Here is a 144,179-nt window from a genome sequence, read left to right on the forward strand (position 1 = left end):
ACAAAAATACATTCGTGACAAGGGCGCTGGAAAAAAAGCTGCACGTAGCAGCTTGACGAGTCCCAGCGCCCCAATACAAAGCAGCAGCGGAACTGACATGAATACAAAAAAAGAACACAGTATATAACAATCGCAAAAAAAAACAGCAAAAAACCTCTACCTAAGTACACATATTTAGAGCTATCTGAAACGTAAATAGTGATTTTATATTACAAAATGTCTTGTATTGTACGACTGTTTACAGAGTATATATCAATTCCATGAGAAAAAAGAAGGTTTAACAATAGCGGTAATTGGTAGCGGTATCTCTGAGTGCCGAAATTTGTTCTAGATACAGGAAGACGCCAGGGGGGCCTATGACGCGATGCGTAAATGGACTCGTTTTTTTTCTAGTTTAGCAAGGTCTAACATTATGTTAATATTTTTTCTTACACATTGTTGGTAATTTAAAATCAATCTGGAAGAATACATATTGCCACCCGCAGAGCCGAGAAGGCAACGCTCGGTCACGGTCTTCTAGAAGATTCCCGGTCATTCTCGCAGCAGACGTAACTTTCCCTCTGTTTTGTTATTCTCGAAAGTGCCAGTTCATCCTCGCCCCGAGAGCGCGACGCTCGAACCTTCCTTGCCGAACTTTCGAGATAGTGACGCACGGTAGATAAGCAACTGCCTGCGACCTTGTCGAGTCAGTCTCAGTCTCGCTCGCGCTTTCTGTTTCGCCGCCGAGTCGCCGCCTGTTTTTCTGCTCCCTCGACGCTCTTTCGTTACTTATTTTTGGTTGGCACAAGTTCGCCCATTAAACCTTTATTTTCAGTTCAAGTTTCGCCTTCTCGTCGCCTTAATTCGTATTATATATCAATGATTTTATGTTTTTCAAAAAGAGGAAGAGAGTGATAATCACGAGGTACATTTTCAATTATTCTAACAGCCTTTTTCTGTAAAAGACGCAATTTGTCTAAATTGCTCTTAGTAGTTGTACCCCACACTAAATGGAAATAGCAGATTATAGAATGAAAAAGGGAATTGTAAATCAACCTTTTGATGTTTACGGGAAGTATATGCCTGTATTTATTCATAATTCCAACAACTTTAGAAAGTTTTTTATGAATGTATGTTACGTGATTATTCCATGACATTTGACTTGTTGAAAGTTTAGGGAAATGAAGTACTACGTTCTTACATTTTTAATAAATAATAATAAATTAGTTCACATGCTGGAAGCCACCAGACGCTAAAAAAAAAATTGGGTTGACAGACTGTTGTTATCCAGGCAAATAAAAATGCGACAATTAGTCATATATGAATATTTAATAATAAAAATATTAATCATTATTTCAATTTAAAGAAATGGTGGAGCAAAAGAAAAAAAGCTTCAACAAAAAGCTTGACTGGCCCTCAGCCCCATCGGCAGCCATTGAGCAAACAGTTTTCGTGCAATAAAAAAAACACCAACAGTCATATACAGAAAATTATACATTAGCAAATGGAACAAGAGAAACAAGACACAGAACGCTTAAATATGTAAAAAGATATTGCGCAAATCTTTAGGAGATATTGTTTCTAGATTTCTAATTTTTTTCTTCAAAGTTGTTTAGAAGCTTTGGAATCCAATACCGAAGCATTTGCTGCCAATAATTCGACCTGCATGTGGGAACCTTCCAATATCCATTATAGCCGGTCAAGTAAACCGTAATTTTTTTTTCATACAACTAGCTTGTTTAAAAGAACACTTATTTTCTGTTTTCATTCTTAATGCTGATTAGAAGTCTATAATCAGATAGCTTATGAATTTTAATATTTGCAGATTACTGAACATGGTCTCAATGTGAGAGTCTTGACTCGATAAGGTACGTTAAAAATGGTTCTCAACACTTTTTTTTTAAGCAGATAAATTTTGTTTAGGTTGGATGCCGTGATTGGGCCCCAGACAAGGTTTCAATAATTCGTGCGTAAAACAGGGCATGGTAAATAATTATTTTCACGCGAACTCGTAGAATTTGGCTTTGGCGATACGTTAAACCAACAACACGTGACAATTTGGAAACCAAATAATTCACATGGCTATCTCATGACATAATTTCACAAAAAAAAAGGACACCTAGTGTTTTAAAATTATCCACGATCTCTACAGGACTTGAGCTAAATACTATAAGCCTTGTCATAAAAATTTGTTTATTTTTCGGACGAAAGGAAATAGCCTTTGTCTTTTTAGTGTTATTGCTTAGTCCATTTACTTTTGCCCAAGCCACCAACCTCGACAAGGTAAAATTAACAGCATCCACAAGTTCATCGCTATTTAAATAGGAAATAAATATACTAGTGTATTTTACACTAGTATATAAAATACACTAGTGTAAATACTAGTCCATTTTAAAATCTACACGCGCTAATACGACCAGATTCACATACAAACATCATATGTTATTGTGAATGATGTACATTGAGTTGAAATTGTAATGGCTCAGAAATATATAAGAACCGAATTGGGGTCCCGAATTATTGGTGACAATAAAGTGCGAGGTCAGTCTCCAAAATGCGAGCGCAAATAACATCCGAAGTAAAACCACCCAGGAAATAAACTTCAATATAATACAAAGATACAAATATGCTACAGTGCTGGAAAAGGGACGTGAAAAACTGGCAAAAAAGAACAGAAAAATAACTTCATGAACAATTAAAATTCCCAACTTCGGCTGAAAGCTAAAGCTCAATTTTTTTTTATTATTATTATTTTAACATGTTTACGCTCTTTTTTTATTTATTTTTTTTTCTCGCACCGCAGACAGCGTTACACAGCGCCGTTGAGGTATACGCTCCAAAGAGGGTGGTCTATCAGCACCAAGGCTCACCACGCAATGTAAAAAAATAACAAAAAAAAGCGACGCTATTTTTGTTGTGCGTGCGTGTGCACCTGTGTCTGTGTGGTCGAGTGTGTCACCGAGCGCTAGCCCGCTTGTGCGAGCGCTGAGGCTTTCGAGAGATTCCGTCGGCGTCGCAAAGTCTTTCAAAAGTAATTGTGCCTTAAATATTGCAATTACTGACGTTAGTAGTAATTAAATTACAATTCATTTTAGCCGAAAGTAATTCATTACAATTACAAATTACAAAAAAAGTAATTTAATTACAGGGTGATTTCAGATAAGATCGACCAAAGGATGGCTAGTCGACATTTTCAAATCAACTGATGTTTTTATATGTTATTCTCTAGTGTCTGCTATGAACGAATCCAAACTTAGTTTTGACTAGAAAAAATACTTGGGGACAGGAAAAATCGTAATGCATGAGGTGGTGGACAGTTGCATTAACGCGCACTGATGGAGGGGGCCCGTTTGAGAGTGAATAACTAAAGCGATAACATTAGGAGAACTCTAATACGTTTTAGGCGCAAACTATGGGTATAGCTTGCTTGTAATATAAAGTAATCATATTTATTTAAAATGTATTTATTTTTCTAAAAATTGACAAACATGCCTGCTCGAACGACAAATGGCAAACTTTGGAGGTCTGTATCTCATGAAATAATTTAATCATTATGATATAATTTGCAGATATTATTCTACTAATATATAGCTAATATTTAAAAAATAACTAATGATACAATAGTTAGGATACATTTAGTCAAACATGGAAAAAAATCAAACAAAGAAAAATTCCGATGCAAATAAAAAAAAAAAACACCACCCTCGATTTTTTTTAAATTTAGGTAACCTGTTATACTCTATTTCGGCATTCATTTCCATTAAAACATGTTGCATCATTTTATTGAGAAAGAAGATACAACTCCCCAAAGTAGGGCCCTTTTTCAAAGCCTACACTTAGCAGTGTTTTATACAAGAACTGACCCTGAGTTCCAGTTTCATGAAACGAACACACATCTTTTATATATTTTTATTCAGATGAGGCCAATGATAACTAAAGAAATCGTTCACACACTTAAATTAAGGAGAAACTACTGTGTACAAAGAGGTATCATATTACGGACCAGTGATCCGAGAAAAGATCATGCAGCCATCGGCCACTAGGAACTTTGTTTACTTTATTCTCCTGCGACACTATATGCTATTCCCTCTTCCGCTCTACCTTAATCTCTCTCTCTCTCTCTCTCTCATATATATCCCTGATATATATCCAGAACAAAAACATGTTCAAGCATTCCCTTTCTGCGTGGTAGTGTTCTGTGGCTAGCAAAAATCATTTCCTCGCTAAGCTCACGATTATGGCAAAATAGTTGCCGGAAACCGCAGACGACACTCGTCGCTAGTTCTGGCAAAACGGCCGATACAATCTTTTTTTCGCATTTCCCCGCTCGCTGTCAAGGACAAGGGGGTTCGCTTCAACCAGCAAAACATGGCCGCCGACGCCTGTTTACTGAGCAGTCATGCCTGTCGCCATCTCACTCGCTGGCGTCACGGGCGATAATATCAGGCACAAAGGGGCACACCAACCGGCAGCATTATCCCCAAATACTCGAGCCTCGCGTAAATACATAGAGTGTAAACGCTGTCGCCATGTTATCGTAGTAAGACCGCCCCCCTCCCTCCCCCAACGGGGGACTGCAGTACGCGACGGCGTACTAACACAACGGCGACGATATCGACATCGCGGGCTCCGAATTTTCCCATAGTTCTACTCCACGGGCATTTCTCGAAACGCTTGATATTGTGTACGCCCGCCTGGAAGGATTTCAGGCGCATAGTTAAGATAAGGCGGTTCTCCGCTGCAAAAGAAAGCAATTTCACAAAAGCTTAAAAGCGGCGGCGACGCGTGTGCGGTGAACGCTTGTAGTTTTGGTGTAGACAGGGTGTGTGTGTTCTCGTTGTTGACACTAGCCGGCGATAAGGCACTGCAGGCGGTAGCTCAGTACAGCAAGGGCTAATCCGAGTGACCATCAACGTAACCCCACCGCCAACCCCTCGCGAACCGGTCGCCGACATGGCTCAGGCTGTGTCATGAACCACGTGGTAGAAGCTCGGGTGCTTTCATATCAGCGCGTGGAGGGACGACAGTGCGATTCCGGAAAGTCTTTTTCGAAGGCCGCTGACCACAATTTTTTGTCTGGAGACTTTCCCTCTTTCTTCCTTTGACGTGGATCAAGCTTTGCCGACAGCCTCAGTTGTGACCTCTCTTTTCAAATGTACGTTTGCAGTGAGTGAGCTCCTCAGCCTCGGACTTGTCACTTGTGCACCCAGTAGTTCTTTCACTTGGCAATTATATGCCATCAGTTGGGGTTTAATTTCTATTATTTATGTATACATTATGAAGACGTCCTGGAGCTCCGAACGAGTGTTTTGTGCAGATTACTTTTGCAAACACAAAAAGACTATACCAAAGCAGCGGAATTTTCGAAGTGTTGGCGAGTTGGACCTAAACTCGTTGAAGCAAATTCTTCCGCCTGACTGTTCCACCAAAGTGAGTGCGACGGACTACCTGTGCTACCATTGCTTCATGCACATCACTAAGGAGATCTCGATGCGAAGCTCAGAGCAGTGCCCTGACATATTTGTGCCAGCTGAAGAAGCAATTGAAGATCTAAATCGCAGCATACTACCTACAGATGTGTCGCCGCTGAGACAACCAAGCGTCGTAAGAAGTCGGGACAGGCCTGCCTATGTCAAGAGAAAGCAGACAGAACTGGAGCAGGTTGCTGTCAAGAATATACGCTCAAGGCTACGTATTGCGTACGACAGGGACGCACCATCGGGGTCGTCCGAACCAACATGCTCCACATGCACTGAGTGGGTGGACAACTTTCGGCAGGCCTTTGAAACCGCCACCTCTCTCCGGGAACGTTGTCAACTGCTTACACTCCTGCCGTCAACACTGACGAAGAATGAGGTTCAAAAGATGATTCCACAGGCCTCAATGTACCTCATCAGTAAATCCCGAAAACTCAAGGAAAAGCATGGCGTGTGGTATGAGCCGGATCCTTACACGAGGTGCAAGGTGAGCCCTGAGAACCTGTCTGCTGCCCTAGAGTACTTCACGAAAGACGAGCTACAATGTTCGCGCCAAAGTCCCAACCAGAAGGACGTCATCTCTGTCATGCTCAACGGAGAGAAAACGTTCGTGCCAAAGCGCTTCATGACACGCTCAATACGAGAGGCCTTCCGTATATACAAAGACAAGCATCCCGATTCCGGCGTTGGGCTAACGAAATTTTATTCGTTGCGCCCTAGATGGGTCCAATGTATTCCACACCAGGAAGTGTGCGTTTGTGTGCGCTGCGCCAATTATTATCTTTGTATTGCCGCTCTAGAGAACGTTGCAGGCTCAACATTCAACACTGGTGAAATGAACTCGGCATTTCTGTGCGACCCAGCAACAGAACTGTGCCTTCAAGGAGACTGTGATCACTGCCCAAAAGGCCAGTTTCTTACACTCCAGGAACTTGATATCCCGGAGGATGAAGAGATTGTGCTTGCAACATGGGAGTCCGGCGACCTTGTGAAAAAAAACTTTGGAACCTGAGACTTTCCTAAAAGTCATCCAAGTGACGGTTGGAAGTTGGTTACTTCACAACCATATCCGGCAAACGCAAGGTAAAGCGATCTACGATGAAAAACAGTGCATGCAACGCGGGAGCATTGTCTTTCATTTTGACTTTGCTGAAAACTGGACCATCGTGCTTCCTGACGAAGTGCAAGCATATCACTGGAAAAAAAAACAAGTTTCGATATTTACATGTGTAGTGACGACAAGAAAATCTACAAACAGCTTTGCCATCATCAGTGAGGACCTGTGTCACGACGCCGCTCACGCTTGCTTGGCTCTAGAAAAAGTGAAGGAGTGGGTTGAAGACAACGTTGCGGTATACTCGTACGTGACGTACGTAAGTGACGGCGCCGCCAGTCATTTCAAGAATCGCTACCAGCTTCACCAATTTGCAAAGGACGATTGCCCACAAGCCCAGTGGTTATTTTCTGCATCTGGACATGGGAAAAATGCATGTGACGGAGTTGGCGGACTCGTGAAGCACCAGGCCACGCTGAACAACCTGAGAGAACGTTCAGTAAGCGCAATTCAGACGGCCAGGACAATGGTGAGCGTTCTATCAAAGAAACTGAAAGGCGTGCATCTTGTATATCTGGACGAAAATGAGGTTGTTCGGTATCGTGAACAAAAAAAAAAGAAGAGTGGCTGACGGTGCGCGCCTTCCCTGGCATTCAGTCTTGGCACGCGTGGCGGCTCAGCAAGTCATCAACAGAAGGGACCTGTGACGTATATGTAGCACGGACAGTCGGATCTGCTTGGAAGCAACTTTATTAAATGGGTACAGCGAGGAAAACCTTAGCGTAAAGTGCCGAATTTGATTTCCCAAGGACTGCTCATTTTGAATGCAGGGACATCTTATTTATCACATTTTTCTTCACGGGGTATTTAACCTACTGTTTTTGTTGGTGGTTACTAATAATTTTTATCTGATCACTATAAAAAAAAATCCCAAAATGTTATCTTCGAGCAGGATAAAATATATCGGCTTGCCACGATTCATTCATACACCGAGAGCATCGAAGCTGCTCCAGTTAGGCACTATGGCATCCGTCACCTGAAATTGTTTGTAATCGTAAATACACAGCCAACCTAAATATCTTACTATTATATCTTTGTTTTTGTGTGTGGAAGTAAAGTTATTTATTTTACTCTAGATGTAAAATATACCGGAAGGTACAACTTCACACTGCATCATCTTTTCTCAAATCATTAGTCTCTAATATGATACCACTTTGTACGCTTATGTAAAATGCTGTATATAGTTTCTCCTCCCTTTTACTGTGTGACCAATCGCTCTTTTTATCAATGACCTCATCTGAATAAATGTATATAAAAGATTTGTGCAAGTTTCATGAAACTGGAACTCAGAGTCACTTCTTGTATAGGACACTGCTAAGTGTAGGCTTTGAAAAAGGACCCTACTTTGGGGAGTTGTTTCTTCTTTCACAGTGCAATGATGCAACATGTTTTTAATAGAAATGAATGCCGAAATAGAGTATAACAGGGTACCCAAATTTAAAAAAAATCAAAGGTGGTGTTTTTTTTTTTATTCGCATTGGAATTTTTCTTTGTTTGATTTTTTTCCCATGTATGCCTAAATATATTGTAACTGTTGTGTCACTGAGATACCTTATTTATTTTTTCAATAATAGCCATATATTAGTAAAATAATGTCTGCAAGTTATGTAATAATGATTAAATTATTTCATGAGATACAGATTTCCAAAGTTTGCCATTTGTCGTTCGAGCAGGCATGTTTGGCAATTTTTAGAAAACTAAATAAATTTTTAATAAATATTATTACTTTATATTACAAGCAAGTTGTACCCATAGTTTGTTTGTAAAAAGTTTTAAAATTCTCCTAATTTTATTGTTTTAATTATTCACTTTCAAACTTGCCCCCTCCATTAGTGCGCGTTATTGCAACTGTCCACCTCTCCCTGCCTTACGATTTTTCTTGTCTCCAAATTTTTTTTCTGGTCAAAACTAAGTGTGGATTCGTTTATACCAGACACTATACAATGTCATATAAAAACATCAGTTGATTTAAAAATGTCGACCAGCCACCCTTTGGTCGATCTTATCTGAAATCACCCTACAGTAATTCAATTACTATAATTGACCCCGTAAGTGATGACGTCACAAGATGGCGCCTGGGTCCAAAAAAAACGTTGCTAGGGGCGTTGCTATGGACTAATGCATGGAGACTCCACACGAGGCTAGATTTTCGCTTACAAGTAAGTAAATAATTTTTTGTAAGCAACCTAACTTCTTGATATTTAATTATGAAGATGTTCTTGTCATCTCAGCGTCGTATTTAACGATGAAAGCCATTTCTGAAGGATTCCACTCCGCTTTGCTTTGGTAGCAGACGACACGATAGATTTGCTGGCCTCTGTTGCAGCGGGCGTCTTCATTGAATTGCGTCGGTAAACGAGCAACACAAGCAAGCGCGTCGCAATGGCCGTAGAAGCCTCCGCAATGTGCGTTTTTTTTTGTTTTTTTTTTTGTTTTTTCTGAAGAACCCAGTTTAGTTCAGAGGGGCGAAAATCCCGTAAAATCAAACCACGTCATGCAGATCAGTTACGACGACGTGTTTGTTATTAGACAGTTTTAGTAGACCGTACGCTATAGCTTTGCGTACGCAAGGAGATTGCGGGTCGTGAGTGCGCATGCGTAGAACGCAATAGAAGGGCTAGCGTATTGCGTACGCACGCAACGCTGGGGATTTTGCGTTGCTGGCTAGCGGGCCTTGCGGGACGCTCTCGAGAGATCTCGGACCCAACGAGAGCGCCAGTTTCAAGATGGTGGTTGCCTCGACTGGCGCAGCAAGGGCGACGTGGTGTTTTCGAAGTTCTGTGTTATGTGAAATTGCGCGGTGTTCAGCTCGGCGATTCTTTCTGAGATTTACCGCGGTCGAATCAGATCGCCCTGCAGCTGAAGGAGTGTACAGTGGAAATGTTCGCCGCTCGCAGTGTGCGTCGACGCTGCGATCTGCTCAACGCTAAGCCTATTTCCACAGTTCATCGCCGACGGACGAACGACTCTAAAAGAAATCGCCGAAGTTCTGGCTATGAACTGGACATCAGGGTCATTAATTTCATTCCGCCATAGCATTGATAAAAGGTGCCGTTTCCACGGGACGACTGAAGGAGGCTACGTGATCGAATTTGGCTACGCACTCGTACTCGTAGCCTCTTTACCCCGCAGAAAAGCGCGCTTGACGAGGCAGCTGTGGCTTGGTTTAATCTGAAATAAAATGATTGGACACTTTTTCTTTTTCAATATTTCTTTCCAGGAGCATGGTTGCGCTAGTGCCACTAAATAAGCTACGCTTATTTAGTGGCTCTAGGTTGCGCTATAAGCACGCGGAATTTTATTGCTCTAGCAAATTTAACCAATATCATGTGCGGTGTTCACTCGAAAACGTAACGTACAACTAAATTCGGTCCGAGCAGGTCATTTTTAGCGTACGCTATACTATAGGAAGCGAGCATGCCGGCCGTGTCAGCCGTGTCGCGGCGGTCGCCTATTGTTCGCCGCGACCTACCGGTAGCAGCCGCAGGAGCATCGGGGAGCGATGGCGACGAACAGCACGGCAGACAGTGTCCCCGTCGTGATTACGAAGGAATTTAAGGCAGTTACGAGTTCGGAAAGTTCCTTCGGTAGCCGGTGCCGTCGGCGCAGAATCATCGGGAAGTAATAGCAACGAACACCACAGAGGACAGAGGGCGATTACGAATCCGGAAAACTTCTTCGGTAGCCGGTGCAGAATCATCGGGGGAAGCAATGGCGATGAGCAGCACAGCTAGCACAGCGGATAATGTTCCCGGGGTTACGAATCTAGAAAGCTTCTTCCGTGGTACCAATATGAAGAAGAGAAAACTCCTTCGTGAATCTGGCCGCGTGTACGACGTGAAGGAGGTCCGTTTCGACGGACAAGTGGATGTCACGGAGCGCCGTACTCCGCTAACAAAATTAAGCGTGCCCGCAAAAAAATGTAGTTGGCGTTGAGTGGACCGTGGTAATTATGTACGTTTATTTCTGAATCAGCTTGACAATAACTGGGCGATTTTTTTCGCGCCGTTCCGCGATTCCCACTGCTATCTTCCTGTAGGCTGATGGAAACATCCAAGTGTGCTTAGGGGGGCGACCGCACTCCGCTTCTCGATTCCGGTGAAGTATTTGCCGCATACTTTAGAGTTTGCCGTCGGTGTCGATGCTGTTCCCTCGTCGCTAGAATAGAAAAAAGTTAATTGTATTATTCGTCAGCAGCTTAAAGCGCGAACAGAAAGATAAGAAACGCCACTAACCTGTATGGACGCACAAGTCGCATCTGCAGGTCGCGCAGTACTCCGCCTCGTACGGCCGTACGGCTTCGAAGGGACGATGTAGTACTTCGTGCCGTGTGCGATCTTCGACGTACTGTAGCAGCCGACCACGCAGCAATTGTTGCGGCTTTCTTGGTGCGGAATAGCCATCTCAGAAATTACAACGCTAACCCACTACAACGCACAACCAACGCAGCGACTGGCAGAAGCTCCCCGATGCGATGGACCCGTTTGCCGCTAGGGGCGCCCTGGTCGGGGCTTGAATTAGATGCGGACGGTTCCTATTGCGTATTGCGTACGTAAGATCCAGCAACGCTATACTAAAACTGTCTATTGTTATTATTGAGGTTGTCAGGTTATTAAAAAAAATTGCATGTCTATCGCAATTTCGCTTTTTTTTTTTTTGTATACGTTAAATATAGTGGATGTGCTCTTTCGGTGAAGATCTCCATCGTACCCGCGATGAGAGTACAATCTGTAATAAGCTCACCTTATGTTTTTATCCAGTTCTTTCGCGTTTTGGGGTCTTGCGGAAATCTGAAGAAACTGCAAGAATCTTTCTCCACGCGATGGTTAGAACCAGGTACGAAGCACCCTCCCATAGCGCGAGTCCGCGAACAAAATTTGGGATCTTTACCGGTCGCCTGAAGTGCTTTTCTCACGGGTGCATTGCGGTTTTTTAGCAGACGATCATCTCGATCGACGCCCGGGCTTTCGATAAACCATATTTTGCATCGCACCCCACAATGAATTCTTATAAGTGTCTAAAACTCATTATAGACGCTTTCAGCGCGCGCCAGGTTGAGCCGCCATAGCCGACCTTCTCTTGTCCTGCCGAGATGCCGAGCCACTGAAGCGGGCGTTGACGAGACTCCATAAGGGCCTATGCTGGGGGGGAAGGACACAGTAACACTTAAAATTGCAATAAGCTGTCCTGCTGTGGTAATGATGAAGTGGAGCGAACGGAATAAGACGGAACAAAAACTGAAGGTCGGCTATGGCGGCGCCCATGCGCAGCTGCTTGAAAGCGTCTATATTTCAAACAAATGCAATATCAGAATATCGTCTTTATTCACCCGACTCAGACGCCGGCTAGGCGGGCGGGCGTGTATCAGACGGCATTCTTGCATTCGTCGTCTGCTGCAGGCATCTTGAGGACCGGAAGTTGCAGTTGTAAATATTTCAGAAACAAGCGATTACCGGCACACTCTGTCGAAACATATATGACATTCAAGCTTTCTATATATGTGATTTTTAGAAGTTTAAATCCTACTCCCGATTTTTGAACGGTCGGGTTTTCGTAGCGAAACCTAGCCACATGCATTTCTCCATAGCAACGGCCCTAGCAACGGTCTGTTTGGACCCATGACGTCACATTTACGGAGTCAATACGCGTTTATAAAAATAAATATTATAATTATTTTAATCTAGCTTTCTGTCTTATGATAATTATTTTCACAAGTTATGAGTATGACCAATGCTGGCGTGTCTTTTTTTTTTTTTTTTTTCATTTAGTACGGCAAGGGATTATTTGGCTCATTCCGCCAAATGTCACCGCAACGCCCTTGTGGTCTGGCAACCAAGGTGACCTTTCGCGAGCAAATTTTGCTGTAGGTGCTGCACGTCGAGATTTCCGAGGGTACAAATTCAACGTTCCTATCGATTTTCTGCACATACCTTCATCATGATTGCCCGCCTAGCAGCTCAAAGGACACTGCAGTGCATGCTGAGTGAGTGCCGCTTTGGTTTCCTCGAAGAGCCTTCTATTTCGTCGTCTTTATCGATCTCGTCTACGGGAATTCATTCGTCCGTGTAGCGCTCACATATCGACCCTTCAACATTTGGACGTTATCATTATCAAACAAGTCACCTAGACTTAAGGGTCTCGTGAATTGTTGAGGACTTCAGTTTCACTTACTTTTGGGGCCTTTCTGACGATGTGGCTGCTTCGGTAGAGGTAGCGGGTTCTGGGCACTTCTTGCCGGCTCGGACTCCTAAATAAGTCGATGCGCTGCTCAAGCCACCTACCCTTGACACGCTGACATACACGCAAACATATCAGAGAGGAGAAATGAAAGGAAATTATAAGATTTCCGACCATCTGCAAACGCATCGATTTAAGCAGCAGCCGGACTTTCAGTGGGCAGGCGACGAAATACTAGAAGTCTGCGAAAAAGTGGAGCTCACAGCAAAGCAAAAACGAGCCTTTTATCATGACGGATACGTTTGTTCTAACGCTTCGTCGCTCAGAATAGTCATGTGCTGACAAGGTCATCGTGATATTTAGTCGACTAATTGTAGGTAACTTTGGTTTTTCCCCCGAAAGCGAAAACCTAGACTTTTCTTACCGAGTTGCCTCGGAAACTAAACGACGCAATGCTCGCTTGCCGTGGTAAATCTCGCCCATGTCCCGACGCGAGCGCCCCATAACCTAGCCATAACATAGTCGCATGCTAGCATGTGAACAGGCCTGAACCTTTCTCTGCAATGTCGGTAATGTTGGTCTTCGAAACCCACTGAATATACTACAGGGCTCTTCGACCCCTTCAGCTTACCAGTTCTCCAGATCGTTGGAACCTAAAGTAATTGTAGCATCCAGAGACCATTCCAGTAATCACCTTGTGCATGCTGTCATCTTCGTCTTCTAGGCTGTAAAACGCATTCCGAACATGCGCAGTGGCTCTGCTCCTCTGCAGAATGTCGGAATGCAGGTCCAGTAGCTGCGTCCAGTAACGGGACTCTGCATACTTTGTCTGGGTGATAAGTGCCAGAAAAGTGTACAGTAGTGTAGCAAGCTGGGATAGTTGGTAGACAGTAGACATACAAGGACAAAGACACAAGTAACACGTAGGACACACGAATGCAGACTTGCAACTAACGTATTATATGAAAGGGAAGAGGAAATCTATCCTGTTCTCGATTCCTGGTCCAAGAGTTCTTTGGCATGAAGCTCCACGGGTGTGGCACGAGTGAGGACGTCTGATCCTGTTATCTCCATCGACCTATGATGACCTGGATTCGGCTGGCCGTGAAACAGTCTGCAGTTGTCCCCCACTCCGTCCACGCAGTCATTAACCCCGTCGCGTCGTTCTCTCCCTAGGGAGGCCCGCGGCGCGGCCCTCGACCTCGTACGCGCCCGACCACTTCAAGCCGCCGACAATGGACGATCTGCCCAAGTTCCTGGGGCCCTGGGAGGAGCACTATGCCAAGCGCCAGGCCAAGTTCAACATGCAGCTTGCCGCGGCGGTCGCCTTCTTCCTGACCACCTCATTCGTGGTGAGTAGGTTCAAAAAGGCCATGCAGCATGGTGTGGGGAAGTTTGCTTCCGGTACGCGTTAGAAGTATGGCACCCTGAATGCGACTTCGATCACCGTTTACCGTGTCCGAAACAAAAGTGGTCCTTTGATTTACGTTGGACGACATTGTAGAAGTGCCACGCTGTTGCCGGCCAAAATCCTGGCGGTGTTACAGCAGTAGAGGTGCACGTAGCAGACGCCCGTTCCGCCGCGAGTCGCTTATCAGCTTGGTGGTTCGTGGATGCTTCAGCAACTGAGAGTTCGGATGCCGCGACGACGGCGATGCTTGCACTCGCTCGTGGTTTTCGCCGCAACTTCTGGCACCTGTTAGGATCGCGGCATCCGGCAACGCAACGCACCGGCTTCTGCGTCGTCTCTTGCCACTTGGGGCCTACTTCCGATGCATGGGCGGGATAAGACACCAGACAGACCAGTGGGAGACGCCTCCCATCGAACGAGCTTGTGGTCTTTGACAGAGAGAGAACGGCGGGGAGGTGTTTTGGTTGGCTTGCCTCCAGCGCGAGCTTCTTACTTCGATGACAATCCCCTGGTGCAGTTTTTTTTATATGTTCAGTGGCATTACAACAGCTTTAAGAAACAAGATTGGCTAGGAAGCCACAAGGGGTGTTCTGAACTAGTCTGCCTCACACTGCCTAATTGGCTGTGTTACAGTTATGCTTGGGAGGCTGCCATCGAAAATTGTGCACATCTTAAACCTGTCCCATCTCTCTGTTCCAGGTGTACTCCTTGGACATTGTCGACTTTGTGGACCCTCCCCCAATGAAGAACAAGGACTGAGAATTCTGCATAGGGCGGCTCTTGTCCGTCTTTCATTTTCCCTTTATTTGTAGGTCTGTCGGATTTTCGCGTTCGTGACAATAAAGAGAGTCCCACGCGTGACGGCATTTTTGGTGTCCCCCAGTGGCGCGGCAGAACAGAAAAGAATCCATCTCGCAATGTGGAGTGTTTCGGTGTGAGGCTTTTGGAGCATATTCCTAACGACAGCAGTTGTTAGTTGCACCGCTCCAAGAAAAAGTTGGGATAAAATCGGAGGCCTTCTACGGAGTCGTCCCGGCACGCCAGACCTTCGCTCTCGGCACTCAGCAGCCTGAGTTTTGGAGAAAGAAAAAAAAACAATGGGATATCAGTTAAATATTGTTTGTGTGCATCGTAACACGAACCACAAGGATGTTGCACTAACCAGGTGGCAGAATTATCACTCTAAGAAGTGTGTCCTGGGGATCAGATTGGAGGGGGGGGCCATTACAAACTTGTAAATGCACCGAAGGTATGCTAATGGACTAAAATGAAGTGAAAGCAAACTTTGAACAGAGTTAAGATGCTCCGTAAAATAGTTCTTACGAGGTTTGAAAGAAAAAGAACTGCCTTTCACATTTCAAACTACCGTAATACTATACCGTGGAAGCGCCCACTATTAATATTTCCCGCAAATTATGCGTTAAGCGCCCGGTTTTCCCGGTTGATTCAGTTTTAGTAAAAGTGAAGTGTGCACTTGCCTGTATTTTACGATAGCCATGTTTTGATAAAAAAAAAATTCATGCCGCTCTGTAAGGAGCCAAGCATTCTTGTTCCCGAGATGAAAACGACTACAAATGTTTGGTCCTAAGCTAGGGTGACCACCTTCCTGCTAGCGATATGCGGGACATGCAGGGCGGGGAGGGGGAAGGGGATAGAGGACATTTTTTAACACTTACTACGAACCGAGGCTCTGTTAACAGATTTAATATTATGTGCTGTTTATACACCTGCTAATTGTATTGGGGCAATTAAGCTCAAATGATTTTCACCCCCAGTAATATATATTTATGCCAAATGTGTTACTAAATGTACTGAAAGTTGAAAACAAAAATCAACTAGCACAACTCCATGAATCAGATAGAAATAAGGAACAGTAAATCTTTTTCGGGTTATTGTTTCCTGTCAGCGCTTACTTTTATCAACACGGTCCTACACAATTTTTAGCATTATATTATTTTTCGACCGTCGCGAGTTGCAGGCTTTCTGCCTTGTGTAACTGTCTTCACTAAAAAAAAACCTACAGCAACCCCTTTGCATTTACACAGCAATTTGAAAATATTTACAATATTTTATATTTAAACTTTTAGCAAGCAATTTTTTTTTTTAACAATATTTTGCCACCAAGGGCAGAAGCACAACGGCGCATGCTTGTCAGTCCTCCTGCAAGAACGACGGTCGCTTCCCGCAATGCTTGGATAGAAAATGGCGTACCACTGCGACTCACGCAATTACCAGCGACCTCCACACTTCTTTGTGCCCCATTGTTCAGCAGCACCACGAGTTGCAGAGTAAATTTTATGACACTGCGAAATGCGGGACATTTTAAAGATATGGAAATTTCTCGCGGGACAGTCCCATGAGTCGCGAGACGGGCGGCCGCCCTATCCGAAGTACAATTTTCTTCAGTGCCCTTGACTGCTGTCGCGCATATCTAGGTATCCTTGGGGTAGTCGAGTATCTGCGCACCACATTTCGGTCGCATGTAGAGAAAAAGCACGTGCTGCAGGTTATTTGGACACCAGTGACTTCGATTCCCACTTCTGTCGGTTACGTGTAATAATCACTGTGTTAATCACATCAGAGACTCCGTGTTAGTGGTTTCACTGCACTAACCAAGTTGACCCTTTATGGCACAGATGCAAATAAATAATAATTTAACTCTCAGGGTCTAAAACACACCAGAAAGATTACTGGCCATACCTGAGGCCTGCAGAGCCACATTACTGCACAGGACTACAAATTAGCACTCGTCAAAGCTGTGTAAACATTAATGAAACACGTTCGACTCTTGGCTGTCACCAACTGCGCCATTGCCATCAATTCATTTGTCACTCACCTGGGGGTGCCATTTTTTTTATGCCGATAAATAAGTCAGCAGTTCCAGACACAAACCTTTTTTTTTTTCTTTTTTTTTTTAGACAAAATTAAAAGTGAATTTAGAATAGACTTTGCTGCCCCTTTAAGCTTTAACAGACGACGGGCTGAACGAAACGGTGGAAAAACGCCGTCCACTTTCGAGAACTCAATGAACCGCTTGAACAGAAGGCCACGCCCACCTCTCCTTTGCCAAGATGACCGGTATCTCGATGAGCGGGGACAGGTCTTCTGCCGACAGTGACCCGTGTTCGTCAAGCTGAAACAAATCGGGAGATTTTCTACCGGTTAGCTCCTCCCACCACAGCCGACAAGCCTGGCTCCTTTCCCAACACACGCTTTGTTCTCATTTCTCGAGAAGTTTCGAGTCTGGGTCGTTCTCAAAACTCACCAACTGCCTCGTCTCGGCCGCGAGCTTCTCGTCGCTTTGCGTTGCCAGCCTCAGCACCGTTACGCCACTTGGAAAGACTTGCATCCTGGGAAAAAAGGCCGGTCATGGCGAACACCACAAGTGCCTAGATCTGTGGGGTGCTTCTGAGCACAATTCAGGTGTAAAAGGTTTGTTCATAAACGAGCCAATGAACTGAATGTGATAAAACTTTTTGGAAAGCCATCTTTAGGTGGTGCACCTACCATACCCTAATTTCAAGAGTGTAGGTTGTAGGAAAAACATTTAAGGTTAAAAAATCTGGCTTTTTTTTTTTGCACTGGGAAGAAAACAGTGTAAAACGGTGTAAACCGCTGTTGCTCCCGGACAACATCAAGTAAATCGTGAAAGCTTCTTTGACCTAATACCCTAAAGCAGATTTGGCAGATCCGAGTGAGTATGGTACCTTCTGCAAATAGCAGCAACAACTGGGTTTCCTCCCCGAGCTATAGGAAAAAACGGAATTTTTTAGGTTTACATTTTTCTCCTAAAATCCACACTTGTGAAATTTGAGCATGATAAATGCACCATTTAGAGACATTGTTGTGAGAAGTATCAATGTACTCTAATCATTGGTTTATTCATACAAATTGTTTTACGCCCGAAAAGTGCTCTGAAACAACCTGTACGTACGTACGCTCATCGTAGAAGCAATTGCCGAAATGTCAACAAGGGCACGGACACGTACCGTAAAGGCAGATCCATCGCTTCCATCATTTTGCAGGCATTCAGCAGGTCCTCGGGTGATAGCAACTGCAAAGGGTGATCTTTTAAGTAGCAGGACACAATGAAATTGCCTTATAAAATTATTTTGACTCGGTGATGGGTTAGCTTGAACTTTCAGAAACCAAAGTAGAAAGAGGCAAGGTCTGTTTTCTTTACGTTCAAGCTGACCCATCACTAAAATGTAACAACTAGCACAACTAAAGCCTGTGACCAAATTATTTTGACTGTTCTGCACACACACTTTTCTGGTAATTGTCATGAACAGTGTCTGCACCTCCTAACTTCTGTCTATGACTGTACCGTTTGTTACACACCGTGCATACAAAAAAAAAAAAACATTTCCCTCCAAAGTAATCTCAAGCAATGTACTAACCCCACGTTCAGAAATCACAAAACCAATCCACACTAGGATAGAAACAGTTTTTGGCAAAACATTCCCCTTTTCTTTTTGTTTAGAAGCAGCAGTTCTTGTTGCATGAGCTTTTATTATTCCCGTCGTCGGAAAGAGCCCATGGACTCGCAACCTGGCAAAGAAAGGTGCGCCAATTTGACTGACAAAAACTAGGCTGTCCATATTCTGAACCAATTTTCTCCTTAACCACACTCAACGCAACGCTGCACTTGCCTTTACCCCTGTACCAAACTGTGCTAGAGAAAGACAGTCGTAGGACCAGCAATTTTATCCCCATCTCGGAGACCGCTCGCCGAACGGTAGGCACGAAGAAAAATGCTAATCACCTCTAATCCTCTCGCTCTGTTCACCCTGCAGTAGACATCCGTCAGTGCCAAGATCCCGCCGGCATCCTGGTACCAAAATGAGATGCAAAACAGCACCTTTAGGCTAGCAAACATATGCACCCAGGGTAAAGCAAATCCTGAAGAAAATTAGGGCTGCAGGCAGCAGAACTAAAGTTCAATGAACTTGTGCCAAGTTAGGACGAGCGAGAAGGTGCAGGAGATATGGAGGAAAAGTGGAAAGTGCAGGGCATGTCAGCCCTTGAAGCACGCTATACTACACCTCCTCTTTGCTTTAAGATTGGAGCCAATTCGACATTGCACGAGTGTCAGATGACCTTCGGGGGGGGCACAGCGATTTGTGGGGCACGCAGTTGCACGATATGTTGACGGCGCAGGATTGGCCGAGATGGCCTGCAGCGTAGGCTGTGGTCCATCGCAAGATGAAATAGAGTATAGTAGTAGCAAAACCGAGGCTGCAGGTGCACGTCCGTAGCAATGGTATATTCTCTCGCTCCTGTAGCGAGGACACGTTTTGGGGCAAGGTCTCGTACTAGTACACTACCACAGCGTATCTACGGCCATTAATCCGAAATTAAATACACAGACTCGATCGCAGCCTTCTTAGAATGGAAAAAGAAAACTGGTAGACGAGCCAGGCTCACATCTGGCGGTGAAAAAGCTGAGAATGACCAAACTTGTGTAAGAAAGTTCCGACGGCAGCTCAACCGTCTTCAGCTCCATTTTCTTGCCACATTGGTCCATTATCACCCTCGTCTAAGGGCATGCAGTATTTGAAACAATGCCCTTAACAATTCAAAAAATAGCCCAGCCCCCGCAGAGGGCAAATGGGGGTGGCTAGCTTTTGGTGTCCAACGCGAAACGAGCTGCAAAAGCAATGCCCGACTCGAAAGCTTGTCCAGCAATGCCTATATGAGAGGGCATGGTACTTTACTCGACAAAAAGAGAAGCTTCGTTTATTCCATTTTAAATGTGTTGAAAGGAACAGGATACTCATTGGCTACGATTATAACGCAATTTGCAGGTTTTCAAACTGGATTCCTAGGTTTTCCCAAAGTGGGTTCCCCAAGCTGCCAGGCCATCCTTAAATGGGGACACTACCCCCAAAAAAAAAAACATTTCTGCAAAGAAAGTTGATTTTGAAAAATGCCATATTTACATCCACCAACACCTGGAGAATATTCCCAGAAAGTTTTATGTGTTTACACTGCATAGATTAAAACACGTTTTTCTCCATTTCATTTTTTGGCATAAATTTTACTTTTATAAAACTATTGTTTCATTCCGAAACTATAGAGACTTAATATTTCCAGCTTATATACAAAAATTTTATGAAGCCGGTTACTATGAACTTAGATTTTGCATTTTCGCGTTCCTTTATTATGAAAAATTGTAATTCACAAAACTGAATCAATGTAAAAAAAAATATTTTTTTCATAAATTTTTTTATTTGAAAATTGCATTTTTTATTTTTTTTTATTTCTTGTTATGGTAACTGGCAACAGGCATTCCAGTATGCATTCCACCAGAAAAATATGTGGTTATCAACACCATTTCTCAACGATAGATTCATTAAGCAGATTCTATGCAAAGCTCTACTTTACTTCGTTCTGGGGGCATAGTACCTCATAGGGTTGGTTCACAGGGCTGAAACTTTGCATGCCCTACTTCTATATGGCTACAAACACCACCTGTAGATATTATGACGATTGAGTGAGAAGTTCAAAAGTTGACATCCCCAGGTAGTGTCCCCCCTTAAGCAAAGTGTTTTTTTTTTTTTTTGTTTTTTTTTCAAGCACTGTTTTAGCAAATCTGAGCCACCTATCAATGCATAACTATGAGCCAAACAGTTTCCAGCATGTTCATTATTGTATGCAAGCTCTGTAGGCTCCTAAACTGCTTTACTGCATTAATGCTGAGGTCAGGTGGTGTTTCTCGGTTATAAGCCAAGGCAAACGATTCCTCGAGATCAAAAAGTTTAAGAACGAGCCATTTTTTGAGACGGACCACACGTCAAGGAAAAGGCTGCAGGCCGAGCGAACCAACCTGCACGTGTTGTTCGAGGACCTGCGCCAGCTGCTTGGCCAGCTCCTTGTGGTAAGTGCTACCAGAACCATACATACTCTTGGTCACCGGGTCACTGATCCCCAGGGACAGCAGGTGAGACTTGAAGGTGATCGTCTGACAACAAGAAAGAAAAAAATGTCCCAGGGATTGCAGACCGTTCATACTTGCTGATTAGTTCCCGATAAAAAGTGGGCATGCCACCCGCATAACGGTACAGTAGAAGTTTTGTACACCAAAAAAAAGAAAACAGAAAAAGAAACCAGCTCAAATTTAAAGAGTGCAGTGCACGACAACAGTGCACTCCACTTATAACGATATGAGAAAACCGGAAAATGATTAGTCGTTTTAGCCGATTATCGTTGTAGGTCGAGGACTGGATACCCCATGCAAAAATACATGGCCCTCTAGAAACTGATAGTAGTCATAAGCAGTACATCGTTATACAGTGCAATGCAGTTATACTGATACCACATGTAACAAAGTACCGCTCCTAACGATCAGTTTCTAGAGTGTCTAGACTAGAAACAACCAGTTTGAAGTTCAGATACAATGATGATCGGTTATAACGATTGAATTTTCAGGTTTTCTCATTATCATTATAAGTGGATTCCACTGCACTTCCAAGCTTCTTTGCAAATTCTTAAAGTAAAGTCAGTTGAGAGAGACAAGGTTGTTAATACATCGGTACCCTTACTATAATACAGTCAAATCTCAATAATTCGAACTAGAGAGGGACCGAAAACTTGTTTGAATAAAGCAAAGTTTGAATTACCGGGAGTTTCCTCTTATTGAGACGCATAAAGTAGGACCTGCATGTTAGTTTGAATTATCCGCAAGTTTGAATTAAGAGAGTTTAAATTTACGAAATTCGACCGTAGTAACAAATGCATTAGTGCACTTAGTACAGCACAACTCATCTTTTATATGCAGTTTTACAATCACGCAGGTTCTTATGTGCAGCCATCTGCATCTGCAATTGTGTTGCAAGTTAAGAAAAGCAGGACAATCGCCTCCCAGAAAGCCCTCCACTCTTTTCATTTTAGTGAGAGAATGCGGCAGAGGTGAGTGGAGAGAAGGAAAGCCCCAGTCACGGCGAGCGGATAGCTTTGTGGGAGGGGCTTCTGCATTTTTTTAATCTGCAACAGACAGCAGGTTCTGATCACGGGTGGGTGTGCCAAAACATACCTCGTCGTCTGTTAACGAGCTCCCTTTCTCTTTGAGTTTCTGAGAGATGCTTTTTGAGAGGAACACCATCTCTTTCGCCTGAAATGGAAATGACGTCGACAAACTCATCACCATCTTGCAATGCCGCACCACGTGAACTCGGGCGCCGAGTTTCGGATGCAGGTTACCATGTCCATCAGCTTGCTGAGGTCCTCGAAGGCGGCGGAAATATTCTTGTCCGCTTCATCGTGCTTTGCTTGGATCTGCCGCTCAATGCCCACGATGCCGGTGCGGATCTTTTTACCCTACACAACACAAAAGGTCAGTACCCTTGTTACTACACTGGCAATGAAGAACTATGAGTTATGGTACAGATAATGAAATTTTCCCATTCTTCTTTATTACTATACCACAAATAGACATATTTTATCCAGACACAGACGGCATGAATAAAATGAGCAGGTCGAATAAACAGAGTGGTTCAGTCCCAATATCACACTTCAGTAAGCAACTAACCGCTGTCTTTCCCAAAGCCCGGCTTGTGGCCCGTCTTCCAGCACATTCGTGGCTGGCGGTGCAAAAAAGACAGAGCAAAAAAAAAATGGCGCCGCGATGCGCTCCGAATGTGCGAAGATACCAGAAAGATGAGAGAAACTGCATTGTAACGTGGGTCCTCTCGCCATATTATTAATTGAAGGTTGCCATCAGCAGCCATTACCAACCTTAGTCCCTTCATGTCTGTGTAACTATGTTGAAATTCCATTCTCGTGTACATTGCGCTCAGTGTCCTCTGTCGCACCCATTGCATGTCATCAGCACTAGTTTTATCGTTCCAATTAGTATTTTGCACCGCGCGAGTGTGCCAAACTTTCCATCCGCTTTGACTGACGACTGGCGAGTTTTCTTTGGCCACACATGCTGTGTAATATCCTGATTTGCTAAATATAAAATTTAAACTTTAAGCACATGTATCAATCTACCTAGGATTTTTTAATACATTTATTTCTGGGTTAGGCTATTTATTTAGTTTCTCCTTGTTTATCATTATCCTTCCTTCTCCTCGGCCCTCGAGAATATGACAGGTCGTTAATTCGGCCCCGTGGCCCAAAAGTTTGGAGACCCCTGATTAAAGCCCTGAGAGAAGAAGAAATAAAATAAAATAATGTTATTTTATTTCTCCTTGTATCAAAGTTTAGTTTAAGGAAAAATTTTAATACAGTACACTCAATAAAGTGCAAAAATACTGTAAACTATTCTGAATTAAGGTATGAGCTACTGTATGCAAAAAATTTGGGCATTCAATCATTTTGGTCAAAGCTGAGCTTATCTTCAAATGTTTAGCTGGTTCTAACTATAGTTGGGACATAAAATGTTAGGTTTCTAAGCATATTTAAAAATAAAAATTAATAACAGCAGCTGGACCTGCATTGTTAAAATCATACCACAAATTCATACCATTAAATACCGAGCATCCGCCCGTTCCATAACAAGCGCCCAACGCTCAATTTTGTAGCATTCGGAAAATGCACAAAAGACATTTTTACACATTGTTGACCTAAGGACCGTACATCCACCGGTTTTACACGATTACCTCCAAATTTGGAGCAGGCACTTGTTTAGGTTTTTACTGTACATACTTACTCTCGAATCCACGGTTGGCATCTTCAGCCAGTCTTTCTTCTGCAATGCTTTCTGCATTTCCTGGTAAAACTGAAAGCAAATATGGCCGTTTAAGCAACGCTTTCTTGAGCACCGCAGGTGCGGCGTTACCTCAGAAGCACCTCCGCTGCGGAAGGAGAAGCGGACGTAGTTGAAGGGGCTGCTCTGCACGGCACCCACATGCTTGTCCTCGTTCGGCGCACTCAGGTGGGCCACGATCTTCGGGCTGTCGTACAGTTACAACAGCTGACAAGTAATGTCACTCAACAAAGTAACAAAACTTGCTTAAAGATTTTACCAACTTTGAATGTAGGGCTTTCAACGCATTTTTTCCACGTTTATCTTAAGTACATCACGACTACTTTGGATGCTGTGGCACGGTGTAACTCACCTCTTGCTCCAAGTTGCACTCTGCTCTTCGATGAAAATGACCAGGCTCAGGTGTAGTCCCAGACGCTGTCTCTGCAAGTTATATAGCGTGGCATTCAGCCATCGATCGGTACTTTTAGGTCGCATTTCTCCGTACCTCTGAGCTGGCGATCCAGTAGACTTGATGGGACGACAGCACCAACTCGCCCCCTACGAAGGGACTCTGGAATTGAAATAGTGAAGGAATAATTAGATTTAGCCTCCAAAAATAAAAGGAAGGGATGAAGCTCACAACACTGTTTGTCTACCTTCTTGTTCTTGTCCGTGCCCTTGCGCTGTTTTAAATTTTAATACAGAAATAAATTTTTAATGCACCAAAACAAAATATGCTGCTTCAATTTGTGTCAATATTTTGACATCCAATTGCATTGACCTCGGTAACGTTTGTCTGATTATGACAATAATTGCCAGCTTGTGGTAGCTTACAACAATAATATAGCATACTATAGACCATTCCATTTAGCGCCCTCTGGGCGGCACCAATTTGTTCGACAGCAGCGCCCTCTCCATACGTCCGGAAAATTCAGCGGGTTCGACAGGGTAAAACGAGAGAGAGGGCATGCGCCCGACTCCGCTAGCAGACGACGAAACGGGAAGTTGATATTCTCTATCTTTGGGCTGTACGGAACATCGAACTCTCGCTCGTGGCTGCCGTTGTGAAGTGGTTTGCGTCCTTAGAATAGTTATGGCTACTCCAAAATCAGCCTATAGCTCTCTGTTGTTCTATTTCGGTAAATGATCAACTAGCATATCTTTTTCCGTTACTTAAAGGGATACTACAACGAAATTTCGGCGCTTATTTTATGGTCTATATGTGTTCAAAGGAGCAGTATCACATCGAACACACCAATATCTTGTTAAAAAAGTCACGAAAAGGAATTTTAAAACAAATTAAACGATTAGCAAAGAGCACTTGGTGGATGTCGCTAACGCCTCGTTTGTAATGCCCGTCTAGGAACCTTGACAGCTAGTGACGGTGAGTGTCTTGCCTCCGGCCACGACGAGAGAAGAGGGGAAGGAGGAACTCCCGTCTTCCCGAGAATTCCTTTTGTGTGTTCCAGAAGTAACCATTGTCCCCCTACAAGACTATAAGAGATTAACCCGTCACTCAAAGTTCGTACAAAAGCAGCAGCTTCGGTGGCTGGAACGACTAGGCCATCTCCTCGACGTAAGCCTCGCCGTAGCTTCACTTGTCTTGAGACGACCTACGTCATGATTGCGTCAGATGTCACTTGCCCTAAGCTGGGCCTTCTCCGAGCGCTTGCTAGAGTGGGCCGTTTATAACAAAAAATACAGCCACCAGGCTCAGAATATAAACGTGCGATTGTCATTAACGGATATTGTGGATCATATTCAACCTATTTTTGAACACGACGGGTATATTTCAAATTTCGTTGAAGTATCCCTTTAAATAGCAGTTGAGTCAGCCGGCAGTACTACCCTCAACTACTGCGTGTATGCGGCAGGAGAGCACGTTTTTATTTATTATTTCAAACTTCCACTCAAGGTTGCTAAAGGCCTATACCAGTACGAACTTTGTATAGTAAAAAAGGTACAGCAACCGGGTTTACTTTTCGCCGGAAAGACCGGCCAATCTGACACAGTTTTCCCCTTTTTTTTTTTTTTTTTAATTTGCACGCATGTAACTGCGCAATTGGGCCCTCTTAATCCTTTTATCGATAACTGCCATACCAAAATCTGGTCACCTGCGCTTGAAATTTCCAAAATGACGTGATTTTAAACAGAGTTTGTACGCCAGCCGGACGCCAGCCGAAAGCAGCTTCATAGCACGGACCTGGTCATTCTGAGTAAGGTATATGTATAAAGTGCACATACACGCGTTATAGGAAAACAAAAGTATTGCTAGACCTTTTGTACGTAAGAGGTATCAGGGTCTAAATCAAGCGTCAATGTATCGGAATGTATGAAAACGAAAGCAAGCTGAAAATGAGGAAGATCGGTTTTATTACATAAAATATACAACGCAAAATGTCGTTTCGATGGCGAAATAATTACAATCGCTGTGAAGATCGTGATATCACGCCTGTTATTTTTCAGCCTCTCTTTTGATCACTAATCGTAATTAACAAGACAAATTTCCCGTCTTGAAAGCTACTCATATCAACGCGCGGCACGCTGTGTCAACACACACATGAACGATAAGAGATGCTACCAACACACTAACGAGACATGTGACACAAAAAAATACCGGCCTGCAACGCCTACTTTATGAGTAGGTTGGTTGTTGATTAGCTTGTAACTGAACTTCATGCTTCGAGCAGCCTTCAGTTCCGCGTTAGTTTAGACGGTGTCCGAGTAGCAATACGAACAAGGTTGAACCCGCAACTACGCCTGTGGCTGTCCATTCGCATCTAAACAACAAAACTGCCGTTCTCACAACGAAAACACGCGGACAAACACCTCGAAAACAAAATATTGTGAACAGAGAAGACGCGCCCCACCTTTCTATCGCCGTCGTAGAGCGCCACTCCGGGCTGTTTCCTCAAAACGACTTCGTCCGGTCGGAGGTTCTCGTCACACCACACGAACCTATTCATTCTTTAGATTTGTAAATATGTGCTGGACGCCAATTCAAGCGGTAATTAATAAAACGACGAGTCCAGACGATGCCATTTAAACCGGAACCACTCACCGAACCAGCGCCCAAAACAAGTGCACAGCGTTGCCATTCACAATGAAACCAAGAAATCCGCCAATTTTAGCGAGCAGTTTTATGCTGCAGCCATGAATTTTACTGTTGGCTGCCACTGAAGAGCAAACTCTGAACATAACTTAGTGTCTTCCTTTTTTGACCCAGTTTATCGTTTGATACATCTCTTCGAGAACTTTCTGATTCACCTTGAGCCACCTGCCTTGAGCTCTCTTGAAAGGTTTCGATTTCCGGCGCTCATTTCTCTAGCATGAAATCAACGTTTTTTAAACCAACGTTGCTAGAACTTTTCAGTTAAGAAAATGCCATAGAGCCTGCTTTAAAAAAGTGGCTCCGATCTGTACTCGAGAACCGAGCTAATGGCAATCGCAACGCCACCATTTCTGCCGCAGCGTCCACTCCGGGAACTGCACGGCTGCACGTCGAGTCGGGCAAGGGCCGGTGGCGCCATCTCGCAGGGCTATCTCGCAGTAGCTATGTAAAGAGGCTTTCATGTTTCAACTCGTCGCTAAAGGGTGGCGCTGTTATCGTATTTAGCTCGGTCTCGGTGGATGCCAGCAGTCCAGGTGTCAATGGTGAGTTTCTCAACTAAGGGTTTTAGTAACGTTGCTATTAACTGTTCTATAAAGCGAACCAACGTCATCAGCTTTGAAACCGCGCCAAATGGCACGTAGCAGAAATCTGACAGATAGGCTCCCATTTTCTCTCGCGCAGTGCAGTTAAAAAATCGCAGAGCCCGATGGAGGACCCTCCATCTTCACATAAGCCTCGAGTTTGATACATAGAGGACGACGTCTAGGACAACCTCGAGGGTAATGCATAGAGGTGTTAACAAGGGATCAGGACCTCACTATCTAATAATGCCAAGGAAGGCTGACTCCCGCTGGTTGCCTCTTTTTATTTTTATTTATTCATACTTGCCACGACCAATGAGGTGTTTTCTGTTGACTTGTGATGACGCATTTTTTTCCAGACCCTAGCCCATAACAGCTTCACTGTAAAAAAAACGCCACCAGAGAAGCACTCTCCATGGCAGCGCAGCGCACGCAGCGGCCCGGCCATCAGTAAGAGGTGCGGCGGTGCGGGCCTGGCCGCACAGCCAAGCTCAGCGCGCCGTAACCACTTCATGAGAGCGCGCGCACGGCCGCCGCCTCGGCAGTTAAGAAATGTGGCCATCCAAGCCACTACACCGTAGATGAACTAAGGGAGCGGAAGAATGACATTCACGCTTTAGCATTCACAACTCATAAGAAGTGCTTAGGCGTCCTCGGATATTTTTTGGAGCGACCCTTTTGGCGACTCCAGCGAAACCGACACCATGTAGCGGCAATGCCCAGAGGCTCAGGAGAGGAGGTCGTTTAGACTCCGTCATCTGCTATCACTGCTCGGTTCTTGTAGGCAGCATAAAAACAAACATTGTTTCCAGTAATTACTTTTATGCTTCTGCTGTGTCATTCCTATGCACCGACTAAAAGAATGTTTCTACCGTCAAAAATTCACTTTGGTGTCATTTTGTAACACCGATTTTGTGCTGCAGTGAAAGACATTTATGGTGGTCCGTGTACTGAACGACGAAAACGACCTTCTTTTGTCCGCCATTTTGCCTGACCAGTGCGCCCCCTATCGTTTGTTGGAGTCACGAATAGTCCGTTGTAACTCAAGAAGGTAGAGTGAAAGAAAGAAAGGCCGGGGAGGAGGAAGCAGACGGAAAGCTGGAGAGAGATTTCCCCCACTCCTCTCCAGCGTTCTGTCTGCTTCCTCCTCCCTGGCCTTCCTTTCCCTCGTCCTACCTTCTTGAGTTGCAACAGGCTATAGTCGATATCATTGCATAAAATCTCAAATGGCGTAAATACCACAAAAATAGTTTCAATCTTTACATATTTTTAAAATAAGGAATGCAAAATATTTTTAGCAAAAAAACAAAACAAAGAATTACCTAATTTTGAAAATGCATTTCAACTGAAATGATGAAATTGACACACTGAGCACGAGTTGGTATGAGCCGCTCGACTGTTTCGGAAGGCATATGTTCTCAATCCAACGTTGTCTCAGTCTTTGAAGTTTTCTTTTTCAGTCTGCTTTTATCTTCAGGGCAGACAAATAATATATCATCAGTCGTTGACACAGGTCTCAACATGCATGCATTTGTAGACAAATGTGTTATTTTTAGGGTGGTAACCAATCAACTTTTAGCTTGGATCATTCCAAGTTGAACCCTTTCTTCAATACTTAAAAAACAAGCGAGCTGGTGATGATTCATGGTAATAAAACCCAAGGGCATGTGGATGGCTGTGGATGGAATAAAACCCTAGGGCATGGTAATAAAACCCTAGGGCATGTGGATGGCTGTGTGTGCGAGAAGGGCTGCTGACGTGGACTGGACGGGAGGAAGCGGCTTGACCTTCGGGACTGTGGATGTCGGGTGGGGGCACCGGGGGGGCTCGCCTTTTTAAACGAGTGTCTGGAAAATACGTTCAGCTGTGTTTGAGACGTTGTGTTGTGTTCGTCTCCTTCTGTGTTCCCGAGTCTCGGGTTTTATTACCATGAACCCTTTCTTATTTTGTTTGAATGCATGAACATTCGTTTACCCACTTTTTCAACTCGCATAGTCATACTTATTTGTCTGCTATTGTCTTTGTCGGTAATTTTCGCATTCCACTCCTGCTTGGGCCTCAAGCAGCCCATAGTAGTGTCTAAATAAAAAATAAATTAAAACCCTCACACAGATTAGAAATGAGACATCTCAACCCCCTACTACAACACCTCCTGGCACTGCAAGATGCATTAAAGCAAACAAATAAACGAGACACGCGATGATTTATTTCTATGTACAGCCCCATAACCCCTCCCAAAGTGTCCAGATGAGTGATGACTCAGAACCAGAGATCTTCCTCGTCTTTCTCGGGCGTGTCCTGAAGATCCGGCAGGTGTCCCCCGTCCACCTCTTCCTCCGACTCGGACACCGCAAGGTCCGTGCTGATGACGTTGTCCTGGACCGAAGTCTGGACCGGTGGCGGACCGCCTTCGACGGCATCCGCTTCGTCCACTTCCATGGCGGGCGCCGCCGCATCCTCTTCCATGGCCTGGAAGTGGTACTTGCCTTGGAGCAGGAACTCGGATGGGTCGTAGTTCTCATCTATCATTTCGGTGTCCTCCATCACCTAGAAGACGAATGAGAGACAGAACGTCCGTCAGTTACCGAAGAGATGTCGTCAGTACAGCTATGGTACCTGGACGCGCCTCCGACAAATCTGTTTACCATGTCCCCAAAAGTGGTCCGCCGGCTTCTGCAACGTCGTTTATTGCCACTTTGGGACCGCTTTCAATGCACGGGCGGAACGGGAACCTAAACGCACCGGTCGAAGGCACGTTCCACGCACTGCGAGTTCAGCCCGCTCACATATTCTTCGGTGTTCGGGCGATGCGGAGCCAACAAAATATGGAAAGGCAGACTTTAGAAAAAACTACTACTACTAGTATGGCCAGGGTCTCCCATCACGTTCACTGATCCAGAAGGGGTCCCCAAGCACCGGTGGTCGAGAACCACCGCCCAAGCCGTATGACTCGACTGCGCAGACCGCATTAAAGTAGCTTTTGTGGCTTGTTTAGAAACAATCTGTAGTGGCTAAAAAACCGCCCGACGACTGCACGACTTGACACTTAGACGGGGTCAGCTGTGCTGCTCATTCGACGATATAACGATGACGATCGATTGACACTGTGCCGATCGTGCGTCTTGCGGTGATCTGATACTGAAAGAATGTTGCATTGATTTAGCGTGGATACGTTGCTGATGAATAAATGCTTTTAAGGTTAAGATGCATTTGTGTTTTATTCGATTTTACGCAACCATTTCTTGAATATCGAGATTTTGCAAATCGCGATACTGAAGATCAGAAACGATTACCGATTATAAAACCAACGATTAGGCAAGATGCGCTGCAGCAAAGTGAATTCCGCCGCAAGCCATCGAAGGGGATTTGCCTCAACTCAAAAACATGCAAACACTTTTTTTTTCTATTTTGCACACAGCTGGATATACGTACCCGGCCCGGCCGTTTAGCATCACGGCCCGATTGTGAAACCGAGCTCTGCGCTCCTGAGCTCTTTCCTTAATTTTATTCTTTGCTCACGCCGTTGCGGGGGGATGGGCCACGAACAGCTGACGCTGTGAAGAGACTTCCCAGTACAAGCAAGCATTCCTGCCCAAGAGCCCGTGCAGAAAAGTGATCACCTCTGGGGCCTGCACCATAGAGGCCCTGGTCATGAGCACGTGGTGGTGGTCCTCGTCCGAGGTGACCTCGTCCTCCTCGGGCTCGCTGTTCTCGGGGGTGATCTGCAGGTCTTGGTCCAGCACGCTGGCCCGATCCCCGGATGTGGACAGGCGTCGCTGCAGCCCCGCCACCTCTGCCTCCTCGTCGCCCTCCACGTCCACAAACTCGCAGTCGTCGGGACCGCCGAGGCTCTCGCTGCGCTTGCGCAGGGACAGCTGCAGGTAGGGTCGAAGGAGTTGTGTTTTGAGTGCTGGCTTCGTTGTGCAAGTAAATCGGTATGTGGCGAAATGTAGCAAAAGCACGGGAAAGTAAAGGGAGGAAGGCTATTACCGTGTGGTCCAAGTAGACAAAAGAGGTTACCCCACTGAAGCAGACGGCAGGAAAAATGAAGCGTAACGTAAGAGGGAACATTACCCTGTTGAAGTAGAAAGCAGAAAAGAGACAGAAAAAGCAGGAGGACAAAACAAAAGAGGAGAGTGGTTCACCGACTGAACTAAAAGAAAGAGCAACTGACACAAAAGAAAAGAGAAGGCTACCCCACTGACGGGGCAGAGGGAAGGAGAGAGAAAGAGAGCCTACCCTTCCGAGGCCCGAGTACCCCTGAGGGTTGTCTAGGTCCTCCGCCCGTGCCAGGTCGCTCTCGGCCAGGGTGCTGTCTTCGGCAGGGTACGAGTTGCCTGTCACCACCGAGTCCGTGTCCGCCGCCTCCAGGGCTGCCTCCTGGGCAACCTTGATCGCTTGCTCCAGTGGGGTCAGTTGCCCGTCGTGCTGCAGGGGGAAGGGCCACTCAATTGACCAATCGGTCCGTTAACAGTGCCGAAAGCGGCACTTGTGCCCATCATGCTGCAGAGGGCCAATCAATCGACTGATCGGTCCATCAACAGTGGCAAACGTGTTATCCCTGCCCATCATGCTGCAGGGGGCAAATCAATCGATCGATTGGTCCATCGACAGTGGCGAAAGTGGCATCCGTGCTCATCATGCTGCAGGAGAACCAAGCAATCGATTGATCGGTCCATCATCAGTGGCGAAAGAGGCACCAGTGCCCATCATGCTGCAGGGGGCCAATCAATCGACTGATCGGTCCATCAACAGAGGCAAAAGTGCCATCAGTGCCCATCATGCTGCAGGGGGCAAATCAATCGATCGACTGGTCCGTCGAAAGTGATGAAAATGGCATTCGTGCCCATCATGCTACAAGGGGGCCAGTCAATCAATTTATCAGTCCCTCCACAGTGGCGAAAGCAGCATTCATGCCCACCATGATGCAGGGGGCAGATCAATCGACCGATCGGTCCGTCAACAGCGGTGAAAGTGGCATTCGTGCCCATCATACCACAGGAAGGCCGAAAAACAACCAATCGGCATGTCAATTTACGTTTCATGGCGGGCCCCATGCCCGTGTTCCAAAATTTACTCTATCTCACTCCAAAATAAAGGCTTGGTACGTTGGCATTCGAAAACCTACTCGCGTCCAGCGTCCCTCTATCTGTGTTATCACATGAGATTGCACACATAATCCTACTCAAGTTATCATGCAAGTAAGATTTAGAACTTAACCAAAATGTTAGTTTGAAGCAGCCAATGACGCTTCAGGAGGAAATCACTGTATGCTAGCACATAGCTTGAAAATGAAAAAAAAATCTTTTAGCCTTTCCACTTTGGTAAAGAAGGAAAAGCAGCGGAGCTGTAGCTTCTATTCTCGGCAATGGCTTTCCAGGCGAGCGATATACCCTTCTTTCGGAAGGGAATCTGAAGCACTCGATGCAGTGGAACTTTAGGCGATAGCGGCCTCGCAGGGTTTGCGGAACCATTTGCACTGCTGCGCACATCGCCCCTTGTTCTGTTCCTGCTCCTCTTCCTCCAAAGAAATGTTGCCGCCATTTATAAGCGACGGCAGCAACCAGTTGTCTGGTTGCCGAGGCTGGAAAGGTTGCCGCGATCTATTAGCGACGGCGGCAAGCAGACAACTGGCAAACACAACACTCTGGACAGCTACCGCCATCTATGAGCGACGGCAGCAACCAGAGTGTTGTGTCGACATTTGTTTAGTACCGGACACGATCCTGGGACAATTAGGCAGGCTTCTGCGACACGATCCTGGGACAAGTGGTCCCAGGATCGTGTCCGGAAGACTAGCAGCATGAGAAAGGATTTAAGGTGACGATCCTGGGACCACTTGTCCCAGGATCGTGTCGCAGGGGGACAATTAGGCAGGCAATAAATGCTGACTGGGCAGAACAGTCGTTTGTGGTTCATGGCCCCCTGCTGCACGGTGACGAAGTCATTGACATTTTGTTTGATGGTGGTAGCGACTGCTCGTTTAAAGGCTTTGAAGGTGAGTGAACAAAGTGTAAACACATCTTCAAATTCTTTTGCTACAACTTTTCTTGGTTATACATTCAGCGTTAACCCACTCCTTGTTTTCACTTGATTTGCTCTTGCTTCGCGGTGGGCTATCCCTTCGGATATCACGGTAAGCACATCAATCTTTCATGCAGATAACAGTGCGATACTTTAACTCAGAAGCATCATCTCTGTCCCCGCTCCCTCTACATCTTGTCAACATTGCTCCCGTAAAATGCTAGCAAAAACAAGCATATTCCCCAAAATGTCGATCGATGAAAGGGCTCGAGGTACACCTAAACACTTCTTACGAGTTGTGAATGCGAAAGCATGCAAGCCGCTCATCCACTCCCTTATTTCGTCTGTTGCATACTTTTCGTCACCGGTCAGCGTGTGTGCTCTCCTCGGCGCGCTGACCTTGGACGCTTCGTGTTAACGGCGCGCTGATGGACACGCAGCGCCACGGGGTGGGCGGTCGTTGAAACTGACGTGCAGAGGCCAATGGGAGCCTTGTCGACGCGCGGCGGCCAAAGGGACAAAGCCGAAAATTCGTCGGCTTTACTCCACTCCTTTGAGATCGGGGGAATCAGGTGCCGTTGTCTAGGCTTTTTGCATGATTTCATAGCTGGGGGCTGGCTTCACTCGGAGAAAGGATTTAAGGTGCCGATTTCGCGCTTCAAACTAATGACGTCGGGTCGCCTTATGGGACAGTGAACGCTTTTGCATTAAAACATTGACTCGGGAATTGGAACGAGTGAGTTGAGTGGAGAGTGGACCGCAACATGAGAGGGCCTCGAAACAGACGCACCAGTTCAAGGGCCAGCTGGCAAGCCTCGACAATCTCCTTGGCCTTTTGGGTGAACTGGCTCTCGGCCCCGTTGAACTGCATGCTGTTCTTGTACAGCAGCTCCACGTCGTAGAAGAAGTCCTCCCGGTTGTGGTACTTGTGCGCCTTGATGTTCTGCAAGACGTCAACGTTTGTGGCCACTTTTCGGGTTTTCTATCGTCGACTCGTTAGCACTGTAGGCTAGTCAGGAAGCCAAAATGTAGAGTTCCCCATATTTAAATGTTTGGTCATCCCGTTGAGTGAGGTGTCAGTGAAAGTTACGGGATGAGTTAACAGAATGGAACGGAACATCTAGCCTTCTGTTTTACAGAAAACAGGTTTCTCAAGCGATACACTGTCTTGAAAATGCCTCCGAGGACAATGATATTCTCTAATATACTCCCGGTTTCATATAAAATGAGTAGCAACTACTATACCCGTTTTCACCTCGAGAACTGTAGTAAAAAAAAGTCCAGCTCCATGCGGAGCGTTACTACTAATTTCGCCCTTTATGTTGATATTTAAGACATATTTAGGTGAATTTTAGATAAGATATACCATAGTAAAAAAAAAGTCCAGCTCCATGCGGAGCATTACTACTAATTTCGCCCTTTATGTTGATAATTAAGACATATGTAGGTGAATTTAAGATAAGGGTATGTTATCTTATCACGGCGTAGGAATATGTTCCAAACACCAAAAGCTTCACCTTTTTCCTCCGACAACCAAATCTGATAAGAACTACTGTGCACCGCATATGAACAATGGGCAAAACTTGCTTTTTCTTTGAGGTGAAAACAGGTAGAGTCCTTTGTTTTATGAAACAAGTGGCTAGTCCCCTTGTTTTATGAAGAAGACTAGCAGCAGGAGAGCCTAGCAGGAAAGCCTGGTGATTTACAAAGAATGAGCTCCTCGGGTCGTGCACTACCTTGATGTTGTCGCGGTCTACATGAATCTCCATGTCACACTCACCGTTTTGGCAGAAAACGACATTTTACGAAAAAAAAATAAAGCGTCCCATTCTATCAATAAACGACTAGCCCCCCATTTTATGACAGACGGGTCTCCACAAACTCAGCACTTGTCTCAGTAATGTTGTCGACGTCTGTGCGATTCTTCGAGTGATATTATCCCCGTCTTACAGGAAATGGCTAGCCCTCACTTTCGAAGAAAATGGCCACATTCCCGTTTTACGAATAAATGACCAGCCCACCATTCTACAGAAAACGGTGTGCCCTCTTTTTCATGGGGCACACACCTTGATGATGCCGTCAAAGTCTACAGAATACTTCGCGACATACTTTCTGTCTGACAGGAAACAGCTATCCCTCACTTCTAAAGCAAACGGTCAGACTTTTATTTTACGAACGGAAAACAGTAAGCCCTCTGTTTCATAAGGAAGGGGAATTCCCGACCTTTGCACGCGTGTTGACAATAGTGTCGAGGGTCGTGCAATTCACGTCATGCTCTCCATTATACAGAAAACGGCCAGCTTCCTACTTTGGAAGAAAACGACAAGCCTCCTGTTTTACGAATAAACTGCCAACTCTCTATGTTATAAAACGTGGCACTCCCTCCATATTACGGACAACCGTGCACGCACCTTGACGATACTGTCCAGGTCGATTGGGTTTTTGATGACGTTGTAGTAGTCCTTGACGAACTTCTTGTTGACAGGTTTGTGGAAGGGCCACGACTCGGGGATGCTCTTGAGGTTGTCGCACACGATGCCCTCCAGGATGTAGGATAGCGCCACCTGGTCGTCATCGTCCAGAAGCGGGTTGATGGCCTTCTCCAGTCGCATCAGCTTGTCCTCCTTCTCCGCAAAGCGCTTCAGGCACAGCTCCAGCATGTTCTGGGCAGCCTGGGTCAGCGTGCTCTTCAGCCCTGAACGCAGCAACGGTCGTGTTCACCACTGTCAGCTGCCAGTCTCTCTCTAATGTCGCCTAAATAAATGACGCACCATTCACTTAGGGGCCCAAGGATTGAAGTAAAAGGGCAGTAAAAGAGATTTTATTCTTGACCGGGCAGAGAGCCACCAAGAAATGCCCAGCAAAAGTCAATGAATTACAACCTTTTAAAACACCGAAAGAATGTATAATTAGGATGACAAGACGTCCCGTTTTGGTCAAGACAGTCTTGTTTTTTAGGTCCATTTCTGCCGTCCCGTCTTTTTGTCCCAATAAAGAATCATGTCCCGTTTTTGGAGGAGTGCATAGTTTCGAAATTGGCACCAAGCGAGTTTAAAGCAAACCGAAACTATGCCTACCCGCTTGCAAACATGGCCGTAGGAACTTTAAAATATTTGCTTAGAAAGTAAAAATTGAGACTGTTCTTGTCCACAAACACTTTTTCTCTCGCGAAGACAAGTTTTGAAATAAGAACAGTTATTTCATTTCATTTCTTTTCTCCCAGTCTCAATATTTGGTGCCCACCCCCACCTTTGCCCCACTGGGATGTCCCGTTTTCTACCTTGAGGAATATGGTCACCCTATGTATAATGCATCAAAAATTATGTATGGACAGGTGTAAAGAATCTTTACTGATGTAAAGCAAGAGGTTGCAACCTGGCGTGGCTTGTTTATAAAATTGTAAAAATAATCATAAATGCCCATATAAATAAAAAAAAATACAAATACAATTACAAATAAAATAATAATAGATTATAACTTATAAAAACTTGAAATCTCTGGTCTACAGAAAGACTTTAAAAAAACTGGAGCTTTTTATAAAATAAAGCAGGTAATTATGTTGTAACAAATTTAGGAAACTGCCTCCAGTTATCATCAATGTCTCGAGCATGAAAGCATGCTCGAACGTTGCTTGGGCGAGTGCACGACTCCAAAAATATTGTCGCTTTTTCTCTCTCCTGATTAGGAGCACCCGCTCGGGCATTTTACGGTAACCCAGTCCCTGCCCTCCCGGGAAGTCAGGTAACGGCCCAAAACTAGTCACTACCGCGTCCCCCTTCGGCAAACGAGTCCTTCACACCAAACAGTCCTGTACTCTGGTCGCGCCTGAGCCGATCGTGCAGTGGAAGCCACGCCCTCGCCGGGCCCATCAAACGCCTTCTTTCATCCCTCGACCCTGCTGTTTATCATTACTATTATTCCAAACGTGGAATATAATAGGAGTGGTAAAATAATGAAGCACTAAATATGAGAGAAACTTGCAATGTAAGCGTAGATCTCTGCCACCACAATGCACAAAACCCTGAGCTACAATTGACAGCAGTATGTCTGCAACTGTTCACATAAAAAGCAGCATGGCAATATGATACGTGAAAAAGACTGCCCCAGCCAATGGTGACAAAATTGCTGCAAAGGTAGCTTTGGCAGTGAAGTGCCGATTACAAAAAAGAACATATTTATACAGTTGATAAGAGTTGCTCAAGAAATGTAGAAATACTGCCACATTCAACTATATTGCTAGGCAGTTTGTTCCGATCGGACACAATGCGCGGAAAAAAAAGAGCATTAAAGGGCAACTCCACTTAATTCCGACGGGATAATGAGTGCTTTTACATTACAAGGCACTAACAAAAGGCACTATGTCATTCACTTCGCAAACAGTGAAATATTGTATTTACTCGCATAATGAACGGTTTTGAATGCAGCCCCCAGCGGCGCATCGATACAGTAGAACCTCGTTGATACATTCTTGGTTGATACGTTTTCATGTCCGTTGCGTTCAAAAACGCCGGTCCCGTTTTACTTCCATAGGGATACATGTATTAGTTTCCTGCCTGTTACGTTTGTTTTCCCGGTTGTTATGTCCAAAAGTGCCGGAATCGCGGCGCCTCGGCGCGCCAATAGGCGCCAAGGTGCCACGCCGGCTTCGAAGCGAAGCAAAGCAGAGCCGAACAATCCAAACCACGCAACGCGGATCGCGCGGCCGCGCGGCACGTGGGCGCCCCCTTTCCCTTTACTCCTAAGAGAGAAAAGCACTCTCTTTTAAAGAGAAGTTTGACATACTTCGCACGGTGGATCGAAATCCCAGCCGGAAGAGGTCTGAGGTCGCAAGAGAGCTTGGACTCGCGCCGTCAACTTTAAACAGTATCGTCGCGAGACGAAAGGAGATCGAGGCGAAGGCTCCTTTTTACCAACCAGGCTTTAAACAGCAGGGACGGCGCCAGGATCTTCATAATGGGGGGGCAGTGGGGAGGCGAACCAAATTGGGGGGGGGTTGCTCTGAGGTGCTGTCGCCCACGGGCTTATCGAAGATAGCTTATGCGGTGTGCTCATTGAAAAGGGAAATGCGGAGACACGAGAAGGAAGAGTGGGAAGGGGGGGGGGGGAGGGGGGGGGTTATCACAGTAGGGACCTCTGTCTCCAATGCTCAGACTCCCAACCAGGTTCGCTTCCCTTTCTGAGACAGTCCGGAATTCCCCATGACCTCGACTTTAACTAAGCTCCCCTTCGTTCGCGTCTCCGGTCTCCGCTAAGATAAGCACCACAGAGCGGAATACGGAGAGAAAAGCCAGCAGGCGTCACAAAGGGGAGCTTCTTTTTCTAAAGCGCTTGACAGCTTACTCGCTCGCGGTGCGACTTCCAGTGGGTGGACGTCAATAGAAAAAAAAAGGGTGAATTAAAGGCATACACTGCTCTAAAGTCTGGACACTCGTTACACTGGGTCTTCAAGCCGACGTCGTTGGTAATTATTTGTGAACAAAGCTGCTTCATCTTGGGGTGGCAGAAGAAATTTTAGGGGAGGCGCCCGCCACCCCTCGCCTCCCGTTGGCGCCGTCCCTGTTAAACAGGCTCGGGGGGCAAAACACGCAAAGTTGGAGGAGGCCCTGTTGGTATGGTTCAAACAAGCCCGGGCATCTTGTGTCAACATCGACGGAGGCATTCTGCGAGAGAAGGCGCAAGAGATTGCTGATCGTTTGGATATCGCGGACTTTACGTCTTCCAACGGGTGGGTCGACCGCTTCAGAAAGCGTCACGGTATTTCGTACCGCGCGGTGAGCGGTGAAGCTGCCAGCGTTGATCCAATCTATGTGGAAGCATTTAAGTCATCGCTGCCTTCGATCATCGCCGAGTGCCACCCACGTGACGTTTTCAACGCCGACGAAGCTGGTCTTTTCTTCAATGTGCAGCCGACGAAGTCATTGAGCCTGAAAGGTGAAGCCTGCCACGGAGGAAAGAGTAGCAAGGAACGGCTTACTGTTCTACTGTGTTGCAATGAGGACGGGTCAGAAATGATGAAACCGTGGGTGATCGGGAAGTTCTGTAACCCGCAATGTTTAAAGAACCTTCGTCGGATGCCCTGCCACTACCAAAATAACACTCGTGCATGGATGACAAGTGCTCTTTTCGAGGAGTTTCTGCGATACCTTGACTCACGAATGGGGTCGCAAAACAGAAAGGCACTCCTGTTCATCGACAACTGCCCAGCCCACCCAGAGGAGTTGTCGTTTCTCAGGAACGTCCGGGTGGAGTATCTTCCTCCGAATGCCACGAGTCACCTCCAGCCGCTCGACGCGGGCATAATAAAAAATGTCAAGCACTTCTACCGGAAGTGGATTGTCCGGCGATCGCTTGCCATGGTGGAACGAGGTGACGCTCCGACCAAGCTCTCCATCCTAGATGCGATGCACTTTCTCGCTACAGCATGGGACACCGTCTCTGCTACCACTGTGCAGCACTGCTTCCGCAAGTGCGGGTTTCAACGCGCGGGGCAAGTACAAGCGTTAACAAAAAACAACGCTGACGAAGATGCCGATGATTCTTAAGAAATGGAAGATGCTATGGCGAAAATGGGAGCTCCCATTACCTACTGCGAATATGCGTCGCTTGACGACAACGTCGTTACCTCTGAACCGCAGAGCATAGCGGACATTGTGGCCGACCTCACTAATGCCGACAACGAAGAAAGTGATGAAGAAGATGAGCAAAAAACGAACGATGACGCTGCACCCACGTTTGCGGACGCGATCGCTGCGTTGGACACCTTGCGCCGCTACGTAAACGTTCATGACTGCGCGGAGAGTGAGAGGGGACTGCGGCTTCTGGAGAAACGACTTTTACTACATACCATTAATTCGAAGCGGCAGGTGGATATTACGCGCTTTTGTGAACGTGTCTGAGTCCAAAAGAGTTCGGTAAGTGCATAAAATAAACCATTGCATAAGAGCTGCTTTCTATCTCATATAGAGTGCCTTTAAGTGCGTTATCGGTTGCTGCGCTTTCCCGGTTGATACGGTTTTTTTCTGCGGTCCCCTGAAAAACGTATCAACGAGGTTCTACTGTATTTGTACTTTTTTTTCCCCTCACGTAATGAGCGCACCTCCAATTATCGGTTCCGCCAATCTCAAACTGCGTCCAACTTAGCTAGTTACCAAACCAAGCCAATTTTTTTTTGCCGCCAAGCAGCCAAGCCAAGTCAAGCCAAGCCACTTTTGTAATGGCTGCAAGTGCGTAGTTGCGGAAGTGATCAACCATGACACCGAACAGCGCGCACACCTAACAAAGCTGGGGTCGGAGGAATTGCCCAGTCCACGCTTTGCCCATCGGATGCATTGATGTCAACAAACACGCCGTCGCCAGCGATCCGCTTTCGGACCATGAAATTGTGAAAGTGATTAGACTTAGGGACGGCCACGTTGCTCTTTGTGCTGAGTGAACTTTGTAGGGCACTCTTCCTTCGGCAAAAGGCATGCCGAAAGCACCCAAAAGAAGGTTCACAATTTATAGAGCATGGTTTCTGTGGTGCGCCCTCGACCAGCCACGGGTGTGCCTCTGTAAGTGGAGACGTGCCACAGCACCCTGCCGTGTCATATTGGTACCTAAAATGACATTAGTGCAAAGAGTGTAACTGCAAAAATTTTACCTCGCATAATGAACGCACCTCCCAAATATGTATCAATTTTACGGGAAAACAGTGTGTTCATTATGAGAGTAAATACGGTATATATTGTTAAATCTTACTTTAAACATGAGCAGATATCTAAACCGAAACTTCGGCTCTGTCTGGCAAGACTAGCTTCGGGCCACCAAAAACATGGCTATCACGTGGTACGGGATGTCACGTGATCCTCTATGCAATGACGGGCGGGATTGGGGCAAGCGGGCGGGCCATTGTTGGGGCGGGCGTGTGCCAGGCGCAAGTGTCGTCTGCACCGCACTTTTCACCATGTTTTGGTGTCTAGGACATTCAACGACGTCTGCACAATTTCGGCATCAGTCTGCGCACGTAGCGTGAACGAAGCTCCGAGACAATAATCACAAACGGTAAGAGTGAGACGACGACAGCGGTTATGACACAGGAGATGACGGAAACGTGGATGGCAGGACTGCCGGACGGCTCCCAAGAAGCGCGTTGTGCAGGCACATTACGTAATCACGCGGAGATCGCCGAGTGCCGAGAGAAAATGTTGCTGCCGTCACCCGTTACGCTTACCCGGAAAAGTACAAACAAACAAAAAAGGAAGAGTGGTGATGACGTCTAGCTCAATGTTAGCTACGCCAATGCCGCAGCCTTGACTGCACTGTTGGTTACGCCTCAATTCGCCCGCTAGAGTCAGCTGATTTCAGCAACTTGGCGCGTTGCAAGGTTTGCCGGACTGTTTAAGAAACATTAAGACAGAACTAAGTCGTAATATTTGACGTCTGGTCTTCCCAGGTTACACTGAAGAAGACTGCATTGTTTTCTCAAAAACAAAAATGAAGCGGAGTTGCCCTTAAAAGCATCTACTTGGGAGCGACATTCAATAATTGTTTTCCAGTGTGTGAATTGAGTGCTTGTTCTTTCGGTAAAAGTAACATAATTCTTTTGTGGTATCCTTTAGTCTAGTAGGGAGGAATGCAAGGGATGAACCGACTACTGTCGCGACCGTTTATAACTAAATCGGTTATAACGAAATAGCTGCTATAGCGAAGCAATCACGATTTCCCATTCCCGCTTGCACTTTTTCAATCTGTTTGTGTCTGTTTTGAGCAAAGCAAACTGAGCGGCTCCCATGGATATACCAAAGACAAATTTGCTAATAATTTTTAAAATATGATAAAATTTTTGAAGTTCATTGAGTCGCAGACAAGCTGCACTTTGCTGCCGCAGCCGAGCAGCCACCCAGAACAATCCGAGACGTGCTGCAAAGGCCGCCGGCAGCAGCCTCTGCCTTGTCTGCTTCCCATTCCTTATCTGGGAAGCGGCTTTTCCGCATCGCACACGAAGAAGCCGTCGTGGCGTGCCGATGGGGGCGTTTGGAGTGCTACAACATGCCTCTGACGGAGACGACGGAAAGAACCTAGATTTAAAAGAGGGGCAACTCCAATTTAATGGCGGCCGCCTTCTGGGCAGACGGGCTCAAGCACCTGCACTAAGATGTCTCGTGGCCAGCATGGTGAGGAAACCGGGTGGAGAGGAGGACACGCTTGCAGATGGTGAAAGCTTTTGACGCCTTGCAGGCTGCAGCTCGTTTTGCAAACACGGCCCACAAACCAGGCAGCGGTTGCCCCCTTCCTTAAAATTAGGCTCTCTCTCTCTACCGACGAAACACAAACTTAAGTGTGAACTCGGTGCAGTGCGCGCTATGTTTGCTTTGTGTTCCGTGTTGGCGTCGCTAGTCAGTGTGGTCGCTCTCTGGGCGCAAAAGTCTAGCTTCCCACAATCACCGATTTGATAGCTCATCGCCACTCAACAGTGGCGAGTCCCGGCACCGCCGGCACCTTGACAGGGAAGACGAAGGCAATCTCCTTGAAACAAAAGCGTGCTGCCATCCTCAATGAAGTGTGCATCAATGTAAAGAATGCCGTCCACCACCGGCATCCTCCGCAGCGGCTGTCGCAGTTGTCAATAGGGCTCTGGATGCGGTCCGTAAATAGCTTGCACGATCTTGTTTCGATTGTAGCTTCTCGCAGTTGGCGAGAAGCGGATCCAATCTTCCAGAGAGTGTGTGCAGGGAAGCTTCAACCGCTCTATGCAGGCACAGTAAACGTGTGCCCATGACGGCCCGTGCTATTTTCATTTTTTCGCGTGTTACTTTTACGGAGTCCAAATATAACGAAGCGGATATAGCGAAGTGAGTTCAGGTTCCCGTCGACTTCGTTATAACCGGTCTCAATATATAGTGCCATACCCAACCTAGGCCTCGACTCACCATTGTAGAGCTTGCTGTTCTCGACGATCTGGTTGACGTCTGCAAGGAACTCCTCGCGGCTCTGGTATCGTTTCTCGTGCAGCTTCTCGCGGATTCGCTGCAGGTCCATCGGGATGGTCACAATCTTGTGGTAGTCCGGCACTGCCTTGGCACTCACGGGGTGCCAGAAGGGCTGCGCCTGCAGGCGACGGACACACAGAGAGGTGGAAGCTCACTAAAGAAACACGGGGAAAACAATTTGAGCTCTGCCAATTACGAGGAGGCTCGGGAAGATAAGAAAATGTTTATGCAAGTTGTTTTTGGTTTTAAGAAAAGTGCTTTAAAACTGGGAACAGTTGTAAAACAAGATCTTCCCAGTGTTCGTCTATTCGCCTGGCAACAAAAGAGAAAATTGCTGCTTTGAGTAAGGTGAAGTTATTATTTTTTTAGTTTTGTAGATTCTAAACGAGCAGAAAAGAGCTCACATCTTCAGCGAGAACGCACGTGCCGCCAGACTTGCACGCAACTAAAGTACTCAGGTCATAAGTCACTTCCAAAACCCGAAATAGTTTTTGCGAGTCACTTTGTGCCTTGCGACAGGTCGGAATTTATTACCGTAACTAAAATATGTTTTGTAGTAACTTGAACTTACTTCTTAAACTATAGTAATATTTCTAAAGAATGTAACCCAAAATGAAGAAGTATCAATGGTGAAAAATATGGAATGGGCGATGTTTGGGGATGCAACAGCAAAATTTTCTAAAAAATTGGTGATAAGCCTGAAAAGGGAGGGGGAGGGGGGGGGGGGGGGGGCACTATTACAAACTATGTGAAACGGGAACTGATACCACAAATAGCGGGGGCAAAGCAAATTCGCATTTGCTTTCCACGGTACAATAAGTATAGGGTGGTTCAAGTCACCAGGCTCAATCTAAAATGGAACGTAAAAATTGACGCCTGCACGTAGCAATCTAAACTCTTCACCAAAGGGGTAGTTTTTTCCTGTAAAATTACAAAGCGTATGTTCTGTTTTAGTAAAAAATAGGGCCAAGAAACTTGCCAGGGTCTACGGCGGGCAGCTACCCAGACGACCAAGTCCGTAGCGAGGTGTGTTTGGCGTTCGTATTGATAGATGGCGTCGGGAGCAGCGTCCGAAAATGCAGCCGACCAGCGAAAGAAAGCAGACGAAATCCATTGGCAGCAAAAGCGCTGCCGTTATGCAGACGCGTTTTTTACTTTAAGCTTAGATTTTATTGCTCGTATTTATTTTTTAACCAAAGGTACATTTCAAAAAAGATTATATTCATTTTAATAAATCATGGTGGTCGCAAGCCGTTGCGATAAGGAGGTAGCGCCATCTATCAATACGAACGCCAGACACACCCCACTACTGGACCCCTGTCATCTGCATTGCTGGCAAGTTTCTTGGCCTTATTTTTTACAGAAAGAGAGCTACGCCTTGTAATTTTACAAGAAAAAACCATCTTGTGAGTTACACCTTTGACGAAAAGTTTAGATTGCTACGTGCTGGCGTTGATTTTTACGGTCCCCTATAGATCGAGCCTGGTGACTTGAACCACCCTATACATACAGTTGAACCTTGATTTAACGAAGCCACCAGCACCAGCTATTTACATTGTTAAATCGGGAACTTCGGAAAATCGAGAAAGACTTTTTTCAAGCATAGGCTGTGCGGGAAATCCGAATTTGTTCGTTAAATCAGAAAATTCGTAAAATCGAGGTTCAACTGCATGTGGAAATTCGTTACAAACTCCCCTGTCACAGGAACAGATACCACAAAACGAGGATGCATGACATTTGCAGTTCACAGTGCAATAAACATGCTAGAACTAGAGGTGTGCGAATATCAAAATATTTCGAAGCGAATCGAATCGAATAGTAGAGGTTACGAATCGAATCGAATCAAATATTTTCTAATATGAATATTTTTTATTTGATGTGAATCAACCAAGGATACTCTATCAAAAACGAACTGGGAATTCTTTTTCAGCAAACGTAATTATAAAAAGGTTAACTTTATTATGGCAATAAAAAAATGTCACACATGTGACTGATAAAAAGACAGATAAAGTAATACTAGTAAAACACGATTCAGAGTATGAAGTTACAGAATGCTGTCATGAAGAAATGTAAGTTGTTCCACGTGTTCTGGGAGCAGTGATGCTCTTCTGCTGGTCACAATTCCCCCAGACACTGAAAACAGGCGCTCGCTAGACACACTTGTGGCTGGTATGGCTAGGTACCTTCTTGCAAGTCGAGCCAACAGGGGGTATCTTGTGGCACCCTTCTCACACCACCACTTGCAAGGATCCTCTTCCCGGGCCAGGACGTCTTCATGCAAGTAGCTTGCTACCTCTTCTTCAGCTTGTGTCATTGAATGCTGCTTTTGTTTAATGAGGCTGTCGAAGTTTTGCCACAGCGCTGACCAGGACGGAACTTCAGGGGCCGCTGTCTCTGAGGACACCCCTGCGCTTCTTTGTGTCTCAGGGATTTTTTGCGCTTCCTCAGCTACCAGGTTCTTCAACCAGTTCCCCATCGACCTGTCCTCTTCGTAGACCACTGCCTTGAACCTTGGGTCTAGGAGCATTGCCAAGCTGGCTACCTGGTCAAATTTGTAGTCAGGGAATCTTGTCTTGAGGCACTTGGCCAGGTTAGAAGAGAATGAGGAAGTTATGGTCTGCTGGCTGATGGAGCTGTTCAGGCATGCAAGGATGCAATACAAGATGGGTATTTGGGCTGACAAGGTTGGGTAGCTGTCAGCTCCAGCATTGGTTGTTGCTTCTTCTAGTGGCTTCAGAGTAGCAACGTAATCACTCATTTCCTTCCATTCTGTTCCGGTAAAGCCTTCAATTGACCCCGCTTCAGATGCAAGGTCAACGGTTACTGCTTCTCTTAACTCTAAGAGCCTGGACAGCATTGCACATTCACTATTCCACCTTGTTTCAATGTCCTGAACAACATGCAAGGGGGATCTGCCTATTTTCTTTTGGTAGCAGTTGAGCCTTTCCTGAGCTTTTGGGCTATGCTTATAGTGCCCAACAATGCCTCTTGCTTTTTTACAAAGTACAGAAAGTCCTGGAGTCATCTCTTTCGCGTCGCTGATGACTAGTTGTAAGGTATGAGCAAAACAAGTTCTTTCACACCAAGGAAGTGCATGAGTGGCTGCTCTGATGTTGCGAGCGTTGTCAGTCACCACGTAAAAAGGGCAAACGTCCTTGGGAATGTCCCAGTCTGTGACAAGCTTATCAAGAATTGAGGCAATTCTAGCTGATGTTTTCTTGCCTGGGAAGTGACAGGTGCTCAAGTTGTAGCGAGTGAGCTTGAACTGCGAGTCCAGGAAGTGGCAGGTCAGGCTGATGTAGCTTTCGTTCGCTCTGGACGTCCACATGTCAGAGGTGAAGGAGAGAGACTCCATGCCACTCTCGAACGTATTCTGTAGCTCAAGTCGAACCTTCTTTCTAGTGCCGTCGTACAACTTCGGCACTAACGTGCGCGACAGCGTTGTTCTCGATGGTGGCAGGTAACCTGGGACTGCCTCCTTTAATAAATCTCGGAATCCCCGGTCTTGCGATCGTGTACGGTTGCAGGTCGAGCGCAACCATCTTGGCAATCTTCAGGTCCAAAGCCTCCCGTTTCGCTTGCGGCAGTGCCGTTTTTCTCAACACATCAGCAATGCTTGGCTGATTAGCAGGCTTGACTTTAGCAGCTGCTTGAAACTCCGCATACTGATTGGCGTGCCGTTTCAAATGGTTCACGAGAGTAGTGGTCGTGCCCGATGGGGTTCGCAGTGAGCTTTAGCAAAGGTTGCACACAGCTTCACCCTGGCAAACTTTTCGGAAATGGGTCCATACGAGACTTCTTGTGCTGGCAGGAGGTTGTGTACTCCGCCGTGGTTGTTGAGTCCCTGACGATTCCTGTCGTGGCTCCATCAAGCTCAAGCACCAGCAGACACAGACGAGCGCAACCACGTCAGAAGCGCAACCACGTGAACGTAAAGCATGGCACACGACACGAGGGATGAAAACGTGCGCCTCGCGGCCACCACAGCCTCCTGCAGAACTAACCTTGCGCAATATATTTTTGTGTGCAATAGTTGTGCCGAGAGAGGGCACCACAAAGAAGCTATAAAGCTAAAGACGCAATACGGCTATTTTTCGGCTGAGGGAGCAAGTCTCACTTTGACCGGTGAAAACGGGTAGAAATAAAATGAATACTGGAAAACTGATTAGTCAGAAAATCAAGCGGAAAATAACTCGAGTGGCTTGATCCATCATGGCAACGACGGTAACAACTGTACAAATTATCCCCGAAAGTAAGCCGTAAATCCATATCCAAATTCATAGCACTTTGGCCCCTTGGCTTCCTTGGCCCTGTAGGCCAGTGGGCCAGTCTCTATGGTGCTCTATGGGCTCAATCGTTCAGTTGTGAGTGCACGTGAGTGAGTGGCTGTAGTCCGTGGCGTTAGAGCTCACGACGATGTACGTGCTCTTGCAAATCGTAGTCCTTTATCAAATTTATCGCAGCGATGGCTCCGTACATGTTTGCACCGCTACCACTGGGCCAACTCCGCAATCCAGACATCGCGGCAAGCGAAGGTCAGATCGCGCTACCGCGTGCATATAATTTCCACTTCCATTGCTTCGTACAAGAAACAACAACTAAAAAAAAAGGCACTTAGGTTGGCTTTTGGGGTTTGCCAAGTTTGAAACTATACACTCCGTGCGACGCGACTGGCGCGCCGCCGCGCGGCCGGTACCGAAGGTAGGCAGTGAGAACCCCAGAGAAAACGAAACCGAAACCACGCCGCGTACGTTGGTACGCATTGAAGTCGGAGTGGTGCGGTTGCGCTGGGTTCACAGCATGAAGTGCTGCCTGTGCTGCGGTGCTTCAATAGTTATGCGTCGTAACTCGTGGAGACAAAGTTTAACAGTTTTTCACCTCGCCGATGTTTTGTGGGACAGCGACAACGATGGAGCCGTGCCGTACGGCGCGAGAAATTTGGTCTCCCGATCGTGTCTGCCACTGTGTCGGCACGGCTGACATATTCTACACTGCCACTTTGCGCTCTGCGTTTGTTTTCGTATCAGTAACGCCTACATGTGTCAGCGCCGATGGGACGAACTGAAATGCCATCCCACACTCGCGGGTATGCAGTGCCGATTTCGTTGGAGGAATGCCCTCCAAAGAAGTTTCGTCCCCATCGTACCTGTTGATGATATTTCCAGAAGAGTATGGCACGCAATCTGTACTTCACGAAGAAAGATTCGAACGGTAAAAAAAGTGACAAATGTAAATCTAAAGAAAATAACAATGAAACTCGGATTCACTGGTGAATCGACATTTGAGTATGGAAGTTTATGTGGTGTGCTTTCTTTCTTGATCAGCCTCCTTTTGGATGTGGAAACGCTGACACCCCGAGTTCTGTAGACAACAATATCTTTTTCTCGCCTATAGAGCCACCTATCGCAAAGTGGTTCGAACTGGAAGTACCGTCCCACTGGTCCCTTCCTACCTGTAAAGTGTGCACCTCCCACGATGAGTGGTATTATCTGGCAGCCTTTGACGGTCAAAGCCAGTTCCCATTTAGTTACGCCGCCCAAACTAAATTTCCACCTGGTTTCGCTATGCCAACTCTTTTTGTTATAATAAATGTTGTGCTAAGTGACGGTCATGTCAAAGTACCTGTGCGCGGAAAATCAGCACCTCGCACAACAGGTTATTACACAACAGCTGACCGCAAAAGCCCTTGACGGCCAAACCGTGCGTTGGCCGACAACTTTGTTTTCTCGGCTTTGGAACCACCTTTCGTAAAGTTGTTTCAATTGGAAGTACAGTCCACTAGTCCCTTCCTACCTCTAAAGTCTCCAACTCTCCCGACCAGTGGTATTCTCTTGACAGCCTTTTCATGGTCAAAACCCATTGAGTTACGCCGCCCAAACCAAATTTTCAGCTGGTTTCCCATGCCACTTTTTTTTGTATAATAAGTGCTGTGTCATGTTACTGTCAAGTCCAAGCACCTGTGTGCCCAAATCTGCACTTTGCACAGCCCGTTATAACACAACATTTTGGGTCCAATATTGAATATCCCGTACAGTTTATTTCTTTATTCATTAGAAACATAGCTTTCACATCTGCTGTCTTAAAGAAACTTGGCACTCTTCGTGCACAAACTTAGTGAACATCTCACTCGCCTCCAAATATCATCGTTCCAGCAGTCCTAGGTTTACAGCGACGAGCGAAATGAATTTCCCACTCAGAGCAATTATGGTGGCGGCCGTCTTGTTTTTCGGAAAATTGCTCCAACTCCTTTTTCGGCCCCAACTAGAGAAATTACCCCTAATAACGACCCAAACTCAATATATAAGAAGTGGAGAACAGCTAAATGCCCTTCTGACCCAGCACTCATGCAACGTCACCCTCAACTTATCGGCTCAAAAAGCCAAAGTTTCGTCCGTGCGCGCTTCCGCCGCCACAGCTTGGCATGCGAAAAGGCGCCGCAGGCTGCTGAACGCGCGCGTCACAGTCGAACGCCAGCTCCTCCGCTAGCGGCGCTGCGCGCATTCTTCAAAGCGCCCCCTATAGTTCCCGCACGGAGTGTATACTGCGCAGCCCAAAAACAAACTGGGAACGTGACCGCGATTTGGGACTTACCAGCGAGTTTCGAGTTATTCATAGTTTTCTAATATTCGAAGAATTCGAATACTTCGAACAGTAAAAGTGCGAAGCGAATCGAATCGAATAGCGGGCACTATTCGTGAAGTATTCGAAGTTTCGAATATTCGCACACCCCTAGCTAGAACCCGTTGCAAACTCGGGTGTCACGGGGGAAACCCGCTACAAACTCCCATGTCATGAGAACAGATACCGCAGATTGCGGGTGCAGCAGATTAGCATTTCACGGTGAGGTAAACGAGGAAAACTGCTACCAACTCACATATCACGAGAACCTATATCGCTTGCGCAGATCACGGACCAAAAAAAAAAAAACAGGAATGAGCTACGAACTTGCATGTCATAGAAATGATATCGTGGACGCAGGAGATTCGCGTGTCGCTGTGTGATAACCACGAGGAAACCTGCGGCAAACATGCTTGTCACATGTACCGATACCACGGCGCGTGCGGTGGATGCGATTCTTGTCGGACATCGCGTGATCAACATCTGGAGGGAACCGGAGGGTGGGCGATGTTTCGGGACTTTTACGCTACAGATATTTAACTCATAAAACGGGATGAGCGATCTCTCGGGGGCAGACGCCCCTCCCAGAACTTTACAGTTTTCAAAAAACAATTCCACCACTTTTTTTTTTTTTTTTTGGTAGGTCAGATTGTTGATAAACTGGCAAACTTTAATTGTTTTGGCTTACCACCGTGCAATCTCATGTGTATCATCAAAGACATTCGAGGGTACCACTATCGTGCTCGAAGTGGCTGCCAGACATGGTTAGAGTGATGGCACCCCGTTCCCCTGTTTTTTCGTGGCCGCCACCATTTTGGTGCCTATTGCAGACCGGACACAAATGGAAATCGTTACAGTTCGACAATGCCACTTCCAAAGCTTTAGATACAGAGTCATGAAGTTCGAGTGATGGCGATTCACTCCGTTGCGGACTGCTTTGCCGTTTCCCAACGACAGGAAACCGCTTCCTGCGATTTCAGATAAAGCCTCAGATAATTATCAACAATGTGCGTATTCATGCGTGCATATTCACGCCGTTTCTCCGCTGCTGTGAGGGAGGCAGAGGCTTGGCAAGCAACATGCGAGTCGCTTTTTTTCTCCGCCTCCCCTCTCGCAATGAAGAAAATAAAGAATTTTAATTAAAATGATTCTAAGCACAGTGATGGCCGAAGTGTCTGGAAGAAAGCTGAGGTTGCGGGTGAGCCGGCGAAGAGACGACATAGCTTAACCCGAGACAGGGAAGGAAAAGAAGGACGCATAAAAGCAAGGGACAAACATGTCTCCAAGGACGTCCTTCTGTGTGCTTCTTTCTTACGGCGAGCATCTTGGATTCGCTGCTGGGGTAACAAGGTTCTCAAAGAACAAACTTCGAGCTTCCCAGCTGAAGAAGGCAAGAAGAGAAGTGGTGCCGAATGACATTACCTTTCTCGAAGATGCGTGCGCACCACGGAACGCCGCCGACACCTCTAAAAAGAAAACCGAGTTTAGCCTTGCGTCGAAGCACAGGGAGGCCGTTCTCGGCAATTATTTCGGCGGAGAAAACCATGGGAAAAGGAAAGATGCATTTCCTAAGGGTTAGATGTCTCGGTGCGCCTTGCCCCCCGCGTTTGTCGGCACGAAACCTCAAAACCAACTCGCAGTCTTAATGAAGTTGTGCCACCCAAAGTGCCGTCACTCCAAAGTGTAGCGCACTGAGTGGCTTCAGCTCCGCCCACCCACCTCTGGAAGGTCCCTCATCTCGTTGAGGATGGCCTCGAGGGCAATGGAGAGGGTGACCACGGGGTCCGTGCGACGCCGGTTGGCGCCCTTGTTGGGCTTGCGCAGGTAGTCGCAGTGCAGCACCGTGCCCGCACGCCGCCGCTTCTTCAGCGCCATAGCCTCCTTGGGGAACTTGAGCACCAGCGACTTGCGCCGGATCTCGTCTGCGTGCTGGATCAGCTGCTTGGAGAGCACCACCCGCGTCTCGTCCACCTGCGAGGGATGCCCCAACGACGTTCCTTCGTTCATGTTTGCTCGGAAAAGACGAGCCAGTCTACCACACACGTCGACGTGCAAGGCGTGTTTGCAGATCGCGCGCGACGCGCTAGAGACGACCGGATCTCACGAAATTGCGTAATTTTTAATTAAAGTTACATAACTTGCGAGTTTCGTAACGCTATTAAATTCGAAACTTGGGAAAAGGGTCTTGCGGGTTCGGTGTGTGTTTATGACGAAGATCGAGGCACTCTTACGGGTTTTTTGTTTTTAGAGCGCAGCTCTCGCATGTGGTGGCGTCGGTGTAACTGCAGCCCCAAGAGGGGGCCACTCGCTACATTTATATTTCTCCCTCAAATTACTAACCATGGTATATCACAAAATCAAAATACCTCAAGAGCTGCGCTCTAATATTTTGTTTTTGTTATTTTTAGAAATTTAGTGGTTTTTGGGTTTAAGGGTTTTATGTATCCTAGAATGGGTACTTGTTGGAGGTTTTGCGGTTCATACAATAAAAAAATGCATGGCTGGAAAACAAAAAAAGAAGGGGCTCATTATCTAGTGTTCTGACTTGTATCAACCTCTTAAGAATAGCCAGAGATCATGAAATTTTCTTTTAAATTTCAATTTGGGTTTTTACAATATATGTTTTCTGACAATTCAAATGCAGCAAATTATAGCTATTGAATCTTTAATTTTACACTTGTGAGAATCTCTGCATGAGGCAAAAGCACTTGACAAAAGAAGAAAGGAACAAAGCTGGTAAGATGACAAGGTTAAGGTAACCTTACCAACTTTGTTTTTTAGTTGTTTACTTCTTTTGTAAAGTGCCACTGCCTCATGCAGACTTTGACAATGTTTGCATGAATGGATATCACTAAACTTGGTACTATTGATGTTCCCTGCAATGAATTAAGCATATCCTAAAGGTTTACTTCTTGCCCTATGATCAATACTAGATTAAAACAACAATTCACTACGACTTATTGTCCCATTTTTGTGTGCTTTTCCCAATAGTGATTTACAGTAAAACCTCGTTATAACAAAATGGGATATAACAAACTAATGGACATAAAGCAATCATAATTCCCCTTGCTTGCTAATAGTGGGAAGAAATGGACATTGGCTATAACAAACTAATGGTTATAACGAAATAATTACGATCGCTCCTTCAACTTTGTTATAACGAGGTTTTACTGTATTTATATTAAATAACACTGATTTACAAACATTAGGATAAAGAACGGACCTTTGGGAGTCACTCACATGTAGTTGAAACACAATGTCTTTTATAACCTAATTGGTAGTGAGCTACTTTTTGCTGTCTCTTATCGCAGTAATATCTGCATTTCGCCGCGTCTTCTATTTGAGAGTGATATTCCCAAATACATACAGTTGCAGACTCCAAATCGCCAGATTAAGCACCATTTTACCAGACACGATCCATCCACTCGTATCCAACCTTGCACCAAACCTTCTCTGGAGTCTGCATTATTGTTTACAAGGTTCGTAGGCTTCTGTACTTCCCTTACTAACCAATGCCAAGACTGGATGGATTTCCCCAGATTTCGTTCGAGGCAGACCAGTAATGTTCTTTGGGATCTAAAAGATTAACCACCCGTAATCCAGGATGCCTAATATTGTCACAGATGGACAATGATAGACAAATGTAAAACTGAAAATAGACATTTAATGAGGCACGCCTACAAACTTAGAAAAAAAAGGAACCATATATTATGCAACAGCGACGAAAGAGCTATTCCCTCGGTGCCTGTCAGTTGCAGCTTCTTTTCTACAAACTTCGTAGTCTAGAACATTATGAGGGGGAACAGGCGGTACGTTCCGAGGTTCTACGAGAACTTTCTACAAAAGCCGCAAAAGATAAAATGAAGAACTAGGCTGGAGGGTTCGAACCCAGTGCTTTCACAACGGGAGCCGCGCGCGAGGCCGGCTCGACCGCACTTGCGGCGATCTTAGAGCCCGTGTGACGTCTCGTCGATACGGACCCTTTTAATGTGGATACCCTGCAATACAGATGTTTTTGGGAGGAACAGAGGTGCTCACATTAAAGAAGCACGCCCCGCACATAAATGTGCGTCTACTCGGGTAATCTGCGTAAAAGAGACGTGTCTTCTCGTTCGAGTCGACGCACCTTGACAAGGTTGTCGTCGGGCAGGCCGCAGCCCTCCTCCTCCTCCTCCTGTTCTTCCGTCATGGCGACTTGCACCGGGGGTAAGGGTGCCATGGGCTGATACTGAGGGCAGGTCTTGTTGGTGCGCATGTGGCCAATTGCACCACAGGCCCCACACTTCAGCTGCGGGAAAAAAAAGATGGCGAAAGTCACGGGAGGAGAGAACGTAGAAACTGTACGCGGTCGTCTCATTGCCTCGACAGTCGCAACTTTCGGTGCTTTTTAAACCACACAGTCGACAGATTATGAGTAACTTTGAGGCATTAAGTCGCCTCATTAATACATAGTTATAAAACAAAAGTTAGGCGGCGTTAAAATAAACGAAAGATGCAAGGAGCGGAGTACATGCACGAGGTACTCTGACTTGTGTGTTCTGTTCCTTGGGTCGTCTATTTTCCTATGTTTTTATATCTTATTTTATTTATTTTTTTTATTTATTTTATTTTGATTTTACCATCTTTTTATAATTATGACAAACTCTTACAATCGCTGACTGGAACGGTCTCCAAAACACGCCTGTGCCCGCTAGTGGCCATACCTATATTTCCTTCTGGATCCTACCTGGCCGACATGTATTTAATTCCTTCATGCTGTATTTATTTAAATCTAAAAACAACCTCTTTTTTCTCCTAAATTTTAAATCATTATTGGATGAGGGGGGTTTGTCTTAGAATCGGGTGCTAAGGAATGCAACAACAAACCGAGATAGAGAAACCCGGATGAGTTGAAAAAGTCTCGAAATTGGGCAACACGTTGATGCAATTGGTCGGAGTTGTTTTGTCGAACCTTTTGGCGCAGCTACAAGTCCATTTTGGAGCAGCGAAAGAAACTTTGGGAGCAAGAGCCCCGCACACGTCAACTTCGGTCCTACGACTGCAAATACTGTGCACTAGGATTCATGTGTTGGCCTATCCATCAAAAAAAACATTATCCCCTTTGTCTTCCCCCTTCTGTGCAACCTTTTGTCAGCACCGCTAGCACGGCGTGTTTGACTTCCTCACGAAAGCTTCAAACATAAAACTAACTAGCCGTTAAATTGGAATTGAAAAAAAAAAACATTTAATAAGGCGAACTTGTGCTTACAAACATAAACCGGAAGGAACCGTACATTGTGCAATGGCGACGAAACAGTGACTGCCTCAAAGCAGCATGTTACAGCTGTTTTCATACATCATTGAATGTTCCAAATGGAACATTCGATGACAGCCGAGAATGTGACGGAACTTTCCAGAAGAATACAGAATTACAAAAGAAAGATTGGGACCGACCGGGGTTCGAATCCCACTCCTCCGCAAGGCAGTCGCGTGCGTTGCCAACTTCGTCACGCACATGGCAATATGCTCAGTGACGAAGGACAGTATGAACCAGGGACTCAAACCCAAAAATATAGTGTTTCGGTTACGGTTACCGTTTCCTGTTGATATCGGTTTCGTTTAGCTTTTTTATGGTTTTGGTTACCAATTACACATGACTAAAAACCGTTTTTTCTTCTGTCGGTTTCTTTAATAATTTGTTTTATTGCGATGCTAGACAGCTGTTTTATAATAAACGGTTTAAAGTAGTCTTAGATGTCCAACGATGGGACATTCACAATAACAAGAACTCAAATACGTCTTGGAACTTCTGATTGGTCAAAAGTTGCACACGTGTCTAGCTCCAACCTTGTTCCCTGCATTTCTTTGCATTATATAGTTTGATTCCCAAGCATACATGCTAACCCTCCTACTTCAGGATCATCGCATTCTACAGCGTGAGCAAAATGGATTAAATGCACTTTAGACTGACCGCATAAATCAGTTTCTTAACTTATCATGCTGGCATTTACTACAGAGGTGCTCGAAGCTGGTGCATTCATTGATTGAAAGTATGAATACATGAAACCTCCGGAGTCAAAAGAAAGAAAATAAGTGGTTTTGTCTATGGAAAAGTTATCGTTAAGCCTTTTATCTCAAAATCATCAGAAAATCCTTGTGGGCTACTCTGGCATTTAGTACTACGGTTGAAAAATTTGTGAAATGGAAAGAAAATAAATTCGCTTACCTATTCTCCACTTCATTTGGCCACAGTAACACATCATATCTTTTTAGTGTACATGCAAAGTATAAGAAAAACATAGTTTCTGATTTTTCTTGATCTATTCAGGTGAGCCAATCTTTCCACAATTTTAGCGAAAGCTTCCACCAACTTCAGGCACCTCTGTAGTAAATCCTAGCACGACACGTTAAGAGCCCGATTTATGCCGTGCCGTCCCTTCAAACGGCCATTTATCCCTTTGACCCACACCGTATATAATATATAAAAAAAAAAAGAAAACACAGCAACTTTGTTGTTTGGCAGCATCATTAAACAACCCTCAAAAAGTTCCCACTGGATGCTGGAAGAACCATTCCCACCTTGTCGTCGCTATAGCTTGTTGCAACTTAAGATATGCAGGGGAGGCTACAGCCCACACTGAAGGCAGGAGCACAACTATAGCCCTCCTCTAGTAAAATACTGCTAAGTGGAATAAAGTAGTAAAATTGAGAGCTGAGCTAGTTTTTGAAAGTCAAACATAATGTAAATGCAATAGAGCAAAACAAGGAAGTCCAAGGGGAGGAACAAACAACACAGAAAGCTGTAAAAATATGTCCTGTGTTGTTGTTCCTCTCCTTAGTCTTCGTTGTTGTGCGCTGTTAAACCTACGACATGTTTGCTATTTCCAAGCAAAATGCATGTGTTTAGAGGATCGAACGTTTCTCGCTGCCCGATGCTGTGACGCTAGATTGTTTTCCGCTGGCTCTGCATGATGGTCAATTTACCTTGTTTCTTTATACCGGCTACTTCAGGCCAGGAACATCGGCGGTTTTGAAAGAACCGAGTTGGATGGACGAATCAATATTCTAACTTACTAGTTAATACCCTGAAGGCGACACATACTGAATACATGCAGCAATTGTAGCAATATGGCAGATTAAGAAATAGAGACTTCTCACTATAAGCTCGACCACTAAGTTTAGACTGAACGGCAATGTATTACCAAATGCACCTCTCGCTGAAGGTAACTGTGTCAAATGGTCACGACATTTCAAGATCCCTCCTTCATGTCATTCTTGAGAAGAACTAATATTTTTATTTTTCGGTTAATATCTGTTATATTGGTAAATAATTTACGGTTAAGGTTACGGTTTTCACAAATTTCAAATAATGGTTTCGTCCCGGTTACGATTACTGAAAATTTTTTGTTTCTAAACGGTTTTCGGTTTCGGTTACAGTTATTGTTTGAGTCCCTGGAATGAACCACTACCGCGAATAATCATTCACAGCAGTTTTTAGGTACAGAGCGAAAGGTAGATTATAAATTATATACCACGGAAATAATGGTAGAACTGTATAATATTGAGCACTTATTAGAGCCCCTAAAGGTTGTAATAAAACTGCATTATCGATTCAGATAAAAACAAAACTCTAGTCATTTGATTATTACTACCACCAACGACATTTTATACGTAGAACTCCGAGACAACAAGAATAGGCATCTGAACGATAAATGAGCCCTAGAAACAGTCCAGTCGGACTCGTTAAGGTTATTCCCAAGCTTCCAGCCTTTGCTTTAGGTGATGTAGTCTTAATTTACTCCGGTACATTTAATGAACCGCTGTAAATGTACATACGGTACATTTAATCTGCACATACATACATTAGTGCATTGTTTCTTATGGAACACCATCAGAAATGTAGACACCCTTCGACGGTTTGTCTGGCCAACCTGTGCAAAGGGTGGAATGTGCTCACCTTCAGCTGTGGCTGTTCCTTCTTGGGCTTCTTTCTCATCGGCAGGTGTTTCTCTTTCTCGGCGTTGCGCTTGAGTCGCCGCAGTTGCTCTTGGATTCTGCGTGGCACACACCACCGGCGACCTTGTCAACCTCAGAAATTTAGCGGCAGAAAAACAAGAACGAAGGCAAGCCGACGTGCAGATATTAGAAACTACTCTTTTTTCACCAGTTTTGCAACTTGAAGAATGCTGAAAGCAATTTAATTTCCAAAAATTTTGCAAATTGGAAATTAAAAAAATAATAATAATAATCTTGTGAAAATATTATTTTGTGGTGATGATACATAGCGTAGAATTACAAACTGCAAAATTTTCTGCCCACAAAATGTTCCCCAAAACCCACACTTGCCAAAATTTGCCAAATACTGAGCCCAGAAATATAAGATTGTTTACAGCGCTGTCAACGATTGATCACCCAAATATATCGACACTATGGTAATGAGACACCCTAAATAGACCACCACTCCTAGTCATAAATCTTTGTGTCTGCGAAATATTCACGAAACTCTGACTTTGCAACAGTCATGAAATATTGAGCCCCCCAAAATAGGCTGTTTATTTTATGACCTACTTTTCCCATCCAGGCTGTTTAACAAAAATGTATTTTTCTTTCCATGCATCCTTTAAAGCAGCGTTTCGGGCTTTTGCTTGATCTCAATAAATACTTTTCAGCTACTTTCCTTTCGAGCTTACCGAGTATCTCTTTGTCTCGTTTATGATGGCCGACGCAAAAAAATGTCTTTTTCTAGCATGACTAGAAAGGCCACAAATCTGAGAGCTATTCTCCACAGGAACAAGGTAATGCTTTCTCCATTCCGAGATTGACAGCGAGGCATCCATGTCTTGTTCTACATTTTTCTTACACCTATTTAGGGAAAGCGCCATAACGAGCTGCGACAAAATAAGTCTGCCTGCTCGGGTGAATGGAAGGTGGAGTAAAAGCTCCAAGGTGCAGTGCGGGCCGGAAAGAGGCTGAAAGGACAGACCTTCGACGCTCCTTCCTGATCTCCTCCTTCTGGTGCTCATCCAGAGTAGATGCAAATTGGCGTCTGAAAAACATACAGACATGCGTACACTTCAAAACAGGTTGCATAAACAGCTCGAAGAATCAGCAGTCCATTGCTGATCAACTGAAAGAAAGCTCCGGCGTTATTTTAAACATTTTCAACTAAGTACATTTCCTAAAAGAGCATAAGAAACTGAGCCTAGGGCAGCAAGTAAATTTCCCCAAAACGTTTTTTAGATAATTTTAAAGCACAGCTCTCAGGCACCCGTTTCCGGCTTCAGCATCGTCGCCGTCGTCATCAACATAATTGCCCGTTGCATTATGGGACATTTCTCATTATGACGTCACAAAGGTCACGAGTGATGTCACAAAGGTCACGACCTTCACAGTGACCTTCACAGTGACGTCACTAGGGTCATGAGTGACGTCACAAAGGCCACAAGTGACATCACGAGGGTCACGAGTGACGTCACAAGAGAGGAGGGAGGAAGCGGGAGGAGAGGCATACCCTCTTCTCCATACCCTCCCCTACTCTTCCTCCTCAAGAGCTGTGCTCTAATTCAGCATTACAAGGAGTTGTAATTGTCTTTCATTTTTTAATCGCAGAAATAACTATCCTGTAACTTTACTGGCCCGCCATCTTATTGTGACATCAGATGTATAGACATCATTACATGGGCATCTTGGGCCTGTTTCGACCAGCATCAGAAGCAGTCAGAAGACCGTCGCGATTGTCTGTGGGACAATTTGTCAAGCTTATCCGAGTCAAGCAATGATCAATGTTTTAGGATTCTCAGCACGATGTTTCGGATGATTCGCCGACATCGCCTCCGAGGGGACCACCCGTGGCGGCTGCATTCGCAATACGCCGACATGTAGAAAAAGATGCCGCTTGAGAAGCAAAACGGCATGGAAGGTTTTGTTCGCTAGCACGGTCCAAATTGTTTTCTCGCACGACATGAGGCCTATAGAGCTGGCGTTTGCGTCGGACTGCTCAGACCCACTTCCGTCGCTGAGATGGTTGGAAACCGATGAGATGTCACTTTGCTGTATTTCTTCGTGGTGTTGTTGCACCCCACAGCACAGCACCAATTCCCACCGCCCTCTGTCGCATGCTGCGAATAGCCTAAACCAGACGCATTTCGCAAAAATACAGGCGCTCACTATCAATCCCTACAACGTACAACGCCGTGGAGGAGGAAGCGTCGTCTGCTCTCGAATGCATTTGACGTCATGAGCGCCCCCGCTCTTTGTTGCCAGTAGAGAGGCAGCCAGCGATTCAAAGGTGCCCACGTAAACTTCAAAATTAGTTTTCTCGAAAGAAAATTTATATATGCATTACCGTAGAATACCGCGCATTCGCCCACTCCACATTAAGTGCCCGTATCCAAATTTCTAAGATATGAAAAAATGTGCACAGTACATTTATATGTAAAATTGATGATCGGAAAAGCGCCCATCCCCCATTTTTTTGCGATTATCTCTAAATTTTGAGTGGGCGCTTGCCCGGTATTTTATGGTAGGTATTTCGTAGACATACTCAGGGGTGGATATCTACTCCTTGGTGAAAATCATATAAAAATCAATGACCATCAATATTTCACCGAGGCTCAAGCGGGGATATGACCTAGAAAAATAACCTTGTTTTTTTTTTGTAAATGAAGTTAATTTTGAAAATGGTCATCTTACCATAGGTCTACAAGCAACTGATTTCTACAAAATTTCATATGTTTTTTCTGCACGGTTATCTTGTCATCAATTATTTTTGGTGCTTCGGTGCTAACAAAAGAGATGGAGATAGGGACACTTTGAATGCATTTTTGTCAATTCCCTTTTGTCAGTATAAATTTCATTTTAGACAGTCACTCGTTCGAGAACGAGACTGAAAAAGAGGCTCATTCTTAGTTTCCCCTAACTGAAATTTAATTTAAAAAATGAGCCTGTGGAACTATACATATATATCTTCCTTTTTAATTTTACTGCTCCCTTTTATAAAAAAAAATGCTGAATTTGTTGAAGACACAGAAGGCCTAAAAGTTGCTAAAAGTTTTTAGGAATAATGTCACGATAGAAATAAATTACTTTTCGCAAGCTCTTGCTCACAGTCACACTCTCCAGAGATTCTGCTTTGCCTCTAGCAATTAAAAATGTTTGACGTCGCATTCTTCTCCCAAGGACGTACTGATTCACCAATGTTAACTAGTGCTTTCCCGGTAGAAATTGCTATAATTTTCTTCCCAATTATTGTAGAGAGTTGAAACTTTGCACTACGTCCTATATCCTGACTATAGCAGTCTACGCTGTCAAAATTATTTAACCTAAGGCGGGGGATCCAACATTGACCATTCTGGCCAATGTCCTCCCTTAAGATTGCCGAAGCTGATTCTTTAGCATCTGCTTGTGAGATGCCCGGCAGCTAAATACATCCGTGACTCAACCGCAATGCTTGTTGGCGAGAAGAAAATAGGACCACACCAAACATATCAATCGCTATGTCACTAAACACTATTAAACATTATCGACAGTCCGTCAATGGTCAATGAGACTCCAATGGTGCTGCAGCAGGCACTAAGCCAGGATTTTGTTTCGGGGGGGCCCGCCCATGACAAAATGCTGTATAAGGGGGAGGGGGGAGAGGAGGTCCCAGCAAAATGGAAAATTTCGGGGGGCGGGGGGCCGGGCCCCATGGGCCCCCCCCCCCCCTGGCTACGTGCCTGTACTGCAGTGACAAGCGAGATGTACCTACCACAATCGACGTCCGCAAAATCAAAGACTCACATGAAGTTGGGATCCTTCGTGGTGCGTATCCGGACGTAGGTGTCGATCACCGCAGGCTTCCGCACCGTCTCGATACGGACATACTCTCGTCCCTTCGCATTGCGGAAGGTGCGGTAGATCTTCAGGATGCGGCCGTTCTGGAACACCCAACGCCCGCCTTTTCACTCCCAGAAGACGGTCACCCCGACTTGCACAAGCTTAGCCACAAAACAAACTGTTTTTAATGCACACAAAAACAAGACCAATCAAACTTGCTTTGTATCTACCTCCTTTTTTACTTCAACAGTTATTCTTTCTTTTTTTTTTTTTCTTTTCTTTTTAAAACACCAAGAATGCACAGGTTGATGTGAGGAAGTATCGTGTGGGGTGGCTCAACGTGTTGTCAACATGTGACTTGTGCGAACGTGCACAGTCGGTTCGCGGAGATGGAGTTTGGCGGCTAATCAACTGGGTCAACTCGCCTAGCTTCCACCGTGCCGGGCCACAGCATGCAATGGACACTCGCAAAGTCTTAGCTCGCTTGAATGAGAATGCAATTCGGCATTGAAATGAGAAAAGCCAGAAGCGCCATACCTCGTTTGACCGAAGACTCGCCATGGACGTGTTATCGTCGTCCTTGTCCGTCTTCGGCTTGCCGTCTGTAAACGAAACGCCGGCAGCCGATCTCGGTGAAGTCGGGTGGCAACAACATCAAGTTTCCGACCACACTCAACTTTCCAGGTTACTTTCAGTTACACCTTAGGACTATTCCCAAACTGGCTCAAAGCTGGATCATAAAATGTAAAAAGTTATCACTTTAATCTCGGCCTTTATGCTGGTGCACCACGATAAAGACCTTGGGTAGCGTCGGCCAACCTACCACTGTTCGGGATAGCTGCCACCAGGCTTACCAACGTGCCAGCCGACGACAAACCTCAATAAATTCAAACAAGGTTCATCAACTACCAACACGCATTGAAAGTTCCATGCTGCTTTTATGCATTAAGCATGAAAACAGCCTGAGACTTCCAACATACGCAATGCTGCACAAATCAAAAAGAACTCGAGCAAACGTCGGCATGCACTTGACGCAACCCAGTTTCCGAGTCAACAAAGCTTGGATTAGCTGGCAATATGATTCCCCTGGATCGTTTGACGCTAACCTTGCTAACGACTTTACCTCGTGAGAACAGCAAGGCAAGAGAACGAGCAAAACAAAGAGAGCCCAAGAGAGAAGAGTCACCTTTGTCCTTTTTCTTCTTGTCGTCACCAGCACAGGAATCCTCTCCCATGATCAACCGTTGCAACTCACGCCGCTCGGCCTCTTCCCGCTCGTGAGACAGCTGCGCAGGCCGCACAAATCACGTCGTCAATCAATCATAACCCGACTGCATGCGTTGCTCACACCACAGCTCGAAAACTGAGGCAGTTTTTATATTGAAGCTGTTTATGGCTAGAGTTCCGTGGAGTTTTCATGTTTATGACTAAAAACTTTATGCTCGCACAATCACACACGCAGCACGTGCATGCCTTCCTCGTATAAAAGATTCAAAGTAAATAACCAAAATAAAGCAATGACGAATGCACGTGCAAGATGCCATTTGTTTTAGGCTTTTGCTTTAGAACAGTTACTGCTGGAGACGCCGGCACGTGCGGTGCAAGGAACACCGTTCCCTGCATTCTCCTTGATGCTTGAGTAACTTAGCAATAGTAGGTCTATTCAGTAGATTAGCTATCAATAAACACCATTTTCAAGATCAGTAGCCTCTCAGGTAGATAATGAAGGTTTCTCAAACATTTGACGCTGTGCAATCCCCGTCAGCCATGTCTACGCTTGCACCGCCCTCTCTTTGTTGTCGTTCCAAGCGCTTGCATGCCTAGTTTCCTTTCCTTCCGCTCTCCCGGGGTACTGGTCCCGTCACGCGTGTCTACTTTCTGCCGGGTGGCGGTCCCGCCGCATGTGTCTACTTTCCTCCAGGACCTTGGGGCGGGACTGTTGGTGCATAATCAAAAAAATAAAAACAGCGCACAGATGAACACAAGGACAAGTAGAAGACACAGACAAACACAGCACTGACTAATGACGTTGTTAGTTAGCGCTGTGTTTGTCTGTGTCTCCTGCTTGTCATTGTGTTCATTTTTGCGCCGTTTTTATTTTTCCAAGATATCCTGCACATTTCTGGTTTAATGCTTCGTTAATTAATCCCTCATAAAATTCTCCAAAAAACTTGATTCCGTAAATTAAAAAAGAAAAAACTCGATTCCGATTTAGCTGAGGCAAGGAGGCCTCAAAGCAGAATTTGACACTTCACTAAGAAACTGAGCTCTTCAGGTATGACGGTTTGTCAGCATTTCACTGGGTGCAATATGAATGATGCGAGACACAGAGACGCTACAAAGTAGGTTTGCAAAAATTCAAATTTCGAAATTTTGGTTGTCTTGCTATGTTTTTAATGTATTCCTAAGCCGCTTAATTCGAATGGCGTTTTCGTGCAATTAAAACTTTTTTGTTCTTGCAGCCCCTTTGGGTGCGCTTCTTTCCGAGCACCGGCACTGCAGAAAGACAACACCCGTGGAGCTTGCTTCCGCGGGTGTTGTTTCTCGGCAGTGCACCGATGCTCGGTGAGAAGTACACTCAACGGGGTTCAACCGGGCACACATGGGCTATGAAAACAGGCACCACGCAGAAATTTCCATAGCAACCTGAGCGGACGTTGCGACGTGGCATAGGTCCCCGTCACAGTGTCCGCGCAAGTTGCTATGGAAACTGCCGTGCGGTGCCCATTTTCATTGCTTGTCTGTACCCGCTTAATAGTCCACATTAGACAACTTCTTGGGCTGATGAACAAGCTTAAATTTGTTTTGACCTATCAAGCAATGTCAACCAGGGGTGCACAACGTGCAGCCCGTAGGCATGACATTGCGATGACGCCAGATATTGAAAACCTGTCTGCCAGATACAGTATAGACCACTTACAGCGTAACCGCTTATAGTGCAGGACCGGGTATAACGCGGTTTTTTTAAACCACCGGTTCACCTCCCATAGAACTCCATGTAATTACATACCGCTTAAAATGCAGGCGCGCGAAGGGAAATACCGGTTATAGTGCGGCTTTTGGCACAGCCTGCCGACCGCGCCGACGACCGGAGCAGCGAGCACGCTTCCCTGTGCGACAGTAGATAACGGCGCTGACGGCGCGAGTCGCAAGGGGCACTCGCGGGGAGAAGCGGTGAGAGAGGCTGCAGTTGCCGTAGCGACGGAGGGACGCACGCACGTGTCGTTCACGTGCGTGCGTCCCTCCGCTGCGTTGGAAACAAAGAAACAAACCGCAACGACAGACCAATCGCAGGTCGAGGAGAAGTGTTCGCGCGCGTTGCATGCCGGTCGCGGGCCGGCTGCTTCTATCCGCAAACATGGCGTCGGTTGTGATCGTCGTCGTAGACGGCGTTCATCTCATCGTTCTGCGTAAAAGCGCTATCCTTGACTGTGAATTTTCGTTGTGTGTCGCTATGATAACCCAGCACGTACTAGAAGGGAAGATCCACCTACTCGTGCGGCGATGCCGTGGCGGCGCTCTCAAGACGGCAGAAACGCCCGTGTCGTTGTGTTTGTTTATTTCGACTACAGTGGTGCTTTCTAAGCATTTGTGTCCTCGAACATCGCCCGGATTTCTTATTTGGCGCATTTCATGCGTGTGCTCAAGTTCAAGGTATTATTGGCGCGTACCGTATGAAGGATGCGAATTTTCACGCGTTTTCATCTCTGGAGAAAAGTGATTAGGGTTAGCAATCCTGAACGCTCGCAATGGCCGTCCGCAACCCTCGACGCCGTTAAAAGGCTGCGCCAGGCAAAAGCCGCTCATTTCTTTCAAAATGTGTGGCACACTTGAGACAGAACTGTACTAGTCTGGTGAAATAAAGACTGTCCTCAAACTAAGCTTTATTTTTCATCTAACATAAAATAAATTGTTTTACAAAGGTAAGTTGTCTCATGGCATGTATTTTGGCCTGAAAAATTGATGTTTTGGTTATAGCGCGGTACCGCTTATAGTGCGGATTTTCGCGACTCCCGAGACATACGTTATATGCGGTCTACACTGTATTGAAGACTTGCGCAGTTCCCAATTAACATATTTTTGGTCTGCATCACTTCAAAGTTGTGCATCCCTATTCTAAACAGTCCACGACAAACAACATTTCTGAGGGATAAATAAACTTGTCATACATTTCACAAATGTTTCATGTGTGGCACACTTGCTTATTATGATCAGTAGACCTATGAAGAATCAAATATCTGCTTTGCATGTGTAGCCATTCATGTGGCAAATCATAATTTTATACTGCATCATATGTAGATGAATTTCTGATACAAATTCAAGCTTCTTATAATTCAAACAAAATTCGCAGCTTCCTGGAGTTTGAATTAATGAGAGTCTACCGTAACACCGGAGCAATTTCTACGGCACAATGGCGAAAGAAAGAGGACCTGTGAGCTGGTCTTCTTGTTGGACAGCATGTTCTCTATGTTCTTGCCCATCTCCTCGATGTCCGAGTCGTCCTCGGAGCTAGAGTCCTCGTCCGTGGACAGCACCTCGTGCGAGGACAGCACCCGGTTCTGGAGGTCGAAGATGCGCTGGCACTCTTCCTTATAGCGCTCCTGGTGCTCCGCTATGCTGAACCGGTTGCCCCGAGCAAACTTGCTCATCGCTGAACCAGAGCGAGAGAAGGCACGGGGGAGAAAACGCCATGAAACAGTTGACAGAAAAACGATTGAGGTACACCTAAGCATTCCTTGTGAGTTGTGAATGCGAAAGCATGCAAGTTGCTCGTCCGCTCCCTCTTTCGTCTGCTGCGTACTTTTCATCGCCGGTCGGTGCATGTGCTCCCTGGTGACCTTGGACGCTCCGCGCTGATGAACACACAGCGCCATAGAGTGAGCAGTCGTGGAAACTGACGAGCGCAGCGGCCCATGGGAGCCCCGTCAAAGCACGCCAATGTATCCAACGGAAACTATCTGCTGTTTTCGCGCTTCAGAGTGATGACGTCAGCTCGCTCCATGAGACAGTTAATGCTTTCGCATTAAAAGTTGCAGCTAGTGGCGCCGAATACTCCCAGGGTGGCAAAACCCGCAAGCTTTGTTCCACACACGGAAAAGAGTCACAGCACCAAGTCGCAGCAAGCAAAGTGTTTTGGAAGACTATGTTGACGTATGGCAAAAGGTTTGTTCCATATATAAACGAAAAGCTATTTGCTTGCACAGTTGCTACGCTCACTTAGACCTGAACATAACAATCAGGAACATGTGACAACACTAGGGAACGTCTCAATAGGGTGCTACCGTACCCATGCCGGGAACTCGGGGAAACCTTGGGAAACTTCGTAAAACGCTCTGTACCATGGCTGTACTCATACACAACAATACAGCAACCGAGGAGATAAACTGCCTGTTCACACGGTGTATGCGGTGAATCTTTTTTTTTATAAGTTGCAAGACAATCAGATCTTATACCAGCTCGACATCCCAAGGAAAAACAAAATTTTTCTCAGAGTTTGTAGGCTCTACAAAGTAATTCCTACAAGATTTGATTGTCAGAGAAAACAAAACCATTATGTTTGTTTTACTTAAATTGCGTGTGTTTCGATAAAAAAAAAGTAACTAATCTCAAATGCACGCATGTCTAAATTCACGACGTAAAAGGTTAAATCAATAATTCTCCATGAGGAACCCAGCTTTTTTTTTTTTTTCCTCATACACTTCGGTTCTTGAAGTGATAAGGAATATGGAAGAAATTCCACAGAAAAAAAGCTCGGGATGGGCAAGTCGGACAAAACTGGGTCTTGCCCTGGGTAAGACGGCTGCATTCCAAGCACGCACTAGACGCGCTACGACATCAGACCCAAAGAGGAAAAGGTAAAGAGGTGCCCAAACCTACCCTCCTCTCCGGCCTTGGCTTGCTCGGTCGAGAGCGTTCGCACAACATCAATTACCTCCCAGCGCGACAACTTTTTGATCTGAAAGAAGAAAAAAAAAAAATAAAGCAATGAGAAACCCGAATGCGAATTGGGACTCGACAAGAAACATTTTCCACAAACATCATTGGAGGCCATCTTGTCAGTGGTCGCTACGGTCAAATCTGTCTCAAAGCATCCATAGTAGCTGCTCTTCCCGCTACGTGAAATGACAGAGTTCCCCAAGTTTCCTCGACTGCTCTTGAAAACGCGTTGTAGCTGTTTTAACTGTCGGAGGCACTTTGAAGCATTCGAATGGACCGAATGACTACGGAGAAGGACTGCCTTACGAATCAGGGCGGCACGCACCTCGTCCTCGGGAACCCCAAACTTCCTCAGCAGCTGCTTGGCGTTGCTGAGCGACAGGCGCCGAAGGTCGGCGTCCGTTCCGGTCACCGTTTTCTTCACAGGCTGCTGGCTGCCACCGTCCTCCTGTTCCACACACGGAGATTGTACCAACTGTCACCGCCTAGGGCAAATAGTCAAAACAATGCGTAGCCCTCGCGACTGGCTTGGTAAGTGCACTAGAGCTAGAACAATGAAATTCTAGTGTTGTGCGAATATTCGAATTTCCGAATAGTAGTTTCGAATATTACGCTATTCGATATTCGATTCGAGAGCAGTTGTAATATTCGTGCTTTTTGAAGTGTTGGCGACCTCGAGTCGCGTGTTTGTTTACTGTTTAAAAATACGTAACAAACATTTTCTAAGTTCAAAAATATACTCACACGTTCGGCAAAATGGTACAAATATTATGGTGGAAACTCTCAAATATATTCCTTGTAGTCATTTCATCAACTTTGTTTAAAAACGGGCAAAAAAAACGACCAATGAGCTCCAGCAGCGCCTGCGCCATCTTTGCCCATTTTGGCGCCCTGTATTCCAATAAATAACTCATACATGAATTATTTAGCTCTCATTCTCACAAATCAGGCCACTTAATAATTGCACGTCTGCAATGATTATCTTGCATGCAACTTTGCAACCAAGATTTTTTAACAGCAAGTATTCGATATTCGATTCGAAAATATTCGGCCAAAATCACTATTCGCTTCAAATTCGATTCAAAATCAAAATCCACTATTCGCACAACCCTATGAAATTCACAACACTAACCTATTGACTCCTAAAATTGGTACTAGTTGCAAGTTTTTCGGCACATAAAGAAAGATGGGAATTGAAACCAGAAAAAGACACAGCTCATTATCCAGTGTTCTTACGTATATGAGGATCTTAAAAATAGCAAAAAATAGTGAACAAATCAACTTAATTTAAAGAACACATGCAAAGGAAAAAAAATTTTTTTTAGACAGCTTAGATGGAAAAAGGATGTCATAAAACGATTTTACAACGAAGAAACAAAATTTTTAGAGCTATATTTATGGCGCTATACGAATTTGTAGTTGGCGCTCGCGGGAGCCGCCGCTGGTCACGTGGTAGGCCCGCGCGCCGCTGCGCTGCGTCGCTGCCGCACGCTGAGTGTTGTGCGAACGCCGCTTCAACGCGTTTCTCCACGCCGCCGTCACCGCCGCCGCACAAGTTCGTCTGCTTCGGGGCGCCGCCGCCGTCGTCTGACCGGCGCACAGGTCTATCACGTCTGCTTGCGCTTTTTCAGGAGTTTCCTTTGGGCTCTAAAAGTTACTTATTCGTCTTGGTTTTTTGTTATACTTCAAACAAAGATGAATAAGTTACTTTTAGAGGCCATGGGAAACTTCCGAAAGAGCGCAAGCACCACGTGATAAATAAAGACCAGTCACGTGATAAATACAGACCACTTTTCCGCGGTGCCCGCGGGCACCAACTACAAATTCGTTTTGCGCCATAAATATAGCTCTAAAAATTTTTTTTCTTCGTTGTAAAATCGTTTTATGGCGTCCTTTTTCCATCTAAGCCGTTTAAAAAAAATGTTTTTTTCCTTTGCATGTGTCCTTTAAGGGGACAAGCACCAGGGGAAATGTTTTTTTATCATTAGTTATGACAGTGGTTCTGAAATGGGGGTCCGCGGACCTTTGGGGTTTGCGAAGGCATTTTAGGGTTCTGAGAAGCCCTGTCTCATCAGTCAAACCCAAGCAATAAAAGTTGTATTTCTTTTAGATTCAGATGAAACGTTCCAATTTTTGGGTGAGTTGTCCTGTTGGTATGTAAATAAGAGAAGTCTACTTCACACTAGCCCTTAGTTCTATTCATCTCTTAAATCATTATAATTAATTAACCTATCCATTTCCCCTCCCCTTATTACAAACGGGGTCCTCCATCATCTCCGCCGATCCACAGGGGGTCCGCGAAATATCAATGGTTGAGAACCACTGAGTTATGATATTGAAATAAAATTTCTACAGTTTGTGGTAATTAAAATTCTTCTTTTTATAAATCTGTTATTAGACTTCATATAGCTTGCTTTTTTAGGTTCTCAATGCAATGTGCAAGCAAAAAAAATATGCTCTTCTGTGCAGGCATGGCAACACACTTAAAAAAGCCTAGTAAACTAAAGTATATCACCCCTTTAAAGCACTGAGTGCAATGAACAACAAAAATAATGTGTGTGACACTTATTTTAATTTTAAAAAATTTTAAAATAGCAAAATTGCCATTTCAGGGGGCTAACAAACGTTTCTTAAAATTTTTATAAACATACATTCTAACCAAACATAGATAGTTGCATTCTATACATTCTAAAGTATATGCATGCCAAATTTGGTTGTGATACGACAATATTAAGATCAAACATTCTTGTGCACAAAGAGTGAAGATGCCCCAAAATTACATAAAAAGAAAAATGTGTATGAATGTTACCATAGGTGCATATCTATACTCTTTCGCGGTGCGGAAAATATTTTATTCATAAATTTTTGAGAGAATTCGAAGCTACAGAAGGCTGCAATGGAGGGGAGATGGCTAGGCCTAGAGGTCAACGTAAATGTGATTGTGGGCAACGTCACAACCTCAAGAACCACACAAGAGTAAGGGCTCAAATTCATGCTGTTGTGGGTTGCCTGGAGGTCTTCAAATGTGTATTTGATTAATTTCACAATCATAATCGGCACTAAATATTTTTAGACATCAAATATAAAGATTTAAAAATAAAAAGAACACCATAACACCCAAAATCACATTTTTTACAAAATATATTGTTTTTCGACCAACATCTTCCTGTTAATCTTAAAATCATCATTTTTTTTAATTGCTACTTTCAGGCTTTTTCGAAATATAAATGATGGCAATTTAATAACAGCAAATTATAGGTAAAAAGACTTAATTTCAAGCATGCGATAAACCTCTAAAGTAATTTCACTAGCTCTTTTTTAATTTTTTATTTTTTGTCAAGTGCCATTGCATCACCCAGATTTTGACAATGTTTTCACAAATGGATATCAATAGTTAAATAATTGTGCTGTGCATATGTTTATACAGACTGAAGTTAGTCTGCCTCAACAGGCAACTTGTCTCAGCTTTGCACGCCGGTACAATGTTCATCCAAATCGAAACGGGCAGGGGTGGGGAATGAACCCAGGAACTCTAGGTTCTGCAGCACGAGCTTTTGCTGAAAGGATATCACAAAACCTGGTATTGGTGTTCCCTGCAATAAATAAACTGTATCCTAGAGGTTTGCACCCATTGCCACGAACTCGATCAGAAAAGACAACTGCACAAGGCTTGAAGGCTTTGTGACCCGCAGTTCGTAGGTTGTAGCCTCCGAAAACGGCGTCCCTTGCGGACGCCAGCACGTGCCTGCTGCCTTCCACTGTGCTTCGGCTGTGCGCGCATGCCTGGAGCTATTCAAGGTAGGAAGCCCACGCTCCAGCCAGGACAACTGAAGGACTCCCCTGCCCTTCTCATTCTGCCGGCGACTACAACACTGTATTTTGAAAGGAAAAAACGGAACCACACTGTCTCCCCTTTTCTTCCCTCGAAGCCAAAAGTTCCTGCCGGGTTTTCACCAGTGAGCCATTCGGCCTCCAAGAGCATATATGGATCCCAAACATTGAAACATTGTTTGTTTTCCATGTGAGCAATGGAGGGCACCGAGGAAAAAAAGCCGCTACTACGCAGCTTGACGGGCACTCGGTACCCTTATGAAGCAAACAACGACAACGGGAGACTAAAGAGAAAGTAATATTATCAGTAAAAAAATGCAACAATTACACGGACGACATAGTTTTATAGTATGTTAAATATGGCTGCTTTGTTTGGCGAGGTGACGCCAATTTCTAGGGATGCAAGATGAATTTGTGGTTAAGGCAGCACGATTGGGGAGTACGTCGTGGATGTGTCCGACGAGTCTGAGGAGCCAAAATTGTGCAAACGGCGGTCGGGGAGGGTTAGAAAAGTTCCGAAATGTACCTTGGACTGCTGGGGCTTGTTTGGCACGCGCACGTAGGAGAAGCCCTCCCCGCAGCTCGTGGGGTCGGCCACCCCAGTCAGCTGGAGCAGGCACTTGCCCTTGACCGACGAGATGAACGCACGCGTCGTGTTCCAGGGCGCAGCTTTCACCTGCATGACCGTGGAAAGAATGAAGACTCAGTCGAACAACGAGACTTGGAGCGACATTACCACCATCTCTACAGAGTAGAACTCTGATAAAAGGTACTTGTTGAGCAAATGCAACTTTGTGAAAAGTTGGTTTGATTTGCCACGCTTGCAAGACGGTCTTCTTGCCATCCGGTAACTGGAGCTTGTGCCAAGTGAACCGGTTTTGCTTAGTTCCTCAGTGTTTTACATAAAGAGAGATCCTCGTGCATTGAATGATGCACTTTGTTTAGAATGGTATATTTAATTGCATTGCAAAGCATACATGGTGGCCGTAGCCAATGAAACAGCTCAAATCTAGATTGTTTAGAGCTATTAGTGCTTCTCCTTCAACCTGCAATGAAAGAACTTTTTAAAATTGAAAAGGACATCTTGAGCTTGCATTACCCATGAGATGCTACCAAACCACAACATTGTCACCTGTCATAGTGATAAGAAGGATGCACTATGTGAAAGGTCTACATTATAACTGTTATGCGTTGACAACGCACTGACCCAATTAGGTAGCAGTGACGAAACCGCTTTTAAGACTTGGCTATCACAAACTGCGGGCAGTTGTGCTTATTCAGACCGCAATGACTTGCACAAAAGTGATGCTCTCGAGACCGGTTATAACTAAGTCGGTTATAACAAAATAACGGCTACAGCGAAGCGATCACGAATTCCCATTCTCTTTTGCACTTTGTTTTAAAGTCAGTTATAACTAGGGCTCCATGTTTTCGGAGTTTATTTTTCGTGAAATTTGGAGGGTGTTTTTCGGAGTCTATTGTTTTAGCAAACATTCGGTGTTTATCGGAGTTTATTTTTCGTAAATCCCCAATTCTCTGAAATTCTGAGATTAATTTCGCAGTGTTTTCCATTAAAAATAATAAATATTAACCGGATGCAAACGTATGCCAGATAAAAAATAAAACACGCTTGTATCAATTAAGATTTCTTCACTTGAATTTGGCGTTGGTGTCATTGGCAATACTAATTTGTCCCACGCCAAGGTCGCACACAAGTGTGGCTTCGATAAATGTCGATATTTTAAAATCAATAAGCTGCCGGAGGTAGCCGCAAAGAAGCTCGTAGTCACCCCATCAATCTATCCCGTGGTCGCGTGAGGTGGAGTGGTTAAGGATGTAATAGAGAAGTTTTGTCTGCCCCTCTTCCCTATTTTATACAATCTCAATGGTCCATAGCTTTCATTGTTACCCCCAGAAACATACCCCTCTCCTTTCTCTAAATCCCAAATCCCATGGCCCAAACTGGAAACCAAAAGAGTGGCTTTTGTCGTGACGCGAATGGTACGATGACTCGTTCCCCTAAACCAACCTTGACAAGACAAGCCGTAAGACCCTCTTTTGACAACGGTCAAAGGCTTGAAAGATAATTATAGTGTCATTTTCTCAGGACCATTAATCGTGCGCTGCGCAAATAAAAAAAAAAAAAACTTTTTTTTTTTTGTTGCACTTTTGCCTCCTTTCACAACAACAAAAAAGTTTATTTATTTATTTATTTTTTTTTTTCAATTTGAGCAGTGCAGGATTAATGGTAGCATGGGCACATAACAATTCGGATTTTATCGGATAAATCCGAATTCACAAAAATTTTACCAACGGGTGTTTTTCGGATTTACAGTAAAACCTCGTTATAACAAAATGGGATATAACAAACTAATGGATATAACAAAGCAATCATACTTCCCCTTGCCTGCTAATAGTGGGAAGAAATGGACATTGGCTATAACAAACTAATGGTTATAACGAAATAATTACGACCGCTCCTTCAACTCTGTTATAACGAGGTTTTACTGTATACGAAAACACGGAGCCCTAGTTATAACGAAATAGCGGTTATAGCGAAGCAATTTCCAATTCACATTGCCTTCGTTATAACCAGTCTCGACAGTACTACGAGACAGAGGCATAGCCTACGAAAATATGCTACCAATTCAGTCATGCCACCGCTAAATTGTAATTGTCGATCAAACTACTCAAATCACCTCGTCATCCATCTTGACTTGCATCTCTTCGTCGTTCTCGTCCTCGGGTGCAAACAGCGACTTCTCTCCGTAGCCTGCGTCCTGGACAAAAAAAACAAACGCGTTAAAACGAAAAGATATTCACTTACGTTTCTAGTACACTGAAAAAACCTTTTAGTACCTGAAGCATACTTTTGAGACACTCTTAGTGTGCCCTTTGTTTTACTGGCACAACTGGGAGAAATGCCACGTTAGGTGTATGGGACATGACGCCACGACAGTCGTGTCAAGTCACGTGACCCGCAAGTCGGTCAAGCGTGTCCCTTTCCTCGTGAAACCCTGCCATCCAACCCACGTTAGAAAAAAGAAGCGAGGGCCCTACCTTGAGCCTCTGCTCGGCCGAGATCATGCTGTAGTAGGCACAGCACTGCTCCGGCGACACCATGGTGCGAATCTCGTCCTCGGTGGGGAGCCGGAACTCTGGCTTGAGCACCCACCAGTTGGAGTCCATGCCTAGACCATTGGGGGGAGACACGGGATCACCATCATCGAATCGGCAGCAGCCGGCCGCACCCAAGGCCGGTGCTTCGAGAAAGCGTCTCCGAAATGGAAGCATTTTGACGTGAAACATTCTTCGGCTGGGCATTCGGCATTTCGTGAAGCCCAAATAAAAGCCTGGCCGCGAGGCTCAACACCGATTGGTTGACGGGGGGGAGAGGAGGAGTGAGGTGCTCGATGCTGATTGGTTAACGGGGAGGTCGTGTGACCAGAGGGGTGGGCGAGGAGGAGCTCCACCACCTGTGCACACCAAGGAAGAGGAGCTTGAGAGTATGGAAGGATATGGAAGATTGGCAGGTTTATCAGAAACGAGTAGCGGAAGTATCGCTTCATTCTAGAAACAACTATAGAGTGTACGCATGGTACGCGTTAAACTATCTGACGAAGAGCGCCATAAAGTAGACGTCTGGTGACTGGAAACTCACAAGTACCGCTAAACATTTGTGATGCCAGAACATTTCATGTATGCAACACAATCGCCTAGCAATTTGATACACATTTTTCAGAAGCACTCATACGAGACCTGCAACATACACACTGTGTTAAAGGACACGTGCAAAGGAAAAATCATTTTGTTTTAAAGCGTAGATGAAAAAAGAGTGTCATAAAACATAATTAAAACAAATAAAAAAATTTCTACAGCTATATTTACAGCGCGAAACGAATTTGTAGGTGGCGCCCGCGGGAGCTGCTGCTGGTCACGTGGTAGACTTGTGCACCGCCAAGCTTCGCCGCCGTCGCACGCCGAGCGTGGTGCGCCACCGATTCAGGGCATTTCTCCATGCTGCCGCTGCCACCGTAAGGGACACTTGGTGCGCCACCCGCTGGCGTCAAGAATGATGTCCTAGAGGACAACGTCAAAGACGACGTCTACGACGACCTCTAGGACAACATCAAGGATGTCTAGAATGACCCCTACGACAACTTTGAGGGCAATCTCCAGGAGAACCTCTAGGACAACCTCAAGAATGACATTTAGGACGAGGTCCTGGGAGGAATGTCAAAGAGAATGTCTAGGATGACTTCTAGGATGACATTGAAGACGACGTCCACATACGCGCGGCACCTGCGTATGCAGAGATCGTACACATGTGCAACACACAAGCACGGGGCATTCGAGGCCAGATTCCGTGTCGCGAAAACCAAGCAAAGTAAATAAAGAATGCTTTCGCGTTAATAAAAAAAAACTTTTTCCCTGGCAAAATAACAAAAAATGTTTTTTGGAGTTCAGTGTCCTTCTATAGTCACATTGGCCTCTACTGCACCTCCAGCGCACGCGCAAGACCAAGGAGTGGCAGAAGGCATGGAGTGTATGCTGGAGGCCAGGCGCGTGAAAGGCACGCCCCGGAGTCTTCAATTTGTCGGCATTTTTCGAGCGTACGGTCCGAGCCGCTCAAACCAAAGCTGCTCGGCGAGCACGCGCCAAGGAGCACCCCGCCCACCTGTCCGCTTGAAATCCGCGCAGAGTTTGAGGCGCTTGCGAATGCTGCTCTCCGAGTGCGACGGGAAGGCCTTCTTGATGTCCTCCATCTTGATGCGCCGCGGGGAGTCGGTGCTCTTCCAGAAGAGCCGGTAGATGAACACCTGCGCAATTGACGGCGTTCGTGGCGCGCGTCGCTTTGCCGCCGATGTTTTCGCCAAAACAAGTCAGAAAGAGTGAGAAAAAAAGGCGCAAACCTGGAGAAAGTCGCGGACAAAGTTGTTTGCCCGCTTGGAGTTGGGGCCTGGAACCTCGAACAGCGGCAACTCTTGCCCCACCGTGTAGATGGTTTCGACCTCCCGGATGTAGTAGCTGTAATGGAGTAACGTTGTGTCGCACAATCGATCGTGGCGAGTGGTGCCGTCTCACTTGTTTCACAAACAGTACAGCTCATCGGTGCCCAAACGGTACTCTTCGGTATACGACGGTAAGTTTAAGTCGTCTGTCTGGGATGAGAGGGAAGCCAAGAAGGCAACTATAAGAGAAAACATTCCCATTTTGCAACACCCTGTGCAATTGTGCGGCTAGCCTGGACAACAAACAGAGGAAAGCAGATTGCAAATGCTGAAGGTATCAGAGGTAAAACTGCCATAAACATTAGAGCAAAAACGAGCATGCAAAAACATTCACTTCCTTTTACTAAAACAAAAATAGAGCAAAAAAAAAGAAGGGTCTGTTCTTTTTGCAGCGTTCACTTCTGAATGCCCCAGCCACGTGGAATTTATGCAAACAATAGAGTACAGTATCACACAAAATGCAGGAAGACACGGGTGACAGCTTGCTCATCCATCGTCTGAATGACATTTTGGCTAAACGCCGTTTTAGACGTTACTGGGGGTACAACATTTACTCTCTGAATCCCTATTCAGTCGCCGTTTATAGACAAAAATTAACTTCTAAATCCACTCTCTCGCTCTCACAATACAATAATAAACCTAAAGATTGCCCTCTACCATTATACTACACTGGAATGACAAAAGACAAATGACACTAGAAAGACTAGGGAAAGTGTTTAATTTAGGAAGCAGTTCGTCAGGGAACAAGCGCAGCGTCATTGCTCAGTGGTCCCGCCTTACTTCGGGACTCCTCAAGGTAATCAACGAACCGAACAAAGAGTAATTCCTATAGTAATTTTACGTTAGTTGTACAGTTCTTCCATTTCTCTAGTGCTTTTAGTGAATCTTTTACATTTTTTGGCAAGCAATAGACAATTTCCAAAATTCAGTCTGGACACTTTGATCACTACATCATCTGAGGAATGGCATATGTGTCGTACTAATGGTGTCCTTGTGGTCGCTAATGATGGAAGAAGTGGATGACGCTCTGAGGAGGATGATGCAAGGTCATTCAAAACGTTAGTACTGCGCGAGGCAGGAATAGAATACACGATGAGCGTAAGCATTCATTTCTAACTAGGGTTCAGTCAATCTGTTGGCGGCACATAATCGGCTTTACACAAGTATACAATTTTACCACGGCTTCAACGTGGGTCGGTGCTTCGTTCTTACCGGTTGCATGTCTGTCACCATTAAAACTGAGAGATACAGAAAGAATCGTAAGGTAAAAGCACATATTCTCGGCTGCTGTTGAGTAGTAAAAGTGATGGTGGCCAGCAAAATACTACAGACCGCAGGACGATTCCCTCCATTAGTACGGTAAAAAGGTAAATAAACTGCTAATTGAGACACCAGATGGCACTGAATTTCTAAAAGGGTCTATTGTAAACTTTATTGCCACAATCTTTATGTTCCATTTTTACCTTTTTTGTATATTTAGTACATCTAAATATCCAGATATGTATATTAGAAGGGTTTTTTCTTATGTTTTCCCGCACTGCTTTTACAGTCTACGTTCATTACAACAGACCTGGTTACAACAGACATTTGGATATAACATACCGATTTGTGAAGTTCAATTGGCCTTCCTCTACATACTATTGACTCAACTTCATTTCTGCATACAAGATACTCTTCTTACAACAGACCAAAATCTTGGTCAAAATCAAGGTCTGTTATGACGAGCTTAGACTGAACATTTTTTTGCACATTGCATACTGCCAAACTTAGAAAGGTTGTCATTACGATTATTGCTCACCTCTTTCATATGCGTACATGCTACTGAAGACTACCCCTATCTTTGGTTTAATATCTTTTTTGCCTCTGTGCTTCTTTCAAGACTGATTTCACCTTTAAATACCACGGACCTTTTTAAGACTCCCCCCCCTCCCCCCCAACTTGCTTGTAAAAAAACAACAACAAATAAACGATGGACCAATGGCAAGGGTCGGCGAGTCCCTTACTGCTGCCTGGTCCTGATGACGAGGAAGTCGGTGTCCGGAAGGTTGTGCTCGTAAATGGGTGCCCGGAAGAGGTTGTTCTCAAAGGCCTGCAGGCTCTGCCCCGGCGCCAGGGAGCCAAGGAAGGGAGACGTGTGCGCGTAGGCCGTCTCCCCGTACTTGTACTCGGGCGCACCGCTGTCCTTGCCTGGACGCTGAGAGGCACCCGCAACAAGAGTTGAAGCACGTCTCAACTGCACCCGACGTATAGGGTACCGCGTTTTCGATAAACACCAATAAACCTGGAAAATTAACCCCGAACGGTTTTATCGAATTCCGGGAAAACCAAAAAAAATGTGAGCTAGGCCCAATTTTGCATAAAAAAATCCCAATCTTCATGAGGCAAAAATTCTTATCTAATGTTTTATTTTGCGTTAACCAGTGTGGTATACTGCCAGCTTGCAATCTCCCGTAGACGCTTGCTTGCAGCAGTCGCAAGTGTCACCTTTCTTGCTGGTGACGAAAGATGGGGGAGAGAGGTCGATCTAGCATTGTCACTGTAAACCAAGCAGCCCTAACTCTGACACTAGTGTGTGCATTAAAAAGGTTTCCAAGCCCGGTGAGGTGGCCATGGGTCCGTTGCAACCAACGTCTTACAATCTCCAACACTAGAGGATTGTTGCCAGGGTCTATCTCGTGCCCCCAGTTGCAATAGGAATGGGGGAGGTGTGCCCGTCCTCACCCTCTTGTAGTAGTTCTTGATCTTGGTGGCCATGCCCACTTGCATGATGAGGGGTGGGTGCTCCTCCGAGTACTCCGAGAGAATGATGTCCCCGTCACGGCCCGTGAGGTCCTCTGCTGTCCGCATGAAGAACATCTCTCCGCCGCCGGAAGCTTGCCTCTCTTGCTCCCTCATCTGCAGGAAAACAGGCACTGTTACCCCATCACGCACACTGTGCCGCAGAAAATGAGGGTGGACTCGAGAGAAAAAATGGCCACAACATCGGGGTTTTCTAATGGCATTGCTTTATTCCTGGTATAGGTCGTGTACAGGTTCCGCCCGTTCCAGAAGCCCAAGCCCAGCCGGAATTTTGAGTTGGGTTGATTTCGACAACACCTTCATTCCCTAGACTCACCTCTTAAATTTGCTCCCAACACATAGGTATGTTCACTAAATTCCCTAAAATTGCTCCCTATATTCCCCACTCATGACCCCTAGACTCGCTAGATTTGCTACCTACTCTTTGGACTTACTCCCCACGCTCCCTTCCTAAACATGCTCCTAGCACTCGCTAGACTTTCTCCCTAGTATCCCTGAACTCCCTAGCTTGGTCCATACTCTTTAGAATTGCTCCCTACACTTCTTAGACTTGCTCCATATTCCCTAAACTAGCACCATGCACTCCCTTGACTTTATCTCTACAGTCCCTAGACTTGATCCCTACAGTCTCTAGGTTTGCTCCCTCCTCTGCCCAGACTTGCTTCCTACGCTCCCTAGAAGGCAAAAAAAAAATGGCGAGGGAAGCGGGGTTTCTCCACCCTCCTCACCTTGGCCTTCTTCTTGATGTGCTTGAGCAGGGGAATGACCCCGTGGGGCCCCGGCTGTGCCAGAGCCCCGTGGGAGTAGCGCTTGAGCGTGGGCCGGTGGAAGCTCCTCAGCTTCAGGGGCCCCATGTGGGTAGGAAAGAAGGGGGCCCTGAGCTCAATGGCCGGGATGGAGTGCTGGATCAGGTTGCCTCCCACGTTGGGCTTCAGTGCACTGTCCTGGGTCAGCTTCGGGTTATAGAACTCGTCGTTGGAAATGTTGTACGGGTCCTTCTCCATGTTCTGGGCCGGGGGCTGCAAGACAAACCCGCACCTCTCCAGCTCTCGTCGGCCGGTCAAAAAAAACACTGAGTCACTGGGCTGTGCATGCGTGCAACACGTCCGATATTGCCGCTTGCGTGTCAGATCAGCCAAGATGTTTCTTTTGTAATTCTGCACTCCTGGAAGGTTCCAGCCATTTCTAGGCTGCCATCGAGTGTTCTGGATCGGAAGATTCCCGAATGTTCTGCGTGTGCAAGAGCAGCAGTAACGAGCTGCTGCGAATTAGTCAATCTTCCATCGCCGATGCAAGATGCGTAGTACTTTTTGTTCAAGTTTTTTACTTTCATCCGAACGCTTTTATTCGTGACAATATTTTGCAGAAGAGCGCTACTGTGCCCCCTCAGAAAACATTCCACAGCCCGGTAGACAAAGATCGCAGTGCGCAAAAAGGCTACCATTGGAAGCGCCTATAGACACGCAAGCAAAAACCGCAACCGTAAGAAAAAAGAAAAACAGCCTCCATTCTGTTTCATACGTGGTGCAGACTGCTGTCAGGGCTACTGGCACAAATTCACTGCCTCATCGAGCATCCCATGTGCACAAAGGATGTGCCTCAAAGCATGTGAAAGTGAAACACTATTTAGAGCCACGCACCCACGACAGTAGCCCCGATAACGCTACACAGCCGAGGACCACCTCGGAGTTGTGAGAATTCCACATCGGATGAAGCTACCCGTCAAACCAAGCTTCGCTGCTTGGTCGGTATAGTGGAAGCACACTGAATCTCAAGTACGGCAGACGAGACAAAACGTTCCGCAGAAACTCACCGGACTCGGAGGTTCGGGTTCAGCGATGACCCCTGCCTTGCCGAGAAGAATCCGGGACTTGCGGACCATGTCCTTGCGAATAGAATTAAAGAGCTGCACAGCCGGACTCGTTAGAGCGGGAATTCACAAAATGTTTCTAGACACTTTCTGAAAAAAGTACTACCAGAGACAGCATCCGCAAAAACGTCTAGGGACACCTTTTACGAGGAGTCTTAGCATCCACAAGACTGGTTCGGGACACTTTAAACAAAGAGTACTAGAGGCGACGTTCACATAAATGTTTCGAGACACTTTCTGCAAGGTTTAGAGGAGACCTCTAGACAAATGTTTTGGGGCACTTTCGAAAAGGGGCATTGGAGCAAGCTCTACACAAATGTTTCGGAGCATTCACTTCAAGCAACAAGCAACGGGTTTTACATCGGCACAAAGCGTCACGATTGAGGCAGACCCTGTTCACGAAGTCTGTACTGTTAAACTTAATTTTGCGTATGTAAAATTAAATTTCAGCTTCAAGTGCAGATTTGCTGTTTTTGGAGTCATCAAGAAGAGCAATTACAAAATTGAATAATTTATTTGGCCGACTAATGTGAACAGGTCTGCCAGTAGCGGCAGTTCAGACAAGACTCAATGACGAGTGGGAGGAACTCTAAAAGAAACCTGTTAGAAGCCTAAAAATGGCAGCAAATATTTCACCAAGAGATTAAGGTCCCTGGGAACTTAGAGCTGCTAAGAGACTTAAATCCTTTCGGACTTAGCATCACTAGAAGAACTAGCATTGCTGAGACAGTTGCACAAGGCCGGCATTCTTTAGTACCTTCGAAATTCGGCATTGGTAAAAGACTTAGAATTACTAAGAGACCTAGGTAGTTCTGAAATTCAGCACCGACAAGAAACTTAGTATGCTTCAGACTTAGCATCACTAAAACAATCCCTTAGGCCTTAGAATTGCAAAGGGACAGTTCTCTAGTATCACTATACTCCGTTCACCCTTAAACGGGTACAAAAACGAAATGATGTGAGCCCAAGCTCTCTGCCTCTCGCTTCAAAGTCGGCCAGCGAGAAGTGCAATGCGTATCGTGCTTGTGGTGTCAATAGTTCTTGCACAGTCAAAGGTACTGTAGTTGCGAGCCTTGCTGCTTGGTGGTGTCAACGCGTGACAATTTCGCCTGGTAGCAACATACGAGGGCAAAAGCTCGAGGTCGCGGCTTTGAAGCGTTCTCCCGCAGAACGAGTGCTCGCGCTAGAAATGCATGTCTCAAAGCCAGGAGCACGGGCTAGCTCATGCTTGTAGCTTTGGCTGCAATCTCAGCTTATGGGTGAACGGAGTATAGTAAACGCGTTAGCGTTCTCCGCCAAGTCACATTCAGGACTAAGTACAGTAAATCCACGAGCGAGCCATACTGACGCAAATTGGCGCTGCTTAGGAGCCCATGACGTCGTGGCATTTCAACAGAGCTTTACAGACCGCCACCAGACTTAATTTTTAAAACTGTTCATTTGTTGTAAAATTCATTTTCTTGACTTCTCTACCTGCAGCCCAGAAACATTAGTCTATACATCGTTTCACCTTATGTCCGGACACGGTAGACGCTACGAGCTATCCTAGCCAATCCCGCTCTGTGGAGGTAGCCCGTGATACACTTTCCATGCGTCGCTGTGCCCCCCTCCACGGTGGCATGACACTCACATGACCTTGGATTGGCTCCAATGGCTCATAGCATCCGCTGCGCCCGGACGTAAGGTGAAACGGAGTATAAGCTAGTATTTCTAGGCTGCCAGCACAACATAGACCACATCTAAACAAAAAAATAAGTGCAAAACATTTTTCATATCTCCTTCAGCTGAGACTAGAAGCCCCGCCTTCAGCGCAAGCTTGCTAACACAAGTGTGAATGTGCAGGCACACGAAAACAAAGCAATGTGGAAGCCGGCGAGCTTGTGCTGAAGGCGAAGCTTCTAGTCTCAGCTTTAGGGTGAACTGAGTATAAGAGACTACGTGCCCTCCGGTCCTCATCTCAACAAGAGGCTTAACTCCTTCCGAGCCTAGCATATTGAAGAGTTAGTTCCCTCTAGGCCTTAAAGCTGAACACTCAACAAAAATGTCGACAAGATTTCCGAACGCCGCGATTGGCCAGCACCAAGGTCAAGCGCAGCCTTGGACAATTGCGGCGGTCAGAAATCACAGCGACATTCTTGCCGAATGCCTACTTTAGGTGCCTCTGGACATACCATCACCAAGAAAATTAGTTAGTTACCACGGGTCTTTGCATCACCGAGGGACTTACGATAGTTCCCTCTAGAGCTAGTATCCCCCACAAAAACTTAGTTCCCCCAGAAGTTAACCTCACTAAGAGATTCAATTCAGAAGAAGCCGAGTCCCTTAGTAACCCGTCGGCCACCATTCTTAGGCTTTGAGTAGGTTCGAGCACCCCCCAGCAGACGGAAACACAGCAAGCCAGCGAGCATGCATCCAGACCAGTCGCTCACGTTGCCAGACAGAAAGTAGTGCCCCACAGGAACAAAAGAGGAGCTGGAAGCAGGCACCGTCCAAGACATTGCGGGTGTGCGGGGGGAACAAGCAGCGTAGCTTCGACGCCGGGACGCGGCATAGCGTGCAGACGGTGTCGAGACACCGGGACGAGACTCCGCTACTGACCCGCAGCGCGGGAAAGCGTGCTGGGAGGGGTTACGAGAAAGGGCAACAGGCAAGCGTGCAGGGTGAACACCAAGGAGACAAGGGAGCCGAGACACTGAAACATTTCAAACGACAGCAATTAGGTGCCTCGAACGCGCATCAGAAAAAAGCGGTTCCTCGATTTCTGCCCGACGACGTCATAAAAGTGTCGCGCCGTCGCCGGTCGCGATCACGGCGGCATCACAGAGACGGTGGTGGACGTAGCAGACGCCCGTTTTGCAGCAGGTCGCGCTCCAGCTCAACGACCCACGGCAGCTTCGGCAGCCGGGAGACGGGACGCCGTGACGACAGTGACACGGGCGTTTGCTCTTGCTTTTTGTTGGAACTTCTATGGTCAATTTACGGGATTGCGACGTCCAGCAGCACAACGCTCCGGCTTTTGTGACGTCGTCTGCTTCCACTTCGGGACTGCCTTCGATGCATGGGCAGAATAGGTTGCTAAACACACCGGCTGGAGACGCCTTCCAGGCACTGTGTACAATAGAAAAACTCTCTAGTGAAGCGCCTCATACTAAGGATGAGTTGACCGCGGCACCTGGTCTTCTGTCTCTCCTGGCAGACGTCAGTTAACCGTCGTCAGAAAAGCATTCGGCGATGCGGCACCCGAGTGCCAAAAGAGAACAGGACAGGCGAACCCGGTTATAAGGAAGTCGACGGAAATCGGGTATTTATTTCTTGTATATGTAATTTGGTATATCTGAGATCCACACAAATTCGTGATTTCTTTTGTGCGCACGGCATGCAACGGCTGTGCAACATTTAGCATTGGTTTGTGCAATAGCCACTGCTTTATCGGCACACATTTTCGGTAACATGCCTACAATACGGTGGCGTATCCATTTACTAGAATAACCGATACACGCATGAGTGCCCAAACAATTCGAGGTGCGCTTCTTCCTCGAGTGCCCTTTCACTGCAGAAAAGATTACAGTCAAACCCGTTTATAACGAACAGCAGGAAACGCTACGCTCAGTTCGATATAGCAAGTAGTTCGATATAGCAAAAAACACTTATAACGAACTTCCACGATGCGTTCATTGTAAGGTGAGAGCTCCTCTTTCTTTCTCATCTCTTTGCTTCCACCTTGTAACTTAGTGCTGCAAAGATTTTTTTTTTTTTTTTTTTGCATGCGTGCAAAGTTTGTTATTTTAGCTTATCTCTTCTCCTGAATCGCTTCCCTTCGTGGGCAATTGCTTTGGGATGAAAAGTTTTTTTGTTTTTTTTCTGTGCGTGCATGCAGTGTTTTTTTTGGGGGGGGCTTTCTCTCCTTCTGAATCCCTTCTCTTCACTCGATTTTGCTCGCGGCTTGGACTTTTGAAATTTTTTCTTTCCTACTTTTTCTGGGGGGAAGGGACAGGCTAGAAGACGATTGTTGGCACCTTTTTGGAAGCCTTCCCGGGGGGAAAAAGTTTGATATAGCCAATATGTTGTTCGTTATAAAGAGTACTTTTTACATGCATTTTTATTTCAATATTAGTCGAGTTTGATATTGAGACTAATTCGCTGTATATAGGTTTGTTCTAAACGAGCTTCACTGTAATGTCCTCTGGCTGGCATGGCAAGAGAAGGTGGTCGAACCTTTTCGAGCTCGTTTTGTAACGAAGCGTGAAAAAGATGCACACATAAGGCTGCTGTGTAGGAACCGATTTTTTGCTATTTTCCGGTTCGGTATAAGAACGGTTCTGTGTTTTCAAAATCTACATTTATCTTCTTTTTCTTTTCCTATTTTAAATGTTTCCTTGGGATTTATTCTTTCCCGCAGTTCCAGTGTTTTCCGGGGTCAACTTCCGCTGTCGGACAACAAAGAAATCTGTGTTTGTCGAGACTTTCATACGTCAGACATTATCACCCGTGCTAGTGTCGCAACCACACATGTTCCAACCAGCCAGTAGTTTAGATCGCAGCATTTCAAATTGCATGAAAAAAACTGCCTGTCTCTTGGGCATCTTTCAAAGAAGCTAAAAATGCACAGTACTGAGAGAAACTATGTGACTATGTCACCTCATGTCACGGTGTCACATGCCGTTCTGTCACGTGACCCCATGGCATCATGACGCCACACTATCTGACGTCATGGCGTCGCACTGATGACATCTCGTGACCACTGTAACATCATCCACTTGACAACACCTCCGGACAACACCCCATGGCCTCTCGGGTGTTGGCAGGCACTAAGATAAATAAATCTATCCAACTACCTAGTATCTACAAGCCACAGGCATGAAAGTGCTGTGAACTGCCCTTATAAATGCTACACATTTAAATGAAAGGCGTTTACAATTCTCTGTAATGCCTAATCAGAGCACAGCTCTTGAGGAGGAAAGGACGGTACGGAGGAGTGGGTATGCCCCTCCTCCACCTTCATACCCTCCCCTCCTCCTTTAGCAGAAATTTTCTTGCTAAATTTATTGGGGAAATTTTTACATTAAATTTTGCAGAAACATTTCCCGCTAAATTTAGTGGAAACATTTCCCCGCTAACTTTAGCACGGAAACGTCCCATAATGCAAAGCGTGGTTACGCCGACGCCGACGCTGGCGTCGACGGCGACGCCGCTCAACCCGGAAACAGGCGCCCAAGAGCTGTGCTCTCAAAAGCCAACCATGTAGTCTTCTTCACGTTTAGCGGCCAAGAGGCACCCAAAACATGCCGTGTTCAGAAAAAACACAACAAGTGCTAGGGTGTGGTGCGAGTGCAGACAAGGAAAGCACAGCTTCACCTTCTTCTCCTTGACCGGCTCAGTGTTGGTGAGGGAGTTTGGGTCCGGGTCGTCGGGAACGCCCAGGATGATGTTCTCGTCGTTGGGGTCCAGGGTCAGGATCTGGGGCTCGGGCTTCTTCACCATCGCCTGTTCGTCGATGACAGAGAGCAGTTTCGAACGAATTTGCTTTTGCTGTCGAAACCTACACTACCCATCCCACCATTCACATTGTTCACATTACATGAAGCCAGGCAACGCCATCTCCGGGCCTGGGTCATCCCTCTGCGTTTTTTACGGAAGAAAATTGGACAGAAATTAAAATGTGGACTACAACTTTCACTAATTTCTTTTGAGGGTTGGCCCGTGTCTCGGTATATTTTGGTAACTAGTGATTGTAAACTTTCCAATATTAAATGCAGCATCTAAACAGTCAAGCTGAGAGTCAAACAGTAGCAACATGAGAAAATTTCGGGCACCCGAGTCTCTAGGGAAAGCCACGCCGAATGTCTACAGATTCTACAGCGGGAGAACATTCTGAAGTTTCAAATACCAACAAGAGCATGCGCTTCTACAAGCCTCGAGACAAACAGCAGCAGAACTTGAAAGTCTCAAATCCCCAAGTCCCCGCGGAAGACTATGGGGTAGGCTATGTCTTGGCATGGATCGTGCCCAAGGACGCGCCAGCGCATGAGTACACTCTAAACTTTCATACGCCGATGAGAGCGTCCATGTGTTGAGACGTCAGGTCAAACAGTAGTGGCACTTGAAAACTTCCAGCACCCCAAGCCTCCGCGGGAAAACCACGACTTTCGGAGTGTTCCGAAGGTGGAGTGGCACACTCACCTGAGCATCCCAGATGACTTCGTCCTCCCAGCAGCCGTACACGAGCTCCTCGTTCTCCACGGGAAAGATGGAGTACCAAGTGTCGTCTCTCTCGTCCAACGGCTCCGACTCTGCAAGTGGTTCGGCCAGGCCGGTCGTCAAGAAAATGCATGGAGGTGGAAAGCTTCTGAGGGCAACGTGACGCCACCAGAGGTGAAGCCAGAAGTGGTGAGGGGAACGCTCCCAACATGACCAAAACATGGAAGCTACGCAAGTGGACGAAAAGGAGAGAGCTGACTTGGCGTCTCTCGGTTTTGGTCGTCGTTGGGGGTGTGTCCTTCCACACCTCTGGCTTCAGCTCCGGTGGCGTCGTGTCGCCTCCAGGGTCTTCCTTCCTCCGGGAGAAATGCCAAAGCGCCGGTTCTACGCTCCCCTTTGTTTCGAAGCGCGGAAGGCGTTCCGACGGAAGCCCCTTCTCCCACAAAAGCGTCCAGGCACACCCCCCGTCACGTGACGTCGGGTAACTCGACGCAGAGGTCACATCGCCACGACAATGTAATGTCACGCTACATTTAACATCTCGTACAGCCGCTCTTCAAACACTAGTACTGCATTCCACGCATAATGGTTCCTCGGAGGTAAAGGTCGTTGTCGAGTTTTCTTCGCACTTTCAGTAAAGCTCGGGTATCTCGAGACCGCTACGCTCTCTGTGACCGCACCTCGATCCAAAAGATATTTTGTAAAGTATCCTCCTCCCTTCGATTTTTGTGATCGAGCCATCGCGACATTTGGTACGAATGTCGCAATGCGGCTGGTGACATTAAATTGCAAATTTGAGAACTAGCCTTCGGGTTGATCGCTATGTGCCGCCGCTGGCATCGGCTTTACACGAAGGGGGGGGAAAAAAAGGAAAAACCCAAGACCTTGTTTCTGGCTCAAAACTGTTGCCGTTTCTTCTGCCCCAATTGTGAAATACATAAAAAGAAAGGAATTAAGGATAAAACTGTTTCATAACATATATTATCGCAAAGTTAGAATACAACGTGAAACTTACATTTTCCCCCTCACACTAAATATTGCAACGTGTTGACCATCAGCAAAAGGTACGTGAATAGAAATGTAAAACCAATCGGTTCAAATCATCTATTTTTCCAAAAACAATTGGCGAATTGAATCAGTTGAGCTCGGAAGTTGTTGTAATTGTGTTTGACGCTTTTTTTGCTGCATCGTGAAGTGTATTTTTTTTCTTTAAGTGCCCTTATTTATTGCATTTCTTAGTGCGTGCACAAGCACTTGCCAAGATGTTTTGATATAGTGCTTGTGTATATAATTGACGTATATGTCTTCACCCACTGTAATGCCATCCGGCACTGTGGGTAAGAAAGTAAATAAATAAATAAATGCTCATTCCACGCGCGAGTGACAACGACCCGTTACCGTACCCCACCCCACTCACTTGAGAGGCCAGCCTTGGATCCAGCCTTGGCCAGCATGGCTTGGGACATGCTCTTTTGAGTGGCAGCCAATAGGGTGCCTGCAGAGATGCTCTTGGCTGAGCACCACGCACCAGAAACACAGAGGCCACGTGTAAGCCGTCCATTCGTACGGGCATCAATATCTAGCCGGGGCGAGCCAACAGTAGCCAACCAAAGACGAAAAGTACGAGAACAAAATAAACGAAACTATGTTTAATAAGAAAAAAAGGAAATCTGATGTAAAGTGTTTAGACAGCATAAGGCCAGTCTGCCGCTCAGGTATCGAGACACTGGTTGACGCTGTAGATTAGAAATTTAGCCAGTGCAGTACAACCGCTAGCCTGAGGTCTTTGACATGCACCACGCAGTATTGATACACAACCACACGGAAGTATGATGCTCATCCAGATCGAAACGGGCAGGGGTGGGGATTGAACCCGGGATCCCTGGGTTCTTCAGCGCGAGCTTTCGCTCCACGTGCTCCGAGCTGGTGTGCGCTAGATTACTCGGCCACCGATTCCTCACGTTTAATAATACTCTATTAAACAGTCACTTTTTTTTTATTTGCTTTTTTTCTTTTTTTAAAAGATCTGTGTACAGTGTAGACCGCATATAAAGTATGTCTCGGGAGTCGCAAAAATCCGCACTATAAGCGGTACCGCGCTATAACCAAAACATCAATTTTTCAGGCCAAAATACATGCCATGAGACAACTTACCTTTGTAAAAGAATTTATTTTATGTTAGATGAAAAATAAAGCTTAGTTTGAGGACAGTCTTTATTTCAACAGACTAGTACAGTTCTGTCTCAAGTATGTCACGCATTTTGAAAGAAATGAGCGGCTTTTGCCTGGCGCAGCCTTTTAACGGCGTCGCGGGTTGCGGACGGACATTGCGAGCGTTCAGGATTGCTAACCCTAATCACTTTTCTCCGAAGATGAAAACGCGTGAAAATTTGCATCCTTCATACGGTACGCGCCAGTAATACTTTGAATTTGAGCAGACGCATGAAATGCGCCAAATAAGAAATCCGGGCGATGTTCGAGGACACAAATGCTTAGAAAGCACCACTGTAGTCGAAGTAAGCAAACACGACGACACGGGCGTTTCTGCAGTCTTGAGAGCGCCGCCACGGCATCGCCGCACGAGTAGGTGGATCTTCCCTTCTAGTACGTGCTGGGTTATCATAGCGACACACAACGAAAATTCAGTCGAGGATAGCGCTTTTACGCAGAACGATAAGATGAATGCCGTCTACGACGACGATCACAACCGACGCCATGTTTGCGGATAGAAGCAGCCGGCCCGCGACCGGCATGCAACGCGCGCGAACACTTCTCCTCGACCTGCAATTGGTCTGTCGTTGCGGTTTGTTTCTTTGTTTCCAACGCAGCGGAGGGACGCACGCACGTGAACGACACGTGCGTGCCTCCCTCCGTCGCTACGGCAACTGCAGCCTCTCTCACCGCTTCTCCCCGCGAGTGCCCCTTGCGGCTCGCGCCGTCAGCGCCGTTATCTACTGTCGCACAGGGAAGCATGCTCGCTGCTCCGGTCGTCGGCGCGGTCGGCGGGCTGTGCCAGAAACCGCACTATAACCGGTATTTCCCTTCGCGCGCCTGCATTTTAAGCGGTATGTAATTACATGGAGTTCTATGGGAGGTGAACCGGTGGTTTAAAAAAAACGCGTTATACCCGGTCCTGCACTATAAGCGGTTACGTTGTAAGTGGTCTATACTGTAGTACTAAGGTATCCACTTTCTGTTCATGCTTTTTATGAAGCAGACATGAAAGCCAAGTTCAAAACTGACAGCACAGAAGGAAATATAATGATATAGTCAGTGAACAAATGTACTAAAAAGTGTGCAATCTTTTTGGTGAGAAAACCGGCAACAAATGTTGTCACGACACAGCAAACAAGAAAAGGACCAGGGGCAGATTGATGAGTCCAGCTTGTGTGCGTGGGTGTGTATGGGGGAGGGGGGGGGACAGGCATTTGGCTGGCGGTGGGAATCAGCTGAGAGATGATGTTACGGCTGAAACATTGCCCAGAACTATTTTGTTGACCCAATATTTGCTATGTCACCAAAAACTAAACTTTTAGCTGGTTTATATCAACTTTTCATTAAAAAAAAGTTGACCTTGGGGGGGCTTAGGAGTATGGTCCCTTCTTGCCCCCTTCCCCCTAAACCAACCCATAAACAGGACACAGTGGAAGTTGCAGATACATCAGCATGAAACATTACAAAGAACAAGCTGTTTCCTTCAGTCTCTCACCTGGAATGAAGTGGAAAAAAAAGAGGTGCATTCATCCCTTAGTACTGGAAAAAATACTATACAAAGTTTCCTGGAATGAGCGCCTCGCATTAGGAGCGAGGCAAACAATAAAAAGTTACGCAATCAGGCAGTATACTAAAGTAGAAAAGCCGGTAATATTGACCTTGCTGGCTAAAGGCCGATGCAGTTCGGTTCAGGATCGAGGGAACCCAGCCAGCCGCATTATTCTTGTTGTTCAGCTTTGCCAGGACCTGAACAACGAAAAAAAAAACACCTAATTGAGTTCATGCAACAAAATTATCAAGAGCATATTCAGATTAGAATGTAATTACTGCCATCAAAATTGAGAGAGAGACCATCACAGCGTTGATGTGCACTTGTCAATCGAGATGACAGACACGCGCGCTGTGCGAATTGCTTGTTTTCGGTTTCGTTGCATACCAGTTGTTTAAACCTCGCAGCAATGGCCCTCCAGAAATGGCCGACAGTATTTTCGAGAAAGTAAAGGCAAAACTGTTTGTCTATTTGGTATATATTAAAGGCATTCTAAATGCGTAGCATTTACAGGACCACACTGCGATGTCGTAAGTGTGACGTCATCGTCAAAGTTACATCTCACAGACTCTTAAGCGCCAAGAGCTTGGTTCCATAAATGCTACGCATCTAATTAAAAACGCCCAAGTCCCCGACAAGAGAGCCCCAGTGGCGCCACCGACCTTGTGCTTGATGTCGTCTCCGTTCCAGATGACGTCCTCCTCCCAGGCGAGCTGGGAGACCATGAGGTATGCGTCGTCCGGGAACTCCTCCAGGTCCTTCAGCTGCATCGTGTGTGGGTACTGGTCCCTGTCCTCGCCTTCCTGGGACAGGCGGGCAGGAGAAGAGAGGACGAGCGTAAGGCTTGTCGTCGTTCTCTGCAACCTCCTACGAGGATTCTGGCTAGGGGAGCTCTTTTGGCAGCATCTACGGCTGCGCTATGTCGCCACAGTGCAATGTGCGTGGTGTTGCGACCCCTGAGGCAGGGCCAAGCCAGGACCAGATCCGCAGGACGATTCCCGGCAGAAACATCACGAGACGAGATGGTCTCTTGCGACAAACTCTGATTTAATACATATATGCAAAGTATCTACATCGTCTGAGAGCACACTTGCGACCTCTTGTGCGCTCCTTTTATCGGGTCGCTCTTCGGTGCTCCAGGAGTTGGCAGCCCATGGTGGCCGAGCTGTCAGCAAACGTCATGTCCAGGCCCCGCCCCACTCATCCCCCGAGCACGCACACACGCACACGCACACCCTGCAACGGCGGCCGGGCTTCACCTTCCGGCGCCGAGGTACTCTCTCCCTAAATAAGCCGCGCCAAGGAGGCCACGACAAAGGGTCCACTGTCTGCCCGGGAGACGACGTTGACCGGGACAGGAAAGGGCTTGGCTGGATTATTCGTCAGTAGTGTCGGAGGCTAATCCGAACCGAGCACACCCACAAAGGTCCCGCAGCTGGCGCGCCGTCACCCGGAATCTTTGCCTGGTAATCCCCCCGGTTCCTATGTCAAGTGACCCCGTTTCGGGCCAATGTAATCGCAGCCAGGAGGCCAGGAGAAGGGTCCGGCTCAGCCTCGCACTGAGGTGTGGCAACGTCCACACGGTTCCGGGCAATGTCGCTCTTCAATTAACGGCACAAACTTGCTTGAGAACAAAGGGTAAAGTGCAGGAAGGGTGCTTCCCGTCGCAGACGTAACGGTGGGAAAGGAGCGTGAGGAACTTCGAAGGCCCCATTCTAATATGTTTCGTCTCAACGAAAAGCTACATCTCGCATGCACCAGTGCTGCGGCTTTACTTTGGATACAACATTTATCGCGGAAGCGACGAAGACCAGAGCAAAGATCGAACGTGAGAGCCGGTGTTCGAATGGGACATGTATCCAATCGGCGATGCGCTGACCCAGCACTTGCGTGACACTCTTCCGTCACACAAGTGCATCACACCGAGCGGTTAAGAGCTGGCCATGTGTTAAAAAGCTGCACCCAATAGCTACTTGGGAGTACGACCCATCCCATGAAAGTCTTTAAGACATCCTAAAGAGATGACTGCGAACGGAAGAGAGGGGTCATCCCCTACGCCAGCTCCTGCCTGACGGTCCTTCGGAACAAGCCACGAAACAGAACCGGTGCCAAAACCTTCCTGAGCTCGGATGCCCTCGACGCACACTTGGACAGTCCGACCTGGACGGTACAGCCCGAGTTGCAGAAGTGTCCCCGAGAAGACAAGGCCCACACACGTTGTCGTCGTTAGTGGACTCGCCCCAAGCGGCAAACATGCCAAATCATCCCCAGACGCTGCAAGCTAGGCGGCGCCGCACAGATGCGCTGACGACGACGACGTTTGGGGGAAAAGGTGCGGACCTCGGTCTTCCGGGTGGCATTGGACCACTCACCATGATGCACTTGAAGCCGTAGTCGAAGGTGTCCCCCGTCTCGGGGATGCCGTACATGTCGTACCACAGCTGGGCCGGGCCGTAGCGCCAGTCCGCCACCTGTGGGGACACGTCCGAGCACCGCGACGCCTCGTTCTTGTTCCCCGATGACTGCTCCTCTTGCGGCCGCAACAGCCGCAACTGCGGGGAAATTGCCGCGGGACGTTGCTTGTTTACCGAGAGGGTCGCTTTGTTCGCTGTACTCTGATTTGGTAAGACTTGGTAAGGAAAAAATGCTATGAACCCCCCCCCCCCCCTCCCCCCGTTGGCCAATCGGAGCGATGGAACAGAGCACCCGAAAGATCTCTCTGGAAGGGGGTGCACTTTTATGGTACATCGTCGCGTGCTTCACTGCGATTTTAAGAGCACAATCGATTTGCTTAGAAACGTATAATACGGTTGTTTAGACCGTGGAATCTCCAACCGATTTCCTAAAGGTTTCCAGAGCTTTCAGAGTTGTCCGACCTCTTGGAAGTTTCCCGACCGTCCCCTGTGCAAACACTATTTTGAGATTCGGCCCTATCTTAGGAGATCTCAGGCACCCACTGGTACCTAACCTAGTGCCAAACATTCCCTAGCACGTTCATTACTGTTTGCAAGTTCTGCAGGTTATTGCAGTGATTTATATGCATACCCTTAGAAGCTCCTATGCCAAGAACACGAGCCTACGGCATGCACCCCACTAGCCCTCACACCCCTTCCATATATTTGTAACACCCCCCAGATTGACTATCCTGGATGAACCTATGGGCTCCCGAACTGCTTTAAAGCATCAACGTTGAAACAAGGAGGAGTTCCTCGGATATCGGTTGAAGCAGGCAAGGTTTTCCCGAGACTGAAAAGTTTGAGAACACCTGATTTACACAATATTTTCCCGAACGGGAAACAGCAAACTAATGTAAAACTGAAAACAAATGTTTAACGAGGGCAACTTTCGCCTACGAACTAAAACAGAAGGTAAAAAGCAGCCCGAGTTGGCCACGGAAGGGCGACCGTCTAGAAGATGCGCGTTATCACTCCTTTCACACCTACGCAGGGCACGTTCCAGAATGTTCCGAACCAGAACGTTCAATGACAGCCGAGAATGGGCCAGAACCTTCCGAAAGAGTACAGAAGTGCCAATAAAAGGTCCAGGCCAAAGGGGGTTGTGACAGGGTTCGAACCCCGTTCCGGTATGAGGAATCTCTCAAGGAGGACAACGACACACGTACCTCGTCGTCTGGTTCGCACAGCTCCGGGGGCGGGGGCGAGGCCAGGTCCAGCCGCCACGGGTCGGCACCCTTGGCCGTTCCGTCCTGGGACGTACCGTCCACGTCCGAGGGCACCTGCTGCTTCTTCTTCTTGCGCTTACGCACCCCGCGCCAGATCTGGGGTAGGCTCGAAGGCTTCCCGGGGCCAAACAGCCTCGAGAAACGCAGAACCTGGGCACACGACGAGCAACCAAAGGCGTGAGATTTGGTCGTGCCGGCTCCTATCGCAGATCTAGAATAACTAATTAACCCTCGGACGGTCGTGCGGCAGAGACTACACGTCCGGAAGTGCCCGCCTAAATGCGAAACCGCACGCGCCACGGGAGGTCGTGCTATTCGTTACGCCCTTGACAAACTATGAACATAAAATTCGTGCAATGTTTCGCTTGGTTGTGGCTATTTATAGCTTCGAAAATAGGTGCTCCACGCACGTGAAACTCGCGAGATGGTCACGTCGTACGTCGGCTGCATTGGCGGTAGTTTCAATTGAGGCGCCGGTTCTTCCGGTCCAGGCTGTTAACGCTTCTCAAAATTGAATTCAGAGGATTAGAGCTTACCGTCTGACGGAAGAGCTCCGTAAAGTATTTCCGGTTCGGAACTTGAAACCGCAAGAATGTCGTGGAAGCGGACGCGCCCAAGAGGAACCAAATGGAAGAAAGGTCAAAACTTTTCGCCTTCTATACGTCCATTTGATGCTTTCAAACCTGAACAGCTTGCAAGCATTGTACGTGCTTTGGCTAGATGCTGAAAACAAAAAACTGTGCATTGACCATTTCTTTATACCATTTCTTTGCAAAAAAAAAGTGTGACCATTGAGAGAAACATATTTTGGGAAAATGACTCAACCATCAAACGGTCAAAAAAAATCCGAACAGATACCGACGCCCCAAAAGAACATTTAAAGGGGCGATGCAATGATTTTTGTATTTTGCGCAAATACCGCTTAGAACGAATCCCTGACATTAATGACCTGTGAAATACCTGTTCGTTTTTCACCACACGCAATTGAAGTCACAGAAAAAAATAAAGAAAAACGAGCAGAGTTCACCCCCTCCACTCGCAGTCAGAAGAAGCGCCCACGTGATCTGGAGCCTATTATATGCTGCCAATGTTGATCATAGCCATGCACTCGGGTTGGCAAAGCACAGGACACGCGCTGAGTTCCAGACATCGTTATGGTTCGACTGTTGTCGTCATTGCAGCAATTGGACACAGGACACTACCCGAATTCTTCTCGAGCAATAGATTATCACGAGCCCAAATCGAGGGCCCATGCAATGCTGAAGTCCAATCTATGAGCCGCATTCAAATATTGTCACTGGCTGTACTGCTACCGCCTAGCTACGTCATCAAGTTTTGCGAAGGAGAGATTGAATGAAAACGCTAGGTTTCGTCCTAGAAATCACAGCGCAACAAAGGAGTTTCTTGGTCAGTGGCATTGCGTGCGAGTATCCTTGAGTCCCACTAGTGCCAGAAAGCTTGTATAAAGTGAAAAACATTCCAATTGAATATCGTTGCACCGCCCCTTTAATTCTATCATTTGACACATAATGTTCCAGGGTGTCTAGCAAAGTATTATTTTGAAATTCCCTGACATTTCCAGGTTTTCCCTGACAATTTCCTGTGAAATTCCCTGTCCACTGTAGAAACGGTTAAATATGTAAGACCATTAGAACACAAGGCATTGACCACTGTGAGGATCATTTTGGACGGGCTTAATCCAACTTGCATATTCCGAAATATTCGGGATTGTCCAGTCCGGATTAAACAAGCAATTTCTTGCCGCCAACATTGTCAGTGAAGAAGCCACTTCTGGAAACATAATGAAAACACAACACATGTCAATAACCGAATGGCAGCATGGCTACCAGACGCATACTTTTGAATACTTTCGTCTTAAGACTTGGATTAAGGTGTGCAGCCTTTCCCATTTGTTACTTAAGGGGGAACACTGGTCTTGGAGCTTTTTTTTCTTATTATATGAATAAACCCAATAGGCCCGTAGCTCTCAAGTTTTGGGCAGCGCTCCAGGCGAGCAAAATAGAATATTTGGCTCGCGTTTCGAACGTGCGTCATCACGCTTCCCCACTACAGTTTTCTATACTCCGTTCCATTCTAAGTGCTAGCATAGCAGAGGTACAAGAGCGAGCTCAGAGCTCGCAGTGTCCCTTCCAAGCACGCGCGCTCGTGCAGTGCGAGCATCGTTCAGGGGAACATGTTTTTGCAAGTATAGCTTCAGCTTCGCTATCATGTAAAGTGAAACATACGGGCTCTCGGAAGCTATGAAAGAACGCAATAAAATAATAAAGCTGATTGGGACGCTGAGGCCGCGAGCTGCATAATTCTTTTTTCTATTTTAGTTTTTCTTTTTTTTAGACGTTTTGTTATCGCGCGTCTGCAGATGCTGACAGATGCTTGCATTCGAACGTGGCACGTGCAAAATCGAACGTTACAGCGCCGCCTGGATAGCGCTGCCAGCATAACATGGTCGCGTCTTGCGGACGCGCTCGCGCCCCCTGCCCGAGAGTAACGGGTCTATAAACCGCACAGGCTTGTTCAGCTTTTTGTGCTGATTTCACATATCTGGTCATTTTCTCAGTCAGTAGAATTGTCCTCAAGATAATTAAAACTTGATGGCTTTGCTTGTAGGAACAATAACAAAAATACTGTTCAACAAAATATCATTTTTAACTCATGGCTAAATATTACAACGTGCAGCAATGCAATGTTGGAACTACTTTTAAGATAAGCTTATTATTAATGATTGCACCACACATTGAAGTTCAGTGCTCAATGCATGGCTAACAAGTAGTAAAACAAAAGATCAAATACAGAATTGTCTAGACTTATATTAAAAAATCTGCTCTCAACATTGTATGCTTCACACATTTAGCTAAACATTTCAGGAAAGGTTATAGTATTTCTATTTGCTCGAGATGAAGAGATTTCCCTCCTGCAAATTTTTAACGAGTCCAAAAATTGTGTTTTGTGAAAACAATGTTTTAGAGTCAACTTCAAAGCACATTCAGCCCGCATAGACATTATAAATTGATTTATAGCACAGATATTGATCCACAAAATTAGAGGCCTGGTGGATTCAGAAAACAGCAGCCATCGCCATATTCAAAAGAATGCAGTTTTAGGAAGTTTTTGGCTCCAAAGACCCATGTCCCCCCTTAATCAAGTAGCTCTAACTGGATCTAGCCTAGTGTCGCGCCTTCAATCCAATCCAAGGGTTGGAGATGATTGTGCCGAGATACAACCCAACATTGCTTTCACTCCACAGTTGCACATTTGCCGAGAAAAAAACGTTGAAAGGAAAAAGTTTCTTCTACAAAAGCTGTTTTCCGCTGATTAAACTGAGACAAACCTCGCCCCCTTGCTCGGCCCTTGGATGTAGCAGAACAAACACACCTAGCTTTTCTGTCCCTAGCCAAACACCGCTCTCTCTTCTCTGGCATCTTGTTAGAACGACAAACATGCTGAGCCCCAGCGGAAGCCAGCTGAGCCAGTGGCAGATCCAAGGGGGGGCAAAGGGGTTGGCCGCCCCCCCCCCCCCCCCCCCCCCACAAACCAAGTCGACCCCCCCCCCCCGCCCCTTTCTGGCAGGGCAATTTGACATGGGTGGACCCCCCGGTGCACACGAAAAAATGGGTGAATAGCATCCTTACAAATTTTCCACCCCCCCCAAAACGGAGTTCTGGATCCGCCCCCGAGCTGAGCGTGCCAACAGTCACCTGCTACTACAGGCTCCTGTAAGTTCTACTTGGTCCGACTGTTTACACAACCTTTCACCTCCAACTCGTGGGGCTGAGCAAGGGTGTCGGGCTGCAGATCACACAGTTGCAGGGTCAATTTCTGCTGCACACTTCATCTCGTAAATCTCGCTAATTATTATTACGACTAATTATGATTACATATCCCCGCTACTTGCTTTCAATGCCCATCAATCGCATACTACGGGTTATGTGCACTCTACATTGTCTTTGCCCGCATGCTTCTCAGTAAGACGATATTGTTTCCTTTCTTGCTTGCAAGTTTTTTCACTGAAATAAATGCTACAGGCGCCCATAATCTCAAATTTTAGTTGGATGAATGTCAGGCTTAGCTAGACGTCTGTTCATAAAAAATTTTCTTTTCTTTCTTTTGTGTCTTTATATAAAGGAAAGGTGATGTGCTCAAACTTTCGCATTTCATCAGCACCACTAGCGTCACATTCTTCCGGAGTTTAGGCTTCTTGCAATAAATAGGTTCTCCATGTGGGCCGAAAGGCCGGGTTTAATTTTCTCAATCCATCCCCGTACACGTTCAGCATGACGAATATGTTTCTCGGTGTCCAACTCACCTGTCCCGGTCGAAACTCGGGGAAGAGTTCAGTGACATCCAGGTCGGCGTACTTGGAGGGCAGCATGGCCGCCAGTGGGGTGTCCAGGTTGCGCTTGTTACCGGACTGCGCAGAGCCGTCCCCCTCCCCTTCCCCCTCCTCCGAGGGGAGGGAGGGAGGGGGAGGGGAGGAGGGAGGGGCCGGGGAGGTGGAGGGGTCCTCGGCCGGAGGCACAGGGGGCGGCGGCATCAGTGCAGAATCCTCCGGCTTCGGCTCCGAGCCCGCCTCTGGCTTCGACTCTTCCCCCTCCGCTTCGGCGCGCTCTGCGGGGGGTCGGTGACGACGACCGGAAATCAAGATCCGTCGTCTCTTTGAGCCGCGGTGGCACTGCCCGTACGTTGTACAAAAGGCGTGGTTTCACTGCAGACATGGTGATAGAATTATCTCTGTCATCAGCTTCAACATGTCTGCAGCAATCTTTTGTAGGATCAACGTGACAGGCCCGTTACACAAGGAAGAAACGCCTTGGACAGCATCCACAGACCATCTTCCGTACGATCTGTCAAGCAGTGCGACCGCGGCTTGGGGGTGGGGGCCGTGCAAACCATTGGAATGCCGGGGTGGATTGTTTCTCACCTTACACACGCACGGGGGTACTACAATCAGATACGAGCAAAGAATCCGGCAAGAGCTCTGCCTCCAGCATGCATTTTCTCGATAAACATAACAGAAGTCCGGGACCGACACCGTGCATTTACTTCTCTGCAAATACCGATGAAAAAAGCTGACGGGTACTCCTGACGAGATACGGCGCCCGTGATGGGTCTCCAACCGGAATGTTTACCGCGTCCACTTTTGTGGACGTGGTCTGTGTATGTGCGGAGTGGGACGCCAATCACGCTGGTCGGAGACCCGTTCCGAGCTCCCTACCTCGGAGATCAACACCAGCGAGTCGCCTCCAGAAACTGTGCAAATGTGCAGGAAGTGCCGATAAGGTGCCGGAGAGGTGCTCTCTGTGCTTTGATCGGAGAAACGACGATACCTTGGCTAAGGTAAGTGTAAAATGTCTCGTGGAACGGGTCGCCAAAAGAGTGGTCCCTTTCTTCAAACGCATGCCCTAGAAAAACGCAGTGAACTCTTTAGTTCGGCGCCTGCGGCAACAAACCCTTAAACAATCGTCGCAAATGAACCTGCCTGCAGCTCTGGTAATATCCGACCTGCCATTACGCCGTCTTTGTTCGCAAAGCTGCACTAGCACGTGAGAGGCTTAGCTTCAAGAAGCGGACAAAAGATAAAACACAAGGGAAGTCCAATGATAAGAAGGGTTTTTGTTTCTTCATATTCACTTAGCCCTCATCTAACGAGATTTTGAAGTTGACTGTTTATCAGTATCCACTTAGCCCACGCTTGCTCCTGACACACGAAAGCATCGAGAAACACCACGTCCCAAACAACAAAGCACGAAAAGGGGCAGAAGAGTGATTGTATATGACGTAAGAAACTTTGAGTGAACTTTGCTGGTTCCATGCCCTGCAGAAGAAAGCGTTACCATAACCAGCATCTATATCAATGTCAACTCTGCGGTAGAGTAGCTATAAGATAGCGTGAATAAATTTACGGTGATAAACCCAAATTGCTCTTCAATGTACATCTATTGGTGCGTCTTAAGAAATACCGAAACCTGACGGCTCAAGCAGTAAGAGATGACTGACCAGCATAAGTAGCTTAGAATGGTGCTAGTTTTGTTGGTTCCAATGCTATCTCTACCTCATAATTTGTTCGTTGTAGCACTTTAAGCCACAACAAACAAATATCTGCACGCTCTGTGGGAAAGTGGTTGCACAAGCCTCATTCACAAATTCACAAACGGTGCACCTTAATTAAACATGGTAAACTAATGAAGCACATAACACTAATGAAGTGATCATCAAAAAAGGACGTCATAACACCAAAACGTAAGAATAGACCGAAATCACTTGCCAAGGTCGGGGACTGGAGCCGCCTCTTCTTTTCCTTCGTCGGAGTCATCGGCCAGTTCTTCAAAATCGAAGTAGTCGACGGAGGATGGGAGTTTCCGCGAGTATTCTGCGGAAGGTGTTTACATTTCGTATGACATCTTTGCCGCAGAATTCTATTATGGTAAAACTCAATTCCAAGACAGTTTTTTTCCTCATACTTTTTTTTAATTCCTTCAGCGAAGTTTGCATGTTTTGCAGGTATAGTTACGTTTCTCAAACACAATTGCAAGTAAGCAATTAGATATCAAAAACATACATAGTCATACAAAAGGCGAGGCTAAACATAAAACTTGAGTCGTATCGATTCGACTCACTGAGATGCAGTGATCACTGGAACTTCGTTTGACATACCAAAAAAAACTTCCAAAAAGATAAAAGAATTGGGAGCTACCTACCTTGCTCACGACAAGCTATACTCGGATTATTTCTCCACAAACAAGAGTCCTACAACCGGCCATTTCCGCTATCGTAACGTCGTCGATCGTTTTGTCGTTATGAACTGCCTAATGCACGCCGCAAACGAGCACTTGACACCCTCAAATGTGCAATGCACAGAAGCGTTAAGCTTCGTCCCACTGACATCTAGCAACGGCGGAACGGCATACGAAAACATTCAATAATGCTCTGGCAGTGCTGGAAAAAAAAAAAAGTGAATGAAATTAACTAGATTTGGAATGACCTTGAAACCCCCCATAGCCAGCCACCGCATACCTTCATCACTCTGCGAGGACTCGTCTTGGCCCCCGCCGGCACTGTCGCCATCTTGAGAGTCTGCTTCGGCGTCGCCAGTGATCTCTTCCCACATGCGTCCGATGCCCAGGTGATTGAGCTGGTGAAGGTTGCGCTTGGATTCCTGCAGCGGTCGACACCTTTAGGCCATAGGAGCCACAAGTCCAACGATTCCTAATGCTCGCAAAGCTTCGGAGATCGCTACGGTGTTTGCAATGCGTAAGTGCAAAGAGTGACTGGCCTTGTGGAAGGAGCTTGCCTTGCTATTCTTAACCTGCAAGGGACTACAGTAGCTACGGCCCTTTCTTCTTTTTCCCACTTCGCTACTTCCGAGGCCGACGGCCTCTCCCTGAATAACGCGTGGTGAGCCATGACTAGGCAGTCTATGCGCTGCCAAAAGACGGTAACCCTTTCATCCTTTGTTTCGTCATAGAGCAAAGCCGTCGTGTCGGGGGGAAAAGCGAGGAGTTGAGGCAAAAAAATGAATGCAAACCTCGTAAGTATGCTTTGAACAAACACCGACACGCGTAAACAAAACCGTGTTCCTGCTTCAAAGTTGAACGAAGACGAAGTATGTGTTCTCTGCACTAGCACGGTCCTTAGATTATCGAGGCCGGAATCTTTTCATCGCGCTGTGGGAAAGTTTTCTATAAGGATAAAATAACAAAAGCTCACTGCCAACGTTAGGAGTCAACCAACCGGATCGCCGGAGAACCCAACGGATGGACGTGGGTGTCGAAGAAGTCACCGTACAAAAATTCGCTGGATTTCTACACGGCGATTTTATAAAACTTGAGGGACCCGTTGAAAAGACAAACAATTGTAAACGCCATATATAATTCAGACTCGGGGATCATATTATTTCAAAATTATTTTAAAAGTTTTTTTTTTTATTTCTAATTTTATTTTTACTTTTTATTTTTAATTCTTACATGGAATAGTGTTACATGCCATGACCAAATTGACTAGGGCAGAGACTGCCAAAGTTTCCAGACATGTAAGCAGTTCATTTGAGGACTGCAACACTAATTAGCTAAAGCGAAAAAAATATATATATATACTTCATAGTTTTGCCTTACCGGATCAAGAAAGTCATTTTCAAGCCGGCCATGCTTGTCGATGTTCCCGAACAGGAACCCAGTGAGGACCAGGTCTGGCTCCCCATCTTCGTCGCTGTCCATGGCCTTCAGCTGTTTGTGCAAGTTCACGTTATGAGTACGGGTTCCGTGTTTCCAGGGTTTGTTTTCCTTCGGAATCAGGGGTGTTTTTTCGGGGTTTATTTTTTCCCATTGGCTGTGTTTCTCAAAATCAATTGTTGGTGTCAATTAAAAAAAAAATTGGGGTTTGCCGAGGCTCACATTGAAGAAATAGGACACGGACATGGGGTTTCTCAACCTCAAGGAAACATGAGTCAAATACTTGGAAAACGTTGCCGTACGAATAAGGAAAGGAAACAAGGTCAGGGGTGCAGTTCCATAAAAAAAAAAGTAGTCTTGCAGAAAGTTCAGAGTGAGGTATGTCCGATATAGTCATGAACCAATATGGTCATGAACCAATATAATACAGTCGCGAACCAACTCGCCTGCATCGCCACCTTAATAGAGTTCTTCCTGCGAAACTTTGGTTTTTCTTAAGGCCCGTTCACACACTCGCAACTCCTTAGAACCGTGCGCCTTAAAGGGACACTGACACTCCCGAAATATTTTTTTTTTATGCGATCTATTATGGTGTGAGAAGACTACCCAATCAACATTTGGCTACACAGGCATATATATTTTTAATAAAGTAAAAAAAATACGCAACTGCTCGAAACCGAAACTCGACTGGGGAGAAAGAAGTAATATAGAGGAGAAAGACATCAAAAAGCACTTGGCTGTGCAACTTTTTTTTTTCTCATATCAACATATTTTTAGCTTTTTAGAAACCACAAAAAGTGGGTACCATATTTCTTGTCCATTTCTATACTCTGTTTCACCTTATGACGTACCGCAGGAAAGGCTAAGCGCGAGCTCCTTGCTCTAGGGCACTTCTCGGCGGCACAAGCTCTCGTGCGTTAAGAGGAGCTCCCAACGCTACGAGCTCACGCTTCCAGCCTTGTCTGCAGTACCACATAAGGTGAAACGGAGTATAGTATTGAGTATGCACCTTCGATCACCCATGACTTTGATTATCTTTGGTGGCTTTGTCTAAACCATAGAAAACAGCCTTGTGACCACGGAGAAGAGAGTGAACGCGACTCAAACCGGCCAGTTCTCGATCGGCGGTTTTCGGGAAAGAAGAAAAACAAATTTCGAGCTACAAATTGTGTTCTGGGTAGTTGGGCTCCCATATGTTATGTACAAACAAAAACCTTGGCGAGCATAAATACCCTGTCAGTGTCCCTTTAAGGGGGGGGGTGCAATGATTTCCGGACTTCGGTCAAAAATTTGTGGGAGTTGCCCTCTGACACTTCAGAATTAAAAGAACAGGAAACCAATTTCGAATATGTGTCCTAGTTGTTGTGTAAAAAAAAAGATAAATATTGGCATTTCTGGCACGCTTCAACTCACTCCCAGTCTTCAGGGTCACACCTGGTCGCACTCCTAGTAACGTAATTCAGGGTGCCGTGTAGGTTCTTGAGTGCACTCTCAGAGGACGCTCCCTCTCCCTCTCTGCTGACATTAGCGGGCGTTATGCTGCAGCTTAAAGCCGAGTGAGGTCACGTAAGCTTCTCGCCGCAGTTCCTTCGGCTGCCACTCGCGGCTGCAGGTGGGGGAAAAAGATAGACTTTTGCTTTGCGATTATGCAGTGGAATCGCAACATTTTTAATGAAGATGTTTTCTCTATCCTCCGGGACATGATAAACAACGTAAAAATGACAAGATGCGAATTTTTTTAATCTTAAAATCGTTGCACCCCACCTTTAAGGCCTTTTAAAATATTTTCAGCGACAGAAGACACTGGCCCGCTGGCGCCATCGATGTGGTGACACTGAAACTGCATTTCACTAAAAAAAAGGTTTGGTGGTATTTGCGAGGTCGAATGTACTTATGAGGAATGTTTGTTCATAACATTGACAAAAGTTTTTTCATGCCAAGAAAGAATGATGCGTGAAAGAAATAGAAAATATACAGGACCGCCAAGTGTTCCACTGCTACCCGATAGGTGGTGCCAGTGTGTCCTCTCGTCGTAAGTGATTTTAAGGAGTTTCAAGGCACTCGATCCTAAGAAGTCGCAAGTGTGTAAATGGGCCTTAAGAAAAAACCAAAGTTTCACAGGAAGAACTACAATAAGGTTCAAGAACAGCTACGAGGTTTATTGGTTTTTCCAGATTTTTATAAAGCTGGCTCGGGGGTTCATTCTAGGGGTTACCGGTATATTTACCGAAAGCAAAAAACCTTATAAGCCTTCAAGCTAAAAACATGGCTTGCACGTGCCATTATTCTGCAATGCTGGTGGTTATTTCAGACGAAAAGGCAAACAGCGCGCAGAAAACGGGGACTAGAGGAAGTGCAGACTATTTCAGCCTATTGACTCACTTCGATGGGCCACCTCTACAATGTTACAAGATTAGGGTATTGAAATTAATTTTCTGTTTGCACCCTGATATGAAAATTTGTAGATGCCGAGCTTACAGCTTTCAGCAAGCGCATTGGTTTGATATCTGGTAATGTTGAACACACCAGTCATCCGATCCTCACTACAGCCCAAAATATTTCCCCTATAATTACTGGACTGTGATATAAACGAGGCAGTATCTCTAGTTCCCTTATATTGTCTGCAACAAAACATCCTCGTCTAAAGATGTTGCTGAAGAGATACTCCTAGCTCGGGCTAGCTACTGAATAAGAGACCCTGGGTTAGGAACGTTCGCTGCCAGAAGACCATCTGAATCTTCCACACCGCAAAATTAACAACCATGCTCATAACTTGACACTCTGCACCACTTTTTGTTCTTCACTCTGAAATCAATAATTAGTGGTCACCGTCAAACTTGGCAAGTTGGTCACCAACGCCGAAAATGCACATGAGAACGCGTTAAGAGTCGCAACCAATAAAAACTTGCAGTTGTACGTAATCAGAGCAACTTTGTGATCACAGTTTCATTACAACACAAAAGATCCTGAACGAATCACAGTGCATAAATGCACAACGAAATCGATCAAAGTCGTGCCTCCAAAACGAACGTTTAGCAGTATCCAAGAGTTTCCACAATGGTTAATAGACAAACACAGTTGTAATGTGAGTGCCGCTGTCATACTGGAGTTCATAAGGATGCAATCATTCTTGCATTCTGAAAGTAGGTAGCTGAATCTAACAGCGCGCACGACATCTTCACTTGAAGGATGACCGGAATCGCACAGAGGTGCAAGATATTCCGTTAAATAGCGCAACAAACAATGGCTGAATGTAAAAAAATGGCAAGTGATAATAAATCGGCTACAGTTACCTGAATTCCATGACGATCAGCTTTAATTAACACAGCATTTTAAGCGCAATTTAAGCGCACATCAGAGCGCCTACAGATATGCCGCCACAACATAAACATTTAGGCTTAGTGGGTACCCAATGTAGCTAGTGGATGTTAGCTTGGTGCGGCAAAAGGGCGACGGCGTGTGCTTTTTGTTTTGATATAAAAGAATTAAAGTGTTGTTGCGCTATCTCGGGGCAAGATTAGAAAGCCATACTAGGCCACCCGTCATGTTATTGGATGCATTTGGGTTGTTGTCAACAGATGGCGCGTTCGTACGCGCGGCCAACTTCTGCAGACGCTCGCGCATAGAGTTATTATAATGTACGCTAGAGGTTCAAGTGGCGCTAGTGTGCTGACGCAAATTGAAGCAGACAGCAACCAGTCGAAAATTGACTTCCGGTAATACATTTCTATGGGAAAAAGTGAGTGCATTTTCTCTCTGCGCTCGATCATAAGCGCAAATATCCCGAATAATTCATACGTAATAGGTAGTTTAGAACATTTCTCAGTCATGCCGACGAAATAATTGGTCAGTTACGGTGTTTTTCTTTCAAATTCATCGCATTAAAAACGGTGCTAAAACAGCTTCGTACGTGTATTTATGTGCACTGTCGGACACTGTTAGCGCGAACACGACGTCGGCGCTTTTCAGCCTGGGGGACATACGTGCCAAACGAACGAAGAACATCTGGAAATTAAGAAAGACGGCAAGAACTACGCAGTAACACCGGATCAGTAACATACACGTGCATATACGATCAAAATTGATTGAAGGCCACGTAATCTATTCCTATTTTAAATAAGTAAGTACCGTTTTATTCTTCCTGCTCTGAGCGAAGCTGCTTGTTCTACGTTCAAAATATCACTCGCACGCTCGAAATCTTTGAGAACAAGTGCCAGATAAAAGCTGCCCGGCAGAAAAAACAATACGAAGACACCTTTCATAGCAAACGGACTTTATTCTCTACGTTTTGAATGTTTTTATCTGCTCATGCACGACGGGGTCATTTTTATATAGTGACAGGACTGGCATATTAGCAATATATAAGCGTCACCGGATTGCTGGCGAGCCTTGAACACACTCTACATTCCTTTCGATTGTAATTTTGCTTCGAATCGTCGCTTGTTTTTACACACCTGCTGCGGAACACACGTTTGGGACTGAAATGTAGCGAAGTTAAACATCGTTCACTGAAGAAAAATGCGCTAACTAAAGCAATTACACTTTTACAGTGTTAATCAAGGTACATACTATTCGGTACGACCCAAATAACCAAAGTGTTCCGTGTTATTTTCCGGCGAAGAGACAAAATGCACGCGCGCTTTCCCATAGGAATACACAGGAAGACTGGAAAAGTAGACTGGTTGCTGTCTGCTTCAATTTGCGTCACGGAAGTCGCATAGACACTAGCGCCAGTTGAACCTCTAGCGTACATTATAATAACTCTATGCGCTCGCGCACAAGTGCACTCAGAGTACACGGTGACACGGCCTTGTGGGCTTCAGTCGCTCATTCTTCAGCGCAATAAAAACGGACGTTTCGTGTGTTTTGTCCCCGTTTACAACACCGACTGCACAACTGGATGACACCTGAGTTGCTTAAAAGCTTCGTGAGTCCTCTCATTACGTTTTTAAAAGGTCATTTACAATCAAGAACGGGGTAATAGAAGACGAATCAAGAATCGGTTTCATTTGTTAATTTCTTTTAACAAATCGTTCATCTGCCATCAGGTGTAAGGTCATTTCTGAACCGTTCAACTGAGGTTGATTTTAACTAGTGCCACTGAATAAGCTACGCTTCAGAGTAACGACACTTGGCCTTATTGTGGCTTAAAATCATGGTTGCCAGTTATCTGAAGCTTTATCTGAAATCACAGGAAACGCTCTTCCGTCCTCCACAAATGTTTAAACAGTCCCCGACAGAGAAAAGCAATATTACATGAGCTTCCTAACACCGAATCGAATGCTGAGGAAGTCGCACTTTTGAATCATGACGATCTGCAGTTGCGTCTGCTCTGCACAAGCCCCAATATGGCGGCGCCCACATTAATGTCGGGGAACGGAGTGCCGGTACTCTAAGCGCAGCTCATTTAGTGGCTCTAATTTTAACCAGTTGGACCAGTTGCCGGAACAAGAGCGCCACCGGCGCCACTTTTCACCAATTGTCACTGCCGATCATAGGTGGCGCTAGGCATTCTAGTTCCTTTATTTCGCTGATCGCTGCAGCGCGAGCAGGCGCGACAGCCACCGAACGGCCTGGTAAATTTTTTCGCTTTGCTAGCGTTTTGCTGCGGTTTTCCAGCGTGCTGTATACACGCTTTCTACTCGTTCGTCGTCACTCGGCGAAGACGTTCTTTAAGATCCTAGATGATGCGTGATACTTGCCGTTAAAAACACGTAAAATTTTTTACGAGAGCGCAGTGCCGCAGGAAAAAGGCACAACTCGTCGAAAGCAAGTTTCGCCGATCTGGCGGCGTGTTTCTCGGCACGCCGAAGTGCTGTGTCTCTGGCCAAAAATCGTCGCCGTGTGAATGTGTTTTGCGAGTGCAATGTGTATGAAGCCGTATGTATCTCTGGATCAGTGTCTTACTTTACTCTTGTGGCACTCGCGGTCCAAAGTCCATTAGCGACGGAAGAGGGGAGGAAGCTACGTCTTTTTTTCGTCTTTAGGCTATTTACAGAATACTGCACAAAACAGCTCATCATCACTGATCAGTACTGGCTCATTATCAACCTACTTAATTGCACTTGACGTTTGAGCGCGGCTCGCCTGATTGTGATTGGTCAACAGATTGCACACGAACATATGGGCCGCGCTTCAAAGATTTTCATTCTCGCGGTTTTGTAGTTTTGCCTTCGAAAACCCTCCTTGCTCCACAGCTTTGCTCTGTTTGCTCCCATGCGATCCATTAGAGTCGATTTGGAACATAACCATGGTTAATAGTACATAACCCTAGCGAAAATTCCCATAGAGAAAACCGATAGCCTATCGGTTTATTGACACCAATAGGTGTATCGGCCTATAGGTGTATTGGCCTAATGGTGTATCGGCCTATTGGCATATTGGCATATAGGCCATCTGCATGAGCACACAGGGCATGGTGGTGCCTTTATACACTTTATTATGCAAAAAAGGGTCTTGGGGTACACTTGCTCCTGTTATGACGGCATCTGGATGCTGAACACTGTCACAAACTGAGTCTTGAATGTGCCAGAGCATAATGACACACTTCCTGCTTGAAGTCCTGAAATAAACAGCAGAACAAACAAAAAGAGTTAATCGGCGGCATGGCTAAAGTGGAGGATGATGTCACCACAGCAAGTGATTATATAAAGCTAAAGCCATTAGATAGATGACTGGAGCAAGCTGGAAATTTCGGACTGAAGAAAATAAGATTAAGAGCCTGGATTTCCTTCGTTTTCTGTCTTCATCATGAGCATAACTGCCTTTAATACTTCTCAAGCGCCAGCCTTCTGAAGAACCTTGAAATTAAATAATGTCAAATTGATATAAGCTTTATGTTTGTGGGATTCCTAACAATCCTCATTTAGTTCGGTCAACAAATACATAGTGGGTATGTAAACCCAGATCAATTCGGGAAGGTCAGGGGATTGAAGTTTGCCTGGTTTGCCTTAACAGTACCATCCAGTCTACTTCCATAACTTCAAAACTAGTCGCATGCTGTCACGCGTTTCAAAAAATGGTTATCCTTTTGAACCATTTTGACTCAAAGGTATAGTGGCTCTGCATGAACCGAATACTATGGAAGTGTAACTTCTCAAATTAAATTAAGTATGATCAATGTAATCAATTTATAGTGGGACCACTTCAGTACACTGCTAGACCAGTAAGACATTTTCTATAGAAACGGATTGAAGGTAGCATTAAGGAATTCAGTAAGTGTGCTCTGCTGACATAAGCTACACTTTCTCGGATCACACCCAGAATGAGTGACCTCGGATCACACCCAGAATGAGTGACAACTTTTCTCTATGCTACGCACAGTTCCAAACATAAGAACAGGTAAAGTAAGCACAACTAGTTAAAAAAATAGCTTAACAAGCAAAAATGAGCCGAGAAAATAGGGAGTTTTAGAATAACGGGCCCTACTTTATCTCGCGTTACGGACGGCAAAAGCGTTTCTCTGCCGGGGACCCAAAACGCAAGCATTTCGCACGCCACCAAGATGTTGCGATAGCTTTTATTTTGAAGTTCGAATGTTATATCTTTAAAAATAAACAAGCTTTTCGTCTGGAATAACATTTTTATAGTTGTTTTATACTCAATGCCGCATGTTTCTGTCACTGCCAAGCTGCTCGGTTGTACTTCCGAGGCCACGACGATCCACAACCCCGGCATGCTTACATTTCTGCCGCGATCGCAAGTACACGCGCTTTGATAGCTTTGAGCTCTGAATCCAGCGGTATGTGACATTTTCAATACGCTTTGACTATAACAACCATGGTTGCGGTCGCCAAGTGCGACTCACGCAGTCCCAAGCGGGCGGCGGGCGTCGAAGACGCGATCAACGGAGATGTCGTGGGTGCCGCCATTTGTGGCACCCACGCTATTTCCGAGAAATAATGGGCCCCAAAGCCCAAGCGCCAAAGCTCGTTTTGGGTCTGCGCATTCGCACTGGCGACGACGTTATTTATTTTATTTATTTATTTCACAATACTGCCAGCCCCTTCAAGGACCAAGGCAGGAGGGGGTAATACAAACACGGAAATCAAATACAACACTGCTTTCGAGGTTGCGGACGTCATTCTGAAACTCTTTAATGTTCAAACTTCCACGCGTCTACAATGCAAACAAAGACCAGAAGAAGCATGCTTACCAACTGTGTTGAGGTGCTCGCTATACTGTCGCGTCGTGGGTCTTCCACGCTCTTCTTGACCATAATCAACATAAGAGGAAACTTCACAGATAGATAAAGTTGAATAAATTAGCACATTTCCATGTCTAAAAGCATTTTCGTCCCCCGACAGAAACACACCCGATGCACGACAAGACAATGTCGGGGAAAAAAAATGTGTGGTGTCGCTAGCGATGGGTTGCTGTAACTAGTACGATCTCGATAGGAATAGATAACTGGGCAAGTTGGTGAGAAGTCAAACCATTTTTGCATTCGAAAATATTGAGGAAAAAAAGCGTAACATTGTCGCATAATTAACTTGACTAATGTACTTTTATGCATGCTGTTCTAGTGTGGACACATTGTTTTGCACGTGGAATAGATATTTGCATCACACAGCCCAGGTTACATAACACATGCATCAAATGGGCCGGTGTATTTCTGACACGGACTATTCTGACAGACATATGTCTAATTGATTCCTATTGCTCAAATATAGACATGCACAATTGGTTTAGACATTCTTATTGAATGATTCGAGGTTTCCACTAGTCAAGGAAGCATTCCTATTTGGCCAACAAACCTTTTTGTTTGACTGATAAAGATTCCTAATGGTACGATAAAGTCCTTATGGGACCAATAGGAATGCCTATTGAACCGATAGATTTCTATAGGCCCAATAGGCATTCCTATGGGGCCGGTATACACTCCTATGGGACCGATACACACTCCTATGGGACCGATACACACTCTTATGGGACTGATACAGACTCCAATGGGACCAATGAGCATTCCTATGGTACCAATACACGCTCCTATGGGACCGATACGCACTCCTGTGGGACCGATACCCGTTTCCTATGGGACCAATAGAACTTCCTATGGGACCGATACAGATTCCTATGGGACCAAAAGAAATTCTTATCGGACCGATAGAAATCTCTACCGGTCCGATACAAATCTCTATCGGAATTTTTGCTAGGTAAGAACAAGGACAGATTCCCCCCCCCCCCCCCCCCCTCCCCCCTTTATTGATATAGCAACTCACCGGAACAGCCGGACGATCCAGAACTCCATGGCCGATATATATATATATACATTATCTGAATGCATCTACGCTCGACACACGTTCAGAACTTTGGTGCGGCGTCGATTCTTGATTGGTATCCCAGCGTGCGAAGGCACAAAGATGCACCACTGGGCGTAGCAAGGAAGCTTTGATCAAGCCGCGAGACCGGCGACACTTGCTTTCGACGAGTTGTACCTTTAGATACGGCTTCACGCACATTGCACTCGCAAAACACATCCACACGGCGTCGATTCTTGGTCGGAATCCAAGCGTGCGAAGGCACAGAGACACAGCACTTCGGCGTGCCAAGGAAGCTTTGAACACGCCGCGAGACCGGCGAAACTTACGTTCGACGAGCTGTGCCTTTTTCCTACGGGCACTGCGCTTTTGTAAAAATTTTTACTTGTTCTCACTGGCAAGTATCACGCCTCACACAGGATCGTAAAGAACGTCTTCGGCGAATGACGACGAACGAGTAGAAAACGTGTCATGCTGGAAAACCCAGTGGTAAAAGTCAAATTTGGGGGTTTTACGTGCCGAACCTACGACGGGCATCTGGCACGCCCCAGCGGAGGACTGAGGATTAATTTCGACCACCTGGGGATCTCTTGACGTGCAACCGAAAGCTCGGTTACACGGCGCCTTCTCCGCAATAAGCCTCCGTCATATTACGGGCACCTCGGTCGGGATTCGAACCCGCCACCTGGGGATCCGTAGGCCGGCGCTCTCGCCTCCGGAGCCACCGAGGCGGCTTAACCCAGTGTTGGGAAGTACTTTAAGTAAAGTGTACTTAAAGTACTACTTCAAGTAAGTTTCGGAAACTTGTACTTTACTTGAAGTACATTCTCAGAGTATGTACTTGCGCTTCACTTGACGTATTTTTTTCTGGTACTTTCCGAGAAAAGTACAATTCCCGACTTCAAAGTACATTTTCCAAATCTGGTTTTGTTAAATTTGTATTACGAAATTATGCTTTTTTCAACTCCGAGGAAATACTGGGAGGGATATTCTACTCTCACCAGAGACGTGAGCAGACGACGCATTGCTCCGCTTGTTCTGGGGGCGGCTTTCCAGTAGCTTTTTGAACTCTCACTACTTCTCGGTCGGTCGGCGCAAGCGAGGATGTTTGAAATATTATGAGAGCAAAATTAATCATAACCTAGCAGCTGAAACTGTTGTTTCAGCTGCTAGGTTATGATTAAACAAAGGAGAACGTCACAATGTTTTGAGACATTCTCTTTTGTCTTTTCCTTCTTTTTGAAGGTTCCTTAATTTTTTCATCCTCCAATCTCAGGTGTCACATTATGATTAATTATCACCAGCTCGCTTGCACACTCACTGTTTTCTTCATTAAGGAGAGGACACTCCTCTATGAGAGGATTGCTTGCGGAAGCTACGGGGCTGACGTCATGCTCTCTCCTTAGTACATTTAACCCCCTTGGGTGCAACAATCCAGTGCAAGCGGCGCCAAATTCAGAAGAGGGACTTCTGAATTTGGCTCCATTCCTGAAAATAACTACTCTGTGGCCACTTGACTTTATCAAATATTCGCCACTGTTTTTGAAAATAGGTCATACACCCCTGAATACCCCTGGGCAATGCATACCGGTTAAAAAAATCACTGTACAGGGGAGTTAAAGGACATCATGAAAGATAGTGTTAAAATACTTGTACTTTACTTTTAAAGCACATTGTATTTATATTACTTTACTTCGAGTACATTGCTCCCAGTGTACTTACTACTTTACTTAAAGTACATCACGTCTCATTTACTTTGTACTTTACTTGAAGTACCATTTAGATGCACTTTACCCAACACTGGGAAAACCGCAGCAAAACGCTAGCAAAACGAAAAAAATTACCATGCAAGATGGCCGTCCGGTGGCCGCACTCGCGGAGTGGGGTTGCGCGATCCAGCAATTGTCACTGAGATCAGTCCTTTATTTGCTCAGGAACGGTATCTGGAACAGGAGATCGTGGACCGTGGTACGTCGCTTACCGCGTTCAAAACAGTGGTCCTTCAATGTCTGCCTGATGACGTCATATATTGCAGAACCCAGGGATCCTGTGTTCAATCCCCACCCCTGCCCGTTTCGATCTGGATGAGCATCGTACCGGCGTGCGGTCGTGTACCACTACTGCGTGAGCACGTTAAAGGCCCCAAGTTAGCAGTCGTACTGCACTGGCAAAATTGCTCATCTACAGTGTAAACCAGTGTCGCCTCATTCTGGCAGACCGACCTTACGCTGTATAAATCACTAAAAACGTCCAATTTGACTTTTGACGTCATATATGGTGTCGCCGGTCGCGATCATGGTGGTGTCACAGCATGACATTCATGGCACTTCGGCTTTTGTGCATTTGTTGCCACACACCGACGCTCCGAGTTGCCTACTCCGAGCGCAGCAACTAAACGGCACTTGGCGTACAGGAGCGCGACACACCGAGATTGTCGAGAGCCACACGAGCTCCTTCCGACCGCAGAGTTATGACGAACCTCGTGGATCGGGTGACAGAAGCCGAAATCGGCTGTAACGGGTTCATCTGCTATCAGCTGTAACTGTTTTTATTTTTTTATTTTTTTTTTTGCCGTTGTGGCGCTGCTTTCAGCATACAGATATTGACACTGGAGTCCTAAAGCGAGCGATCGCCCTCGACGCGGGTGCTCGATTTGAGCAGTACAGGTGTATCGAGGAGTGGCTGGCCAGGCTCCTTAAATCGACCGCGAAATTCGGTTTCTTAACCTATCGCGCTATGACTTTGTGCAGCGTTGCCCACAGATGGTGCATTTTTTCTGTAAAATTTACGAAGAGCGAACTTACCTGAGGAAAAAGTAAAGAAAGAAAAAGACTCAGCTCCCATGGAAATGCGACGGAGCCAAAGGTCTTCAAACAATACGGCGCCGTTTCGCACGGGAGACAAGAGATGGCGCAAGCGGTCGCGATGCCAACTGCGCCAACGAACGAGCATACGGCGCCGGCTCCTTCTCAAAGCCGGCGTCTTTAGCAGACGCCGGCTTTCGAGCCGGGGGAGATAGACAGGCATCAGGCACACAATTGGCAGCTGGCGTGTGACGTCGAGTCTGACGAGCACCGACGTCAAAGAAAAGTGGAGGAGGCGAGGAGGAAAGTCATGAATTTGGCTTGGCCGGTGTCCAAACAGACATTCGACCGACGACTCCCGGGACGCTTCAATTTTGACGATTTTTGTTGGAGTCGTGTGGCCTGACAATTTTTGTAGTAGCCGGTTTGGACAGGCCTTAAAGGGATACTGAATCGAAATTTCGAGCTCACAAAACAGGGCTGGACGGATAGGCGGGAGGCTGCAAAACCCAAAAACATCACTCATACAGCGATATCTCTAACGGATCGCCGTATTTTTGCAAAAAAAGTGCGGCGATTGAACACGGCCGACGAGGCCGACGAGACAAGGCACGTCACGATTCCCATTCGCTCTCCTCCTCGCTACGTCCCGTCGAGCTGTCCTGTCAACCGAAGCGAGGAGGAGAGAAGCGAGGCCGCTTCCCCTCCTCGCTTCCCTTCATTCTCAAATTCCCCCGGAGGACAATGACGTCGAAGACCTTGCTTGACCGCGTCCTTCTTTTCCAAAAGTACGGCCATCCGTTTGAGATATCGATGAATGAGTGACGTTTTGCAGTTCGTTGCGTCCCTTCAACGCCTCTGCGGCCTTAATTTGGCGAAATCCAAATTTGGTTCAGTATCCCTTTAAAAGGGGCACCGTACAAACTACTCCGTAATATGAAGACACTAAAAATGCAAATCTGTCCTTTTTTTAATTTTTATACGCTATGTGTTTGTCATCATGGGGTGATGTATAGCTCGCGTGATCAACTTTTCGCGATACTTCTTTTATCGCGAAAATTAAGTTGTGGTTGGATTGTTTCTTTTGAAATCGAACACGCGTGTCGGTGTGGATATCTTAATTTGCCCAATGAACTTTTTTTTTATTTTTTTTTTTACAACCATTTTGAAGTGAGGCAAGGTGAAAGGCTATATTTAGGCTGCTGAATTTTTGTACCCAGTTCTGTCGGTTCTTCTAAATAGGTAAAAACGAAAACACTCACACTATTTTTGTTTTGGTTTGTAGATGTATGACGCATGGTCTTTTTTTTTTTCCCTTAAAATAAACTGCATTGGCACATTTCATGCCAGAAATTTAAGAAGAAGAAAAAAAAGCCCCAAATCACATATTAGACGTTTTTGTTGGTGACACATTTGGAGCCTTGTAAATCATACATTTTGCTTATTAATGTGCTCGCGGGTGGAAAGTTGAGCTAGTTTGCGATTCATGATATTTAAAAAGCGTCACGAGACACGGACAAGGAAGGTAGATAGAGACACAGCACTGTGTCTCGGTCTATCTTCCATGTCCGTGTCTCGTTGCGTTTTTTTTTTTAAATATTTTTAGTTATTATTAAATATAATTATTAATATTATTAGAATTATTAATGTACTATACAAATGTAGTACCTGTGACATGTAATACATGTCCCGTCGACTGGTACCACTTTATCTTAAGGGGCAACTCCGGTCAATATTTTTTAATTTGGGATTACGACTGTTTTCAGCTCAGTCAGTGCCCCTAAATTACAAGAATTTGGGAGATTTTTTTCTCAATTTTTGTGTAGTTTTATAATTGTCACGGCTTAAAGTTTGATTTCGAGCGTTTACGCCAAAACGGAAACCATATGCTCGAGAGGGATGGCAATACCGATCATCTGTTCTGCTCACCGTCGTGCCCCAGTTGGTACAACGTCCGGGATCAACTGCAGCACCACCGCGCATTTGGAAGACTGCATGATAAAAGTTCTGGCAAAACAAGCAAATTCATTCATTCATTCATTTATTGACCCTTAAAGGCCCCATTGGGGCATTACATAAAAAAAAGGGGGGGGGGGGGAGAGTACCGGGAGGCATACTTGTAGAACGTTTATACATATTAAAAAAAGAAACAGGAATAAGATGTGGCCTAACAGTGGTCACACAGAAGACATGACGCTGGTTAAGCATTAACTATGGATGATACGGCATAGATCGGGGTCACTGATGTGCACAATATGATCCGGCAGATTATTCCACTCTATTATAGCAAAGGGGAGAAATGAGTGGTTGAAGCTGACAGTCGAACTAGGGGTGCGACGCACACTAAGGAGGTTAAAAAGACGTCGGGATGAACGATGGGGATCTACTAGTGTGTGACTGTCTGAGTTGAGGGTGGTGATAAAAAATCTTATGGAAGAGACAGATGCGTGAAATTCTGCGGCGAGTAATGAAGGGGACAAGACACAGAGAGGCCATCATGGCTGATACACTGGTAGAACGTTCATAATTCGATAGAATGAATCGGGCGGCACGATTTTGAATAGATTCTAAGGTGTTAGTGAGGTAGAGTTGATGAGGAGACCAAATGGAAACAGCATCTTTGGGCGGACAAACGTCTCGTAAGCCAGCTGTCGTAGGGCAGGGGGGGGGGGGGGGGGGGCAGTGTGCAGGCACCGTTTGATATTGCCAAGGGTTCTAGAAGCTTCAGCATATATAGTGTTAATCTGTAGAGACCATGACATATGAGGAGAAAAATAGGTATGATTGTACAAACTCGATTTTTTCAGTGCCTAGAGAATACTGAAAGAGATTCTCTTTCAGTATTCTCTAGGCACTGAAAGAAGTGAGATGGGGAGTTTTTGCGGGAGAAACAGACAAATTTCCACTTAGAGTGGTTTAGTAACATAAGCCATCGATCACAACATTTGGTTATGCTTTTGAGGTCATTCTGAAGGAGGAGGTGATCGTTAGTACAGTTTATCTGGCAATATATTACACAATGGTCGGCGAATAGACGTATATTAGATGTGATTGAATTTGAGAAGTCGTTAATAAAGATCAAGAAAGGAGGGGACTTGGTACACTGCCCTGTGGGACACCTGACAAAACACTGGTATATTAGATTCTAACAAGTTTACAACCGTGTATTGGACGCTGGAGTAAAGCAAGCTGCGAATCCAAGACACGATTAAAGGATCACTATTGAGACAGGAAAGTTTTGAAAGGAGGCGGAGGTGAGGAACACGATCGAAAGCTTTATAGAAATCTAGAAAGATGGTGTCCGTTTGGGAATGTGATTCAAGGTTAGCGTGACAAAATTTAAACAGTCGGGTGTCGCAGGAATAGCCCTTACGAAAACCGCGTGCTGCTTATGGAAGAAGTTGTGATAGGTTAAGTGATTCATAATGTCCGAATCTGTGATGTGCTCTAGAAGTTTTGATGCAATGCACGGGAGCGAGATTGGACGATAGTTACTGGGATGGGGTCGATCGCCACTTTTGTAGACATGAATGACACGGTCAATCTTCCAATCTGTCGGAATGCAGCTTTTAGACAGTGACTGGTTAAATAATAGCTGAAGAAATTAACTGGAAATACATTTTGTATTTTTCAGTATCTTCGAGCAAATAGTGTCAGGGCCAGGAGAGGAAAAAATCTTCACCTTATCTATAAGCTTCGAAATAACAGCTGCAGTGACAGTGATTGGTGGCATGCGAGGAAGTTGAAAGGGAGAGAGGGAAGGGATGTTATCTGGTGACTCAGTTGTGAAAACAAAGAGAAAATAAGCGTTCATTAAATCCGGGGCAAGTTTGTCAGGCACGACGACACTACCGCCGATTAGCTGTATCGACTGGGTTCTGGGGTTTTGTGTAATTGCTTTCCAAAACTCATTAGGGTTATTTCGAAGACTGTTGGGCAAATCTTGATGAACATGCTTCCTTTTTAAAGATTTCATCAATGTAGTATACTATTTTAAGTAGGGGGAGTTCTTATCCCACACAATTGAAACTAAGGCAGGGGATTGACCAGATACTTAGGGGAGGGGAGGCACCCAGTTACTGGAAATTGAGCAGGATGAGATTATTATATAAGGGCAAGGGAGACCAAGACAGTATCAAATGATACCGACCCATCACAGTAACTTCAGTAGTATACAGACTAGTTATGCAAATTGTAAAAATAAGAATGGAAGAATGGGCAGGGAGAAAGGAGATTCTGGGGGAGCTTCAAAACGGTTTCAGGAGGGATAGACGACTAGATGATAACTTACTCGTAATCACTCAAATTGCAAGTCAAAGGCCATTTTGGGCATCAAAAGGGCATATGATAATGTGAATCAGAAAAAAACTCTGGGACCAACTGAAGGGATATGGGCTAGGCGTAACCATGGTTAAGTTTCTAGAACGGATTTATACGGAGAATAGGGTAGTTATAACATGGGAAACCGAAACTACAAGACCAGAAGCATTAAAATGAGGACTTAGACAGGGTTGCCCAATGTCTCCCCAGTTCTTTGTGGTATATACCTCACTGAGATGAAAAAAAAAAAAGATTAGAGCAGAGCAACGTAGGTTCTGACCTGTCTTGGAGGAAGGACATAAAGCAAATCAAGTATTGTCAGGGTTAATGTATGCAGACGACATAGTACTCGTATCGGAAAGTCGTGAGACAGTGCAGGAACTGATTAGGATTTGCAGCAGGGAAGGGGACATTTTAGGCCTAAAATTCAGTAGGGAGAAGTCGGGCATAACAGTTTTTAACGACGAGAAGGGGGAACCCCTGGGAGATACAGGATGCAGTGGTAGAACACGTAGAAAAGTGCAAATACCTGGGAGTATGCTTAAGTGAGGAAAGAAAGTATCTAAAAGAACATGAAGATATTGTAAAAAGAAGGGGAAACGAGATTCATCCTTTATGAAACACTGGGCACTCTGGAACTATAATAGGTATGAAGTCGTTAGGGGTGTATGGAAGGGAGTTATGGTGCCAGGACTGTCATTTCGGAATGCAGCATTGTGTATGAGGTCAGAAATTCAGGCTGGTTTAGAGATACAGCAAGGTAGTGTGGGTAGGTTGGCACTGGGGGCACATGGAAATACACCAAATGAGGGACTACAGGGGGATGTATGGTTGGGAATATTTCGAGAGTAGAGAAGCAATTAGTAAAGTAAAATTTGAACAAAGAGTAGCTGAAATTGAGGATTCACGGTGGGCAGCGAAAGTGTACAAGTAACTATATATGAAAAATCTAAACACTAAGTGGACAAACCGAACCCGCAAGCTGAGATCTAAATACATTCAACCAGATGGGGCCGATCAGAGCATATCAGTAGCAAAGGAAACAGAGGAAATTGTGCGAAGAGACAATGCATGGGAAATCAGCTTTAACAATATGCAGGACACAAAAACAAGGAATAAAGAAGGAACAGTTTTATGATAATTCATTGGGGGAGGTTATTGTTGTTTAAAGCTAGAACGGGGGTGCTAAGAACGAAAACATATAAGGCTATTTCAGGAAATATACACTCTATGCGACATATGCAACCGCGAAAGGGAAACTATAGACCAGGGGTGGCCAAGCTGCGGCTCTACGCGTGTTAAAGTGCGGCTCGCGGCTCCCCCCCTCCCCCCCCCCCCCTCTACTCCCCCGCCTTCCTTTCGGTCGCACGAGCGCTTCCCTAAACAGAGAAATGGAGAACGTTTTGAATCGAAAGACATGTATACCGGTTTGGTAGTCTCGTGCTACTGCGACCTTACGTACAGATGGACTGCTTTCGACTGGGATAGATTGAAAGTAGTTCGAGTTTCGTTTTATTGCTCTGTACGAAAATTGTCCCCCCCCCCCCCCCCCCCCCCCCCGCGGCTCTTGGAAGTTTTGTGGTTTTGTTTGCGGCTCTTTAACATGGAATTTTAGGGTGCACGCGGCTTCGTCCCTCCCTCTTGGGGGGGAGGGGGGGATGACTACGGATTTGGAGGGGGCAGTGGGATTGGCAGACATGGATATGGACGAAGAGATTGGGAAAGAATTGCGGTAACTTAGAGGAGATTGGAAGATTGGTAGAAAAGATCTAAGAAGGGGTCAAAATGCAGATAAAAATAAGCAATGAAAACACTTTAAAAAAAGGGGGGGGTATGGATTTTACAATGAGGCTCGATGGGTTCGCAGTTCGTGAATGCCCCAAGTCGAAAAGCACAAGCCTTCTGAGCGCGCGTTTTCAGACCGAGTTCTTTTTCTTCCTTTCCTGACAATATACACACACGCACACACGCACACACGCACACACACACACACACACACACACACACACACACACACACACACACACACATATATATTTACAGATTGGGGAAGTATCAGTTACTTTTTCAAGTAATTTCGAAATTGTTAAGTTACTTTTTTTCGGAAGTAATTTGTCATGTAATTTCGTTACAAAATATTGGTAACGAATTACTCTAATTACTCTTTATTTTTTTTAAATATGAGCCTAATACTGTAACTGGAGCAATACGAGCAGAACATTCAGCAGAATCAAGACAGCAAGTTCAACAAAATAGAAAACACCAGGAAGGGGAGAATAGCCGAAAAGAAAACATGGCTTTGTATGACCGGTGACCAGAACCTTTAGGAAAACGATCAAGGCATGTACAAATATACGAAAGACAAAGATCAGGTGAGACAACGCCGAGTATGTTTTCCGTCGCCTTCCATCGTGTTTTTCTTCTCCCGGGCGGGAGAAAGCTCTTCGTGTTTACTTGCTTTTTGTCTTTTACACCGTTTCACCCTTTTCAACTTCTTCGACGTCTCCCGCCACCTCCACAGAAATCGAAGGCGGGTCCGTACCCCCTCGATTCGCGGGTTCATAACCCGCGTAACAGACGATGTAGCCTCGCGCGAGGGGGTAGAATTTTCTTTGTCTTTGATGTGCGCTACTGTATTCTAGCACGCTCTTGAGGCACGGCTGAGAGCGCCCGGCGCAAAGCTCAGAGAATCGTCTTCGAGGGTGCGGACGATACTTCTTTTGGTTTACTTGTCTGGGCATGGTGGTTGAGTCCACTCCTCACTTTTCAGTCAATTGTCAACATAAAAGGAGATGCTCCCATTGGCCGCTGCGGGTCAGTTGCAACGACCGCTCACCCCGTGGCGCTGCGTATCCGTCAGCGCGCCGTTAACACGGAGCGTGCAAGGTCAGCGCGCCCAGGAGAGCGCGCGCGCTGACCGGCGACGAAAAGTACGTAGCAGCCGAAATAAGAGAGCGGAAGAATGACGTGCATGCTTTCGCATTCACAACTCATAAGAAGTGCTTAGGTGTACCTCGAGCCTTTTATCAAGGCGTGCGAAGCAATTCTGGCCAAAGCACGTTTGTAACCTCATCGCAACAGCGCTGTGAATGGGCAAGGCTGAACTCAGCAGATCGACGTCCAAGGGCTTCTTCACATAGCGAAAACGTTCATTCCGATATCTCTTCTTTTTATGTCGACAACTGTAAGGAGACTCGATCAAATCTGTGAACGGCTGCCATTGATAAAACTGGACACGGGAAACTTCGAATCTAAAAAGGTCGAGCAGAGGACTGGGATGATTGATGCAGCACAAAGACTGCCGGTTGCAGATCTCGTCTGATGGTTTTTAACAGCAGAGAAATAGAGTCAAGATGAAGGATAAAGAAATAACCATATATGATCTAAAATAAACAAAAAATATGCTGTCAGACTAGCGTAGCCATGTGGTGTTGAAACAGCGGAGGCGCAGGGGTAAACAACTTTGCCTAATGCACCCTAAAAAGAAAAAGTATTTGGAAGGTTTTTTGACGCCCCAAGCACTTTTTCAGCTCGTAAAGAACGGTTGCACCTCACGCACTATTGCACCCTGGCGCCATAGAAAGGCAACTATGCGATGCAGAACTCTTTCGCCCCCAAAAAAAGGAGATTAAAAGACCTCATTATAGGTTTTTCACAAAGAACCCTTTTAGGGAGTGCTTAAAAAACTTTTTAGAGTTCTAATTATGGACGAGCCGCAGAATACCAAAAACTCTTTTACCACCTTTTTCTTTTTTAGAGTTGGGGCACGGTACAGATTTTCCCCTCTCTCCTCTCCACCGCCTCCTTCCGTCGTGCCTTCACCTCCCTAACCTTGGCATTTAAAGACTAGAAACATTGCAGTGAAGCCAACTTTCGAAACTACTCTTTTGTTGATTAAGGTGCATGGATCCGTGTCTGAGCACCTCTACAGAAAATGCTACAAAAAGGGGGGACGTTTGGTTTTGCCCACAGAGGTGAGATTACTGGGTACAATGAAAAAAAAGTAGCCTGCTTTTAATAAAGCGGGTTCAAATTATGACTAAATTTATTTTTGACGGAATTTAAAAGTTTTATATAAATGTTTTTGTGAAAATAAACTAGAGTGGTACCAGTCGATAGGACATGTACATATGCCTCCATGCTTATTGTATTTAATAAGCAAAATGTGTGATGAATCCTGAGATACAAGGCTCCACGTACGTCCCTAAAACGTCAAAGATGCGATGTTTGGCTAGTATGAGTTTTCTTTTTTTTCCCTATTTATAACAACCACGAGAACTGGGTAAACAAATCAAGCAGCCTAATTGTATACCATTTCACCCTGCTTCACTTCAACATTTTGAAGGAGAAAAAAATAATTGTTCTAACAATTTTTTTAAAAGTGGTTTTGTTCATTGCGTTATATACATGTATATATATATATATATATATATATATATATATATATATATATATATATATACACCCACCGCGACATGCGTGTTAGATTTCAAGTGAAACCACCGTCAGTTACGATTGTAACCGACAAGTCGTGCAACTTCCGAAAAAGACGAAATAACTTTACACGTAATCATGCAGTGGACAGAGGTCGGCATTTTAGGTCGCCCTCATTCACCCTCACCCTCACAGCCACACACACCTAAGCCCCTCACTCACCCTCGCCCTCACAGCTACACTCACCTTCAGCCCCTCACTCACCGTCACCCTCACAGTCACACTCACCTTCAGCCCTTCACTCACCCTCACTGAACCTCACGGCCCTCACGTACTCACCGCCCTCACACCCCTCACGTCTCTCACCGCCCTCACGGCCCTCACGCCCCTCACTCACTCATGGCCCTCACGCCACTCACCGCCCTCACGCCACTCACCGCCCTCACCGCCCTCACGGCCCTCACCGCCCTCACCGCCCTTACGGCCCCCACTGCCCTCACGGCCCTCACGCCACTCACCGCCCTCGCCGTCCTCACCGCCCTCACGGCTCTCACGCCACTCACCGCCCTCACGCTACTCACCGCCCTCACGCCACTCACCGCCCTTGCGGCCCTCACACCCCTCACGCCCCTCACGCACTCATGGCCCTCACGCCACTCAGGCCAGCTTCAGATGGGGCAATTTCGCCCAGAAATTTTACGTCGCAACACCAGCAACACGGGCCGCCCGCGATCACACGCACCAACCAATGCTGCAATTTGCCATCGTCATCATAAAATTTTATTTTTCTTCACTATTTAGACACAATTACGCGTAATAAACGTGTTTTTATGCATTTAAATCTCCTTAAGAATACTAATGCACCTTTCTGAAACAGTTTATTTCCAAAAAACGATCGATTTCAAACCAGAACCAAGTCTTTCGGTGTCATCATCACCGGCACGAGGTATCACGTGAAAATTTTGCGTCCCTGATTGGATGCAGCCGCTTCAAACATATTCGAAATGCTCCGAGTTGATTGCTTATTTCGAGCCGGACCCGTTCTCAGCAATTCGTGTCGATCTAGGGAAAGCTAGAGAACAACCCGCCATTAACACCAAAATTGCTGAGAGAGATACTCGATCTGAAGGGGGCCTCACGCACTCACCGCCCTCACGCACTCATGGCCCTCACACCACCTCATGCACTCACCGCCCTCACGGCCCTGACGCCTCTCATGCCACTCACTGCCCTCACGCACTCATGGCCCTCACACCCCTCACGCACTCACTGCCCTCACACCACTCACGCACTCATGGCCCTCACGCCACTCACCGCCCTCACGCCCCTCACGCACTCATGGCCCTCATACCCCTTACCGCCCACACCGCCCTCATGGCCCTCACGGCCCTCACGGCCCTCACCGCCCTCCCGGCCCTCACCGCCCTCACAGCCCTCACGGCCCTCACCGCCCTCACAGCCCTCACGGCCCTCACTCACCCTCACACTCATGAGTTTTCCTGGTTCAGAAACTCACTCACCCTCACCTTACCTGTGAAGATGAGGGTGAGTGAGGGCCCTCATGGGTGAGGTTTGCCGAGGTATGGCAGTGGACACGCACAAGAAGGAAGAGCGAGAGTAGATGTGACAGTGTTGGGCGAAACCAGAAACAAAATGTATATAGTAAACACGAGAGATGGCAGTTGATTGACGAGGCAATGAGGCACGATATATTTTGTAAATAACACTTTATTATATTGCCTTTAATAATAAGAACACATGTTCCGTGTTTTTGTTAACAGGCGAACTCGATCGCGTGACTGTTGTCGTTATATAATATTTAATATGAAGAGCGATAGAGTAAGTAGTACCACAGCGGTATACTATAATTCGTCTATTTACAGACACGCAGGTATATAAGCCTGCTTTCAGTAGTTTTGTACAAGTCACCGTAGTGCTTTGGAACTGTTGGAGAGGCGGCGGTTGAACACACTTCAAACGTATCACCATCAGGGAAGAATTCTAAAGCAGGGAGCAAGATACGGAACTCGGGCGGATTCGCGATGAATATCACCGTTTCCAAAAGATAGAAGACGTCAAGGCCGCCGCCATTTTGGAGATGGGGGGGGGGGGGGGGGCTGTGGCCCTGCCATCCGAAACAAGCATCACACGAATCGCAGCGCGCTCCTAAACATTGATTGTAATGACATCATTGGTATGCAAGTATCGTGTTTGGCCCCTATAAAAAAAAGGAAAGGCGTAAATTGATACAGGCTTATTATTAGAGACGCAATACACGTACAAGATCGGAACGTAATGGCGGATCTGCTTTATTGGTTACACCAGCCTACAGCTACTGATATATGTATTTACAAGAACGATTGTTCGTGCGGTCTCCAATGAAGCTACTGCGGCATTCAGCGGATTTATTTCTGTGTAAGAGTGAAGATGTACAGGGTGTCACAAAAGAAAATTTACACGGTCTTTTTTGCCGCAAAAATAAACTAGACATCGCCGAACGCTCATTCTCCGCCCAAGGGTAGTGCTAGAGGTCACAACCAGATGCCAAAGTTTCAGCCTCATCCGATAAGTTAATCAAAAGTTATTAGTGATTTCCTGAAAATCTCAATGGGAAAATGGAGCCCATTTTCGCCCGTTTTCGGTTTCTGGTGCCATAGAGCCCCATGTGTTTGAAAACTCCGCCGGCCGCCATTTTCCCATTGAAATTTTCAGAAAATCACTTATAACTTTTGATTAAGTTATCGGATCGGGCTGAAACTTTGGCATCTGGTTGTGACCTCTACCATTACCTTTGGGCGGAGAATGAGCGTTCGGCGATGCCTAGTTTATTTTTGCGGTAAAAAAGACCGTGTAAATTTTCTTTTGTGACACCCTGTATATTGTGACGTCATTTGTTGGAAAATATTAATATCCACGTTCATATTGTGAGTATCGTGCACATGTTCAAATTGTATAAATATCAGGTTAAGATACCGCGCTTAACTTCATATTATCACACTTGAAAAGTCGGTCGTATTAACGTGACATGATGACACTCAGACTTCACCTTTCACCCCAATGTCACGTGACGCCATGGTGTAACGCCGTGTCACGTGGTAAGATAATTGCACTGCACGCGGCACGTTTCACGGACGCCGTGTGCACTAACATTTTATAGTTGTCACAGAGTTTTGACCCTATGTAAACCACAAACAATGCTTTATTGTTCAGAGAGCAGCTGCAACTTTGGTAACACGCTAAAACCAGGAAAAAACAAATCTTAAGAATTCGTGAAATTTTTGTTTACAGTTCTTTGCGGTGCCTCAAAATGAGAGAAACCGAGATCAATGGTTATGGCTTGGTGGACCTGTACATACCGCCGACAAAGATAAATAAGTCTGATCATAATCTTTAAAAAATGGCGCTATCTTAATTCGTGATTCCGCGGCAGAACGGTATGCCTGCTCGACCCTTGTTGCTGCGTTTCAGCACGGCGTCAGCTTTTTTCGTGAGTGGCACCAACAGTTTCCTGGGTGCTGCGAAAGCCAAGTAGATCTATCGAATGGCTCATTCCAATAATAGTCTTTTGCGCGCTGCCATCTTTGTCTGCTGGGCTGTGGAACCCGTTCCGAGCATTCGCAGTATAGCTCTCTTTTACAAAACATGTGTTCACAGTCCAGTGAGTCATCATTTCTCGACTGGGAGACGTAACCGCTTAAAAAAGTTCGCTTTCTCTTTGGACCACCGCCCCTGACCGATAGAAGAGAAGGACATTACCACCGCCAACCGCAAAGACAAACTTGGAATATGCGTCTCGAAACTTTTTTCAGCGTTACGAAAACCGAACTGATCACGCTCAATTTTGTATTTCGATCATTGTGTACACTTAACCGTGTTTTTACACTGCAGTGGCTTGTCCCTCAGCTAATATCTTTAGAGCAAAGCGCAAAGCAAGGTGTTCTCAGCATCTTTAACGGTAGACCATTCACTGCAACATTGGGGTAAAACGGTAAGCACGTATACACCCACCTAGACCCATGGCTAGAAAAAAAAACGTAAAAAATCGCAGTTTATATAGCCAAGTACTGAATTTGCACAAATATAGGCTGTTTATTAGCAAATCTGGGCGTTGGCACGCATGCGTGATTATTTTTTCTTTTTAAAGCCGCTACTGGCCGACTTTACCCCTCCCCCTTTCCCTTTTTAAGCCCTTTTACATGCACATGTGACCCCTGTACCTCTCTAAACATGTTACATGTTCAGCGGAACATCAAGGACAGGTCGAATTGGCGGGGAAAAACACGCCTGCCCCCTTGGCTCAGTAAGCGCTGTATTTCATGCACAAGACAAAATATTAGGTTGCTTTTGATTGGCTCTCTCAGAAGTCAAAAACGTACCCTCCGGGTCCGCCAAGTGTATTTTCGACAGACCTGTAAGCTGATTCATGTTTACGGGATTTAGCTTTTCAAATTGGTGCATGCTCGCACTTCAACGCCATGATGTAATAGTAAGAACACCTCCTGCCACACAACGTTTCTGACGGCGGTATTGACACTGATCACAGGGTAGCTCATCTAAATCAAACTGAAAGAGTAAGCATGCAGGTGCGCCGTTAGGAGAACATTTTTTTATACAAAGCTCCTGGTGAGTATGGGACGTGTAGGGTGGCATGCGGAATAGAACAACAACTGACCGTCTGCTCATTTAGTTCGCAATCCCCGTGGAATGAAACGCGAGGCGCTGTTGACGTAAACAACCTTCTTCAAGGGGGAATGCACTACTTCTTTTTTCAAAAAGCGACCACCGCCGTTTCTATTTTTGTTACAATCGAGAACGACTGCAGTTTGCTTCTGCACGAGTACACACTGGAAAGGTATAAATTGACTTGGACCACGACACCAGAAGCCAAACTGCCGTTCCAGCGCCGAACTGGATGAGAGATGATCCTCAGACTGGTAGAATATATAAGTGCAGACAACCACGCGTAGACGCTGAACCAGAGGTCGACGACAAAAACAAAAATGCAGCATGTCCTCAAGAGTCCGCCGTCAGGTAACTTTCCCTGGAAGGACTGTGCCGGTAGCCGGCACCCTCGTGAGAGCACCGCACCGGCCCACTGGTACTGGCGACGCTGGCTCCATGATGGTCGCGCGGAATACCATCAAGCATCGCGACGTGGATGTCTCCTGCCTGCAGAGGCACCAACCGCTCGGGGCTGGACCTCCGCGAGTGGAGTTCCGAGGAAGGCGGGGGAAGCTCTGGCACGATGAATTGGACCTCGGTCACGGACGCCGGAGGGTTCTTCTTCTTCTGCGAGGCAAGTCGGAAGCTGCGCCGCAGCGGCGCGCAGTTGGGGTACGCCCGCTGGGACACGTCATCCCCAAAGAGCAGGTCTCCGGCGCGCCGCCGAAGACTCCGGTTCCTCGAAGACCCCAGCTCGCCGTCGTCTTCGTCGTCGTCGTAGGAGCGTCCGGTAATGCGGTCGTAGACGAGGGTGACCAGGATCACGGACAGGATGAGTCCGCCGACAATGGTCAGCATGATGCCGATAGCGGCTAGGGTCTCGGTGGCCACCAGGACAGCGCCGCAGAGGAGGGCGAGGAAGGCGAAGACCAGGTTCAGGATGAGGCCGCAGCAGCGGCGGGTGCACAGGTAGAGGGCTAGGAGTCCCGGGATGACGATGGGGCTCGAGATGAGCAGGTACTCCCAGGAGGCGTGACCTGGAGGCTGGGCCACGGTGAGTGCGATGGCGAAGCAGAGTCCGATGCCCAGGACCGAGAGGAAGGCGAGGACGCCCAGGTAGCGGCACAGGCGGCGGCATTTGGGCGGCTGGTTCTGGGGGTCCACTCCCGCACTCTCGCTGATGGCAATCAGGCCCGGGGCGTAGTTCTCGGCCGCCCACATCGTCACATGTTCGACGGGCGGGACACCGTGGTCGTTCCGAACGACGGGTCTGCGATGCAAGAGACGCGAGGGGCTTAAATGCAAATAAGGAATTAAAAAACAAAAGTTTGATGCGTTTTCGGAATTCAGATAAACGAAGCGTGCGCTCCAACTCTTTCTCAGATTGACTGACTTAGTGATTATATAGTGTGCCTGAAATACTCAGGCTCGTTCTAAAATGGGCCGTAAAAATTGGCGTTTGCACGTAGCAATCTGAACTTTTCATCAAAAGTGTAATTCACTGGTCGGGTTTGTCATGCAAAACTACAAAGGTTAGCTCCCCTTCTGTAAAAAGAGGGCTAAAAACCTTGCCGGGGTCAATGCCGGATGGCGACGCAGACGACAGAGTTGAGTGGCGGGGCGCTTTTGGCGAACGTATTGTTCGATGGAGCTACTTCATTATCGAAACTGCTAGCGACGACCGCGGTCTAATAAAATTAAAATAAACTTTTTTTTATATAATGCACCCTCGGTCTAAATATAAGCAGGGCACTGATAGCATACCTTAAAGTAACAAAACAAATGTGGTCGCCTAACGACGGCACCCACGGCGCTCTTGCTGCCGACGGATTTCGTCTGCGTGTCGTCTGCTTCCTTTCACTGGTCGACTCCTCCGGCGCTGCTTCCGACGCCATGGGCTCTAAGTTCGTCAGACACAAAGTTGGGGCAAAAGTTTACGGAGCGCGCCGATTGGACTATCACGACGATGACTTTGCGCTTTTGTCGCCGGCGTCCAATCAGCGCGCTCCGCGAACTTTCTGCTCCAACTTTGTGTTTGTCGAGCTTAGGGCCCCATGTATCAATGCGCGTGCCAAATGCGCCCCGCCACTGGACTCGGTCTCTGCCTCGCCGTCCGCCGTTGAGCAAGTTTTTGGGCCCTATTTTTTTTTTTACAAAAAGGGAGCTTCGCTTTGTAAATGTACATTAAAAATTGACCTGTGGAATACACCTTCGACGAAAATTTTCAATTGCTACGTGCAGGCGCCAATATTTTCTGTAAATTTTAGATTGAGCCTGGGTATTTTAGACACCCTGTAGATTACGCCCTACAAATTTCTAATTCGACCTATATGTTAATTTTTACTAAGTAATTGCGCATACATACTGAAGCATTTCGTTTTTTTTTGAAGAAACACTGCAATAAAAAAAATAGTTTTTTTTTCTAAAAAAAAACATAAATGGTACACGTATTAAAAAATGTACCATGGAAATTATTTTTAGCAATATGTATGTTGTTAGACGAAATTTTAGTGGAAAAGGTGGAAAGTGCAGACCACTAAGCCCCGCCCCGTGCTTACAAGGTGCTTACATCTCTCATTGGCTGGAGAGATGATTGACGTGTGTAATGTTGGTTGTCAAATCGCATCGCCGTGCCGTAATAGTATTTCAATCGGCAATTTGTTTGTGTTTGAGGAACAAACAATCTAGGTAAAGTCATTCTTGTTTTCAAAATTATCCCAAGATTGCCTTTTTCGTTTTTGTGTGAAGCGAGGATAAACATGGCTACCGGCGTCTGTGGAGTGCGTGCTCAGTGAGCGCACTCCGCAGGCGGCGACAGTCGCAGAAACAAAAACAGGCGCGGTAACAACAAGGAACTGCAAAGCAGACGACATCGGTACCCCGAAAAAAAAAAAAAAAAAAAACAGTCAAGATATTCCGACGAACCATTTTTCTGATCGATTATGTGTCTATTCAATATGGTTTATCAGCAAAGACGATAGAATAATCCATTGGCAGCTGATATCAAAAATGCTCGCGCCGCTTTTGAGTCGAAAAGATCGTCTGCTAGAGACGCCGGCTTTCGTCGCCGTATGCTCGTTCCTTGGCGCAATTGGCATCGCGCCATCTCTTGTCTCCCGTGCGAAACGGCGCCGTATTGTTTGAAGACTTTTGGCTTCGCCGCATCTCTATAGGAGCTAAGCCTTTTTCGTTCTTTACTTTTTCTTCAGGTAAGTTTGCTCTTTGCAAATTTTACAAAAACAAAAATGCACCATCTGTGAGCAACGCTAAACAAACTAGCGCGATAGGTTAAGAAACCGAATTTTGCGGTCGATTTAAACAGCCTGGCCACTCCTTGATACACCCAGTAAATGTTTTTAGACGGGGGTGGAATAGCAGAAGGACTGAGGGGGAAATGGACGCCGACGCGCAGCTTTCATGTCCGTGTCTTACAGGCATTGCAGATGACGTTAGACGGTGGTGAAATAGCAGACGATGCTAGAGGCTGCCGCGCGTCTGCTCGCACGGCTAGCAGGCGGTGTCAGACGCCAGACTAGACGCACCGGATGTCACGAGAGGGAGACAATATAGGCTTGTCAGCGTGTACGGTCAAGCAGCCAAGCCAATCCAGTAGTAATGGGCGGGACCACTGATTTTTGGGTGGGGCTGGGCTGGGACCTCCACATAAAGTGCATCTAACAACGTAACAATTGCGCGAAATTTTTTTTTGTATGGAAATTTAGTTAAAAATACGTATTCCTTAAAAAATACTTTGTTTCATGCAGCGTCCCTTTAAAGGTTACGTTCTACTACCTCAATAAACAGGCGCATTGACGGTGACTAATCCGGTACCGGTCTTATTTTTAAGCGATGTGCACTTTTCGCAGGAAAATATTGGTCGATGGTTCTGCGATACACCCGCCATACATCTAGCCTAAATACTGAAGGCCGGTGCGCACATTTGCGTTTCAGTGCCCACGGTGAAAGAATGACTCCTAAAAAAAAAAATCTGAAAAATATTTACACAGTTTGAATTCGTTTCAGGGTCATTCGATGAACGGCGCTATAGTGCGCAAGTTAGCTATTAAGCGCACTCGATGACACTCAAACGCAAAACAATGCTCTTTGTATAGACCTTTTCTGCAAGTGCGCCGCCATCTTGAATTGACGTCACTTCCAGTATGGGCGAAAACATTGTTTTGCCTTTGCCACGCCAATGGAAGGCATTTAGGATATAAGCGTAACCGCCACACTTTGTCATTTTGACTCCCCTTTATTGTTTTACTATTTGCAGGTTGAAACGTTGGATTATTTTTTCGTCGCCCATACCGGATACGCCTATTAGGTGGCTGGAGACGAGAGTACACAGAAAAGGTCTATATGTCGCAACACAACAGTCCACAACGTTGAGTCATCGCAACGCCGCAGATTCGACCGAACAAAGGCAGCGCGGGCAGCGAATCCCCTAACTCGACACAGAATTGGCCCTTACGCACGCGGCGCGCCCCCCGGGTTATGAGCTGCTTCACTGCAGGGGGAAGGAACACTTTGATTCGGACGCGAACATAAAGGGAGATTATCGGAATCGACCGGCCTCTGGACCCTATACTGCGTTCACCCCAAAAGCTGACAGTGTGGTGGAAGCTACGTGCTCGTTTGACCAGTCAGGCCCCTGTCTTTTGCCACGTGATCACACCCGCACACACGCAGACAAAGCGGGTGTAGGTGGTTAAAGGGAAGCGGAGGACTGGTCCGGCGAGCACGTATAGCTCCCATCACACTATCGGCTTAGAGGTGAACAAAGCATAGCCCGGGGGAAAGCTCGCTTCGCACGCGAAGCAGTCTCTTGCGTATTGGCAAACACGAAACAAAATGCACAAACTAACAAACGGGTATGGCGTGCGTAAGGGTGATGTACTGCCTTTCGCTCTCCGTTTCTTTTTTAGTCTTTTGATTGTTTTTGAGATATTTAAAAAGAAAACACAGTGAAGGCAGCAAGCAGCGTCCAGAAGTTACGTACACGGGACAAAGACCAGGGCAGGTGAATTGGAATTCGGGCTTTTTACATCTTGGGGGAAAAAAAAAAAATGTACAGCTATTGCGAGATGGACGGAGTCAGCGTTCTAGCAATGAGATATTTTGCGTGGACGTGGTTCGTGTATACGGGAGGCGGCAAGCTGCGTGCACGCGCGCCATCGAGGTAAACAAACCAGACCGACGCAGTTTTCTAGTGTTTTCTGCTTGTTTGTTTTAGTATAGCTTCTCCCAGCTTGAACCACTGAACAATGAACAGTCCGAGCGGGCTTTCCGGCCCGCGCCGCATTTACATCGTGAGACGAACCACGCACAAGGCTACGACCGAGCCGTTCGGGCCAATCAGATGGCGGGAGCGAGTCACGTGACCCTGAGGTTCGCGCATCGCTATTGGCCCGATTACCTAGGTGGCAGCACTGTGATTGGGTTGCACGGCTCGCAGCGTTCGTGGCGGTCCATCCTGACGAGTTGTAACGAATCGCCGCGAACGATGAAGGCGGGGGTTTGAAGATAAATCGCAATCCCTTTGCGGTTTCCTCTACCGTTAGATCGTTTTTCAATCTCTGTTGGGAGCCCTTTTTTGGGTTCGTAGCGTTCCCGACGCGACGGACGCGTTGGAAAGCTGCGCGAGCGGGCATTTTTTCCCCGGCGGAAGCTGTCGCTATGGCAACGTCCTTTCACAGTGTTATGGCGCGTTTTCCCTCGCGATGAACCGCAGAACACGCTACGAGTCGTTCCGGCCAACCCGGTACTGTAGACGTACACGCGTTTCGGGCGCCGCGCTGCTCTCCTCCCGAATGTGACCTGACGCTCTCAGAGTATATTCGATTGGTTCCTGTGGCTATATAGCGTTCGCAGCGCTCCATCATCGCGCGGACGAGAACCGTCCCACCATTCAAGCCGACAGAGTGCACGGCATAATCGGTATGCGGGAAACAGCGCCACCTAGAAAAGTACCAATAGATGCCAAACAAGAGTGAGTGATTTTATTACGCCCTGTATAGAGGTATTGTTCTAACGTAAAAATAAACACTCACGTTTATTTTTTCTTTTTTTTAGCCTGTTTAATTTTGAAGAAAATTTCCAAAGAATTGACTGTATTTTGTCGGTGTGGTGCAGCTCCCAGCATATATATGGTACCATAGCGACACATGATGGATGAAGGGTGGTGCTGTCGGCCGCTGAGATAAGCGAGCTATTATCATCCCCCCCCCCCCCCCCCCCCCCCCCCCCCCTTTTCATATGTCGCTTTTGCGTCCACCATCGTCTACATTCACTGACGATTCGCACGGCAAGGTCAGAGTCACGTTACCGGTGAGCACGACGCGGGGGAAACAAAAGTGCCGTCGAGGCTAAGTTGTCGAATTGTGGCGAAACTTTCATGTTGGGGATAAAACACATCTCCAAGGGGCAAAAGGAAACTTAATTTAAACGCGTGTAAAATGTGATAAATATATTTGAAAATATTTCCCATATTTTACATGCGTTCTAATAAAGTTTCTCTTTGAGGAGATTTCCCACTTGAGGACAACTTTCTTCTGTGATTTTCCGAAGTTCAGGTGCGCAAGCAAATGTGATAGCTTTGGCTTCGTTGTCATTCTTTGTGTTAGCTGTTCACTCTGATTTTCGTCAGGCAACAGTCAACGTGATCTTTTCTCACGGGAGGATGGTGTATTATACTTCTGACGATCAAAAACCACAATAAAACGAGAGAGGGAGAGAAAGAGAGAGAGAGCTAGAAAAAAAATCTCCAAGGGAAGGTGATGACGAATCTCGAACAAAATCTCACCGGACAAAAGCTCACCTATACTTCTACAAACAACCCCCCCCCCCCCCCCCAAAAAAAAAAAAAAAAAAAAAAAAAATAAATAAATAAAAAAAAAATTTTACCAGTGGAAAATTTTATGTTTGTCTTAACACAAGCGCGGACAACTTAGGTGCATGCGTGCCACACTAGAATGCAACGATAAGTTAAATCTCACAGACACATGGCGTGTTGAGTAGAGTGCAAACAGTGAAGTTTATTAACCGAGTGGTTAGAAGCGGATGCAGCCCCCTACGGCCTCCAGCAACCACTGGAAGATCTCGGCGGACCTGGAACCCCTCGCAAATATTTTTCAGACGGTTCCGACATACCTTGAGCAAGCCAAGTTACCGTTAGTGCCAGCGACCAGCGCTAATTGTGCAGCGAAGGGCGAAGGAAAATTGCGCGATGATTGCCTGACCGCAAGAAGAAGAAAACAAACTCGAGACGAAGGACGATCAACATTTCTTTCAACTAGCAAAGACATGAATCTCTTTTCTCTTTCTTTCTTTTTTCTCTCTCTCCCTTTCTCTCTCTCCCTCTCTCTTTTGCTCTCTCTCTCTTTCTTTCTTTCTATGGAAAAGGAACATCGGTTGCCGTAGCGACGTCGACCTTTCCCATACGTTCCGTGGATACTTTGCTCGGTTGTATTCGCGAAGCATGTTCATCGTTCAAAGCTATTCACCAGCCGGTTCATTAGATCTTTGATCCGCGATCGCATGCTGCGAAGATGCGTCCGCGATGGCTCCCAACGAAAATAGCGTGGAGTCGAAAGACAGCGCACTGTGCCGGCATTTGGTTTCTGGGATTTGTATTCAGGGTACTGAACACGAATCCCACAAAGGGGAAGTTTCACAATTATACGAGGCTCGACTGAAAAGAAACCCAAATGCCCGGTTCCTTGCAACGTTTTGCAAACGAACAGTGGCAAAAGACGAAGTCGCTGCGTACTCTGCTGCAAGTAGACTCATCTTTAAGAAAGGCAGGGCCTGACCTATTATGTTGAAGCTACAATTTTATCGGTCGCTTTTGAACGATGCTGGGGTATTACTATACCCTACGTTTCTTGAGTTGTTCGTGACTCACAATCACACTACTTAAGCTATCAGCGACGCTAATAAACGCAGGGCGTTCGTTAGAGGCTCCAACGAGAAACCTCCGCCGTTTGATTGTGTTCGTTGCGACCGGATTTTACATGCATCCGGATGAAATCGACTGGGATATTGATTGTAAATGTGCTGATGTTGGCAACGCCGTTCCTCGGTCGGAAGTAAAAAAAAAAAAAAGAAAACTTCTCTATTGGTCCTTATTTAGAGAAAGTACGCCGACGTCGTTCACGAATCAGGCGCAAAAAAAAAACGAAATCACCTGGAAAAAGAAAACTAAACAAACACGTATTTCTCCAACACACACAAAAAAAAAACTATATAAAACACGAAGAAAACATATTAATTGCTCACAACAAAAGTCGTCGGTCTAGACAGGTCCTAATGTAATCCTTCATCCAGCGTCCGACGACATAAGAAAGAACCGCCCGTAACGCAAAACGAGTGCGAGTATTCTTTCTCAATTCTGAGGAACGTAAAAAACAAACAAACAAAGTATTCGATTTTATTTATTTTTGTGACAGCCGTAACGGGCACTGACGATATATTTTACAACTGTACAGGAGTTTGGCGTGCGAGCTTAGACGGATCGTTGAATTCACACGTAATATATCCTCTATACTCGCTTCACATAAAATAGCTGCGTATTAAAATAAAACAGAAAATAGCCGTATAAAAATAAATGGGAATATAAGAAAGCTCCCAATTTGTACTCCTCTTTTCCTCCCCATTCCCCTACCCCTTTATTGTAAAATATATAAAAACTTCGGTACGAAAGAAAAAGAAAAATATATATACTGTATATATATTAGGGGGGGGGGGGAGGGGGGGGGGGGGGGAGGGGGGGGGGGCGCGGCGGGGGGAGTTTGCTAGGCGCGATACGAGCAGCCCGTTCTTCGAAGTTCTTCGAAATGAAATCCTGCATACGCCCGGTTGCTTGCAAATATACTCTCGCAATCGATCTCTATACAAATTTAGTGTCTGTTTTCCCTGTCTTTTGTCTTTTCGTTTTACGTCTTTACGAAAAAAAGAAAAGTGTGATAGAGATTGTACGTAGGGGGGGTAGGACTTGCGACACAGGCGGACGGACGCCAAAAGGGCGCAATCGTCTCTCTTTATATAAGAACGTGACTCTAGGAGATTGAAATAGGGCTGCGTTGCTGGATATTTACGTTCTTTTTTCTTTTTTTTTCTAGTGATTTTTGTTATTTTCTTTGCGAGTAAACTTTTTGTGTTATTATTGTTTCAATGTCGCGCTTATACCGAAAAGTGTAAAGGGCCGTGCCTTTTGACTCTTGGAAGTATCTCTTCGCAGTCTGTGTTATTTTGCACACTTTGGTCCTATATAGAATGGGGACAAATCGGTTCCAAATTAATTTGTTTTCCCGAAGAAACAAAATACCAATTTTAAATTTCATGCCGACAAAAAAAAATAATAAAAATTAGGGAAACTAAAGTGATATAAATCACCTTCGTTTTTATAGATATATGGTACAACTCGTTTCTATGCCAAATACTTTATATCATATACGCAGCGTTTCGCGATTTCGGTGTTTATTTTTGTCGAACCCGGTGGGTGGCTTTCGTCTTTTATGTTTAATGATTTATAGTCGTCCGTTCTCGGTCATTTTATCTTTGATTCAAGAGATACTTTGTCAAGTTTTCGGCGCCCACGGCGCAGATATGCGCTGCAACGCGTCCAAATGAAGCGTTTTCACGGAATGCCGTAAAATGCTGCCTCTGCCCTATATCTTTTCAAAAAGGGCCGATTTAGTAGACTTCGAGGATGCTTAGATGTTTCTCAGTGGAACCACATGTTTATTTTCATTCATTAAAAATGAATTAGTAAGTTTGAGTTAATCATCTTGCTCATAAGTATGTTTTTCTTTACAATCTTTGACGTTTGGCATGCTAACAAGTTGTTCCCTTAAAAAAATGTTTTCTTCTTGTTCCCGACAGCATATTTTAGGAATGTTTGAAAGCTTTCGCAGAAGTACCCTGTATAAATTAAAACCACTTGTTTTACGCCGCCTTGATGTAAGCGTATCTGTATTTTTTTTTTTCATTTTCCTGTTTCAACTGGTTGTGCTCCTTTATTCCTAACTGTAAACTGTCATCAGGAACTGTCTTTCACCTCTTTGTCCCTCTCGTCCAGCGTGAGCACGCTCAGACTGAGACCACGTGGTGCAATACCGACTGTTAGCTGGTCCAATGAGCAGCTTCCGCCCCCGTGGCAGCTTAGCGCTGAACGGAGAGTAGGATCGACATGGTTATTGTTGTTTTTTCGGAACGCAGTGCAATCCTACTTTGCTTTCGTCCTGCCTTCGGACCACCTAAAAAGGTGCCAAAAGAACACACAAAAACGAAAGAAGGCAGTGGCGTACCGGTTTGTTATTGAGTGTGGGGGGGGGGGGGGGCAAACCAAAGCCCCCCCCCCCCCCCCCCCTTAGGGCCGGGGGCGGTGCCCTTGGTATCCCTTGGGCGCCGCCGGCCAGTGTTTTCTGCCCAGTGGTGGCTGTTTTAGGGGGGGGGGGAGCACCCCCCTTGCCCCCCCGGTTGGTACGCCCATGAAGGAAGGTGTCTAATAGACAGGGTGCTCTCACAAATATAACAATGACTGAAAGACCAATCAGCTATATAGCCTTGAAAAGATGCACAGTCATCTCTATTGCCGGCGTAGCCCCCGTTCCAGGAAGGTGTACTCCGCGGAAAGTAAGGAAATCGAAGTGTTACGGATACATCGTGTGCCTTTCACTCCGATTTCAAACGGCTCGTGCAGCTCTCCGTACTTCGTTCTACCTTAAATCCAAACGCAGCCGACGTTACGAGTTGATGGGCCAACCAGAGATCGTCAAAAGTGCACCATCATGGTGGTGGTGGTAGTGGCGTTTGCCTGAGTTGATGCTTTTCTCACTGGCTTTGGAAAAGTTTCACGGCCTTGGGCTATTGCAGTTTTGATGAAACTGAATGCAGGAGAAAAAAAAAAAAAAAAAAAAGGGGGGGGGCGCGACAGACGACGATGAGAAATATGGGATGACGAAACAGAGGTTAACGAAATGAAGTAAAATCAAGGGTCCGCAAAAAATCAATCAAAAGTGAGAAATTGGGCACATCTAGAAGGCGAGTATCACGAAGTGTCCACAAAGTCCCGCCGGAAAATGCACGAGGAAACTATTACTGACACGTAAGTCGGAAAAAAAAAAAGAAGGGGGCGGTCGTATTGTCTCACACATCACAGCCTTGCCAGAAGCCCACAGGCGTCCAAGAGGCTAAACACAGTCTTTCATGAGACGCCTGCACGTGGATGGTGGACCCTTTGGGAGTATACAGCATGTCCACGAGGGTGGATAAAACACCGAGGCTCTTCAGTGAAGCTAGAAGCACAGTTCGCTTTGTAATGTAATGTCCACAAAAAAAAATATATATATATATATATATATACAACACGGGCACTTCACACCATCGTACGTGGTCTCCGAGGAGGATATAAATGAATTTGTGCAGATGAATGAACCGTACTTAATCCAATGAATTAAAGAATCCAAGTTTTCAGGAACCCGCCGAAAGCCAAAAAACGGCGGAGCCAGGATTTGAACTCTGGGCCTCCCAATGTCCGGTCGGGTGTGCTAACCAGTACTCTGGGCCTCCCAATGTCCGGTCGGGTGTGCTAACCACTGGTTAGCACACCCGACCGGACATTGGGAGGCCCAGAGCTCAAATCCTGGCTCCGCCGTTTTTTGGCTTTCGGCGGGTTCCTGGAAACTTGGATTCTTTAATTCATTGAATTAAGTACGGTTCATTCATCTGCACAAATTCATTTATATCCTCCTCGGAGACCACGTACGATGGTGTGAAGTGCCCGTGTTGTATATTCAATAACGTGGCTCTTGATTCTCGCAGATGATGATGATACCGTGTCTCTAAAGCTCATAAACAAAGAATACTACTACATGTACACGGGGCGAGACAAACAGTGGGAGGGTTTCTGGAGCACAAACGAGCACGCACCACGTGACACTAAGCGTCGTACCGCGTTCCACGCGGCGGCGTGTGTTTCCAGAACATTTCCGATTGGGTACATTTTGTTTCTTGTGCATTAATAAGACAGGTAGGAAACGCCAGAAAGCCAAGGTGGAGTGTTGTAGAGGTTAGCACACCCGACCGGACATTGGGAGGCCCAGAGTTCAAATCCTGGCTCCGCCGTTTTTTGGCTTTCGGCGGGTTCCTGAAAACTTGGATTCTTTAATTCAGGGACCATGAAATGATTTTAAAATCGAATTTCATCCACCGCACGTCGTAAAAGGTGTGAAAAGAAACACAAAAACACAAAACTAGGGAGCCAAAAAAAATTATTTGCTATAGAACTTTTAAAAGAAAACTGGACTCTTTTGCGCCTTCCTTCCTTCGCCTGTTCACTACGATGCATGCGCGGAAATGGAGCACGTCAGCCAAATCCAGGTCGCCTATTGGGTAAGAGCCTACCTCACCAGCACCGCGATCGTAAACAATAAATAGCCGGCGAATGTTTCCTAAAAGTTTTGTTAAATAATATTCAGATCCACATTTTGTAGCATAATTAGAGATGTGTGGCGAAAATTGCCAAATTTGATAATGCTGAGAGCCAAGCGCCATCTATCGTGTTGTAAACGAAGCAACTACTGCGCGTGCGCAGTAGGGCAGGGCCAAGTTCAGAACGGTTATTTGCTTTGGTTTCCTTCCTCTCAAAACTCTGACTGACTGAACGTTTATTTTTCTATGTGTTCATCTCGCGCGTGCCGACTTCAAGCAGCAAGAAAAAAAATGTACTTAAAACAGACCACGACGAACAAGAACGCTGGATCCACCAACACCCGAGAAGAGCGACAACAGCCGCGAATCCCGCTCCGACGAAGCAGGCACTCCGACTCGGCGCAGCGTTGCTTCGTCGCAAGACCGTCTGCCTGCCTACGACCGGCTGGCGTGCTGAATGGAATATGCCCGTGCTACCCTTGTGGACCCTTCCCGTATTATAGTTTGATCGCTGACCTCAATTTTAGATTAAGAGGTGAGGTCAATCTCTTCCCTTGTTTTCCGAGGCAGTGTTGACGAACACTCGTCGAAAAGAGACCCTCGTCGATTCTCTCTTCTTGATGAAAATAATCCCTGGAGAAGGGGAACAAAGGGACAAGGGACAAACATAAATCTCCAAACACAGCTAGGTGACCGGTGAGCGACCGAAAAAATCCGCCTGGTCCGGGTATCGAACCCGGGACCTCTCCATTACAAGTGGAGCGCTCTACCAACTGAGCTAACCAGGGGTTAGACGTCAGTAGAGCAAACGGGTTTTATCAGCTGCCACCAGTCTTACACCAACAAGGGTGAAGCTTGCAATTTAATGTTATAATTATAATGCAATTAAATGCAAAGGAGCAAGCGAGCTGGACAATAATGACAACATTATTGTCCAGCTCGCTTGCTCCTTTGCATTTAATTGCATTATAATTATAACATTTCTCTTCTTGTTTTGTGTGATATAGAGCTGAAATAAACGCTGTATGGATTACCTTCGTAACACGGTATGTACTCTTTGTTATTGGTGTGCCATTTTTATTCTGACAGACTGCACGTCACTGTCGAGCTGTAACAGTTCGTGGGAGGTATACGTGCAATACCGGTCCAACCTTTCTTTGCCGAGTGTCGCGTCAGTATCGAGTCGCAATCGTGAAAGATCGGTCCCGAAGCGCTTACCAACAGCGCGAATACAGCACTTCCATCAAACGCGCGCGTCCGCTCCGAGTGTGAACAGGTATTTACGTGGCTCTTGCTGACACTCGTAGTTCAAACGTATCTTTTTTAACGTCGGCTCGCTCCTGCATCTCCGAGACCGCGAAAAACGCCGCGGCAATTTGTTTCCATCTACGTCGCTTTGCAAACGACTGACACTGGCCGCCTTTTACCAACAATGACAGTTGGGTTGACTTCTGAAGTCTTCACCGGAAGACTCGCTGCACTTCCCAACAGGCATACCGGTGTATGGGACTAGTCCCATGCTGTCGCTGTAGCGCAACGTATCTCATTGAATTTCGCTCAGCTGCGATGCGGCGATGAGAGGCGCCGATTCAGAAAATACGTCGGTGACATCGGCGCAGTAAAACCTACCGGCGCACCCCAACTCGTCGCCGCTAACGCTCCCATCTCCTACCGCCGAGAGAACTTCCGGTTCCGGAAGCAGCGTACGTCACGGCTTCTTTTGCGGTCAAGAAAAAGTCGATATTTCGTTAATTTTTTGTGTAGAAGTTAATAAACCGAGACGAAAACGGATGCCTGTTCGGCATTCAGTGAACATTGACGGTTTAATGTAAAAGTAATCTGGAAAAAGTAAAAAAGTCATTTCATGGTCCCTTTAAGTACAGTTCATTCATCTGCACAAATTCATATATATATATATATATATATATATATATATATATATATATATATATATATATATATATATATATATATATATATATATATATATATATATATATATATATATATATATATATATATATATATACATATATATATATATATATATATATATATATATATATATATATATAGAACAGCACCTGGGATCATGGCCTCGGTAAAAAATATATAAAAAAAATAAAAAATGTATAAAAAAGACAGACCACTTAATAATAATTTAACTTATAAGGATAGGCAATGCTTAAAAAACCTGACGGATAACAGAGATATCATAATAGCCCAGGCTGACAAAGGGGGAGGTATATGCATAGTTAACACAGCCGACTATGTATCGGAAGCAATTAAACAACTGAACGACACTAAGTTCTATAAAAAACTAGATTATGATCCAACACTTAAGTTTCGAGAGACAATAAAAACACAATTAAAATACCTAGTAGATAATAAGAAAATAGAGAAAAACATTTCTACGTATCTCATTCAGGAAAATCCGAGACCAGGACAGTTCTATATGCTAATGAAAGTACATAAGCAAAATCACCCAGGTAGACCAATTATTTCGGGAATAGGTACTAATACAGAGAATATTTCCGCCTTTATTGACGAACAAATTAAAAGTACTGCAGCCGGTGCCCCGTCCTACGTAAAAGACTCCTCTCATTTTCTCAATTTGATTAATGATATCCAAATAGATTTTAGGACTAATACTACGTTGCTTGTCACAATGGACGTAGTGTCTCTTTACACTAATATACCGCATGATGAAGGTATTCAAGCAGTTCTTAATATTGTTAATGAGAACGCCCTCACTGTTAGTAAAAGCGTCTTAAATATTTTTATGCACTTAGCTTTAGAGCTTAATAACTTCACATTTATGAATGAGCATTATTTACAAATACATGGTGCAGCAATGGGATCTCGCTTCTCTCCCTCCTATGCAAATATATATATGATGTCTTTAGAGGAGCGGCTACTTAACTCCTTCCCGCATAAACCCCTTTTTTATAAACGTTTCCTAGATGACATATTTATAATTTGGAATAATGGGGAAGATAAGCTCTTTGAATTTATTAATTTTGCCAACAATTTTAATC

At 45.9% G+C, this 144,179-nt stretch overlaps 4 protein-coding genes and 1 pseudogene across 8 annotated transcripts; 1 reads left to right on the plus strand and 4 right to left on the minus strand.

Annotated features, from left to right (window-relative positions):
- Positions 1-12,378: 12,378 nt before the first annotated feature.
- Positions 12,379-15,024, plus strand: LOC8039305. The gene is made up of 3 exons (XM_002413288.4): positions 12,379-12,553; positions 13,924-14,099; positions 14,858-15,024. The coding sequence occupies exons 1-3, from the start codon at positions 12,508-12,510 to the stop codon at positions 14,915-14,917; spliced, it is 282 nt and encodes a 93-aa protein (XP_002413333.1). The 5' UTR covers positions 12,379-12,507; the 3' UTR covers positions 14,918-15,024.
- Positions 14,921-27,006, minus strand: LOC8039306 (vacuolar protein-sorting-associated protein 36). 2 transcript variants are annotated; one of them, XM_029983858.3, is made up of 13 exons: positions 26,723-27,006; positions 24,358-24,423; positions 24,223-24,293; positions 23,943-24,057; positions 23,814-23,882; positions 22,361-22,477; positions 22,194-22,271; positions 20,988-21,122; positions 18,924-18,989; positions 18,148-18,212; positions 17,424-17,508; positions 17,215-17,291; positions 14,921-15,227 (listed from the first exon to the last, which is right to left on the minus strand). In XM_029983858.3, exons 1-13 carry the CDS (start codon positions 26,816-26,818, stop codon positions 15,131-15,133), a joined length of 1,137 nt encoding a protein of 378 aa, XP_029839718.2. In that variant the 5' UTR covers positions 26,819-27,006; the 3' UTR covers positions 14,921-15,130. The 2 variants fall into 2 exon arrangements, with proteins under 2 accessions (XP_029839718.2, XP_040355166.1); XM_040499232.2 differs by having other exon boundaries at positions 23,814-24,057; positions 26,723-26,948.
- A 2,723-nt stretch (positions 27,007-29,729) lies between these two features.
- Positions 29,730-106,646, minus strand: LOC8039303 (transcription initiation factor TFIID subunit 1). 4 transcript variants are annotated; one of them, XM_040499231.2, is made up of 37 exons: positions 106,523-106,646; positions 103,173-103,283; positions 102,076-102,217; positions 101,327-101,431; positions 99,368-99,669; positions 94,984-95,193; positions 93,734-93,913; positions 92,024-92,164; positions 91,471-91,558; positions 89,016-89,093; positions 87,581-87,690; positions 86,756-86,884; positions 81,344-81,436; positions 80,259-80,549; positions 79,453-79,626; positions 78,735-78,925; positions 76,633-76,747; positions 76,398-76,539; positions 74,780-74,910; positions 74,419-74,499; positions 72,246-72,395; positions 68,214-68,336; positions 67,829-67,907; positions 66,382-66,602; positions 63,138-63,237; positions 62,489-62,553; positions 61,916-62,052; positions 59,118-59,180; positions 58,092-58,188; positions 54,282-54,443; positions 51,875-52,126; positions 43,478-43,655; positions 35,981-36,264; positions 34,360-34,512; positions 31,785-31,973; positions 31,166-31,420; positions 29,730-30,092 (listed from the first exon to the last, which is right to left on the minus strand). In XM_040499231.2, exons 2-37 carry the CDS (start codon positions 103,272-103,274, stop codon positions 29,805-29,807), a joined length of 5,601 nt encoding a protein of 1,866 aa, XP_040355165.2. In that variant the 5' UTR covers positions 103,275-103,283; positions 106,523-106,646; the 3' UTR covers positions 29,730-29,804. The 4 variants fall into 4 exon arrangements, with proteins under 4 accessions (XP_040355165.2, XP_040061683.2, XP_042145832.1 ...); XM_040205749.3 differs by having other exon boundaries at positions 74,780-74,916; XM_042289898.1 differs by having other exon boundaries at positions 89,016-89,111.
- Positions 46,918-47,569, minus strand: LOC120836721 (annotated as a pseudogene).
- A 22,365-nt stretch (positions 106,647-129,011) lies between the features above and the next one.
- On the minus strand, positions 129,012-129,930 carry LOC121045859. The gene has a single exon (XM_040499233.2). The coding sequence runs from the start codon at positions 129,928-129,930 to the stop codon at positions 129,061-129,063; it is 870 nt and encodes a 289-aa protein (XP_040355167.1). The 3' UTR covers positions 129,012-129,060.
- Between the last annotated feature and the right edge of the window lie 14,249 nt (positions 129,931-144,179).

This window comes from Ixodes scapularis, unplaced genomic scaffold (genome assembly GCF_016920785.2).
Source record: "Ixodes scapularis isolate PalLabHiFi unplaced genomic scaffold, ASM1692078v2 PGA_scaffold13__105_contigs__length_92229423, whole genome shotgun sequence".
NCBI lineage: Eukaryota > Metazoa > Arthropoda > Arachnida > Ixodida > Ixodidae > Ixodes > Ixodes scapularis.

Coding starts and splice junctions, on each gene's coding strand:
- LOC8039305 (XM_002413288.4), top strand. CDS start 12,508: ATGATTGCCCGCCTAGCAGCTCAAAGGACACTGCAGTGCATGCTGA. Junction 12,554..13,923: donor GACACTGCAGTGCATGCTGA/GTGAGTGCCGCT, acceptor TTCTCTCCCTAG/GGAGGCCCGCGGCGCGGCCC. Junction 14,100..14,857: donor TCCTGACCACCTCATTCGTG/GTGAGTAGGTTC, acceptor TCTCTGTTCCAG/GTGTACTCCTTGGACATTGT.
- LOC8039306 (XM_040499232.2), bottom strand. CDS start 26,818: ATGAATAGGTTCGTGTGGTGTGACGAGAACCTCCGACCGGACGAAGTC. Junction 18,990..20,987: donor TCCTCGAACAACACGTGCAG/GTTGGTTCGCTC, acceptor TTTTGGTACCAG/GATGCCGGCGGGATCTTGGC. Junction 18,213..18,923: donor ACAGAGCGAGAGGATTAGAG/GTGATTAGCATT, acceptor CACCCTTTGCAG/TTGCTATCACCCGAGGACCT.
- LOC8039303 (XM_040205748.3), bottom strand. CDS start 103,274: ATGGACAGCGACGAAGATGGGGAGCCAGACCTGGTCCTCACTGGGTTC. Junction 72,396..74,418: donor AAGTCAAGATGGATGACGAG/GTGATTTGAGTA, acceptor ACGGTCATGCAG/GTGAAAGCTGCGCCCTGGAA. Junction 63,238..66,381: donor ACAAGAAGACCAGCTCACAG/GTCCTCTTTCTT, acceptor CGGCCTGCGCAG/CTGTCTCACGAGCGGGAAGA.
- LOC121045859 (XM_040499233.2), bottom strand. CDS start 129,930: ATGTGGGCGGCCGAGAACTACGCCCCGGGCCTGATTGCCATCAGCGAG.